This window comes from Mesoplodon mirus (assembly GCF_964341445.2).
Source record: "Mesoplodon mirus genome assembly, chromosome: 20".
NCBI lineage: Eukaryota > Metazoa > Chordata > Mammalia > Artiodactyla > Ziphiidae > Mesoplodon > Mesoplodon mirus.
Window position 1 is genome coordinate 35,884,662 of NC_138996.1, and position 144,179 is coordinate 36,028,840.

Consider the following 144,179-nt stretch of genomic DNA (forward strand, 5'->3'; position numbering starts at 1 on the left):
ATTCTGTTTATAAACTTTCCAAGATTTGGATATAGTAACTGTTGCTGCAAGCTTCCAGTGTTTTCTCATCTTTGTCCTTGAGATTTGACCGATTGGTAGTTGGAGACTCTTGCAGAGCTTATGAAAATGCTCACTGTCTATTTTAGCTACTTGCTGAATCCTATTTGCTAATATTTTAAATCACTGTTTAGCTTGATCTCTAGTCCACTTTCTTAACCAGTACCGCAGAACCTCAATTATTATAATGTAGTGAAGTGAGATTTTTATGGTCCATATAAAATTGTTTGCAAGAATCTCTGACAAAGTATTGTCTTTGTTGATGTTACTTTCGCCTTTCATCAAAATTATTACATCTCCAGGGACAAGTTAAATGTTATTTCTTCTGGCATGCCTCACGCTTTATATTTTGGTCTAGTGATTTCTTTGGCTTACCCATATATTCTGAGAAACCAATTGTCAACACATAGTTTAGATTTTTTTAAGCTGATAACTTGTAACGGTCATTATATCAGATCCTAATATTCTCTACATGGCCTCAGGGGGCTCACTGGAAACTTAGAATAGATTTTTTCTAAATTATCTTAAAAAGTTAATGTATTTAAAATGTATCAAGACTAAGAATGATTGATGCTAGATCAACATAACAGATTATATAATGTTTGTTTGCTTACATTCTTGGCTGAAATGTGGTGAAAAATTATTCAATTGGATCTCAGTTGAATTGTATAGCTGGTGACCATTTTATGCACCAAGGGACTGTGCCTCCCCAGCAGGTGGAAAGATATTGTTTATTATGATTCCAGCCTTCCTTTTGTAATGACTCCCTAATTTGTTCTGTTGGGGAAATTTTGATAAAACTATAGCTGTTGTCAAAAATACTTTTACTTTTGTTTCATTATGATTGTTGTTACTGCTGCTGTTTTTTGTGTTTGTTTGTTTTTGCTGTTCTCAAGTTTGAAAATTACCCAGACTGTAGCTGGTTCATAGATTGTACAATGCATATTTTCATATATTTTCTGCCTACAGGCTTCAGATTCATCTTTACTTAAAAAATACAAAGATGGTCCATAAATGTATAATGAGAGAATTTCAGAAGACTACTTCTTTTTCCAGTACGTAAAAAAAATCTGACTTTATGAACGAGATGTTAAAGTTGTGCAGAGTACGTACCTGTAATTCAGTAAACCTTGCATGTAACATTGTTTTAAAGTCAGTATTGAAAACAGTGTTTCAACATTTTTAGGGCATCGACCTTCTAATTAAATACTATAAAAAATTATTTTGTAGCAAAACTTATAGATACTAATATTTTGTACTGTACTGAGTAGTCACCTATACCATTTAAAATGTTTTTGTTATATTAAATTTGCAAGTTTTAAAAGCCATTTTTACATAACTTTATAGATTCTTTTTTTTCCTTTGAGGACTACTTATTTTCATGTATTTGCTAGTAGCTATGTATTTTTATTTGCTAGTAGCCATGTCCTATGAGCAAATAATCAATTCTCTGTCAACAAGCCAACCAGTTATGTGGTTGCATTTATGTAGGCAAAATATTTGTTCCCAGAAAAAGAAATTTTAGTGTGCTGCCTTTTTAAAATAACAAAACAAGTGCTTTAATTGTGTGACTGAAAGGTTTCCTTTTTAGCACATATGGGCATTTAAATGTCATTTCCAATTTATTTTATATGTATTGGGTAGGAGCACTTCAGTTTATAAAAAGTATTTAGCTGGTCAGAAGAAATTAAATATATGGAAAGATTTTTTTTAAGAAAAATATTTTAAAACCATTTTAATATGTACCGAGAGCTATTGTATCAGGTTAAGAGTCTGAATGCTCCAAGGGCACTGAATAACTTTCAAGTGCATAACCATGCTAAGCAGACTATCTTATAAGATTATATGTTTTCTATTGATTCATTTGGCTGTAAATTCAGAAGTGTCATGTGCTAAAACATTTCTATTCATTAAATATATTAAGAGATGAATTTAAATACAATTAATAGCAACCGCTGTCCCTCTGAAACTTTCTTTTACAGGATCATACAGCAATCAAAATCTGACATCCAATTAGAGAAAAAGGAAAAGGGCAGAGGGAGATGACAGTTTTCATAATATCAAGTTTTGCTGATAACGGAAGATGGTAATGGACTCAACTTACCAGCTTATAATACAATTTTCATTTTATTTTAAACATATTTTGCATGATATAAAAATATTGATCACAGTGAGCTTTACCAATTGTTATTGCTATAAAAATGGATGCAGAAACAATATTTTTTAGTGGAAATAAATTATATAGTCATTATTCTTTTTTAAAATCACAAGAGAAACACCTCAGCTGTTTGGTCATTGGCAGAAAACCAGTCTTTTAAAGAGGTCTTTTGCAGATGAGCTTCAGTCCATTTCTGTAACATTATCCACATGGTTCAGGAAACTGACTTTTGTCTTTGTTACAAAAGGTCCCACAAAGTCTCTGTGCTCATAGTTCTAACATGGCAACACCATTTTCCCATGATAGAAAAATGACGAACTAGAAAAGATACAATCTTAGTTCATATGTGGTCTTTTCCAATATGAAGGGACACAGCGACATACTTCTTCACTAAACGAAAGTCCCTGCTCACAATGCTTCACTCGATTTGTACACGGTCGTCTGTAACAACTAGGGGAACAAAGAAGGACAGACGTTTGTTAAAGACCAAGGAGATAAACTTGTTATGCTGCAAATGCACTTCTGTGTTTTTCTAAGTTTCAAACTAGAACAGAGTTACTCATTTTATCATAAAATTGTTCTCCAGTTTATAAATTGCTAAAGTTTGTGCCTGGAATTACCAGATTTAAGAGGAATGGAAAAACCTAAAAAAAAAAAGAAAGAAAGAGTCTTGCTTACAGAAATAACGAATGGAAGAATGAGGTGTTGTTAGCGTTAGTTCTTTTGAAGAGCTCTGTGCTTCGCAGATGAAAGTAACATAAAACAGAAATTTTGAAAGTGCATATTTAAGGTCTGCCAATTTAGCGTGATCACGTAAGCATGGCAGAATTCACAAGACTCTGGGACTCGTTTGGAACCCAGACTTTGGAGCGATTAAACCCAGCCATTCTGGCAGGACTGTGGTCCACAGTGAGGGCCCCATCTCACTCTTGACTTGGCTAGACTGGCAGCTGGCTGGCTGCACGAGAGTGGCTCAGCCTCCCTCCTCCACCTGGGCTCCATGTGAAAACAGTGCGGTCTGGGGGAACGCACTGGGAGGGACGGTATTCACCGTGAGGGTCCCTTTCCTCCTACCCTGGATGTCCAGTTTCTAGTAGTGGCAAAAGGACAAACGACCCAGCAGCCAATAACATCAGCAGCCCTGTTGCTCCAGTGAATGGGAGCCATCTTTGAAGGATTTTTCTGGAGGATGAGTATTCGTAACATGTGGCAGTGGGGATGGATATAATACAAGAAAAATGCAAGGTGACCTGGAGATCAAACATGCACCACAGAAAAACTACAGATGTGATTTTGAAACAGCATTTCTTTTGCTCCAGAAAAGAAAGCACATCTAGTTACAATGTTATTTATTTATTTTCAGTTCTAAATACAATTACATTATTATAAGGCCACTGGTATTCCTTTAGTAAAGAGATGCAATTCTCAATGATCAATGTAAGTTGCTGATTAAGGCAGTGAACCACAGAATGTCTACTCTGCCTGCCACAATTTTTGAATAAATATGAAGAGAAAATGAGTATATATATTTTCAAAATATTATACTATCTTTTTTTTTTGCTTCACTATATGCATAAAACCTGGAATTATACACTTAGAAAAATGAACATGGGGAGAGAGTTAGTAAATAGAAAGCCATTAAGAAACAATGTATGCGATGAGGAGAAATACAATGACAGAAATCTTTTCTACTAAGTTAATATAAGAATTCTGTAGAAAAATATGGCTGGTTAGTTTTATGTAAACAAAAATTTCAGGTTTTTCAATGTATACTGGGTTCACTCGGATTCAATATGAAAAAATGGTTTCATGATCTTTAATAGGATTTAGTATCTATATTCTGCATTTTTGAAATATCCTTTTGGTGATTAGAGTAGGATATGCAAGTAAAATTGGAATATCATTGCCCAGAATCTTCTAAAGAGGAAAAACAAGGATTCCTATCAGGTCTTCTGAAATGATAATGGAAGAAAAAAAAGTCATTAATGAGATACCTAGGTTCATGGAAGTCTCCCCATGCAGTAGCTAACATGTTCGTGTGGACAAATCATCAGAAAGATAAACTGAAGTGGGAATACAAACTCTTGAGAATCAAAAAGAAGGACACTTTATTTACTGAAGATAAAGGTAATGATGAACATTCATACAGATACTAAATTGTAAATAAATGGAAGTATTCATGCAGATACTAAATTGTAAATAAATGTAAATAAATTGTAATTATTTACAATTATAAATAATTGTAAATAAATAAATGTAAATAAAGTTTTAAGTCGTGTGAATAATCATCTGTTGAATGGGTGTTATCACCATCTGTAGAGTGGGTGGAAAAAGAGAACCCAGTGAGAACTCCAGTGATGGACAGCAAGTGGTCAGAAAACCTAAAGGACAACCAGGAAAGCACAATGTTGTCTCACTCAAAACAGAGGAGAGCCTAAAGAGAAACTACGGAAAGACCAAATTGTCCATCGGATTTGAAGATGAAGGGTCTACTGAACTTGATCGTGGAATATTAGGGCATAAACCAGGTTCCAGTTGGTTGAATAAATGAGAGATGAAAGAGGTGAACAGACAAATGCCAAATGCCTGGTCTTGGTGCAACTCAGAAGACAGGACAGAGCTTGGTTGCTACAGAATGCTCAAAGTCACAGTGAGATGCCAATAAAATAGAAAAAATTGAGGGGGACGAACACTAGAGTTGAGGACATTGAAGGTACGGAAGGGAGAGGGCGTGACTGGTGGAGCGAGATGCTGAAGGACAGTGGGAGCAAATGTCAAAAGCACAGGTCTGGCTTATTCTCAGATCAAAGAGGAAGAGGTTCAGGGCTTAACGCTGAAAGTGTTTGAGTCCAAGAGACTCATTTGTTTCTGGTGAAGAAGGGAGCAGAATCAGGTTTAAGGACTGCCTTGAGGAACCTTGGACAACGTATTAATTTATTTCTCTGATTCCATTAAATACTATACTTAGCTTAACCATTTTCATTTCTAGATACAATTCCACACTAAACGATATCATCCTGTCCTTTGTAAAGCTTGCACATTTTCTGCACTTAGAACAGCTGTACAAAATTACATCTGATGGCATCATCATTTTGTTGGGGGCAGGTGTGCACTACCTGGATATATTTTGAAAATGCTCCGCAAGTGACTGTCCTATGCATCTGTTCTCTAACTCATGTGGAGAGCTACTACCTTAGTCTCTGGAACAAGGATTTAGTGCATTCTGAGCCTGGATCTGGTTTTGGTTCCCAGGACTCCCGCCTTATTTTTGGGGGGGCAAAGTCTCACAAAAATTTAGCATTGGTAACAAAATATCAGAATTCATCTTCCAGAACTTAACTAGTTCCACTCTAACAAAGAACCAATATTTTGGTTGAGAAAACTGCTTTGCGTTGAGAAAACTATTTCCAGTAAGAGAAATGAATACTGTTTATGAAGATTTCTTACCTGCATGTTTGATGCTGAAACTTCTTTCCTTTCAAGAAGCATTTCTGTGGAGTTTCTGTACATTCACAGGCACATTTTCCAGGGTTTAGGGGTTGATTTCTTGGGCAGGTTCTTTTACATACACACTGGCATGTGTTTTCGTCAAATTCTCTGTTGGCCGCACACGAGTTGGGGAAGAGTTTGTTTTTACAGACACACTGGCATGAGTTTCTGTCCAGTTCCTTGTGGGGTCCACAGCTGGAAGGCCAAAGCCCCCCTTTGCAGATGCACTGACAGGTCTCTTCATCCAGCTCCTTGTTGGGCCCACAGATGTCATGGAATCCATCTGCAGAGTCTAGACAAACACAGTCAGGACATCTTTACTATCCCTTACTTGGTTCTGGGTGTGGTGGGAAACAATAAAAAGCCTTTAAAAGTGTTTTCATTTCCATGTTGTTCATTAAAGGGTTGTGCACACACACAGGTAGGTTCCTTTACAAAGAAGTTCAAAATAATACCGATACGAGGCAGAAAGTGTCCTATTTTGTAGTGAGTGATTTCAAAGCATGAAAATGAATATTGTACATGCGATTTTAATATTACAATATTTGTTAATCAAAATAGAGACATTTAGTCTTTAATACAGCATTCGGCTTACCATCTCCAACATGAGAGGAAAAAATAAAATCTTGCTGAGCCAGGCATCTGCAGATGTGATTATTCCATATGTAATCTGTGGGGCAGGTCTTGTTTGCAGCCTGGCATCTGTGGGAGAGGTGGGTTAAGCAAGAGAATAACTGTTACATGGAAGGGATCATCTCTTTTCTTACCTATGTTACGAAATCAACAATGCTTGTAAAAAAGCACTAAGATGACATAAGAATATATAAAATGAAATGCAAACATTCCCTCTCAAGCTGCTCCCACCCACAGGTGCTGTCGAATTCTAATCCCAGAGGTGACCACTGTTAGTGGAATGGTCTTATATCATCCATTCCAGATTTCTATCTTTTTAAGGCAAATACACTTATTTGTATAATCACATACTGTTTTACTTCGTGCAAAAATGGGATAAAGCCTTTTATACTACTCTGAAATTTCCTTTTTCCATTAAACAATATATCATGGACCTCTTTATATGTCACTTCATGAAGTTTGCTCCATCGTTTTTACTGGCTGCATAGTAGTCCATAAATGGATGTACTATTATATATTTTATTAATCTCCTATTGGTAGTCATTGGAGTTTCTTCCAATTCATGGCTTTTTCAAACAGTTCTACAGGAAACATCCTTATACATGCACCTTTACGGCCTTATTTCTGAAGCACAGATGCCCATAGCTGTAAAGCGTCCATTAATACAGATCTCCCACTCCTCGCTCCACAGAAAGGAATGAAAGACCATGTTCTTTGTTGTTATTCTAGTTTTTCCTTCCCTTCCTCCTTCCATCTTCCTTATTTATTTAACTAAAAATCTGAACATATGGGCTTCAAATGCTTCTTTGATGTGCCAGTTGTCTCACTGTTGCCTAACTGGGACCCCTTCGTGTTGGCACCTGTATGGCATGACCCCTTTATTTTTCCAGCTTCTCTGCTTTCTGGGATGAACAGATGCCATACACTCATGTTGCCCGTTTCCTCCCCCATGCCTGGATCAGCCATCCCTTCAGGGAGCCCTAATTCTCTTTTTTGGAGAATAGCATTATTATATTTGGGGGAATAGGTTATTGATCTTAAGCAAGAAATACCTGTACATATTTTTAGGGAAAAAAGTTCATAGTGCTATTTCCAAATCCAGTTGAACATTACTGGGGTTTTAAATTTAGTCCTTTGACTTCAACTAATAACTTCCATTAAAATCTTGGTTTCTAACCATCTTTGCTTAAATTTAAGTATATATTGAGATATTTGCTTTATCCTGCAAATACTATATGCTTTTTCTTTTCAATTCATTATTTTGAAAGTGGAAAACATTTATGTGATTATCAGAGTTAAAATTATGAGAAAGAGTATATTCAGAGAAGGTCTTTTGGATTCATATCTCCAGCATGCTGTTTTCGTAGCTCTTGGTTTATATCGTCAGTGTTTCTTTTTGCAAAGAAAAGATGTAAGTCTATATGTATGTATTTTTTTTCTTATTTTTTTACACAGAAGATAGCATCCCTTATACACTGTGCCAGACCTTGCTTTTTCACTGAATAATATTTCCTGGAGAACATTCTACTTTCCTAATAATTTGAGGCATCCCTGAGAGCAAATCTCTACTCATTACATATTTTTGTCATTATTTTCTTGGGAAGTCACGAACATGTTTCTGTTCCACATAAAATCTAGACGGTATTTATCAATTTGCCAAAATAGTATCATTGTGTTTTTAAATTTACATCCTACCCAAAACTTTAGCAGCCTTCCATCAAATAAGCAGTTATGTGTAAGTGTAAAACAGCAATGCAATTAATCGTGGCTCATGAAACTCAAGTCATTCTTCTGTCCATCAATGATGGTGAAACCATTCTGGCCACACTGTCCCAACACTGACCTACATGTGGTTTAAGTAATACATTCCTGATACCATGTTGGTGTCAGGTGGGTACAGTGCTGTTGTGGTTGCAGTAGAAAAGCATCTTTCATTTTGCCTTATGTGATTTATCCTGCGTTACTTAAGCCAGTGTTTTTCCAGCTGTAAGCAGCAACCCATTAGTGGATCTTGAGCTCAATTATATGGGCTGGGAAATGCATTTTGAAAATATAAAAGAATAGGGCTTCCCTGGTGGCGCAGTGGTTGAGAGTCTGCCTGCCGGTGCAGGGGACACGGGTTCGTGCCCCGGTCCGGGAGGATCCCACATGCCGCGGAGCGGCTGGGCCCGTGAGCCACGGCCGCTGAGCCTGCACATCCGGAGCCTGTGCTCCGCAACGGGAGAGGCCACGGCAGTGAGAGGTCCGCATACCGCAAAAAATAAATAAATAAAAAATAAAATATAAAAGAATAGCATATAATAAAATATGAACTACTAGAGTACACGTGGTAAAGAATGTTTTCTGCAACTTTATTTCAATTATACATATATGCATATATTTTTGAAATGTATGTAATGTGCATGCAGATACGTGTGTATAAATATGCATATACAACCCCACACACGCAGCCTCCCTGTCTCCCACGTGTGGTGTATGTGTGTTTGTGTATAGATGGTTGCAATGCCAGATGTATTTGTTTTAGTTACAGTCATTAAAGTAGACAAAACACATCTAAGCTATTTAAATGGGAAGTGTCAAGAATAATCTCCATCACTAGCCTAAGTGAGGTTGGTGAAAGAGAAAATCTTCAACTGCAGGAGTATGTGTTAATGTGTCTGTGCTTAAGTTTAAATATGTGTGCAAAATTGCTTATCCCAAACAGGTAGGAAGCAAAAACAATTTCCTCTCTCTTATGTAGTGAGCAAAAATATAGTTTTCTCTCTAATATTTCGTATCTTCAGAAGTATGAATTCAAAGGTATGGACTGTGTGTAGAAATGAATGTAGGAAATGACATTTCTGGAGTGTCATAAAAAACAAGAAGGTGCCTTGCCTAGTTTTATAGAATTAAATAATGATTTCATAGTTCTGTTGCTTTTGAATGTTCATGATAAAAATACGGCCTTCAGAATAACACTTTCAATTATGTTATACCTGAGATGTTTTGCCAACATAAACTTTATATTGCCAACTAATTATGGTTTGCTCAAAGTGAATTAAATATTTTAATTTCTAATATTCTTAAAACTTAAATTTCTAGAAAACTATAGCTTCAGAAGCTTTGCCAAAAATAAAAAAATCTTCTACTCATCAGTTCACAATTCAATGCTGAAATTTGGAATCCTGCTAAGATACGACTTAATTAAGTAAACATATATTTGACTATACTTCAATAAAAAAGCATATTTGGATAGAATATATTTGTATAATTACTTCAAGTTCCCTGCTCTAAAAGTGAATAGCATCTTCTAAATGTTTAAAGCTTCTCACGTGAAAAGATGGGAGACACAATTTCCAAAATATTGTTACGTTAGAATGAAAGGAAATGTTTTCATGGTGGATAGAAGATTTAGCACAATTTACTTAGCTTCTACACATCTTAATTTCCAAAGCATTTTTATACTATTGAAATTTCTCTGAGTTTTGAATATTAACGTGTGTAAACATATTTAAAAATTTTATAAATTAGTTATCTTGTATACTGTATTTATAAAACCTATTGATTCAAAGGCACATTTTGTTTGCATAGAAAAGAAGAACATTGTGCGATTATTTGTGAAGTAGATTTATGTTGAGAATCATATGTAAATAGGTTAACTTGCCTACTTTTCCTTTCCCATCCCTACACACACTAACACATCCATTTGTATGGAGGATAAAGATGCTTTTCGAAGAATTATTTCATTAATTGTTTCAAAACTTCACTTGGCTGGTTCGGTAGCTATTGCTTTTTGCTAATTAAAACCGGGGAACAGGGCTTCCCTGGTGGTGCAGTCATTGAGAATCTGCCTGCCAATGCAGGGGACACGGGTTCGAGCCCTGGTCTGGGAAGATCCCACATGCCGCGGAGCAACTAGGCCCGTGAGCCACAACTACTGAGCCTGTGCATCTGGAGCTTGTGCTCTGCATCAAGAGAGGCCGCGACAGTGAGAGGCCCGCGCACCGCGATGAAGAGTGGCCCCCACTCGCCGCAACTAGAGAAAGCCCTCGCACAGAAACGAAGACCCAACATAGCCAATAAATAAATAAATAAATAAATAAATAAATAGCGTTTAAAAAAAAACACAAAAAACCGGGGAACAAAAATTTAATGGTTTGTGTGTTAGAGAACAACGAATTTAATGATTAGATCAATCTTATTTTGCCATTGATCTTCCTTTCGAAATGCTAAAAGATTAATCTGCTCCAAATAGGTGTTAGGTTAAATTCTACATATTGGGTAGTAATTACTAGCTCTTGTGCATTGAACATTGTAGTAGGCTATTTTGTGCATCCTATGTTTTGGACTCTCATCTCTACTTTTTGGCACTCGGGTTTTTATATACTTGAAATTCCCTGACTCTCCAAATCAATATTTAAGGAATGAAGACATACTACCACCTTTATTGGGCATTAGTTAGAGTTGAGCTGAGATGTTATTCTTTTTCAAATAACTATCATCTTGGTAATATATTTCTAAATGGAAAAAATGAACTGCATCTTGATTTATATTAAAATGCTTATTGATCTAATTTACTAAGTATCTCTTTAAAAATATTTCATAGGTTGCTCAAAATGAATGCTGACGTTAATTGAATACTAATTCAACTTGTAGCACTCAATGACTTCTTTAAAAAGCAAATTCTTTCTATGAACTGTGCTGTTAATCAATTGATCTCACTGGAAGCTCTTTTAATAAGGTATCTTTACACCATCCCAGCAGATTAAAATTCTGATCATGTGGCATCTATAGTCCACAGGTGTGTTCTTCAAATAGCTGTCCTTTGCTGAGTCTTATTAAAAGTGGTGTGTGATCCAGTAATATTAGTTTGAAAGCATGTGCTACGAGCTCCAAGGAGCTTTATGCCATTCAGTTGGACATTCAATGAGATGTTCTTGTACCCCATTGTGAAAACCGTAAGGGGCACTCTGACTACATAATTAATTTTGAAAAAAATCAAAATAGGGTTTTGATTTCCTAACGGCCAACTGCTAATGTCGTTTGAACTTCGCCCACTATGATCAACATCCCTCAAACCTGTAATACATTAGGGGTTAATATCAATCCCGACCCTTTTTGCTCAAGATTGCTCTCAGCCTAGGAGGTGGAGGGGCAAATATATTCTTTCATTATCAGAGCCACAGAGCCCTGGGTGAAACCAGCACCCTGTCTCAACAATTTTATTCCCAAAGTCTTTGAACTGTTGTGTTCATCTTGAGTTCATCATGCATGGCCCTTGAACACACTCAGCAATCTACGCAGATGTTGATTTGCTTATATTTTTTGCAAGAGTGGTAAATATCAAATGAAAAGTGGTTAAGTAAAAATGGCCTTGATAGTGAATGTTATTAAGTAGCTTCTTCAGTACTATGGGTAGAAATCAGAATTATATTCATTTTAAAGGCTCTATATAAATTGTCTTAAAAAAGGAACATGCTTAACAGAAATATATCTAAATAAAATGCATATATTTATCATACCTGGTATTGATTTTTATTGATTTCATGCTAATTTGTGCTTACGTCTGCTTACGTTACTTTTTTGCTTGTGACTGGAAGAACAGTGGATGGAGTTGGGTTTGTTAGGATATTAAAAAAAATAGTAATTATGTCCGATTAATGAAAATCCATAGTTTTAATAATTTTTCTAAACTTAATAAGTGAAAGGCTAATACAATAGTTGCATTAGTATAAAAAGTGGGCTTAGAAATCTAATCTTTCACTTTTTGTGTGAATATAAATGATTGTTTTAAAGCAGTAACCTGCTATATACGACAACTCGGCTACCATCTGAGACCTGGATACGAAGCATGAGTTATGCCATGTAGTCATTGCTTGGCTAGCTGCGTGCAGGAGTGCTTGTTTTTGAATTGGATGGTCACTAGAACTGGAGCACAGCAGCACAGGATGCTAGGATGTCTAGAAGCCTAGGTGGTTTCCTTTTTTAAATTTTTAAACTTTTTGGATTTGCTTGGATATACAAGGTTGAGAGAGGTATGGTAGGTTGAAACAATGGAAATCTAGCAGTTACTCTATTTGTCAGTTTGTCAGTTTTTATTGCTATATTTAACTCAAACTAACAGAATCAGAACAGAGAAATGATAAAATAGTAACCCGGAATTCAGTAAAAATATCCTTCAATAGCCACTGGTCTCATTATCACAGGCGTATCTCAACAAAAAAGCAAAAGCAAAACCAAAACAATGACAACATGTGTTGAGGGCATGAGAGTGTCGCTACGACATCAAAATGACTGGCTGAGGGCAGTGTTTCGGGGAAGGGAAGTAGGGCTGAACAGGGGTTATGAGGGCAGTGAAACATTCTGTAAGACAATATAATGGTGGATACCTGTCATTATGCATTTGTCAAAATCCATATAATGTGCAACAAGATACTAAACTATGGATTTTAGTTGATAATGTATCGATATTGGCTCATCAATGGTAACAGATGTACCACACTAATTATACTCCAATAAAGACCTATTTAAAAAAAAAAGATGCTAATAATAGGGGGAACTAGTTGGGGGAGAGCGATGGGAACTCTCTGTGCTTCCTGCTCAGTTTTTCTGTAAAGCTAAAATTTCTAAAAAAAGTCTATAAACTTTTTAGAAAATAATCGGTAGATGTGGTCTAATAATATGGACACTTATTAAAAATAATCATCAGTGTGATCTGGGTAAACTTGACATTAAACATCACAAAATCTTTGATCTAATAGCCCTTACCTATGGGTAACATTACAGAAACAGCCTAGCGCAGAGGATGTACTGATGAAATCTTCTCTGTCATATACATTTTGCTGTCATTTCTACCAGTCAATCAGCAAAGCCATAGGAATGCTGTGCTCTCCATAAGTAACCAGACAGAAACCAGACAGCCCAAAGACAGGCACACTATACAGCACGGTTGGCTTCTTTTTGGAAAAAAATACGCTTCAGGGTCTGGAATCTCTTACCTGAGTTCATATCATAGGTGCTCATTTGAAGGTGTTTGACAATATTTAGATGATGAGCTTTGTAGGAAAGAGGATGAATAGACATATGAATTAAGATTTCAAAAATAATTGCATATGAACCTAGGGCTTGAACTGCAAAGAGGATATTTTCAGGGAAGAATAAAAATTCATGTTTTAAAGTGCTGATGAAAAGGGTAGTTTCTGATCAACTGGTGCTAGACTATGTCACAGTTTAATTGGTAGGTAAATTATCTTCACATTTCTGCTCTGAAATAGTTTATTAAAATCAACATGCTATTCTGTTTATCTCTATTTTGTGTAAAGCAACAATGTACAATCTTGAAATTAAAAGGGAAATAATGAAAAATTAAAAGGGGAAAAAGAAAAACTCATGGATATTCAAGTTTCATTAGGACTAAGGATCCATTGTAATAGATGAACAGTCCAAAGACACTCAGATTCTAAATCAAAGGTTTTTGTGGCTGTAAATCTACTCTGTTTGTTGAAGAGATGAACTGTCACAAGAATGAAGTTTCCCTAATAAACCTGAATAACTGTAACTTCTTAGAAGCAGGTATGCTTTATTGGGTATCTTAGTAAACAATGTTAACACTTTTGTAAAAGAAATAAAGGCAGTAAACAAACTCACAAATTAGCCTTCAGGCTAGATTTATCAATTTTTGCACCTTTCTTCACCCTTCCTTTTTGTCTTTCTCACCATAACATGACTCTTCCCCAAAGACTGATATAGCCTCTTTATCAGGCTGAAATAATACATATCCTCTATCTTTATTAACCATTAAAACAACTCAAGGTACCTTGGCCATGGTGAGCTATGTCTTGTCATTTCTCTACTCACAAAACTCCCTATGCTTCCCCAATACCTGTACAGAGGCAAAACACCACAGGCTGGTGCTCAAAGCTTCAGAAGCATAGTCTCAGCATTGCCTTTGTAATTTATCTTCTACTGCTTTTACAGATTTAAACCCAGTTAAACTATTCAATTCTATTCATTGTCCCCAGAACATGTTATCTTCTTTAGGATAACTTTAGGAACATTGTTAATGATAACCAATTAACTAACCAATAAATTTACCAGTGGGTAAAATTAACTTCAAGGCACTTGTCTCTCAAATGTGACATCTCTCTCCTTTGATTTTATTCTTTTCCTAATGCTTGAATATTGCTTTCCCTATAGTATAATGTCATAGAATAATCATGAAAAAACTATCTGTATCTATCTATCTATCCATCCAATGGAATACTATGCAGCTGTTTAATGAACAAACCAGGCCTACAGAAATCAATATGATTACATCTATAAAACATACTGCTGAGACAAAAACTAATGGGCCATCTTAACACAAAAATTTAAACACACAAAGGTGTACCCTATAATCTCCTGTGGTATGTTAACACATCCACCTGCTATAAAAACAGCAAAGCACGAATGAGAATAGTACAATTTCTGCGTAGTGGTTACTTCTGGGAATCAAGGATGAAGAACGGTGATTGGGGCTTTGGGCTGTATCTCAAGTGAATATGACAACATGTTTGTTAAATTTTGAATTGGGGCAGAAAGATGTCATTTTTTGTCCTTTACTGTACGCTTGAAGTTATTGTTTTTAATTTGAAGAAGTTAAAAATGCAGTAATGACTGCACCCCCAAAGGGATGAATTGGCTCCTAATTTGTTTGAATCTCTGCTTTCCTACAGTTTTAGTTGTGTGACATTGGGGAAAGTTACTTGACCCCTCTGATTCAGCATCTCACGTGTAATTGAGACTTTCTCTCTCACTCTCCTGCTTACCCTCTTTCTTTCTCACCCTCTCTCTGCACCTAGCACATAGTAGGTCATTAATAAATGCGTATGTTATCTCTGTATCACATCCTTCAGGTCATGGAGTCAGTCCTAACCATTCTCAAGCTTTTTCTGATATTTGATCCTCTCACCACTGCTTTCCTTCAACTCTTGTTGGCTTTTGCAATACCTTTTGGATTTGGTAATATGTTTCTCTCCCAGTTTTTATGCCTGAATTTTCTGATTGGTCTCTCTCAGTCTCGTGCTAGTCTATGATTTCTCCGAGTTTCCAAAACATTCATGTCCCCCATGGTGTCATCTGCTGCCCCTCTTCCCTGCTTATGTCCCACATTCTCCTTGGCTGGTTTAACTTCTTCCAATTGCTGTAAGTGCCAGTTACCTGCTGGCAGCGACCCAATGAGCATGCCCCCCACCCCAGTGTCTCCCCAGCCCCAGATCCACTGTCTGTTGAACGTTTCACTCTGATTTCTCAGAGATGCTGCAAAAACTCAAAGTACACATGTAAATACTAAATTCTCCTTTTCAAACCCATTCTTCCTGTGAGCAGGTATTCCCCGGCTTTCTGAATATCATACATGCAGCTTTATCTTCCACTTCTCCCTCTCTGTCATCCCACACACGCAGCTGCCAAGTCATAAACTTTCTTATATTTCAAATGTCTCTCCATCCCCACTTCTGCTGCCTTGGTACCCGCTCTTATTATTTCTCTCTTGGATTATTTCAGAAGTTTCCTCTCCACTTTTTCCAACTCCTGTTTTGCTTCTCTGATTCACGTACTACATTGCCACCAGGCTGTTCTTTCTATCATATAAAATGTAAATATCACGTCCCTACATGTGTCTTTTAGTGGTTCCTGAGCGACTGGAAGGGAAAGAGAGAAGTCCATCCTTGGAATGGCGTTTGCACTTCTGCTGACCTCTCTGGACTTCTGTAGATCCTCTCCATCACACCCTCTGCTGCAGTCATGCATCCACCGTGACCTCCTCTCCTACACCAATTCCAGTCTTAAGGTTACATGTCTGACTCACTTATGGGATTTCTTCTGGAATAGCAATCCTATCTATCTATCTCTATAGCCTAGCACAACAGTAGTACCTAGAGGGCACATAGTAACTGTTTGCTGAATGGCTGAATGAAGCAGAGTATAGTGTATTGTACACTTATTATATTAGATATATTTGTGTATATTTGTACTCTGGTACATAAGTTGCTTTAGTTAAGAAATTACATAATCCATTTATAAAAATCCTACGTTTCCTAGCACAGTGCTATGCACATAGAAGATTCAACATAAATACTCATGAATGAATAAGCACCAAGTAGAAAAATCTTGGGCATCACTTCTTAATCATAAACGGCTCCCTCCATAAAAAGAGAGTCTCAATCATTAAGGGGGCCATAGAAATTCACGGAATTTAATCTGAAGGAAAATGTAAGAGGAAACAATTGGAAAAAAGAGAATAATCTATGAGAACATCAATATGAATATGATAACTAACCACTTCTGTTAGCGATACTCTCCTCTACCTCTGAATTTATGATATTTTTTGGTGCTGCTGCTATTGAGACTTGAATTTTGTTTTGAAAATACTAGAAATGCTATATGCTATTGGGGGAAAGCATAGGGTTAAGAAAAAGGAACACTGACTTTTTATCTCCTTCTGACACTTTTTTTTTTTTTAGTTTTTAGCTTTGTATATGCTCATTACATTTCTAAGGCTCAATTTTCTCATTTGTAAAATGTTAGTAAAAATAGCAGCCAATGTTTATTGAATGCTTACTGTGTGTCAGGCACTGGGCTAATATTTAACATGAATACTGATAATAAACATCATTACACCCTTATGAGTTAGATGTTATCATCACCATCATCATCATTGTTATTCTATTATGGTATTATAATCTTAGATTAATATGTAATATAGTCTCACGTTATTGAATAGATTGTGGGGACTAGGTTATAAACCTCACACTGTATTATATGTAACATTTTATTTTTTTGTTTTAAAGATGAAAAAGTGTCACAAAAAGTTTATAGAACTTAGCAAAACTCAAAAGGGCTAGTGAGCAGAGGATGAATTTTCAAACCAAGAAGCCACCTACAGCGAGCACACTCTGTGCTCTGTGGCGTCTGTCATGAAGGCCACCACCTGGCAGCACTAGTTATGAGCATGAGACCACGGGCGGCTTGGTGCACAGTCATAGTTAGGAAAATAAATAATAACAAGAATAATATCAACATAACACACGTTGTCCCTTGACTATGAATGCTCAGAGGTTAGGGGCAACCAAGCTCATCTTGGCCTCTCGCACAGTACCTAGAAACATTCTTTGTCCTTTTTAGAGACTCAAGAATTATTTTATGAATGACTCATTTTGTGAATGATTCTTTCAATCACTTAGTTATATCTGTTCTTAAATAACGTAAAACAAATGATATGCTACTTATTTAACCTCATAATAATGTAAACATAACACCAAGCGTCTGGAAAAGACATGACTTGTCTTCCTCCTGGCAGCAATGGTGGGTGAGAGCAGGGGTGGAGCAGAAATGGGGCATTGCTGCATCTGAGCGGGATTTCATCTCCATAGAAAGGAGTGCTGGGAAGCCCTCCCCCCTGAAGGAATCATTATAATTTTGACTTAAAGTGTCACCATAAAGATTTTAAGACACCTACCATTTTGAACCTCAACTAATTTCAAAATTATAGTTAATGAAAGGGGTCTTTTTCTCTTGGCATTTCAAAAATCAGTTTTACTGAGGAATAATTTGCATATAAGAAAATGTTCCTATTTTTTAAAATTTGTTTTGTAAAAAATATTTATTTATTTAGGCTGGTCTGGGTCTTAGTTGCGGCATGCAGATTTCTTAATTGCAGCATGCGGGATCTAGTTCCCTGACCAGGGATCGAACCCAGGACCCCTGCATTGGGAGTGCAGAGTCTTACCCACTGGACTACCAGGGAAGTCCCAAAATGCTCCTATTTTAAATTCACTGCCTTTTTACAAATTTGTGCACCTGTGTAACGCTCACCACCATCAAAATGCAGAACATTTCCATCAACCACAAAAAGTTCCCTTTGCTCAATCCCAGTCAATCCCACCCCTTGCATCTTTAGGCAACTATTGATTGCTTTCTCTGAGTCTAGATTATCTTTGTCTTTTCTAGGGTTTCATGTAAATTGAATCATACAGTATGCATTCTTTTTAGTCCAGCTTCTTTCACTCAGCTTAACATTTTTGAGATTCATGTTGTTGTGTGTATTAACAGTTCATTCTTTTTAGACTGCTCAGTAATATTCCACTATATGGATATACTGCAATTTTTTCATTCATCTTTGATGGATGTTGATTTGTTCCCAGTTACAGGCTAAAGAGCTTATATGAACGTTTGTCTACAAGTTATGGTGTGGAAATATGTTTATATTTCTCTTGGATAAATACCTAGGTGGGAAGTTATTGATCATATTGTGTGTATTTAAGCTCAAATAATGTTTGAGCTTAAATGTTAAACAAAACATTAGTATGTCATATGCTGAGAAGAAAAATTGCTGATACCCTCTAAATGAATATCTAGTAGCTATATAGGTTAAACATTGTTTTCTCATATGAAGCCGAAGTTAAAGTTAATTTGTCTTAAAATTTTTTTTTAATTATTTTTTAAAATTATTTTATTTTTGCTGGAACCTGACTATTTTGAATGTTTTAAAAATTATTATATTTGTATTGTTAGTTTATATCAATTGCTAATTTCCATATGTAATTTGACATATTACCATTTTTATAAGTAAATAAATTACTTTAAGTTTCTCAGCAAATAGTTGTTATGCTCAATATTGATAGCTTTTACATTTTTATTTAACTTTTCACTATAACATTTTTATTTTGTCCTTTTTAATCCTACACTGAATAAAAAAGTAAGCTTTCTACTTCCTTTTAAATGTATGAAGCCCAGATATACTTAAGGTATATAAAGAGATATAAATGTGTCTGTGGTATTCAGGTTTCACGGGGGAGGTGATTAGGAAAAAATGTCTATAAAAGGATCCTTAGGGGGCGATAATGAAAAAAAAAAAGGTTTAATAGCACTACTCTAAAGGAAATATTTTAAAATAATACTTTGTTTTATTTTTATAGCTATATATGGGTATATAACTACATGTAAAGTTATATATAGTTATCTGCTTTAAAATTATATATATATTATAAATACCACACACATACATAGATGGATATTACATATACACAAAGTTATGTGCCCACTAGCTTGGAATATAAAATACATTTCTTATTGAACATAGTGAAACACACTGAAAAACACAAGAGACAAGGAAATGAATCCAACATGAATCTTAACGATAGTAATAAATCTGCCCTTTAATGACTATCTCTTAGATGCTGGACACTACAGTCAGCATTGCAGAAGCATTCAGTATTTCCTTCAATCCTCTTTACATCTTTACATCTTACAAATAGGCAAACTGAGGTTCAGAGACATGAAATACCCGATGTTAAAACGCTAATTAATGGCAGACCTAACTCAGCTCTGCTTACTAAGACCCAAGCTCTCTTTGCTCAAACATTTGTCTCTTCTTGACCTCCAAGAGCATACAGTATAGTAGTTAGAAGAATAAGTAATGATGAAAGTATGAGTAAAATACACAAATGCTATGAGATATATACAGATAAATAAGTTACTTTATTTAAGAAGCATTTGTTGATGAGTGTAGTATACTTGTTTAGCTCCCAAGTTTGGAGCGTGATTACCAGCTTCATCTGTAAAATAAGGCTAACTACCACCAACTTCACAGATGCTTTTGTCAGTGTTAAATGAGACAATGTGTGTTAGGGCCTGAAAGTAGTTAACAGCTCAATTATTTTTAAGTGTTATTAGCTGGACATTACAGAAGACATAAGCCTACCTGAAATACTCTCATGAGCTAGGTTCACATGCAACAGTTACAGACCCCTAAAAAACCCATGCAAGGATGAAGTAAGTATAGTAATTGCTATGCGAATTCACGAAGCAAAGGTGACTGTGGTATTTGGACACGACAAAGCCAGCAGAAAGACCTTTACCTGAACTCTGAGAAATGGATAAGGCTTTGGAAAGGCAGAAAAGAAAGTAAATTTATTTTAAACCAGGTCAGAATAGAAACAGTTACAGAGCAGGAAATAAGCGTGGTATTTAGGGAACAGACTTTGTGAAACACAGACTTGGTGAAGAATGAGAAGCAAAACAAGAAAGGAAGGCTGACACCAGAAGACAGAGGTGGAAAATCGGTGCCCAATTCTTTGAGAAGTTGAAAGTCACTGACAGTTTCTGGTCAGATGAATGAAACGATGCCTTTTAAAGCTTACTTGTGACATTATACAGGAGTTGGAGAGACATTTGACACAACAAAGCTAGTATTGAAACCACTGCATTAAATCAGAAATCCATGCAGAATGAAGTGGATCAGGGTGACAGTGATGGAAATGAAATAATAAGTTTACGTTGGAGCAGATATCTCCCCTCTCCCCCAAAATAATTAATAGCTTTTGGGTGTGATATAAGGGAAAGAAGGAATTAATGACAACTGCGTGATTTCAAGGCCTCAAAGAATATGAAAGGCCATTACTGTGAATAATGTAGAGGTAAATAAACGGACTTAATAAACCTTTGACTTTGTACCTATTACGTCTAATATAATAATAAACACAGCTATATAAAAGGGACTTAATAAAATGTTATAAGTCATCAATATGGTCAGATCTTGAGCTGTAATTCTGGAAACCATCAATACAGAGATAACAACTGAAATGCTTAGAATGGATGAGTTGCCAAGGGACACAGGTGACTAGAACTCCCGGGGCTGCGTAAATGAAATCGCACCTACTACTTCAGGGGGCCATTGTCTCCACTTGCAACCGTATGAATTTATTCACAGATGCCTGTAAGATTTTTTCTTTCTGTCAGTCCAATTAGGCTATCCTTGAGTTTTTCCTACGGTGTCCCTGGAAAGGTAACGCCTCCTATCTGTCACACTAAGTATAGCAGCACAAAGAGATCCAACAGGGAAAACTGCTATTAGCCCATCACTTTTATTGTCAAGTCCACTAAAATGAAAGGTTTCTAAAAAGGTTTTTGGTAAATGTATATGTTTACCCATCAATTTATTTATACTTTTGTTACAAATGTTGGAATTATCTAGGGTTTATTTACACGCCCATTCCATATTCCCTGGCTATACTGAAGAACAAAGAGCTGCATCCTAATCTGGGGACAAAAAGTTCCTAGCTCTCAGATGGCAGTGCATAATGATTCATTATAAACTGTTCATAGAGTCAATACGTGAGGCTCTATCCAGGCCCTTTATAAGATCTAATGAATCATATGTTGCCATATACCGAACTAAAAAATAGGATGCGAAAAAAATTTGAGCAACAAATGTTACTTTGATTGTTAATTTGAAGTAATATTAAGAAAATTTATTTCAAGTATTAATCAAAATTTCAGTATTCAATCCTTGCTGAAATAAAAAATATGAATCGATATATAGAGAAAAACTAATTGAGACTGAAGAGAGGCAACTGAATGCTAATAGATGGAAAATAATGTATTTATATTTACTTTTTGTTTTGGACCAAAAATCTTACGCTCAAATATTTTTAGTTTTAGCATCACCTATGAATTTGCACAGCTGATTTCATGAATGTTGAATGTTGGTGGCATGTGTGTCATTCCACAGAAATACTTCTTTTATATTGTAAGCTATTTTGTCTATAACATGGGTTTTCTTGTCTCAGTTTAATTTTATGTTCACGGTGCACTTTTAAATTTGTCTTTTTATTTGATGCAGAAGTATATTATCGCAAATTTCACAAAAATTCTTTCAATCAACTGTGTTTACTTGGAAATGATTTTATATTAGTATAGGATGAAGAAAAAATAGATTTCATTCATACTCACTGTGGTAGTGTTGCTGGCAGGGAACGTCTAATAATTGAATGGACTTGTCTGTAAACATCCAGCTTAGACATGCATCGGCAGGAAGTGTGATTGGCAAAACTGATTGTTACTGGTTTGGGGCCTTGAGAGAGAGGCACTGTAATTTCAAACAACTACAAAGAAGGGACAAAAGAAGAAAAATTATATAGATGCTATAAAGCATTTTTATGGTACATGTTGGAGTCCAAAAAGAGTGAGATTAACTCTTCATGATTAGGTAGTGCTGCATAATGTATGCAGGATGCTAAAGTTTTTTATGATTACAATATAAAAACTGTTTTGTGTCTAATAAGTATCCTTTATCAGAATAGTAAACAGTCCATATGCTTAACTCATGTCACTATTATAAAGCATATTAGAATTTTGATAACCAACTAATGACTACAGAGCAGAGATGTGACAGACCAACATGTTCAAGGAAAAAAGGATTGTTTCAGAGTCCTAGATTATTTCAGGGGTTTAAAAAAATGGCACTGATATAAATATCTTTGTGATGTAAGAGCAAAGCTATTGGTCACACAACCTAGAAATGTTTGGTTAAGTCCTATTTTACGTAAATTGAATACACAGACATAAAATACATAGATGTAAAACTGACTTTCATTCCAAATTAAACTTCAGCCTCAAAGTAGTTTTACATTTATCTGAGATATCTTATGAATTTATTATGTTTAAAAGAAAAATAAATACATTTATTAGTAAAGGATCGTTTCTGCTATTTTGATGAAGGCATTATGAAAATATAAGTGTAAAGCAGGGTAGGACATTATACATGATGGTGGATTAGAGTCTTAACATTTCGTTTAAAACCTCATTCTGAATGCCTTATTAGTGGAGAACTTCAGCTCTTCCTCTTCCTTCCACAAAAACAATGTTTTAAGTTGAATATACAAATAAATTAGTGATTAAGTAAAACTAAGAGGATTTAAATTCCAAAGATCCTTAAAATCTAACTTATGATCAGTAATAATGGTGAAAGTGAAATCCTGACCATTACTGCTTGATAAGATCAGTTCATAGTAATTTACTTGTAGTTAAACCATGTGTTGTCTGGTACCTTTACAGACATTTGTGTAGTGCTAAAAAAGATACCACACCCCGAGCCTTGCGATTCCACCCTTTGCTGTAATTTCATGCCAACAGTGGAAGATCATCGCAGGTATTTAGGGAACAGAATTAGTTGCCCTTTCTGTCCATGCCTAAGGGAGATTCATTGAAATGAATTTTGAAGAATGAAATATAGAAATATCTAAATTATAAATGCACATTTTCTTCACTTGAAATGTATTTCTTATATATTCACGTAAAACTGCAGCTACTTTCTTAGCATAAGTGCCTTAGGAGGAATGGGCACAAGACTCACATCCAGACAGGGCGCCTTTATTAGCAACCCCACTTATAAGTTATGTGAACTTGGAAAGGTCATTTAACTTCTCAAAGCTGTATATTTCTTTAACAACCAGTAAATTCAGGGTGACATTTGCCCCATTAATCCATGGCACTGTTTTAAAAATTATGTAAGCTAACGTATATGATTGTGATATGTATTTTGATTGCTGTGTAGATGTGAGTTATTAATATTTGCATATATTCTCAAGATTCTAGATGTTTTCCAGAATACTTTCTATTCTATGTTGATAATCTCAACATATGGCCTCAATGTATCCCAGTATTATTATTTTGACCAGTTTCTTCTCTAAAAAGACATTTGTTTATGCCGTTTGGATGAAAGCCTTTTATTAGGTAAAAATGTCACACTGGCAGAAATCTTTTGCACGATGTATAACTATTTTAAGAGAGAGAATTCTGTACTATCTATATACACTACAGTTTTTCTACTTCTTATGACATCTCTCGACCCTACATTAAGAACCAGCATTCTAGAAGAAATATAAAGTGGTTTAGAATTGCTTATTTAATTTTCATATTTATATATTTATAAATTACTTAATTAAACTCTGTCATAGTGGAAATGATAGAAAGATGTACAGGTCAGCTCAGAAAAACCTAAGAATTTATGTTTAACTGGCAATTAGACATATGTACTTAGAGCTTAGGAGAGCCCCTTAAAGGCCAGTGGTATTAAAGTTGGAACTAAGTTCTTGGGCATTGATGAGAATACTTGGTGAGATCATTCTGAATGAAGACAGAACACACCTAATAATAGAAACCTGGGCAACAGGAACATATAAGGGGTGAAAAAAGGCACATGAACCAGTAAATATGTTTGGGAAGAAGTCTGATCCTACATGGAGAACCAGGAGGGGAACTGTTAAGCCAAGGGAAGCAAAAGAAAGAGAGGAGAGCTTTAAGAAGGTGGGTGTGGTCACAGGGTCAAAGGTCTTCAAGTGCGATAAGGACTGAGTGGCGATAACTGGGTACCAGAGCGCGTCTGAGGGCTGGAGCAGGTGGGAATGAAGAAACAAGAAGGGTGGCCTCATGTGATTGGAGAGAAAGGGATCAGATGGGTCAGGCCATGAGGGCATTTCTGCTTACAGAATGCGTGTAATAACCACTGCGAGATCTGGCATCGTCTCAAGTGACACAAGGCAGAACAGGGCCTGATAGCGAGGGATGAGGGACTATGAGATAACAGCTATTGTAGAAGAGTGAATGATGCTTCCCCACCCCCAGACCTCAGCCGCATCCTTCCTACTTTCAATGACTGCTGCCATTCCGGGTTCCACCCTGGCATGATTTCCAAAGGGGAAAGAGACCACAGTGAGTGTTACCAGTGATCGTGGACAGATCTTGGCCATTCCTGGGTGGACAATGTCCACAATCAGGACCTGCCCCAAAGCACCAGGTGTGTATTCAGGAACTAGGGCTTTGAAGAATGTTCTAGTGAGACGGAGATCAGTAAAATGCACATTAAGAGGCATCTTCCTGGTAAAATAAGCCTGGTGCTATACTTCCAAAGGGTGGAAGGCATTTGTGTTGGTGAATACACTGACTAAAAGGATAAAGCGACAGGTAAAGAGGCACTGGAAAAACAAATCACTGTTCAGAGAACTGTTTTTTTCCTGTAAGTTGAAGATTTTTCATAGGCATTAAAACTGTGGTGCAGTTTGAGAGAAAAATTATTTCTAATTAAGGAAAATAAATATTTAATTATTGATGTCATAGAAATGTCTCTTGTTTGAGTCCAAGTAGGCAGTTGGCCAGCTCAATTCAGTTCATTTGCTCAAAAGGAAGAAACAGGCTGAAGATTAAAGTAAAAACCCTTTTCTTCTCTTTGAAACATACCTTCCACCTCCAAATTTTGACCTGAGATTTTCAGGCAGTTTCCTTAACTTTCTAATTGACTGTGTCAGTGTGGAAAACATTGAAGGGTCCAGAGGAAGACGCTTTTGACCAATATTAAAGGGAAAAAAATTTTTGATAATCGAGTTTTATTCATCTGTTGACTTCAGAAGAATTAGAAACATCTCCTGAGATGTGCTGTGTGTGTGGACAGTAAGACGCAAGTGGGCCAGTGCCAGCTGCTGTCACGCAGTAAAGGAGCTGCTCTCATTCCCCACCTCCTTTCTGCACTAGCTTTAAATGTGAGTATTGATTGACTGTTGTTTTCATTTAAAATGATTAAATACAGTTTCTACTCCTTTTTAATAAGTATAATAAATTCCATTTTCTTTTTTACAGACCAATTTGTGAATTTTATATTGCTATATTTAATCCCTATGTTACTAAGAATGTCCATAGCCCTTTTTCCTAATTAGATAGTATGTGCTCAGAAAATGGAAACTTTTTTTGAGCTGAAAAATATTAATAATTAGAATCACATTATAAACTCACATGTTTCCCTAAATAAATAAACTTTTCAAATAACTGGCAACTTCCCTTTTCTACTAGAGGTATAAGAATAACCAAGATCTTAGTCTTAAAAAGAGATAGACATTAATTAGAGTCCTGCATCTGTGCTACTTCTGTGATCTGGAAAAATTATCTAACTTCTCTTAGCTGCTGTTTCATGATTTATGAAATAGGGATAATAATGGTGGTGATTTCATGGCAGTGTTGTTGGGATGATTCTTTTTCCTCTTCTTTAAAACTGAGTTGAGTCTTCATTAGAGGAATTACAATTTTTTAACTTATTTAAAATCTTTCTTTGTTCAGTTTTCAATAACTATTTATTGAGAACCTATAAGTCATCAGTCATCTCAAGCCAACAGTCATCTCAAGCCAACAGTCATCAATCAATGACTCTTGTCCCTAGTTTTAGTTAAGCAAAACTAACAATGAGAGCAAATTAGGAAAAAAAAATCTCTGTGTTTGTATGATGATACTAGGTTAGAATTTTAAACACAGCAAATAGTTTACCACAAATGCTGTTGGTAAGCAAGAACCTGCAGTTTAACCCCCTTATGAAATCTGTGCTTGTCATTTATATAAAGACCGAAACCAACACAGTGACTATAATTTTCTCTCAAAAGAGTTAAGGCCTATCCAAACACATCAGTCTTTGAAACAATAAATAGATTCTTTATATTTTAATGCAGTAAAAAATCCTTATACTCTTGTCAGATTGCTTTGTTCTTTAATGTGTGCACAATAGTACTTTCTATTTTAAATTTAAACTCATAGAGTGCAAAATTTATGTACTATGTTCAGCTTTAGCTAATAATTCTACGTATATACGAGCACCTAGTAAATACTAATGGATATATTTAGTATAATCATCCATCATTAATGGATGATGATAATTATAACTTGATATTTTGAACATGATGATTTTCCTAAAATAGTTTTATACCATAAAGTGAATTGTTCTTGAACAATAGATGGTATTAGCTTGTATATAATTAAGCATCTAAATAATAATAAAATTCACTATGGAGACTGATGCTATACTATCAGCATATGCCTATTAAAAGAGTTGCTGGTTTTGGAGAAGATCAAAAGAATTTACATAAAGATGGCATTTAAACAAAGATGGAAATTGAAAAAAAATTTTGATTGTGTATTCAGTAAAAACTGTGATAAACAAGAGGAAATGACAAACATTTCCAACAGACAGGTCCCCATTTGCTATCTACTGGAATTCTTTAATAAGAATATTTAACAGTCCATTCCCACCAACAAGAATGAACTTCAAATAAAGCCACATTTTGAAACAATAGGTTGTTTACACCAGCATAGCAACAGTTGTAAAGCAACAATTCCTATTTCTACTTCTCTTGCAGGCTATGCAAGAAAAAGGTGTAGAACTTCCTTTTTGAGAAGATCCTGGATTACAGTTTAGTACCAAATTCTAGAGAATGTTTGAGTGGATAAAAATATGACACAAAAAGTGCCTTCCGGGCCTCCCTGGTGGCGCAGTGGTTGGGAGTCCGCCTGCCGATGCAGGGGATACGGGTTCGTGCCCCGGTCTGGGGGGATCCCATGTGCCGCGGAGCGGCTGGGCCCGTGAGCCATGGCCGCTGGGCCTGCGCGTCCGGAGCCTGTGCTCCGCAACGGGAGAGGCCACAACAGTGAGAGGCCCGCGAAAAAAAAAAAAAAAAAAAAAGTGCCTTCCTTTACAACATCTTTTTACCTCAAAATATGACCAGTTTCTCTCCAGAGAATAATATTTCACTACCATATGTAATTTAAATATTCCAACCCTGAGTCCGTTCATTACGTGTAGACACATCTGTAGCCCCTGGCGAGCATGGCTAATAACTGCAAAGTCAGACAGAAAAACTGCACAATATTTAAAGAGATAATCCCTAAACATGGGAAAAGATGAAAATTGAGCGTTTATTTTAACCTTTCAACTGAGTATATGAACCACATGGCCAGCTATCAAGGGTCTATGGAACTTAAATTGGGTCTGGGAAGACAGCAGGTCCTAACAGATTTACATCTGGTATTGAATTCATTTTACATGTTTTTATAAATAAGATGTACATACAGTACTACAATTAAAATACAAACCCCAATTCAGGAGTTTCAGAAAAATTGAATAAAACTTGTGGATAGGATCAGTACATTTAGTTGGAAAAAAATGGTATGTTTAACAGATACATTAACTTCTGATAATGGGTATTGGTATTGAGTTCTTTTCCCACATCTGGATAAAACCTGATTTCCAACAACCGTGCTTGCCAAATATTACTTAGCTAAAGATTCAGAACAAATCGCATTCCACTTGTTAAATACATATGAATGTAATAAAGTAATCCCTCAGACTGCTAGTGTTCTGTTTAATTAAGGGAAGAACTATCCCTGTCGGCAGTGCAAAATAATACTTCTGAGTTTCATCCCAGAGTTGCACATTTTACTTAGGTTTAAATGAATTTTGCAGTAAAAGACAATTTTAGGAAACACTTGAACTCCAATATAATCTGGCATGCTTTTGCTAGTCTATATGCTCATACTATTTCTTTATAAGATAACACAAACATAGAATGGCTGTTTCTAAGACAGCAACACAGAATTTTAAATAATGTGGTTCATGTACATCAGAATGAGGAAAGGATGTTTAGGGCCCAGACTGAGCTGCTTCTTCAGCTGATACTAACGAACACACACAGTTTCTCCAGTTCTAACTCCAAGATGTCCAAGGAAAGCCCATAGATTTAGCAGTTATTTTTTCATTCCTATCTTCAGTGACACTATTCAACAAGAATACCAACATTTAAATAACTTTTTGTCCATATGTTTGGCTCAAAAGCAGATGACTTTCTTCTGCTCCTACTTTGGCCATCAAATAATTTATGTTCTGCAAAATCCACTTTCTACTTTTGGGTTATGTGTCTTAAACATACAATTTTTCATGAGAAAATACACTTAAAGCATATGTTTAGGAAAGAGGTCGAGAAGACATCCGATCAGTATAACTTTTCAAAGTCACTTAGCTGTTAGTTGGGAAGGACTTCGGGGCAGTTGCTATGGATTAGCTCACTCTGGAATGCTCAGTGCATGTGGTTTTACTTTCCAACTCACGGCTGGCTTCCTCACACACGCTGATAACCTGTCCTTCATGGAACCCCATCAAATTTTTCTATGAAGTTTCTACTAAAAACTTGGGTTTTACATTACTTAAGGTACATTGTCCTTACAGTTTATGTGATTCTAACTGGTGACTTGTTGCCAAAAGATGTGTCTGGAATTCCTGTAACAAAACACTTTTTTTTTTCTCCTTCAGAAAGTATCGGTAAGAAACTTCCTTTTATGTTTGAAAGCAATCATCACATGCTCCCATTTATACTATATTGAAAATATAAAAAAACAGATAAACTCAGGAAAGAGTGTTACCTGAGTGCAAGCTTCTACAAGCTGCAAAATTAGTAAAACGGTCAGAGACAAATGAAAACAGTGCCACCAGGAGTTTCATGTCTTGTTCTCCTTGGTTTGTAAACCTCCTTGATAAACACTACTTAGTAGGTGCTTCACCACATTTGCTTAATTGAATTTAAATTCAAATTATCCCTTTTACCTTAAAAAATAAATCTGCATGGATTCTTTGGGTGGGAGAAGGGCATGATATTACAAAATCAAAGGGAGAAATGGGCGGGACATCAACGACTGAATATTGGCTTTCCCTGGGTATTAGCTTCCAATCTCTCTCCTGATACAAGAGTTCTCTCAGCAGTAACAACCACATAGAGGCTTCAAACCACATTCATCGATATGAGGCTTCCTCCCAAATCTACAGCTGAAGATCCAATCACTGCTGTAGAATTCTAGAATTCTATGCCCACTCTTCCTCTGGTATCTCCACCTAAATATCACTCAGATGCTTCAAAACCAGCCTATTCAGAACTCTGCCTTTGACTCCAAATCTGCTCCCTTTGATTTAAGTATTTATTTAGTGCCCAGTGTTCACTACGTGCCAGCTACCGCGCTATTAGGCCCCATGGTAATAACCAAACACAGCCTTTGCTTTCATGAGGTTTAGAGCCTGGGGAGTAAAATAATCTGACAGACAGATAAGGTAATGATGCTATATTGTACAGGTAATAAAGGGTGCTATCGGAGCACAGGACAGGATGCTGTGAAGGCGACATTTATGTCTAGGCCTAAGGATGTGTAGAAATCAGCTCGATAAGTGGGGACATGGTGGTGATGTGTAAGGAGGTTTCAAACCCAGGATGCAGTACCGGAATGACTTGGAGGTAAGAGATTTTGACATAATTTAAAGAGTAAAGGAATTTGGGTATTTGTGGAAAGCGGTTTTTACGGGCAAGAGCAGAGACAATTGAAGCTGAAGATTTAAGTAGCAGCCAGATCACGGAGGGCCCAGGAAACCATGTTAAAGGATTTAACCTAAAGAAGACCCTAACGAGGAGCGCCATTCAAAATATTTCACAACTTAGAAGGTTGCTATCAACCGATCCGAAGAGATGCTAGCCTGAGCAATCCAATCAGAAAAGACCAGCTTATCAATACCCTTGCTGTGTGCTGGCTCAGTCTCAATAGGCAGTGTTACAGGAGGGTTTTGAGCAGCATCTGATTTCTCATTTAGAAAAGAAAAAACTCACTGCTTATATATAATGTGGCAAAGGGATTGGAGGGAAGTAGGAAGGAGGTATGACATCAGTTAATGGGCTGGTCCACGTGTCATGCCCCAGGTGATTGACAGATGCAGCCCAGATCAGAGTGGAGTCAGCAGAATGAAGATACAGATGGGTTCTAGAGACGTTTGGAAGGTAGAGTTAACAGGGATTATTGACTGGACTTCTGGTGAAAGCAAGAATAATCAGATTGACCAACTAAAAGAACGGCATCATTTACTAAGACAGAGAACGCTGGAGAAAGAAAAAGATTCATTGACTTTTTTGTTTATTTGTGAGGGTGGGTGGAGGTGGGAGACAGGCCGTAACTCCAGCGTGACACAGGCTGACTCTGACCTGTCTGGGGGAAGCCGAATCACGAGGCTGAGTTGGTCGTGCGGAAACCACGAGAGAGGTCTGAGCTGGAGATAAAGATTTGGGAGTAATCACAGGAAGGGCAGAAAGAGAAGGTGAGGAAAGAGGGTGTGTAGAGTCAGAGGAGGGTGTCCGGAGCGGAACTCGGAAGCCTAAGTACTTCCTTCCCAACTGACTTCAAACTTTTAACTCCAAAATTCTGCACATCTTTAAAAACTTGAAATGCTAAAATGAAAGCTACTCCATTGTCATACATTTTAAAGCCACTGCTATGCAGATCAGAATTTATAAGAATTGTGATTATCGCAAGTATCAAGTCTATCGAAAAAATCCAAACAAAATGTGAAAACATAAACCAACAAGAAACCAGACAGACTTCAAAAATGGCATGGGCAAATCCCGATTTTTTTTTTCCATATGAGCAGATAATTGGGAGGAAGCAGGTAAAATGAATCATAGCAACATCATAAATGTATTGTAAAAGTAATCCTAAATTCTATGAAGCTTGGAGGTAAAAGATTAAATACAGCTCAAGCACCATAATAATAAACAATATTGTCTAGGACACATGTCATACTGCTGAACTGAATTATTTTAAAATATACACAATTAAAGGTATTCAAAAAAATTTATTTTAATTCCCAAATCCCTCATGTTTATTTTCTCTAACTTTGAAAAAGATAGTGTTTTCTTTTCAAGAGACTCAGAAGGCCGCCATGCCTTTGATAGAGTTTGGCTTGAATATAAAAACAGCATCATTTTTTAAAATCTTACTATCTTTTAAAAATGGATATTACTTTCTGCAGAATACGCTACTGGCATAAGCATTTCTATTTGACCTTTAAAACGTGGCTTGGATGCCACTCTGTAAAGAGAGTTCACGAAGCATCCATTACTCTTTCGGTGATGGTCTACCATGGAAAGCACCAACTACTGGGACGTTAACTTCGTTCCCCAGAGACAAGACAAGCAAGTGTGAGCGGGACTAAGGCCCTCTGAAGGCCGCAGGGATGAAGGCGCCCGGGTGCAGGGCTCGCGCAGAGCCCGGCCTACCGCCTTGCTGAGGTAGCTGGTGCTGGTGTTCGTGCACCGCTGGCCCTCGCTGTTGCAGCAGCCGCCGCATCTGTAGACGGACACGCACGGAGGCTTGAAGAAGGTGTTTGTCGCTGCTCCGAACTCCTTCCCCACATCCACGCACACCTCCCGCGGCACGCACTGGGTCTTCCTCCACTCAGTGTCGATACCTGTCGGGTCACAGGGCAGGCCGTGAGTCGCACAGAAGCCACCAAGGCGGAGACACCCACAGCAGTTGGAAGCCACTCACATTTGATTTCAGAGTGAAGAGTTAAGTACAATGCATAACTTTGGAGGCATAACTTTAGAGGAATCGTTGATGGGATCCTACATCACCCCGTGAATTGGAATAGAATATAATCTTTAACAGAGCAGCTAAAGGTATTCTCTAAAAGAAAAAACACCTAACATCTAGACGCTTTCTCAAAATGACAATAGAATATTGCTTCTACGGCCCTTATGTTTGGTTTTCTTAAGAAAATGAACATTTAATATACAGATGTTTATAAAACCTGCAGAGAGAGACTCGTGCTCATTTGCTATCATACGTAGCTTTTTTGACATCTCAGAGCAAACATAAACGTGTTTGCTTTTTTAAACTGAGATGTAAATGAGATGGCGGCTTTGGTTTTGGATTCAGTTCAAAACTCATTTTCAGGCAGGTCATCTGGCAACCTCAGTAGTGTCCTGGTGATAGGTACTTGAAGTGAGAGGGTATTTTCCAGCAACTGGGACGTGCATCCTGAACTTAAGCTTTTTCAGGAAAGTCAAAATCCCCTAGTCCTTTCATGCTCCCTCTTGGAATTCTGTTCCCAGTGAGTCAGTGCTTTACCTATACCACTGCTGATGCTTTAAAGACTGAATTAAAAATGACGTACTTCTTAAATGTTCTAGTTTATTTTCCCCCTATTTCCCCTAACATAAAGTTTCTGGGAAAAAAAGATATAAACTACTGGTTATTAAACCATAAAACCATTTTGCGTGTTTGCTTTTGTTCTCAAAATAATTTGCAATCTCAAACCTTTACAGCAGTTAACATCCCAAAACAGGAAGGAGTAAACGTTTTAAAAGTGTCTACCTATTTATGCTATGGCATTTTGTGCAACATCATAATTTTTTGTGGCTGTAGCTTTACCAAAGTCCAGCTCTCAAGCAAGTTCCCTATGAAGCAACACAGAAACAAGTAGCAGTTGATAAGGTGATTTTGGATGATTTAGAAATTAAACGTTTCTATATCCAAAGCTAAAGAAAATTTATACGCAATTATTTTTATGATGCAGAATGTTTAAGTGATTAAACTGGTATAGTGTGTACAATTTATCTGTATGTTTTAAAATTTTTTCTGATGGGACATCACCTCAATTAAAAAAAAAATTACAGTGTGTTGATATGCACGCACCTCCCTGTCTTTATCTTTCAAGAAATCATCTTAACCACTCACAGTGAAATCATAAAATTCTGTAATTTGAAAATAATTCTTTATTTTCTGTTGTTTTATTTGCTTTCGGCCCTAAAGGTATTCAGTGGTATTACAAATGCTGAAATTAAAGGACCAGAGGGACAATTTTCACTGGGTTGATATGTGAAGCTTACTATATATTTTCTTTCCCATACTTACTTTTTAAGATGTCTGCATTGTAGTGTGCTGCGGCAAATTTTAGAGTCCCTTCTGTTCTCGTATTGGCGTTGGCCTGTTCTTTACTGTGTTGCCAGCCACCTTTCCTTAACTGACACTTGTACATTTTCCAGGATTCAGGGTAGAGCAGAGTCATGAGTTCGTCTACACTGGACACCAACCGCAGCTGCTCCTCCAGCTCTCTGCCTGCATAAGCCTGTCAAAGCAGCATGCAAGATCGGTTACTTGTCAGATTAAGGGATGTGGAAACAGATGCACTAGAAAACCTTTAGCCTTGCTTATATCTATCTATCTATCTACCTATACAAATAAATATATATATATATACATATGTAATATATACATTAGAAAACCTTTAGGCTTGTTATATATGTATAAATATATATGTATATATATTTATATATGTTATATATGCTAAATTTCTATTAAAATATTATTAATTTTCCCCAAATTAACTATTACTGGTAAAATTACATTCATCTTTAATTTGAATCAATACCACAATTAAAATGAAATTAAACACCACAATTGAATGTAAAATACATACTTAGTTTTTTTTTTGTTTTTTTGTTTATTTTTTGCAGTATGCGGGCCTCTCACTGTTGTGGCCTCTCCCGCTGCGGAGCACAGGCTCCGGACGCGCAGGCTCAGCGGCCATGGCTCACGGGCCCAGCCGCTCTGCGGCATGTGGGATCTTCCCGGACCAGGGCACGAACCCGTGTCCCCTGCATCGGCAGGCGGATTCCCAGCCACTGCGCCACCAGGGAAGCCCCAAACTTTATTTATAAAATGATGATACAGATATGTAACTCAGACATAAAAAAAAGGTTCATAATATAATCTATGAAAAAGGAGAATATACAACTTATATACAGTATACCTATAACATAATGTTCATACATGCAGTACAATCTTTTCACAGAACAGTATATCTGGACAGATTGCATACATGTGTGTATATATTCTCAAGAGTAAAAGCTATGCAGCAAAAAAATTATCTTCTCCAAATTGCAAGATTAAGGTAATTATTAAGTCTTTATATATTTCTATATTTTAAATTTTAAATAATGAACATACATAAAATTTTATTATCAAAATAAAAATTTAAAAGTAATCATCTCTAAGCATATGGAGAGGCTATAATATTAGCTTTCATTTCAGCCTTTCGTTTAGTTTACTCTTCTTATATCTGCATAGAACATGCCTTTGATAAATCATTTGATGTAAAACAACCACTGGCAAAAGCAGAAGCTATCACAGACAAAATGGTATAAAAATAGCTTAACATTGTACAGTTGATTCACTTATTCCCATTAGACTTTACTTATCATATTTTTGAGGAAGAAAAACAAGCTGTAGTATCAGAAGATCCAGATATTCATCTTGGCTACAGACCTTATTTTAATTGAGTAACATTAAATTTCATTTCTCTGAACCTCATTTTACTCTGTAAATGGCAATAATGATATCTTCCTCATAGAGTGTTTGTGATGATTCAAACAGACATTTGATATGGAAGTATATTATACACGTTGTAGTCAGGGGTGGGATTACTTGTCATTTTAACATCTTTGGGGAGCAAAAGCACAGTACAGAGACTGTTTTTTTAGATAAACTGAGTCTTGAACTGTAACTGTGAGTACTGTACCAGTTCTGGCTCAGAATTTATTTAGATCCGCCTTCTGCGTTTTTGTTTTAAATGAACAGCAACCTAGAAATTGAGCTTTGTCAGCACTATCATCCTGTTCTGTGAATCCAGGGAAGATCAAAATTTTGAGGATAGATACCATCAGCTAACCATGGCACATTCACATTTATAGCCTATTTTGAAGAAGCTGAAGAGGTCCCAGTAACCTAGAATGAGTTCTGAACCAGGAACACACCAAACTCCAGGAAAAAGTTCTACAAAGTCAGATTCTTTGTCAATACTTTCTTGGGTCTTTATGTTCACCAATGTTTTCCAGAATGTTGAGGTCATTTTCTTGAATATTAATATATTCCTTTTATTTTCCAAAGGGATTTGGTGTGTCTTAAAATAGAAAGTGTCTTATAATTGGATATTCAACTGTAATCAAAAGCCTAAAATAATCTAAGAATGAATCTAACTTTGCATTCTGTCTTGGAGTGATCAATTAGGAGGTTACAGTAACTACTCCTATGTAACTTCAGCAAGTACACATTTGCAAACAGTAACCTAAGTGTACATGCACTGGAAGATCTGGAGATGCTACAGAAGTCAAAGCTGAGAGTGCAACGTTGAAGGCAGGGAGCTATATACAACCAGGCATAAACCCCTTCCGTGGTGATTCACACACCTAAAACATTCCCTTCTTACTCTGCCAGGAGAAGGATGAAGTAAGATCTCTGATTCTAGAAGCTACATGATGAGAAAGAGCTTTGGGATTTCACCCACACTCTGCAATTCTCTCTGGTTATGAAGAATCGTAACATGAAGTGAACACTTGAGGTGACCTTGAAAGCAGCCTCTGATCACTATATTCTACGCACATGGCGTGTAAAAACTAGTTTTCCTCTTGCCGCTCTGTGTTGACTAGGGGTTGTTCAGGTGTAGGGAGAAAGCAAAAGTGCACGTAGGTTGCCCTTCCTCCAAGACCTGAGATAATGCAGAGAGTCAATGAGAGGTGGGAAACCATAGCATTCATCTAGCATTAATGTTAGCAATGGTCCTGGATTTGTCAATGAGTGGAAATTAGCTGTTAAAAAACCTACAAATCCCATGTCAACAGTCCCTTTGAACAACAATCTTAAGTTAATCACTATGCTGTATATAAATCTGGCAGTCATTTAATAATTTTATGAAGTTGAAAATGGGAGAATGCACATTATTAAATTATGGAAAATTTCCTTTCACCTAAAAGCATATACTCATCAAATATTCATAATCAGAATTGAAAGAATGGGCAAGAGTCCATCAAAGAAAGGTTGGATCATACTACTATATTTTCAGGAAGTGACCGAAAGGGTCATAGGTAAATCTGGTTAGTTGTCTAATACATCTATATCGGTGGAAGAGGGAGAAAAATTACTTACTATTCAAACTGGAAAAGAAGGGATGTTTGTACTTATCTTAAACTGTCCATATGCCATTTAAAAAAGTCTGGCTCAAGTAATATTTTATATTTGAAGGAAATGTACATTTTCATGGACAGCTTCATAAGGCAAAGGGAAGATGACTTGATTAAATTACCAGTTTAATAAGATAAGAAATTTACTAAAAGCTTGAAAAGGAAATATTTGTCATATTAGTCATCACATACATCATCTCTTTGTCCTAAGAAACCAAAATATCAGTAGGGACCAAACTATTATAAGGCAGTTATCAAGACGAATAGCTTTACACTACCATTGGGTTTTCTTCCTTTCTTCTTTGAAAATAGGGTCTAATCCAATCATCAGAATAAGTGGTTACTGAAGTTATTTATTCTGCCCCTAAAATAGCAAAGGAAATTGCTTATTCACTCCTTATTTAAGAATGGCAGTTGTAAGACCGATGAACTTGTGGGTCATTCTGTTTCCTTCAGCTAACCAGCCATCCTGGGCAAATTTATAAATTGTAAATGTATGTTCTAATTATTTAAACCTTTTTAAAGCAAAATTTGGGCTAGGTGGCATAATGGAGAGGGGTTGGATTTGAGAAATCTTCCAATACATAGTTATAAAACTCACTTTTAAAATCATCCTTTGGTAGAAAATAACAAATAACTCTGGAAAATCAAATGGTATCCTTCAAAGGAACAGGAATCTGTAAATGTTTTACATAACCTTAGCAAATCATTTTACCCAGGGTTTCAGTGAAGGTATCAGAAGGATTCTTTCACCCACAGGTCACCCATCATGCAGGTCTACACCAACCTGATGTGGCACAGATAGGTAACTCTGGAAGCAGGTATGTACATTTTAGTTTAATATTGGAAGTTTTTAATTGGAAGTTTTAAGTTTTAATTTAATTTTTGCCTAATCCTCTGACATTTTTATTGTAAGTATTGAAAATAATGCCATAATAAAGAATGGGCTCTTTAAAATCCATTATTGAGAGCATAAGTTATTTATTTAAAAAAATAAAAGTTACTTTTTTGGTTTACCAAATATATGAATTAAATAAAAAGTCAAATTTTATTTCATCAAAATCTAAGTTAAATAGACTCCTAGAAAATATTTTAAATATTTGTTTTCAATTACGTTATTTTTGAGACAACTTTCTAATGTCAACATAGACAATCTGTCATGTCTGCATAATCAACGCAATGGACAAGATATTCTATACACACTGATTCCTTGCACTGAACACTGAAAATCACTTGCTTGTGTCTTATTCTTGAATGGAATTGACTTTTTTCCTTGTAGAATGGCAAAATAGTGTCAAAAATATTAATTCCATCCTTTTTCCAGATATGATTACAAAAGTAGCACCAGGTAGGTGAAGCCATAAATAGTGAATGCATTTACTGACTACTAAAGAAATGCTAAAAAAATAAAACTTATTATTCAAATATTCGTATATACATACTGTAGAGCAGTAGCTCTCAACCAGGAATGATCTCCCCTCCCCCAGGGTCATTTGGCAAAGTCTGCAGATGTTTTTGGTTTCAGAGGTACGGTGGTGATGCTACTGGTATTAGCAAGTACAGGCCAAGAAGGCTGCTCAATGTTCTAGAATGGACAGGACAGTCTCCCCCCAAAAAAGAAATACTCAGGCAAATGTGTCAAGAGTGCTGCTGTCAGAAAGAGAAAGACAAATACCGAATGCTAACACACATATATGGAATTTAAGAAAAAAAAAAAAGTCATGAAGAACCTAGGGGTAAGACGGGAATAAAGACACAGACCTACTTGAGAATGGACTTGAGGATATGGGGAGGGGGAAGGGTAAGCTGTGACAAAGTGAAAGAGAGGCATGGACATATATACACTACCAAACGTAAGGTAGATGGATAGTGGGAAGCAGCCGCAGAGCACAGGGAGATCAGCTCGGTGCTTTGTGACCGCCTGGAGGGGTGGGATGGGGAGGGTGGGAGGGAGGGAGACACAGGAGGGAAGGGATGTGGGAACAGATGTATATGTATGACTGATTCGCTTTGTTATAAAGCGGAAACTAATTTAAAAAATTAAAAAAAAAAAGAGTGCTGCTGTTGGGAAACCCTGCAGCCGAGTAAAAGTGGACTTTGTCATTTATTAGCCTCTTAGGAACACACCAGAAGGTTGGAAATTTGCGTGAATTTCACCTTGTAAAATCCCTAGAGACATCAGAAGGAGTGAGTGAATGGGTCTAAAACACCACCAGCAGATAGACTTAATAAATGTAACATTCTTAGGGATGTTTACTTATTGGCCAGGATGCCATTATTTTCCTTTTTACATAGACATTTCTTAACAGCTTTCCTTTGTTTTCCAACAAGAAGACAATGCAGCAGTTTAGACACAGTCTTCCTAGGTACATAATAAATTCAAAATGTTTCATGATTGTTTTCCTTTGATTGCTTATAATTTTTTTCTGCTGAAGATATAACTAATTTCAAAACAAGTTTTACATATTTTTTCAAAGATGCTTATTCAGAAAACTATTTTGAAATTTTAAAAATGTAATGGGTTATTATTTCTTTTTAGTAAAATTTCTTCTTGGGTATTTTAAGACTAATTTATGTTAATGCTATTTAATATGACTATGAAACTAATATTAACAATGCTTCTTTAAAAAAACCTTTAATTAATGAATCGCAAGGACATAGTTTGAGGGATTTTCACAAATTGAATGAACCCTTGTGACTGTACTCAGATCTACTTACAGAGCACTGACCACATTCTAGAAACGTTCTTTGTTCTTCTCAGTTACAACTTTCCACCAAATGTTACCAGTTTGTTACATGTCTACCTTTCTGCTTTTTACCAACATAATTGGTGTTTAGTCTTTCACAAATTTTACATAAATGATATCCTACAGCATATAATATTTTGTGTTGGGTCCTTTTTCCCAGTCTCACGTTTGTGAATTCCTCCTTGTTGTATAAAGCAGTTGATGTCACTGCCGTCTTGTTTTCCATTGTATGAACGTATGCGATTTATCTCTCGTCTATACCTACTTGTCTTTTGATGGACAAAGTATGCATTTGGGGGGCTTCATAACTAGAAACGGAATTGACAGTTCAGGAGGTATGCATTTATAAATATGGCCAAACCATTTTCCAAAGTGATTGCACCAACTGACAGTTTATACTTCTGAGGGCTGCTCCCTGGCTCCATGCCCTTGCCCACAACTAGCAGTTTTTAAACTTTAGTCACTCTCATATGTATGGGATACTAACTCATTGTGGTTTTAATAAGTAATGCCTGGAGGACTGATGACATTGACATCAAAATATCTACAAACAATAAATGCTGGAGAGGGTGTGGAGAAAAGGGAACACTCTTGCACTGCTGGTGGGAATGTGAATTGGTACAGCCACTATGAATTTCCTCTCCAAACGCATTTCCTCCCGGGTTTTTCCCAGTTCATTAAAACTTACTAACCTAAAAAAAAAAAAAAAAAAAAAAAAAACTTTACTAACCTATTGCTCATTCAAGAGTCTGGGAATTAACACTTATTATCTCTTTCCCTTACTCCTAAATATAATGGATCAGCCAGTGCTAATAATCTTACCTCTAAAATAGAGCAATTTTTCTCCATGTCCTTTGCTGACCTCCTAGTTTACACCACCAATACCTCTCGCCTGATATTAATAATACCCCAAGCCTCTGGTTTTCCATTTATAAATGTAGATATTAAAATGTATCGTGCAAAGCTCCTGTGTATGTAAATAAGACAGTATTTGGAAAGGTGAAGCACATAGGAAGAAGGCTGGTACACTAAGAAGTCACTTGTCCCTAATAAGATGTTTAAAATAAATACCAAAGGGAAAATTTTATGATTTTACAACTTTTACTGAATGACTACTCTGTGACAAAGACTCTTCTAGGCATGCTAGTTATAACCAAGATTTCTCCTTTCATTGAGTTTACCTGCTAGAAATGATATATAATTTTTTGAGGGCTGAGAATATTAATTATAAGATCCTCAAACTTGTTTTTTTCCAAAGAATTTGCTAATTTTAAGGCATACCTGTTTTGTATATTGCAATTAATTCCAGATTAAATTTTTTCTTCCTTATGTGCTTCTATGTCTAAAAGATTCCAGATTATTTACCAAAGTGTCGGTGGGGGGCAGAATTTGTTGCTATGAAACAATGTTGAGTAAAGCAAAGTTGACTTATTTAACCAGAAGTACTGTGTCTGAAAACACAAAAATTTCATTTTGCATTTTTACTAACCTTGATCTGTTAAATTTCTCTTTACAATTAAAACCCATTCAAGGATTTTTTTCAAAACAGCAAAAGCATAAATTCTAAGCATGCTTTTATTTATAAATTCATTTACTCAACTACTTATTTTTCTTTGGTACTAATTTTGGACTACAGTTGCACTCTGGCTCTGGAAGGGGTGTGTGTGTGTGTGCGCGCGTGCGCATGTGTGTGTCTGTGTGACGGTGTGTGAGAGTGCATGTGTGTGTGTGCGCGTGCGCATGTGTGTGTCTGTGTGACGGTGTGTGTGAGAGCGCATGTGTGTGTGCGTGGTGGGATATGCTGAGGATACACACTCAGTAGGTAACCGAGCTAGAAGAATGATGAGGGTCTGCTGCTACGTGGAATTCAGCGTTCCAGATCTGGAATGTTTGCTGGGGGCAATACCTCTCAGTTTTGGGGGAACAACAGCCATTCCCTTATCAAGCCAGGTACTCCTAGATCCCCAACTGCTTACTTCAGAAACAACTCCACTCAACCCTGATGAAGTTCCCAGTAGTCTTCCTTAGGGTGTTAGCCAGTGTCAGAATAAGTCTTCCTTTAACAGTGCTCACCACCAGTTCATTTATCCCATGCTGGTTTATTCCCATGCTAATTTCAAACCATCTCCACTTACTTCCATTCCCTCATTCCTGCAATCAGTGGACAAACCTACCTCACACTTCGTAAAGAGAACAGATGTTAAGAGAGCAACTCAGACACAACGAGCAAAACGCTTCTCCTCTTCCTCTCCGAAGCCAGCAACCCCACAGGTGCCTGGAACCACCCTGTTCTAGCAGCACTCCTCCTCTTGTTCAGCCTTGCTCTCTCTTTCTCTCTCTCTACTGTAGTGTTGCTATTAGCATAGGAAACTGTGGTTCTCCCAGATTTTAAAAAATAAATACAAACAGGGTTTCCCTGGCGGCGCAGTGGTTGGGAGTCCGCCTGCCGATGCAGGGGACACGGGTTCGTGCCCCGGTCCGGGAAGATCCCACATGCTGTGGAGCGGCTGGGCCCGTGAGCCATGGCCACTGGGCCTGCGCATCCGGAACCTGTGCTCCACAACGCGAGAGGCCACAGCAGTGAGAGGCCTGCATACCGCAAAAAATAATAATAATAAAAAATACATACATACATACATACATACCTACATACATACAAACAAAAGCATCAACAAGCAGAAGAAAACCCTGTGTAAATCCACATCCCTACTGAGCTCTTGCCATTGTTCTGTTCTTCACAGCTTCCATTTTGGAACGTGCTGTCTGTATCTGTGCTATTCCTACCTCCTCATCACTTGTCAAGGCTCCCACAATTAACCCACTGGAACTGGCTTCCCACAGCTTCTGTGCGAACCCTCTGTACCCCACCGTACTTCACCTCCGTCCTGCGGATCACCTGCTCTTATTTCAAAACCATGAGTCCTTTTTCTCCCTGAGTCACACTTTTCTGCTATTCCTTCTCCTGTAGTGGCTGTTGTTATCAGTAACCTTTGCTGACTTCTCTGATACACAATCCTGAATGTTTGCATTCTCAGGGCTCAGAAAGAGTTCCCGTACATCCTCCTTACACTTCTTCTGAGTATCCTCATCCATTCCCAGACCTGAAAAAATGATTAGGTTTCTTAAGGTCTCATTCTTAATATATCTAAAACGGAATTGATGAATTTCCTCTCCAAACGCATTTCCTCCCGGGTTTTTCCCAGTTCATTAAAACTTACTAACCTAAAAAAAAAAAAAAAAACTTTACTAACCTATTGCTCATTCAAGAGTCTGGGAATTAACACTTATTATCTCTTTCCCTTACTCCTAAATATAATGGATCAGCCAGTGCTAATAATCTTACCTCTAAAAGAGAGCAATTTTTCTCCATGTCCTTTGCTGACCTCGTAGTTTACGCCACCAATATCTCTCGCCTGATTTACTGCATTACCTTCATAACTGATCTTCTCAGCTGCTCTGTTTACCCCTCCAATTGACTCTCCACCCACAAATCACAAGAATCCTTGAAAAACACTCATTGATGGAATGATCCCACTCGCCCAGGTTTCGGTGGCTTAGACATCAGATAAGATCCAATCTAAGGCCCTGAGCATCTGACTCCCATCGATGCTCCAATCTCATCTCATACCATTCCCGCCCTCAGTCATAGAACATAGGTATCTCCAAAATGCCAAGCTTTTTTCAAATTTAAAACCTCAGAAAAATCTGTTCCATTCCTAAAACTGTATGTCGAGGCACTATACACGGGTGGTGCTTTCTCTTCGTTAAGGCTTCAACTGTAAGTCACATAATTACTGCAGCTTTCCATCCACTGTAACTAAATAACCTAATTGACAAACTATTTCAGCACCTTTTTGTTTCCTCCATATTATTTCAGACATTGCAAACACTGGCTTATTTACTCTTATTTACTCCCTTGCATGCCTGTCTTGTTGCCTACTGTCTACTACCTTTGTAGACTGGCATATGGAATTTAGTCAAAGAATAAATTAAAGAATGGGATAGGTTAAAATCAGTTTCCTGTCATTTTTCATGACATGGAAGAACTCTATAAATAATGCTTTCCTAAAACCAAAGAGAAACGTTAGAAAAATATTTAAATGTAATTTAACTCAAATCTTACTAAAATGGCCCCAAAGTCATTATTGATAATGATGTATTTTTTTTCTTAATATGACAAGGTATCATTTAGGAAATAGTTTCCTGTTTAGTCTGAATCAAGGAATAAGAAAATAAACACAATATTCTTTTTAAAAATAATATTGAAAAACAGTACAAGATTTTTATTTTAACTATTTCAACATTTAATATTTAAACTCTTTGACAAGGTTAAGTCAACGGTAGATAGTAAACAGAGGAAATCCACAACACTTTAATCTGAATATTTTTTCCTATCTTATTTTCACATTCAAAAATCAAATATGGATAGGAAAACATTTTTAAATCCAGGAATACAAGAAAGACAGAAAGAAGGAAAAAAAGAAAGTCTGATCCACACAGACTTCATAAAAAGTAACAAGTGTTTATTCATGAAAAGATAAATAAATGAATATTGGATTAAGGAAGACCCTATTCATTTTATATTTTAAGTGGAAATTTTTTAAGCACTTAATTGCATTTTCCCCCTTGAGGTAATGCAAAGTGAATTAAAGCACATGGCCTCAGAAATACATTCTGAAGTCAGTAGTTTGGGGCATGACCAGGAAAGACAGAATTATGTTGTAACTGAAACATTACGCTTCTAGCTCCTTTTTGCCCCACATCATAAAGGTTATCAAAAGCACTGCAGAGCTCCATAAGGCTGCCATTCATTTCATTCCTCAAACTCAGGGATCTAAATTCCAGGACCTTGGAGAATGATCTTCTTTTCACCACCTCTGTATCTCTAGTACACAGAGCCTTACTGGACTGTCACATACCTTGTCTGGCTCTCACCTCTTATTGGCTAGAAAAAGTAATAGAAGTTTACAACTATCCCCATTTCATCAGAATGGAAGTCCTGCCACCCACAAAACAAAGGTGAAAAGGACATAAGGACAGAGGTGCTTGCCGAAGACCCAAAGCAAAAGGGTACCAAACGAAAAAGCAAAATCAACCACCACAAAGTTCACAGAAAATTTAGGGGTAAGGGACACGAGTTCAGTATCAGTGAGAATTAAATGTTTAATTTATACAGCCTTCCCCTTGCGATGGTAAAATATCATTAGACATAACATTTCTAATGTGTCAATTCTTATATCAGTCAATGAGCAAAAGCAGTCATGGGTCATGACAAATGTAGGATGAAGTAATATAAACACCTGTCATCTAGTTGGTTTTAGTTTTTCCTATAGATCTGATGCTTCTACACACATTTTTTTTTTAGTTTACTAACGATATTTATTGGCATCAGAGCTAAAACCAAGTCGGTCATGAATGAAAAATTTATCTTTCAACTTCTAGCTAAATTTGGCAGATTCAAAGCAATTGTCCAGCTCTGCTTTCCTCCCCAGAGCTTCACCCTAAAGTAAGGGTCATGTGTTATGAGCACAGAGGTAAAAAGGACAGGATAGGAGAGCATGGTAGATGAAAGCTACTGATGTTTTTTAAGATGAACATATAGAAGTGTTATCAGAGGAGACACAGCTGAAAACCATGTGCCTAGAGCTGGGAAGAAGCAAGTCATTGTATGCCTCAGATCCACAAATACATTTACTCACAGGTACTTGGCTAAACGGAGGTGAAGAAACAGGTAAACATGGGGAGACTGGTTGAAGTTAACGTAAAGACCAAATTTAGCCCTCAGATACTCCATTTATCCCCTCCATCCAGTCAAGCAAATAAATCTTTGAAATCCTACCCTGATCCTAGAGGCTCATTCCAGGGAGAAACTGAAAGAGAGAGCTCCAAACCCAGGGTCACTAGGAGAGCAAAAAGCAGGACAAGACTTACTGAAAAGAAGAGAGGACGAAGGAAAGCCTACACAGAAAACAGTAAATTTTCAAGCTCCTTACTTTGCTTGGTTCCCATCCTGGCTGGCAGCCAGACTCACACACCCTCAGTAGCCGTCCACCACCGTGCACACCTACGCCCCACCCACGGAAGTCATAGAATGTTTTTTCTCTGGAGAGTCTCTGTGGCCACAGGGAAAAGATATATAGTTGCTTACAGAGATGTTTCCCCCAGTGAGGAAAAAAACCCCAGATGTCTACCCACTCGCTCTATATTAAATCCTATCAGTTGACTAGCTCCACACCCAGAGGGAACTTCTACTGATTTTTTTCAGTGATTCAGCCTTAAATATAAACAGTAACAACAGCAAAGAATGGTAAGAAATCTGAGGGAAATCTCCAATGTAACAAAAAGAGAAATAAAACAAACAAATGGAATCTAACAAAAACAGAAAATACGGGAAGTAGAAGAACCCTTAAAGAAAAACCCTATATTTTCAGATATTATTAGAGAAGACATTATGAAACATCAACATCAGAAGAAATAATACCAAACTTACACAAACACTTTGAAAAAATACAGTAGGAAAAATACACGTACCATCTTATTCAATGAAGCCGTTATTACTGACACCAAAGTGAGATAAACACATACAGGCAAAACAATCTCTTAGAGGCGTGTTTTTTCTTCAGGCTTTTAAGCAATATTTTAAAATTTGTCTCTTGGCTCTTGATTATTCACTTTTTTAACATGTGGCAATTGTAGTCATCACTATTCAACAAGTACTTAAGTTCTTATGTATGCGAGACTATTCTCTTTGTGGACATGGAGTCTGGTAATTTGAGAGCTATTGGGCATTGAAACCTGGACTGCTTCGTTTATATTTGCACAGTGAGGGAGATGGGAAAATGTCCACGTGAAAACCCAGTTTCTAGCATGTGCGACAAAGGATGAAAAGAGAAGACTATGGGAGGACCCATTTTGAGGGCGAATACCGATTACACTCAGAATGGCCACCAACAATACAATACAATAAATGCTGGAGTGGGTGTGGAGAAAAGGGAACCCCTCTTGCACTGTTGCTGGGAATGTAAATTGGTGCAGCCACTATGGAGAACAGTATGGAGGTTCCTTAAAAAACTACAAATAGAACTACCATACGACCCAGCAATCCTGCTACTGGGCATATACCCTGAGAAAACCATCATCCAAAAAGAGTCATGTACCACAATGTTCATTGCAGCTCTATTTACAATAGCCAGGACATGGAAGCAACCTAAGTGTCTGTCCATCGACAGATGAATGGATAAAGAAGATGTGGTACATATATACAGTGGAATATTACTCAGCCATAAAAAGAAACAAAAGTGTGCCATTTGCAGAGATGTGGATGGACCTAGAGACTGTCATACAGAGTAAAGTCAGAAAGAGAAAAACAAATCTCGTATAATATCGCTTATATGTGGAATCTAGAAAAATGGTACAGATGAACTTATTTGCAAATCAGAAATACAGACACAGATGTAGAGAAAAAACGTATGGATACCAAGGTGGGGGCAGGTGAGATAAATTGGGAGAGTGGGATTGACATATATAAATTACTAGGCATAAAATAGGTAACTAATGACAATCTACTGTATAGCACAGGGAACTCTACTCAGTGATCTGTGGTGACCTAAATGGGAAGGAAATCTAGAAAAGAGGGGATATATGTATACATATAGCTGATTCACTTTGCTGTACAGCAGAAAGTAACATAACATTGTAAAGCGACTATACTCCAATACAAGTTGATAATAAAAACGAAACAAAAAAAAGATTCATTTTAGACATGCGAGTTGGGAAGCATTTAAGACATCCATGTGGAAATGAGGTGGCACTATGATATATGGTTCTACTGATCAGGAGAAGCCTATCCTGTAAATTTAAATATGACAGCTGTCTATGTGTCTGGTTGGAAAATGAAGCCAGGTGTGTGGTTAAGAAGGTACAGAGAGAGCAGAGAGCTGCACAGAACCTAGGTTGGGGAGCTACAACCTGACATTCAGAATTCAGAGGATGAGCCAGTGAAATAGCCAAAGGAGACGCAGAAAGAGGTATGGTCATGGAATCGGAAGATAAGACAGTGTTTCTGGAGGGAGGGAAGAGTTTAAAATGGAAGTCTAGGGCTTCCCTGGTGGTGCAGTGGTTGAGAATCTGCCTGCCAATGCAGGGACACAGGTTCGGGCCCTGGTCTGGGAAGGTCCCACATGCCGCAGAGCAACTAAGCCCGTGCGCCACAACTACTGAGCCTACGCGTCTGGAGCTTGTGCTCCGCAACAAGAGAGGCCGCGATAGTGAGAGGCCCGAGCACCACGATGAAGAGTGGCCCCCGCTCACTGCAGCTAGAGAAAGCTCTCGCACAGAAACGAAGACCCAACACAGCCAAAAATAAAATAAACAAAAATTTAAAAAGCTAAAAAAACAAAACAAAACAAAACCTTTAAAAAAAATGGAAGTCTAATTCTTCTGCCCACTTTGTTAAGATGACAACCGGAAAGCTGCGTCACTGGGCGCTTGAGCGAGGGTGGTGACTGGTCTAGCAGCGTGCAGGGCAGAAAACAGGTAGATGAGACAGAGAGGTGGTGATTCATTGGTTGATGTCTAACCCAAGAGACTGAGAATTTTTCTAACCAGTTCTTTCTAATTTGTTAAAAGAATGAACTTGGGTTTGGGGGTCTCTAAGATATAGATTTGAGGAACACCGACAAGAAAGAGACTACTAAAAACGCACCTGCAGGAGGTTTTCAAGGGAGCCAAATATTAATAACAATCACAAAATCCAAGATCCGAGATTCTCCTGTTTTTGAGAATAGACTTTGAAACCGCCTCACCTTCTAGTGGAATCCATGAAAGTGGCTGAAAAAGGCATGAATACATGACTTAAACATAACTAAACATAACTGATAAAACTTATTCCAAAATATAAAAATTTCCATTCAAATTCAATGGTAAGAAAACAACAACAAAAATGGGCAAAAGATCTGATCAGACACCTAACCAAAGAAGATTACCAGATGGCAAATAATTGCATGAAAAAAATGCTCAACATCATTGATTATCAGGGAAATGGTCCTTATAACCTTCACAAGATGTCACTTCACATCCATTAGAATGGATAAAATTTTAAAAAATACAATACTAAGTGCTAACAAGCATGTGGAGAGACTGGACTCTCATATCGCAGAAGGAAATGTAAAACTGTACAGCCACTTTGTAAAAACCATTTGGTGGTTTCCTATAAAGTTAAACATATGCTTAGCAGCCATCCCACTTCCAGATACTTATTTAAGTGAGATGCAAATTTAAGTTCACATAAAAATTTGTACACATGTATTTATAGAGTTTATAATCATGAAAACTGAAAACAATGTAAATGTCCTTTAACAGAGTAGATGGATACAACTATGATACACCCATACAATGGAATATTATTTCAGCAATAAAAAGGAACTACTGATATTTGCAACAATATAGAGAAATCTCAACTGAATTATAATGAGTAAAAGAAGCCAGACTCAAAAGGCTCCTTGCTGTATGATTCTCTTTATATAACATCCTGAAATAGGCAAACCTATAGGGAGCGGATCTGAGCAGTGGTTGCTAAAGGCTGGAGGTGGAGAAAAAGGTTGACTCCAAAGTGGTCCAAGGCAACAATTTTTGGAGAGGGCACTGACTGAACTACTCTACATCTTGACTGTGGCAATGGTTACCACATGTATATAATTTGTCAAAACTCACTATAAAGGGTGAATTCCTCTATATGTAATTATATCTTAATTAAAAAGAATGGAACCTAAATCTAACTAAAATTTAAATATACGTAAACTGAAGGCTAAAGTAAAATTTTAAACATCATCAAAGTACTTACACCAATAGAAACTAACAGGTCAGTTTAAAGCGGAAACACAACCTTAACACTACTGATTTTTTTTTCTTTAAAAAGTTAAATATATAATTTAGCTTTTTCCTAGAAAAAATTGTTTGGTACACACAGGACTTCATGAGATTCCTCTTCTTTTTTCATTTCAAAGAGTATGAGTTTACCTTCTGAGTTGAGAGCAATATTGTACTATCTTGCAGGACTTGAGGAAAGTGGTAATCTGCGGTCAAATTTGGGCTTTGTTTCTAGTTACTAGCTAAGCAACTTTGGAAGAGTTACTAAAATTCTCTGGGTTTGTTTTCCCATTAAAAAGATACTGATTTTAATACTTGTATACAAAGTTGTTCTATTGATTTGTTTTTTTAGACACATGCAAAGTACGATTAAGTAAAATATTGAATAAGAAAGTCAAGTCTACTTCGGGTTTAGGTGAAAAGTACATGGTGGTCTGCTACATTATCATCTGTAATTTTAGCAAATATTTTATAATGAAAAACATTTAATAGTTATTATAATAAATGAGTTATATTGTGTTCAATATAAGCGCTCAATAAATAGAAGGAACTATCACATTCTTATGTTAGAAAACCCATCTTTAGACTGGTAACAAAAAATGCACAACAATTTCTAAAACAAACGTGATGGTTATATTTTTAACTAAAAACAACTGCTTTTACAAAACCTAGTTTGTAGTCAGCACTGACTAATTACTTTTAGGAAAAGTGAGTGAAAGGAATTTGTAGACTATAAGAAATGGGTAAAAATTGTAAAAGTAGGAGAAACCTAAAGGAGTATAAAATTATTTGAAAAGAAAATGTTTAAAATAAATATAATATGTTGTCTGTATGTATATGTATATAAACATATTCATTATAAATTATATACTCACATGCAAAGTTTAGGATGTCATTAATAAAAAGGTCGTGGAGAAATGTTTACCCAACTTCTAAGTATGTGGACTTATAATAATAATTTTAAGAAAATATTAAAGACAATGATCATTTTATGACTGTACAAAGGCAGAAATTTAATAAATATAATCTGAAAACATTGTCAGTTTCTTCCTTTTCCTTTAAACTATTGGCAAGGCAACTATTTCTGATTTTGCTAAAGATGTCACCTATAGCTGTTGAAGGGGCCATTCCTTGCTTGGAAAGAGTTTCCAGTGGATTCCTCTGTAATGGAATTTTGCTGTTTATTTTTCAATCTATGGGGAATCTTTTTTCTGGCAATATTCAGTTCTCTCTTCTCTTGGAGCTTCTTCCTACAACACATACTAACTCTAAATAGATTCAAATACACCTTTAAATTCCCCAACTTCTATTAACATTTCTCAAAACTAGTCTTTCAGGTACAAGGAAAATGTCTTTCATTCTTTGTTTTTCTTCACATATTTTTCAAACATCATTCTCTCTTATCCAACACTTTTATCCATACTTTCAGGATAAAAAATAAGATTGCTTTGTAATCTTTCTACTTCACCTTGGTAAAATTGGTGACTGCATGTGTCTTTATTTTAACAATTTAAATTTCAACAGTATAAAATAACTTTCATTACTCAGAACAGTGAAAATCTTTTTTGCATGTAAAAAGATAGAATTCTGACTCATAGGTTTTTGACCCAGTTCTATTCTTTATATAAGACAGAAAAGAAAAAGAAACAAAACATTAATAGATACATACCACCACTACCTTTTCTTTTTCTTCAGCACCGGATGCTTTGGACAGAGGCTCTTAAAGGAAATCTTCCCAGAAACTAAATTCTTATCTTTGCCTATTTTGGTGCATAGGAATTCAGTGGAGCCAGAGATTGTGAAACATATAAGAGCTTGCAATTGCAGGCTTATGAATGCTGACACTTTGAATAGAATACCGTGAGGTTTAATCTTGGGGGACCTAATACTGACCTACAAGTGTGAAGGGACATTGGGCCAAGTAGCATCACACCTACTGCTTCAGGAGGTGCTTGCCATTTGGCTCTGTTCCAAAATTACTATTTGAAAAGACTATTAACTTGTTTCCATGAGGTATGTAAAATTCTTTCTCATAGTCTTTTGAAATCTATCTTATGTAAACTGGCACATTTAAATAGCTCTCTGTAATATGGAAAATAGCAAACACTTTGGAAATTAATTGGTCTTAACGGAAAAAGGAATACCTGTTTATTCAAAAATGGATTTACTTCCATCCTTTCCTGCTAGAGCAAAGGCACCATCTCCCCCTTTGAGGATCATCTCTTCCAGGGAGATTTATGCCTTAATTTTTGTAAGCAGAGAATTCTGTAAGGGCTCCAGCTCTGAAAATGTTTTCTTGAATGAGAAGGAAAATATTGGAATAATTTGCACCTAAATCACTAATACAAAAATAAAAGACTGCACGCTTTTAGACAATAGATAGCTTTGAATTTCATTATTTGTTAAAGTTCACCCACATTTCAAGTACGGTTTTCATAATAAAGTGACCATATTTTGTTTAATTAGCCTACAGATAGATTTTGTGGTGTTTTCTCTAGAATTATAACTTTAAATAACTATTAGTCTGTCTATGCACTCAATATATAAGTTAAAAGTCTAGATTTTAGACCTAGCCTTAGAGGTAAAACTCAGCTGCATATACACTATTTAGTCTCTTTGTGCCTCAATTAATTCTACTGTAAAAAGGATATAATAAACGCAGCTGCCTCACGACTTGTGATGATTAAAAGAGATGATGTGCATTAGAATTCAGTGTAATTCTTGGTATACATAACAAACACTGTATAAGTATGAAACTATTTTCTCTGAGGCTGCGAGAGAAGTATGTATTTTAAAGTTAAACTTATACACGTATAAGGAATGAAAGATTATCTTGTATATAAAAATTCATTTCAATGAGAGTATCTTTTGTTGTGATTTTTAAAATGCTTCTTCTTTTACAAAATTGTTAAGTATTTTGTAATTGCTTCAACATGTTTCATATTCCTAAATGGAGTACTGTTAACCAAATTAAAAACAATTCTTAGCTAAACACAAAGAGACAGAAGAAACACACAGAAGAAAACTACAGACTAAATATTTATTAGTAAGCTACACAGTGAATCATAACTCATTTTATTTTTAAGGATGCATTTAAAAATAATGATTCTTCTAGTTCAAAAAATGATAATTGTTTTTTAAAAAAACTCTTCTTAAAGAAAAATATCTAATGTATCAGTGTACAAATTCTAAACGGTTATACAAAACATGTATTATTTACAAACCTGAGTGGTAGTATTAAGTAAAAGATGACACAGTTTGTTACATTAACTAATAAACACCCTAACATGTAAACCAACATTGAAAATGAAATGTAAATGAACATAAAAATTTACTAAAGGGGAGGGAATTATTATAAAATAAGTTTGAAAGTATTCTATAATTGTTAATTTAACATAAAATGTTAAATTTGAGATTTTTCCAGATCAGTAAGATCTAGATTAATCCAAAATTTATTCAGTGTTTCTAAAAAAAGAATTCATCTTTTAGTATTCATGTAATACTCATAATTAAAAATTATTTGCAAAGGAGAAATACCTTCCTTCATCTGACAAAAAAAGGCCACAAATAACAATGTAAATTAGTGTTCTGAACAGAATAATCATAAAGATAGTCTAGTTATAAAACTTGTATATGATAGCTTTGCAATTTTCCCAAAAGAACACTCCCTGGGAAATCACATCAATTCCTTATAATTTACTTTTCACATTTTATTCCTTAGTGGCTATTTAAAAGTAATCCATGAGTTCCATTATATGTAATTACATTATATTACTAAATTTAGTTCAAAACATATTTCTATATCTTTATAACCTGCAGATGCGGAAAGCAGAAAATGAGCAGAATGTTTCGCAAACTTTGAGAGATATTGTTCCACAATCTGTAGCTGCTGAATAAGTTTATTGGTTTTGAGGATGATAAATTGAACAAAAGTCTCTCTAATGTCCACTTGACCGAGTAAGATGCACAACATAGGCAAAAGGTGGGAATACACCTCAGCTTGAGAAGAAGGTTTTAAAATATTTTAAGAAAAGACCAATAAAACTAAAAGCTGGTTATGTGAGAAGATAAACAAAATTGATAAACCATTAGCCAGACTCATCAAGAAAAAAAGGGAAAAGACTCAAATCAATAGAATTAGAAATGAAAAGGAGAAGTAACAATTGACACTGCAGAAATACAAAGGATCATGAGAGATTACTACAAGCAACTATATGTCAATAAAATGGACAACCTGGAAGAAATGTACAAATTCTTAGAAAAGCACAACCTTCTGAGACTGAACCAGGAAGAAATAGAAAATATAAACAGACCAATCACAAGCACTGAAATTGAAACTGTGATTAAAAACCATCCAAAAAACAAAAGCCCAGGACCAGATGGCTTCACAGGTGAATTCTATCAAACATTTAGAGAAGAGCTAACACCTATCCTTCTCAAACTCTTCCAAAATACAGCAGAGGGAGGAACACTCCCAAACTCATTCTACAAGGCCATCACCACCCTGATACCAAAACCAGAAAAAGATGTCACAAAAAAAGAAAACTACAGGCCAGTATCACTGATGAGCACAGATGCAAAAATCCTCAAAAGAATACTAGCAAACAGAATTCAAAAGCACATTAAAAGGATCATACACCATGATCAAGTGGGGTTTATCCCAGGAATGCAAGGATTCTTCAATATATGCAAATCAATTAATGTGATAAACCATATTAACAAATTGAAGAATAAAAACCATATGATCATCTCAATAGATGCAGAAAAAGCTTCTGACAAAATTCAACACCCATTTATGATAAAAACCCTCCAGAAAGTAGGCATAGAGGGAACTTACCTCAACACAATAAAGGTCGTATATGACAAACCCACAGCCAACATCATTCTCAATGGTGAAAAACTGAAACCATTTCCTCTAAGATCAGGAACAAGACAAGGTTGTCCACTCTCACCACTATTATTCAACATAGTTTTGGAAGTTTTAGCCACAGCAAGCAGAGAAGAAAAAGAAATAAAAGGAATCCAAATCGGAAAAGAAGAAGCAAAGCTGTCACTGTTTGCAGATGACATGATACTATACATAGAGAATCCTAAAGATACTACCAGAAAACTACTAGAGCTAATCAATCAACCTGGTAAAGTAGCAGGATACAAAATTAATGCACAGAAATCTTTTGCATTCCTATACACTAATGATGAAAAACCTGAAAGAGAAATTAAGGAAACACTCCCATTAACTATTGTAACAAAAAGAATAAAATACCTAGGAGACCAAAGACCTGTATGCAGAAAACTGTAAGACACTGATGAAAAAAAAAAAGATGATACAAACAGATGGAGAGATATACCATGTTCTTGGATTGGAAGAATTAACATTGTGAAAATGACTACACTACCCAAAGCAATCTACAGATTCAATGCAATCCCTATCAAATTATCAATGACATTTTTCACAGAACTAGAACAAAAAATTTCACAATTTGTGTGGAAACACAAAAGACCCCAAAGAGCAAAAGCAATCTTGAAAAAGAAAAACGGAGTTGGAGGAATCAGGCTCCCAGACTTCAGACAATACTACAAAGCTACAGTAATCAAGACAGTATGGTAGTGGCACAAAAACAGAAATATAGATCAATGGAACAGGATAGAAAGCCCAGAGATAAACCACGCACATATGGTCACCTTATCTTTGATAAAGGAGGCAAGAATATACAATGGAGAAAAGATAGCCTCTTCAATAAGTGGTGCTGGGAACACTGGGCAGCTACATGTAAAAGAATGCAATTAGAACACTCCCTAACACCATAAACAAAAATAAACACAAAATGGATTAAAGACCTAAATGTAAGGCCAGAAACTATAAAACCCTTAGAGGAAAACATAGGCAGAACACTCTATGACATAAATCACAGCAAGATCCTTTTTGACCCACCTCCTAGAGAAATGGAAACAAAAACAAAAATAAACAAATGGGACCTAATGAAACTTAAAAGCTTTTGCACAGCAAAGGAAACCATAAGCAAGACAAGAAGACAACCCTCAGAACGCGGGAAACTATTTGCAAACGCAGCAACTGACAAAGGATTAATCTCAAAAATTTACAAGCAGCTCATGCAACTCAATATCAAAAAAACAAACAACCCAACACAAAAATGGGCAGAAGACCTAAACAGACATTTCTCCAAAAAAGATATACAGATTGCCAACAAACACATGAAAGGACGCTCAACATCACTGATCATTAGAGAAACACAAATCAAAAGTACAATGAGGTATCACCTCACACCAGTCAGAATGGCCATCATCAAAAAATCTACAAACAATAAATGCTGGAGAGGGTGTGGAGAAAAGGGAACCCTCTTGCACTGTTGGTGGGAATGTAAATTGATGCAGCCACTATGGAGAACAGTATGGAGGTTCCTTAAAAAACTAAAAGTAGAACTACCATACGACCCAGCAATCCCACTAATGGGCATATACCCTGAGAAAACCATTATTCAAAACTAGTCATGGGGCTTCCCTGGTGGCGCAGTGGTTGAGAGTCCGCCTGCCAATGCAGGGGACACGGGTTCGTGCCCCGGTCTGGGAGGATCCCACATGCCACGGAGTGGCTGGGCCCGTGAGCCATGGCCACTGAGCCTGCGCATCCGGAGCCTGTGCTCTGCAACGGGAGAGGGCACAACAGTGAGAGGCCCGCGTACCGCAAAAAAAAAAAAAAAAAAAAAAAAAAAAAAAAAAAACTAGTCATGTACCACAATGTTCACTGCAGCTCTATTTACAATAGCCAGGACATGGAACCAACTTAAGTGTCCATCAACAGATGAATGGATAAAGATGACGTGGCACATATATACAATGGAATATTACTCAGCCATAAAAAGAAATGAAATGAGTTATTTGTAGTGAGGTGGATGGACCTAGAGTCATACAGAGTGAAATAAGTCAGAAAGAGAAAAACAAATACCGTATGCTAACACATATATAAGGAATTAAAAAAAAAAAGGTTCTGAAGAACCTAGGGGAAGGACAGGAATAAAGACACAGACGTAGAGAATGGACTTGAGGACACGGGGAGGGGGAAGGGTCAGCTGTGACAAAGTGAGAGTGAGGCATGGACATATATACACTACCAAATGTAAAACAGATAGCTAGTGGGAAGCAGCCGCATAGCACAGGGAGATCAGCTCGGTGCTTTGTGACCACCTAGTGGGGTGGGATAGGGAGGGTGGGAGGGAGACGCAAGAGGGAGAAGATATGGGGATATATGTATATGTATAGTTGCTTCACTTTGTTATAAAGCAGAAACTGCAGAAACTAACACACCACTGTAAAGCAATTATACTCCAATAAAGATGTGAAAAAAATATTTTAAGAAATAGAACAAGGTAAGTAATGGGTTGAAACTTCTCAATCTAGAAGGCAGGCTAATATGTGGTTACGCTTTGTAAGTTTAGTAACTTGTGATGGACCGAGAAGATATTTTGCACAAAGTTGGCTCTGGCCAAAGTGCCGTAGCTGAAACCAGATTTTCAAGAATTTAAAGTCACTTTGTGGATCACCTTCTCAAAACAAATCAGAGGCAGGAGTTTTCATAAATGCCGCATTTAAATTACATGGTGACTTGCTAGTTTCCACACTGATTTATGGCACCAACCATTTGTTTATAGCTTGACGATGGTTAGACTGGTCCTCAAAGAAATCAACCCCAAGATCCCTTAATCTTGTGCAAGAAAATGTAAGGAGCCCTAAGCTAGGATCAGTTTCCTCCTCTTATAAGTTGTCTGGAGGATTTGTCCTCAGAGGTTGTGAAAAGGGCTAGGAACAAGCCACAACCAATGGTTTTCAGAATACAAAGGAAAAAATCATCTCATCATTTTATAGTTATAGGGACACTTTGATCAAAACCAGACTTCCAGAATAATTGGAACGCTTACACTATTACCAGACTTGGCTCCAAATGATTTGGCTGTTATTATATTCGGCAACATTTAGATTATTCAAAAGAAAAAAAAAACCAACTCTATAGCTCATGGAGACATTTTCCAAAGTAAATATTCCAAAAATGTCTTAAGCAAAAGAAAACTTCTCATTGGTCCCAACTGCAGGTAATTTTTTTCATTGCACCATAACCAGTTCTTTATGTATAGTAGGACCTCAATTAATACTTATTGATTTAAATGAATAACTCAATGATCAAGGAATAAACAGCAAGTTCTCAACAAATGTTTGTTAATTATTAATCCATTAATTAATGAGTTAATGAGAACTCCCTGAATTTGAGAGATAACCAAAAAATGAAAAAAGCCAATGAATAAATATTTAGCTTTACATTCTTAGTTTATCAATGTCACTATCCAATATCTATTATAAGTTGGATCTTGTTTTTGCCACATAGAAAAGTCTAAGTACTCATTTTTAAACCCAAAGCTCCATTTGATGTCATGTCCGTATAAAATCATCCTCTTAGATTCCATATATATGTGTTAGCATACGGTATTTGTTTTTCTCTTTCTGACTTACTTCACTCTGTATGACAGTCTCTAGGTCCATCCACCTCACTACAAATAACTCAATTTCGTTTCTTTTTATGGTGAGTAATATTCCATTTTATATATGTGCCACATCTTCTTTATTCATTCATCTGTTGATGGACACTTAGAAAAATGGTCATGAAGAACCTAGGGGCAAGACGGGAATAAAGATGCAGACCTACTAGAGAATGGACTTGAGGATATGGGGAGGGGGAAGGGTAAGCTGGGACAAAGTGAGAGAGTGGCATGGAAATATATACACTACCAAATGTAAAATAGATAGCTAGTGGGAAGCAGCCGTGTAGCACAGGGAGATCAGCTCAGTGCTTTGTGACCACCTAGAGGGGTGGGAGGGAGGGAGATGCAAGAGGGAAGACATATGGGGACATATGTATATGTATAACTGATTCACTTTGTTATAAAGCAGAAACTAACACACTATTGTAAAGCAATTATACTCCAATAAAGATGTTAAAAAAAATCCTCTTACAGTAAATTGGAAAGCTATAGAACACAGGGAAGGGTCTGTTCATTTGACTTCAATCCTAACACTGTAGCATGAAAACATTCTTAGTATAAGAAACAGAAAACAAAACAATTCTTATGCTAATTCCAGCTGATTTAATTGTTGGAATAATGACTTAGTCTTTGTAAATCTCCTTAGTGCCCAGGGCTGTACCAGCTGAACAATCAACACTGACGAAGACTGTACTGGCACACTCTGTATGCATATTAAAATGTGAGAAATCCAGGCCAGAGTCTACTTTGGGGCTTGATTTATCGGCCATGGTTATCTTTACTATCACAGAAATTGGGCAACTGCCAAATTGCTACTGAATGCCTTAGACCTCTAGCTCCTAATTTTAAACTAATAAGAATGTGCAGTGTCCCATACATCCTAAAACACACCATGCTGTGAAGAATAAAAAAGATAAAGTGTAACCTTTACTTGAAAAGTCATTTAATGTGTATTTTAAATTGAAGCGTTTGGTACAACTGTTACTGATCATGCTGTTCATTAGAAGAAAACCCTGGAGTGTACCCAAGATCTACATAATGGAAAGTAAAGGTGAACCAGAGTGATCCTTATGCTTTTTCTTGGCATGAAACCACCTAATTTAGGAAGAAAAGTTATAAATGATGTAGTATTAATTAATTCTCTTATTTAGTTAAGTGTTCCTCCTGTTTTCTTCTTCCCTTTCTCCGTTATCTTTCAGTGCATGGTTTAAGGGAAGATCATGAATTTGGGATCACATGTATCTCCAAATTGTTATTAATAATCATTCTGAGTTACAGTTTTATTATGTGTAAATGTTTCCTAATAACTATCGTCAGGGTTATTCTGAAGATTAAATGTTCAGTGTATTCCATAATTGCATATCATCCTCATGCCTTTTGTTGGCACTAATTATTAAGTTGTAAAGTTCTAAAAACAGCTTTACTCTTAGTCAATTCTATTCAAATTTTTCCATGATTGGTGGTGTAAGTCTTTTTTATAATGATGTGAAGGGCCAAACATTAAATTTATTCCAACAAATATTTATTTGGCAAGAACAGGGCCAGGTCCTAGAGATGGCAGGTGGACACTGTCTGCTAATCTGAGACAGCAGTGATGTTGACATCAAAGCGACCAGTGCTCCACCCGTAAGGTCACCCTTCTGGGAATTCCAAACTTATAAAGAAAATGCAGAGGAGGACAGTCTTTGGAACTGAACAATCTGAACATCAATGTGTCAGAGAAAGAGATGAAGTTCTACTGCTGAAAACCAGAAGCAGTCAGGAACCTTCCAGACTCTTGACCAGGCAGTTTTTACTTGGTTCTTTGCAGTTTACCAGTAACAGGTTTTTTAAGGGGAAAAAATCCCTTTTAACTAAGTTTAAGTTAGCAGTTAGTAAGATTCAGTTTGTGTTACTTGCTGAATAATGTACTTTTGAAAATCTCCCACGTCCCATAATCATTCTTATATTTTGACTTGTTTTCGTTCTTGGTGCTTATATTTTGGAAAGTTGTGCAAGCTAGAGTATCTGTGTTAAAACAGAAGGTTACACAGACTTTGGTTGGAAGATGCTGTGATTTTCAGTGTGAGTAAAGCAACCAAGAGGATGTTGGTTACTATATCAAAATTCACAACAGCACACTAACACTATTAAACCACTACTGAAATTCCAAGCAACCCCCCAAATTATCAAAGGTCACCAGGCATCAGTTATTCACATAAAGCTAGTAAAGTAAGGCAGATGCCGGATGTTGATAAACTCCTGTTTGCTTAATTGATTAACCAGATGTAGACATTTACTTACTGCTTGAGCGTTTAGCTTCCAGGGAGACATGCACTTTAAGAATATGTAAATAGGGGGATACACAACATCATTTCACTGCTGCATGGCACTGCACACTGAATAAGGCCTATGCTTCTGCTTCATGGTTCCCATTTCATAATTCAAAGCTTTGACATCATGAAAATGTATCATGGGATTGTATCCTGTGACATCATGTGTGAAATTTAACAGCATGGTTATATATGCTTTGAAAGTGGAAGCACAGGGAAGTGAGATGCTTTTTTTTAAATTACTTTTTAAAAACTAATCAAGATGGATACAAATTGAAGTTATGAACTGAATATGATCTTCTTCACTAGGGCACTGCATTAAAATAGACTGATTTGAATGATCTACACAAGAATGGTGATGCCAATCTTATTTTGAGTAATTAGTAACAGTCAAAATAAAAGCAGAGATAAATTAGATAAAAACAAATCCACCGTTTTTTAAAGAAATATTACAATCAGTCTTCATTCAAAAACTATAAAGAATGTGACTGCAAACTCTGGGTCAGAAGCAAAGATGGGACTTGTTAAGTACACCATGCAAATAACGATCAAGCTCTGTTTCATGAAGCAGCTTATAAGGAGAGCAGATGAAACGATGGTCAGGAGGGAGGGAGAAGCCAGCTTAGACCAAACAATATTTACTTTGCCTACATACACCTTGGGTTTAGCCTAATATTTCTCAAAATATTAAAGCAATTCCTTTGGGGTTGGCAAAGGCTTTTTATGTATGTATCGAGACATTAAAATGTGAACAAAAAAATCCCGAAAACTTTAGACTATACTAACACTGCACTAGATTAGTTTTGTATAGACCCCAAATGGGTCACGTTATCATGTGATGACATATGTAAAATCTGTAGTAAAATAAGATTTTCTGTGTTTTAAAAACAGTTCTTAGGTAGCTGTTGAAGTAATGAATAATTACCTTGCTATAAAATAACAAAGCAAATCGACATTGTAGCGTGGTTCTCCAATAAACAAAGACCTAAATCCAAATTTGAGCTTTACAAGGTTATGCTACAAAATATTTGGGGCTGTTACCGAACTTCATTCTCAGTTTCTTTAACTATAGCTATAAACTGAGAACAATAATATCATATATTTAGGTGGTTTGTGAATTAAATACAGAAGAGCAATTAGTAAAGTGTCTGGATATTTAGGTACTAGATAAATAGCATTAGATCGAAAGCTATAAAGAAAGAAAAAAAGAGAAAGAGAGAGGAGGAAGAGAGGGGAGAGAAAGGGAATAATCAGATGAACTGATCTCACATTTCATGTTACATCTGTCTGCTTTGGTTTCCTCATCTGTAAAATCTGACTAACAAGAAAAGCCCAATTTAACTTGCCCTCTGTAAAGTGTGATACAAAATTACTGCTAAATATAATAATTTTTCTTTAAATTTCCATTAAGTTGCATTAAAACTTTTGAAATGGATCTTTCCTGGGCTGGATACTTCAGTCTCCTCAATATTAAAGTGGAGACCTCCACACAATTAATCAAGAAGTTCTTAGAAATTTTAATGCACTAAACAAGCAGAAAACATCAGACAAACTGTCCAGGATCCTGTAAATGCCAGGAAAAAGCAGGACATAATTTAAATGGAAAATAGAGGCCTGAAGAGTAAGTCCTCTCCTATTGGTGGTGTGGCTTAGACATAGCTCATACTGGCATTTGTAATGGTCTCCTGACTTTCCATAATCTGCATGTAATACAGACAAGATCTTCTAGCTCTAAAGATACAAATGGCATTGCCAACAAAAACTGTCTTCACTCTGATACCTTTTGACAGAGTAAAGTCACTTAGATATAAAGGGATGAAAAATGCAAAGAGAATCATTCCTTCTACTCACTATTAAAATGGAGACTTCTTGAGTCTTTAGTTAGTTCAACAGTCTTGCAAAGACGAGGGCAGCCTCTAATAAAAGTTTTCCATGTAAGATATAAATGTGCACATTTTATATAACCAAAAAGGGTGTCCCTCATACATAAGTAAGAAACATGACTTTCTCACAGAATAATCGAAACTTGGCTAATAAAGAGAGAGGTGGTATCCTGAAAGCGCTAAAATGTCCAAGTCCATCAGCTCTGCTACATACGAGCTAGATTCGTGACTTACAAGTCTCCGTTTCCTCATCTGTAAAATGAGAACAGTAATACCTATGGTCGGATGTTATTTTTAAGGACCAAAACTACAGTGCAAGGCATACAGCGTTCAATGAATGGGTTAGTTACAATTTATTGATGAAGGGCTGGAACTAAACACATGGAAACAGGTCCAAAACAGCTCACTGGTACTGACCGCAATGAACTCAAATCTATACGCAGGAAAAATTTTGACACACCCTGGCCTTCCCTGCCCCTTTCTTTTGCCTCCAGCCTGATCCTGCTGAAATATCAAGTGACAGGTTGCAGCTATGGCATTCTTAAGGGCTGTTTGATGGTAGTGCTGTCTAAAAATCAAACAGCAAATTGTTTATTATTGTTTTGTTTGGGGCTTATTTTTGGTAGGGGTGGGAAATGGCAGGGGATGTCAAAGAATGATGCATGGCCTACAGGATAAAAAAACTGAGCACCAATGCTTTATGTCCAGGGCTTAAGAAGAGAGAAGCCAGCAATCACACCTTCTGGAATTCATTAGTGTGTGGATTCCTCACCCCTGAATCCTTGTCTGTCTGGAGTATTGCTACAAAGCTTCTCAGCAGGCACCTCTTTTGGTCACTGGCAGCCAGGATGACCCTTTCATCAAAGACGGTTTGTTCTTGCTGTGCCCCCAAAGAATCTTTGCTAAGATTAACACAGATGCAAAGGAAGACTCAGAATCCGATTTTGCCAAAGTTTTAGCAAACCTAGAATCAGAACACAGTCTTATAACCCTTCCAAAGTAGATGATGCAGAGTTCAATGTCTGACAGAGCACTGAAATGTTTTTTTTCCTACATAAATGAATTGGTTTAAAACATTTCTAATGAAGGGATAGAAAAAAATGCAATTTTAAAATGTATGATAGAAAAATAACAATGAGAATTTTCACTCTCAGTAAATAGTCAATCTTTTAACATAGAGTTATGGCTTGTTCAATATAAATATAACATATACTTGCCATATTTATTCAGAAACACTAAGAAATCTGTAAATTGACTAAAATTATGTGGCTTAACTTATATCTTTTGCATTTTTGATTTCTGAGATTAACTCTTTGGCACTACCATTTGCTAACAAAGCCAATTAAAACTGCCTGTACTGATAAACCCACGCACATACGGTTACCTTATTTTTGACAAAGGAGGCAAGAATATACAATAGAAAAAAGACAGCCTCTTCAATAAGTGGTGCTGGGAAAACTGCACAGCTACATGTAAAAGAAGGAAATTGGAACACTCCCTAACACCATACACAAAAATAAACTCAAAATGGATTAAAGACCTAAATGTAAGGCCAGTGACTATAAAACTCTTAGAGGAAAACATAGGCAGAACACTCTTTGACATAAATCACAGCAAGATCCTTTTTGACCCACCTCCTAGAGAAATGGAAATAAAAACAAAAATAAACAAGTGGGACCTAATGGAACTTAAAAGCTTTTGCACAGCAAAGGAAACCATAAGCAAGACGAGAAGACAACCCTCAGAATAGGAGAAACTAATTTGCAAACGAAGCAACTGACAAAGGATTAATCTCAAAAATTTATAAGCAGCTCATGCAGCTCAATATCAAAAAACAAACAACCCAACACAAAAATGGGCAAAAGGGACTTCCGGGTAAGATGGCGGAAGAGTAAGACGCGGAGATCACCTTCCTCCCCACGGATACACCAGAAATACAGCTACACGTGGAACAACTCCTACAGAACACCTACTGAACGCTGGCAGAAGACCCCAGACCTCCCAAAAGGCTCGCCCCGCACTCCGTGCCCCTCCCTCCCTCCCGGCCTGAGTGAGCCAGAGTCCCCGAAGAGGCTGCTCCTTTAACCCTGTCCTATCTGAGCGAAGAGCAGACGCCCTCCGGCTACCTACACGCAGAGGCGGGGCCAAATCCAAAGCTGAGACCCAGGAGCTGTGAGAACAAAGAAGAGAAAGGGAAACCTCTCCCAGCAGCCTCAGAAGCAGCGGATTAAAGCTCCACAATCAACTTGATGTATCCTGCATCTGTGGAATACATGAATAGACAACAAATCATCCCAAATTGAGGAGCCCGGAGTCAGTGCTGTGCCTCTGAGGTGGGAGAGCCAACTTCAGGACACTGGTCCACAAGAGACCTCCCAGCTCCACATAATATCAAACGGCGAAAATCTTCCAGAGATCTCCATCTCAACACCAGCACCCAGCTTCACTCAACGACCAGCAGGCTACAGTGCTGGACACCCTGAGCCAAACAACTAGCAAGACAGGAACACAACGCCACCCATTAGCAGAGAGGTGGCCTAAAATCATAAAAAGTCCACAGACACCCCAAAACACACCACCAGACGTGGACCTGCCCACCAGAAAGACAAGATCCAGCCTCATCCACCAGAACACAGGCACTAGTCCCCTCCACCAGGAAGCCTACACAACCCACTAAACCAACCTTAGCCACTGGGGACAGACACCAAAAACAACAGGAACTACGAACCTGCAGCCTGCAAAAAGGAGACCCCAAACACAGTAACATAAGCAAAATGAGAAGACAGAAAAACACACAGCAGGAGAAGGAGCAAGATAAAAACCCACCAGACCTAACAAATGAAGAGGTAATAGGCACTCTACCTGAAAAAGAATTCAGAATAATGATGGTAAAGATGATCCAAGATTCTATTTCCCAGATCCAAAATCTTGGAAATAGAATAGACAAAATGCAAGAAACAGTTAACAAGGACCTAGAAGAACTAAAGATGAATCAAGCATCGATTAAAAACACAATAAATGAAATAAAAAATACTCTAGATGGGATCAATAGCAGAATAACTGAGGCAGAAGAACGGATAAGTGAGGTGGAAGATAAAATAGTGGAAATAACTGCTGCAGAGCAAAATAAAGAAAAAAGAATGAAAAGAACAGAGGACAGTCTCAGAGACCTCTGGGACAACATTAAACGCACCAACATTCGAATTATAGGGGTTCCAGAAGAAGAAGAGAAAAAGAAAGGGACTGAGAAAATATTTGAAGAGATTATAGTTGAAAACTTCCCTAATATGGGAAAGGAAATAGTTAATCAAGTCCAGGAGGCACAGAGAGTCCCATACAGAATAAATCCAAGGAGAAATACGCCAAGACACATATTAATCAAACTGTCAAAAATTAAACACAAAGAAATCATATTAAAAGCAGCAAGGCAAAAACAACAAATAACACACAAGGGAATCCCCATCAGGATAACAGCTGATCTCTCAGCAGAAACTCTACAAGCCAGAAGGGAGTGGCAGGACATACTTAAAGTGATGAAGGAGAAAAACCTGCAACCAAGATTACTCTACCCAGCAAGGATCTCATTCAGATTTGATGGAGAAATTAAAACGTTTACAGACAAGCAAAAGCTGAGAGAGTTCAGCACCACCAAACCAGCTTTACAACAAATGCTAAAGGAACTTCTCTAGGCAAGAAACACAACAGAAGGAATATACCTACAATAATGAACCCAAAACAATTAAGAAAATGGGAATAGGAACATACATATCGATAATTACCTTAAATGTAAATGGACTAAATGCTCCCACCAAAAGACACAGAGTGGCTGAATGGATACAAAAACAAGACCCATCTATATGCTGTCTACAAGAGACCCACTTCAGACCTAGAGACACATACAGACTGAAAGTAAGGGGATGGAAAAAGATATTCCATGCAAATGGAAACCAAAAGAAAGCTGGAGTAGCAATTCTCATATCAGACAAAATAGACTTTAAAATAAGGACTACTAGAAGAGACAAAGAAGGACACTACATAATGATCAAGGGATCGATCCAAGAAGAAGATATAACAATTGTAAATATTTATGCACCAAACATAGGAGCACCTCAATACATAAGGCAAATACTAACAGCCATAAAAGGAGAAATCGACAGTAACACAATCATAGTAGGGGACTTTAACACCCCACTTTCACCAATGGACAGATCATCCAAAATGAAAATAAATAAGGAAACACAAGCTTTAAATGATACATTAAACAAGATGGACTTAATTGATATTTATAGGACATTCCATCCAAAAACAACAGAATACACATTTTTCTCAAGTGCTCATGGAACATTCTCCAGGATAGATCATATCTTGGGTCACAAATCAAGCCTTGGTAAATTTAAGAAAATTGAAATTGTATCAAGTATCTTTTCCGACCACAATGCTATGAGACTAGATATCAATTACAGGAAAAGAGCTGTAAAAAATACAAACACATGGAGGCTAAACAATACACTACTTAATAACGAAGTGATCACTGAAGAAATCAAAGAGGAAATTAAAAAATACCTAGAAACAAATGACAATGGAGACACGACGACCCAAAACCTATGGGATGCAGCAAAAGCAGTTCTAAGAGGGAAGTTTATAGCAATACAATCCCACCTTAAGAAACAGGAAACATCTCGAATAAACAACCTAACCTTGCACCTAAAGCAATTAGAGAAAGAAGAACAAAAACATCCCAAAGTTAGCAGAAGGAAAGAAATCATAAAAATCAGATCAGAAATAAATGAAAAAGAAATGAAGGAAACGATAGCAAAGATCAATAAAACTAAAAGCTGGTTCTTTGAGAAGATAAACAAAATTGATAAACCATTAGCCAGACTCATCAAGAAAAAAAGGGAGAAGACTCAAATCAATAGAATTAGAAATGAAAAAGGAGAAGTAACAACTGACACTACAGAAATACAAAAGATCATGAGAGATTACTATAAGCAACTCTATGCCAATAAAATGGACAACCTGGAAGAAATGGACAAATTCTTAGAAATGCACAACCTGCCAAGACTGAATCAGGAAGAAATAGAAAATATGAACAGACCAATCACAAGCACTGAAATTGAAACTGTGATAAAAAGTCTTCCAACAAACAAAAGCCCAGGACCAGATGGCTTCACAGGCGAATTCTATCAAGCATTTAGAGAAGAGCTAACACCTATCCTTCTGAAACTCTTCCAAAATATAGCAGAGGGAGGAACACTCCCAAACTCATTCTACGAGGCCACCATCACCTTGATACCAAAACCAGGCAAGGATGTCACAAAGAAAGAAAACTACAGGCCAATATCACTGATGAACATAGATGCAAAAATCCTCAACAAAATACTAGCAAACAGAATCCAACAGCACATTAAAAGGATCATACACCATGATCAAGTGGGGTTTATTCCAGGAATGCAAGGATTCTTCAATATACGCAAATCAATCAACGTGATACACCATATTAACAAATTGAAGGAGAAAAACCATATGATCATCTCAATAGATGCAGAGAAAGCTTTCGACAAAATTCAACACCCATTTATGATAAAAACCCTGCAGAAAGTAGGCATAGAGGGAACTTTCCTCAACATAATAAAGGCCATATATGACAAACCCACAGCCAGCATCGTCCTCAATGGTGAAAAACTGAAACCATTTCCACTAAGATCAGGAACTAGACAAGGTTGCCCACTTTCACCACTCTTATTCAACCTAGTTTTGGAAGTTTTAGCCACAGCAATCAGAGAAGAAAAGGAAATAAAAGGAATCCAAATTGGAAAAGAAGAAGTAAAGCTGTCACTGTTTGCAGATGACATGATACTATACATAGAGAATCCTAAAGATGCTACCAGAAAACTACTAGAGTTAATCAATGAATTTGGTAAAGTTGCAGGATACAAAATTAATGCACAGAAATCTCTGGCATTCCTATATACTGATGATGAAAAATCTGAAAGTGAAATCAAGGAAACACTCCCATTTACCATTGCAACAAAAAGAATAAAATATCTAGGAATAAACCTACCTAAGGAGACAAAAGACCTGTATGCAGAAAATTATAAGACACTGATGAAAGAAATTAAAGATGATACAAATAGATGGAGAGATGTACCATGTTCTTGGATTGGAAGAATCAACATTGTGAAAATGACTCTACTACCCAAAGCAATCTACAGGTTCAATGCAATCCCTATCAAACTACCACTGGCATTTTTCACAGAACTAGAACAAAAAATTTCACAATTTGTATGGAAACACAAAAGACCCCGAATAGCCAAAGCAATCTTGAGAACGAAAAATGGAGCTGGAGGAATCAGGCTCCCTGACTTCAGACTATACTACAAAGCTACAGTAATCAAGACAGTATGGTACTGGCACAAAAACAGAAAGATAGATCAATGGAACAGGATAGAAAGCCCAGAGTTAAACCCACGGACATATGGTCACCTTATCTTTGATAAAGGAGGCAGGAATGTACAGTGGAGAAAGGACAGTCTCTTCAATAAGTGGTGCTGGGAAAACTGGATAGGGACATGTAAAAGTATGAGATTAGATCACTCCCTAACACCATACACAAAAATAAGCTCAAAATGGATTAAAGACCTAAATGTAAGGCCAGACACTATCAAACTCTTAGAGGAACACATAGGCAGAACACTCTATGACATAAATCACAGCAAGATCCTTTTTGACCCACCTCCTAGAGAAATGGAAATAAAGACAAAAATAAACACATGGGACCTAATGAAACTTAAAAGCTTTTGCACAGCAAAGGAAACCATAAACAAGACCAAAAGACAACCCTCAGAATGGGAGAAAATATTTGCAAATGAAGCAACTGACAAAGGATTAATCTCCAAAATTTATAAGCAGCTCATGCAGCTCAATAACAAAAAAACAAAGAACCCAATCCAAAAATGGGCAGAAGACCTAAATAGACATTTCTCCACAGAAGATATACAGACTGCCAACAAACACATGAAAGGATGCTCAACATCTTTACTCATTAGAGAAATGCAAGTCAAAACTACAATGAGATATCACCTCACACCAGTCAGAATGGCCATCATCAAAAAATCTAGAAACAATAAATGCTGGAGAGGGTGTGGAAAAAAGGGAACACTCTTGCACTGCTGGTGGGAATGTGAATTGGTACAGCCGCTATGGAGAACGGTATGGAGGTTCCTTAAAAAACTACAAATAGAACTACCATATGACCCAGCAATCCCACTACTGGGCATATACCCTGAGAAAACCATAATTCAAAAAGAGACATGTACCAAAATGTTCATAGCAGCCCTATTTACAATAGCCCGGAGATGGAAACAACCTAAGTGTCCATCATCGGATGAATGGATAAAGAAGATGTGGCACATATATACAATGGAATATTACTCAGCCATAAAAAGAAATGAAATTGAGCTATTTGTAATGAGGTGGATAGACCTAGAGTCTGTCATACAGAGTGAAGTAAGTCAGAAAGAGAAAGACAAATACTGTATGCTAACACATATATATGGAATTTAAGAAAAAAAAATGTCATGAAGAACATAGGGGTAAGACAGGAATAAAGACACAGACCTACTAGAGAATGGACTTGAGGATATGGGGAGGGGGAAGGGTAAGCTGTGACAAAGTGAAAGAGCGGCATGGACATATATACACTACCAAACGTGAGGTAGATAGCTAGTGGGAAGCAGCCGCATAGCACAGGGAGGTCAGCTCGGTACTTTGTGACCGCCTGGAGGGGTGGGATAGGGAGGGTGGGAGGGAGACGCAAAAGGGAGGGGTTATGGAAACATATGTATATGTATAACTGATTAAATTTGTTATAAAAAAAAAATAAAAAAAAAAAATAAAAAAAAAAAAAAAAAAATGGGCAAAAGACCTAAATAGACATTTCTCCAAAGAAGATATACAGATTGCCAACAAACACATGAAAGAATGCTCAACATCACTAATCATTAGAGAAATGCAAATCAAAAGTACAATGAGGTATCACCTCACACCAGTCAGAATGGCTATCATCAAAAAAATCTACAAACAATAAATGCTGGGGAGGGTGTGGAGAAAAGGGAACCCTCTTGCACTGTTGGTGGGAATGTAAATTGATACAGCCACTATGGAGAACAGTATGGAGGTTCCTTAAAAAACTACAAATAGAACTACCATACAACCCAGCAATCCCACTACTAGGCATATACCCTGAGAAAACCATAATTCAAAAAGAGACACGTACCAAAATGTTCATTGCAGCTCTATTTATAATAGCCAGGACACGGAAGCAACCTAACTGTCCATCAACAGACGAATGGATAAAGAAGACGTGGCACATATATACAATGGAATATTACTCAGCCATAAAAAGAAACGAAATCTGAGTTCTTTGTAGTGAGATGTATGGACCTAGAGTCTGTCACACAGAGTGAAGTAAGTCAGAAAGAGAAAAACAAATACCGTATGCTAACACATATATATGGAATAAGAAAAAAAAAAGGCTCTGAAGAACCTAGGGGCAGGACAGGAATAAAGCCACAGACATAGAGAATGGACTTGAGGACACGGGGAGGGGGAAGGGTAAGCTGGGACGAAGTGAGAGAGTGGCATGGACATATATACACTACCAAATGTAAAATAGCTAGCTAGTGGGAAGTAGCTGCATAGCACAGGGAGATCAGCTCAGTGCTCTGTGACCACCTAGAGGGGTGGGATAGGGAGGGTGGAAGGGAAGGAGACGGAAGAGGGAGAAGATATGGGGATATATGTATACATATAGCTGATTCACTTTGTTTTAAAGCAGAAACTAACACACCATTGTAAAGCAATTATACTCCAATAAAGATGTTAAAAAAAAAAGACTGCATGTACTATTTTGTAGTCTAGAATGACTTTCATGTCAATTGCCTAAATTGATTCTTACAACAAACTCCTGAGAGAGGCAAGAATATTATTATTGTCACTAGTTTCCAGATGATGAACTTAAAGTGAAGAGAAATTAAACATTAACTGAGATCAAATAGAGAGTAATTAGGCAGAATTCCAAACCAGTTCTGTTTTCTCAAACTCCAAATTCTTTCCAATGTTCAAAACACAGCATTTATCACCACATATATATTTGGAAATCGATACGATTTTTAAAATGCTGGTCGACGTGCTCTTTACTCGAAGTGACACAAGCAGCTCTGTGTTTGATTAGGCAGCCCAGGATTTTCCCATTGCTGCTCGAGTAGATCACCACACACTTTGGTGCAGGTTCTATGCTGATTCCCAGAGTTCCCAGTGGTATTAAACTCCAGATACTCACAGTGGTAGCTTCCTCGATTATGGGCCATTTACTGGGTCCTCTCCTATCCCGTCTTATCATTTCCTTATTAGTGTACCCTGGGATCATCTCCCAAATAAACCCCTTGCCTCAAATCCCCATCTTAAAGTCTACTTCTATGGAAGTCCAAATTAAGACACTCAGAAGTAACACGATGCCACTGATACACACAGATTCAGTCATATAAGAAAAATCCATACAAGTGAAAGCATAATTTCCCTGGACATTGTCTGTATTTCATAAATCTGCAATTATGTATTATATGCCTTGGCACTATCACATGGCCATCCCTAGAAGAGACCCTGGTTCTTCCATGTATTAGTCTTGACTGGCATTTTCTGAGTGCTATCCCAGCCTTTGTAAGCTCATCCCACTGTCATCCAAACCCAGTGATAGCAGAGCCAAGATAACTCATCTTCAAGTCCATTGTTACTGAATTGTATTTTAAATGCACTAGAATTTAATATGTTGATTAATTGTTGATATGATTAGGAGACTTTCCAAAACACTAAGAAACTCCCACTGGAAGGACAATTTTCAATGTTATGAAAATTATCTACCTTCGTGAAAGAGAGAACCAGTAAAAAGTCACAACTGAATTACAAAAATTCATAAATACAGAAAAAACTAAAATAACATCTCATCAAAGTAAAAACTCAGTAACTATACTGTTTGTTGACATTTAGAATTGTCAGGATAAATATTCCTCAATTTATATTTAGAAATTAAATTTAATATGCCTCCCTTTGGAAAGACTTCTTACACCTGGTATTTGGGGGCTGAGCCAATTCGTTTAAGAGAGCGGGGGAAATAAAAGATACTTGTGGAAAAAGCTAACCACTAGGATATTTTGAACATTATTTTAAAATGAGTGAAGCATATTGAAACAGTTCATACATGAAGATATCTGGGTTTGTTTGCTTTATTTTCACTTTACAATCTAAATGGTGACTTGAGTGCATATTTCTAACCCCTTTCCTCCAAGATTCTCATTGAACGTAAGTATAGAGAGAGGGAGTTTTAATTGCTTAAAAAAAGGGACAGAAGCTGAAAGAATTCAAAACTCTTATAGCTATATTTTTGGACCTAAAATTTCTACTTAACAGGAACTCATATATCCTCTAACAAAACCCTCCTCAACTTCTACTATGGGGGAATTTTCATTCATTTATAAGGCCGGAGATCAGAGAAAAATGATCAGCTGTGAAAGTATAAAACAGCTCCAAAAAATTCACCTTAAAAATTAGAATGACTTTTTATAAAACTGTATAACATAGGAGATTATTTCAAAATATCACAGTGTCCACAAAAAAGGGCCCCAAAAACCCCTTAAATGAGGAAAGCTGAAATTAAGATAAGCATCAAACTACTTAATTCAAAATTGCTAGAGAGGCACTCTGTGACAAAAAAAAAGTGAATTAAAAGATAATCCTTGCAGATTCTTTCAGAATTCAGAGGAAAATGGTAAAATTATTAAAAAAAAGAAAAATTATAAATTTTCATTATAAGTTTTCAAAACAATTCCAGGAGAATCAATATATGAAATTGGAACTCCATAGAAAAGAAGAGGAGCTAGGGAAGAAGCATCATTTGAGGAACTAATATTAAAGAAAATAATGGTATCATTAACAATAGCTCCAAGTGCATGAAAGCTTTGTGGCAGAATGCTCACTTACTACCAGTCTGAGCACCAGTCACAATTTGTGAGAACTGAATAATATGTAGACACATCCCAATGAAATATTTAAACTCTAAGGATAAGAAAAGTTTTCTGTAATATGTAAACAAATAAAAATAAATAAAAAGACTCCCCCCAAACCTGGAAATAGAATAATTACACAGGTAAAATTCTATTGATATCTTTATATCGCTTCCATAACATAAATGCCAAAGAGCAATTAAAGAATGTTTATAGAGTTTGTTGTTGTAGTTGGGGGTAGGGGGGTGGATGAAGTAGGGGATACTGTGTGCTATGAATTCTACTGCCTAGTATTTTGCCATTAATGTGTGAATAAAGCAGAACGAAATGATATCCTCACATGTATAAGGAATACAATCCATAGACTCCCACACGTTTTCCTAACATTTGTTTAAAAGACATCATTCAGCTGACTCAAAACTAAATCAAAATAAAGAACTTACATTATAAAATAATTGATAGTGAGCTTGGAAATCATTTCACAGGGATCTGGGTTTACATACATCTCAAGGTAGTTGTAAATACATGTACAATATGGTTGTAAAAAGCACCGACATGTAAATTACATGTGAATGTAAATTATATGGGGTTACACGTCTGTAAATTATATGTGCATGAAATACATGTGCAATGTGGTTGTAAACCCTTATTCAATTTTTCATGAAGAGATAAATGTAAAATATAATAAGATAATTAAAATAATATGTCTAGAGGTTTTCCTGGTGGCGCAGTGGTTGAGAGTCCACCTGCCGATGCAGGGGACACGGGTTCGTGCCCCGGTCCGGGAAGATCCCACATGCTGCGGAGCGGCTGGGCCCATGAGCCATGGCCGCTGGGCCTGCGCGTCTGGAGCCTGTGCTCCGCAACGGGAGAGGCCACAGCAGTGAGAGGCCCGCGTACCGCAAAAAAAAAAAAAAAAAAAAAAAAAAAAAAAAAAAAAGGCTCAATATTGCTAACATGCCAGTTTTCCCCAAATCAATCTTTAGATTCAATGCAATAATGCCACCATATACTGTCAAGGCAATATTAAAGGACAAATCAGAAGTATCTGTGCCATGTATCAAGCTTTTCTATGAAACTACAGAATGTAGGACAGTGTGATACTGATGCAAGATAAGCAGAGTGAAATAGAAAACAGGGAGTCCAGAAAAAAACTGTGTACGTATAGAGAGGTCATTGATGGCACGCGTAGCACTGCAGAGCAGTGGGAAAGGCACTGAGATACTCAGACATCTAAGTGAAAACAGTCCTGATGCATACTCTCCTCCCTGTACAAATACCAATTCCACGTTGATTATAAATCTAAACATGAAAGGTAAAGCAATAAAGCTTCTGTAAGACTATCATCATGACACTGAATAGACAAAGATTTCTTAAACAAGATATGAAAAGCCATAACGGAAAAAGAAGAAACACCACTCTACATTAAGGAAAAAGAAGGAACCACTTTAAGGAACCACTCACTCTACATTAAAATTTAAAAGTTCCAGTCATTAAAAAAAGAAAAAAACAAAATATAAAAACAAGGCCAGTAGGAGATGGAAGAAGATATGTGTAATGTATGTGTCTTACAAAAATCTGGAGTCCAAATCATGTAAAGAAATTCTAAAAAATCAATTAAAAAAAGATATATAGCCAAAGAGAAAAATGAGCAAAGTACTTGAACAGGCATTTGAGAAAAGAGAATATCCAAATGGGCAAAAAACTTATAAGATTTCCAGCCTCATTAGTCACTCTGGAAAGGCAAAACAAAACCACAATGAAATATCATTATAGAACCACCAGAATCGCTGAAATGGAAAAGGCTAACAAAACCAAGTGTTTGACTAGGATGTGAACAAAAAATGGGTTGGGATATATACTCCCCTCACTTCCTCCCTGCCTCGTCGTAGACATGAAAGTGCGTGCATTCCACGGTTCCAGAGCCTGTTGGGCAGCCCCTCTGCCACGGTGCCCTGCAATTTCTAGGGTTGATAACACCGTTCCCTTCCTCCTGTCCCTGCAAGAATAGGATGGTTAGGACTTCCTGCCCCTGCTGGTCTCTGGGTGCTTCACAAACACCTACAGTTCTATAAAACAGACCACTCATTAAATCCTTTTCAACTAAAACATTTGCAGGACCCTGACTGCTATTCCTTTGCAGAGATTTTGGCTTTTAGTTTGTGTAAAATAGGGAGCTATTCTAAGGCCTTAAATAAGAGACGGACGTAATGCGACTTACAGTGTAAAAGGGTTAGTGTGTCTGCTCTGTTGAGAATACTCCACGAGGTGGTTGAGTGTAGACCCAGTGGGACTAGTGGGCAGACCATGCTGTGGTCCAGGTGAGAGACAATGGTGGCTCAGGTAAGAGAAGTGGCAGAAGCCATGTGTAGAAGTGGTTAGATTCTGGATATTCTTTGAAGGCTTAGCCACCAGCACTGGATTCCCTGACGAATTTGGATATGAGGTAGGAAAGAAGTAAGCCAAGGATGACTCCATGGATTGTGACTTGACCAAATTAAGGCAATCTGTCACCTTGACTGAGTTAGGGCAGGCTGTGGAAACAGCAAATGTCACCAGGGGTGGAGGAGGTCAGGAGTGTGGAAATGCCAAACAGGAAGTGGAAAAGTGAACTGGTTATCTTCTAAACTTCAGAAGAGAGATCTGGACTAAAGACACAATCTGGGGGCTATTTACAACCATGGGACTGGGTTACACCACCAAGGGAGTGAGTGGTTATCAGTAAGAACAGAGGACATGGGGGGGAATCCCTGGGCACTCCAATATTAAAAATTCTGGAAGAAGAACAGCCAGCAGTGGAGGACAAGAAAGAGAACCACTGAGTCAAAGAAAACCGAGAGACAGCGTATCAGAAAAGGAAAGACCAACTATTGCAAACGTTGCCAAGTCAATAGGACACATTGTACACATTTAAAAATTTCTGCATATTCTGATGTTTTGACAACTGAAAATTTAAAAACCTTTCTGGTTGGGGAAAGACTGCCGCCCTGAGGCTGACCAGTTCTTAGAAGTGGTCAGCTGGGAGCATGCCTTTGATAGACAAACGAACCCATCCAGAGCCTGGCTTTCTCTTCTGGCCCAAACACTCCAGGAAGCAATGTTCCTCTGCCTTAACCATCCCAGGGCCAGGTACCAGGCAACTAGGGGCCACCCCTCTAGCTTAGTGCCACTGCAATCATTCAAACTCCCCAATTCCTAACTGTCCAAGCTGCCCTGCCTTGCCTTCCCCTGGGAAACCCCAAGGAAGGCTTTATGTAGCCTCAGCTTTCCCCCTCGCTCCTGCCTCCTGCCTCCTGCCTCTTCACCAAAACCTCCCTTGGCCGGGCTTCCCTGGTGGCGCAGTGGTTGAGAGTCTGCCTGCCGATGCGGGGGACACGAGTTCGTGCCCCGGTCCGGGAAGATCCCACGTGCCGTGGAGCGGCTGGGCCCGTGAGCCATGGCCGCTGAGCCTGCGCGTCCGAGCCTGTGCTCCGCAACGGAAGAGGCCACAACAGTGAGAGGCCCACGTACCGCAAAAAAAAAAACCAAAACCTCCCTTGGTGACCTGCTCCTCCGGGTACAATAGACTTTGTTTTCTTGAGCCTCTCTTGTGGCCACACCTGACTGACCACTGCATAAAAGAGCACAGAACAAGGAGTTCTGACCGTCGTACATGGGCTTTGGCCATGGGGAGGTCACAGCTATGCTGAAAAGAGCAATGTGTTATTCATATGTTATGAAAATGTATTGAGCTAGCAGATATTACATTAATAAATGGATATTTAGATGAACTTTATTCCATCTGTGGACCTTGAATCACAAAACCTCAGTGAAGGACTCTGAAGGCAAGAGTGGGGATCACACTGATGCACTGAATGATTCTGACAGGCCCTCCACGGAGAACTCATGTTTTACCAGTAGCTAACGTGAGACAGTGTTTCACATGAGTTTACGATGCTGTAAGGCACACACTCTTTCCCCCAGTTTATAGCTGAGAAACTGACTCAGAAGTGTTAAGATCATACACCTCCTAAGTGCAGTGCTAAAGTCAAATACAGTTCCCACCCCAAAGTCCATGCTGTTTCAACTACCCTATGTGCTCTAAAAATAAAATAAAATAGAACATTTAAAGAAGGCATGGTTGAATTATCTGGGAATCAAATCTGGGCCCCTGTGTTCCCTGAAAATACTATTTCCTGGTAACCCTAAATATTGAAACTTCTAATTGTAGATGGATCTTATTCCTTTTTTCCCATTAACCTGAAAATATTTAGAAATGTTAAACGAACAAAAACCAAGTTAACTTCTCTTCCCAGCTACCTAATGATTTCAATCAGTATTACTGCTTAAAATTAAGAGGCTATGTTAAAAAAACCTTTATATTAGTAAAAATCTTTCTAAACATACTTAGCAAGTATATTTGGCTGCTCATAAAGTCTCTTTGAAGACCTGACAGGTCATTTCCAACGCAAAAGGGAAAATCCTAACATGACCAACATTGTTATTGTGGAAACACTTTAAGGTATTAGTCAGTAGAATGATTTTCTAAATATATTTAGCAGGTTTATTTGGCTCCATATGAAGTCTCTTATCAAACCTGACATGTTATTTCCAGTGACCTGAATAGGCTATTTCCCTGAGGAAGCAGAGTGCAATAAATTCTCAATACAGACTTCCAAACAGAGAATAAAAATAGTATCTAACATATACTCAACTTTGAAATTATCTATTTCTATTATAGTGTCCTCTGGACCACTGCCCCTGAAAAATAACTGAGCTTCTATTTGAGCAACAAATGCTCTGCCAAGCTGGTTTAAAGTGATCAGGATAAAGAGTTCAATAAAAGTTATGAGAATTCCACGGCAGCTGTCACCCACGAAGGTCTGGCTTTTCTGCATGATGAGCACCTTCTCCTCTGCCTCTCCTCCACCCTCAGAGTAGCCGATTGGGGCGTGACCTCCAGGTACGGTACCCATTCCTTCTCTCCCTCTGCCCTAACACACTCTTATCATTCATTCACATGAAAGTGCAAATCACCAATGAACGTGCAAAACTTAACTTTTCTCAAGAAAATGCACTTAAAAAAAAAAAAGAATCAGTGCTTGGCATCAAATAATTAAATTCTAATGCAGACTACTCTGAAACATCAGCACATATGAAAATTGCCCCCAAGGCAGATTAGGAAGAATAATTCAAACCATTAAGGATAAATAATCCATTTGCAGGGGGAAAAGTTTAAGATAACATAAACTGGTCCAATCTTATTAGTGTATCAGATGATGATCTATGGAAATTAAACAAGGTAAATACTTGAACTTCAAACACTCTTATAATAGTCATTTCCTTCTCTGTTCGAAATGTCTTTTCATGTCAAATTCCCATTACATTTGATACATGGTCTGCTTACTGGAAAAAAAATGTGTTTAACACACAGGTTTACAAATTTGAATAACAAAATCAATAGGGCGAAATATTAAAGGTAATGAAGAAATAACAGAGAACTGTGCCCAAGGGCTCCATGAGCATCAGACATGCACTGAATACATGCTTATGAGCTTCTGTTTCCCATTTTCCTTCTCAGTAAATGTATAAGACATGTGAAGAGGTGCAGGCAGAAACCACAGAACACGCGTGAAGATTCTTGTATCTGGTAGTAAGACCGCGGACACTCCACCTGGGAGAAGTAACCCCTGCTTTTCCTTTGTGAGGACAACACAGCTGAATCTGTACCTGGTGTTTTATTGGTAGTGTGAAGAAATTTTAATCATCCATCTCCCTCTTTATGCGTACTTTTTTGCCCAAGCGGGTGATCTGAAAATCAACACAGTAAGGTCAGGATGATCTGTTATCAGAGTAGCCTGTGATCTGACAATAGTTGTCCCTCACTTTCCACACAGACACTGGAAGTCTCCACAAACACCAAACTGGTCTCACAAAAGTTACAGCTCAGTGAGGGGAAAAAGTGAGCATGTTGGCTGAAGAAAGTCCTATTACAGTTAAGCATTAAGCAAGGGAGATGAATCCATTAGAAAGAAGTCAAGTAAAATTAGAAAATTTTCTCTTTCCAACCTCACAGAAAATACAGAGTAAAAGGAAAACCAACACCAATATTAAAAAAATTTAAATTAAAAATGTTATATTTGCTTGATTTGGTATTAATTTTTCTTACACAGAAATCTACATAACTTGAATATTTTTCAAGGGCACTAGCTTTCCTAAGTTTTCCCCATCTGTTACTACACCTACTTTTGACACAACAAAATTAGTAAGTTTAAATTCTCACGTTCTACAAATGTTTCAGGTAAGAACTACCTCTCCAAACTAAACTTGAAATCTTTTGAACAGTCAAAAGGTCTTATGTAATAACATTCATATAACTTAAAATTTAATCCATCAATAACATTAATCTTTCACATGAGTATACAAGGAAGGCACCAAGTTTGCAAGCATGAGAAAAAAGTGAGAAATCTGTGGTAAAAAGAAAACAAAATTAGAAACCATATTGATACAGTGTTACAAACCAAACACAGGCTACTTAAAATCCATTCTCCTTTTCTTCCATATAAAGGGAGTTCCAATCTTGTTCGAAGTTGCCTGTGCTCTATTTCTCAGCTTCTCTTGCAGCTATGGATGGCCAAAAGACAGTTTTGTCCAATAAGAATAAGTGCAAATCTACTATAGATTTCAAGAAAGCATTTGCTTTCCTGTTAAGGTCCCAGATTCCTGTCTCCTAATTCCTCCTTCCTTGAAATCAGACATAATGCTGTAGAGGAATTAGTCTTGTTGCAACTTTGGGGGAGAATATGTGGGAGAGTCTGGGACGTTGATAGCCAAATAGAGCTTCACATGGCACCAGCCCTTAACTCCACTGGCACGAAAAATAAACTCAAATTTGCTTAAGCCACTGCAGTTAGCTTCTTGTTACATACAACCAAATCCCATTTCAAATGCTATTCTTGAAGTAGTTGGTGAGATCACCAGAGGCTGAAATAAAATTCTTTAATGGTGGGGTCATAGCTATAAAAAACAAAAACACCTCCCAAGCATCAAAGAACAGAAGTATAGGAGAAGCCTTGGGGGAAAGGAGGCAAAAGAGAGAAGAAGAAACGCAAATTTTTAAAACGTGCAGAAGTAACTGCACATAGCAGAGGTGGTAAATAATGGTCACAGGGGGCCTCCCTGGTGGCGCAGTGGTTGAGAGTCCGCCTGCCGATGCAGGGGATACGGGTTCGTGCCCCGGTCTGGGAGGATCTGGGAGGATCCCATATGCCGCGGAGCGGCTGGGCCCGTGAGCCATGGCCGCTGGGCCTGCGCATCCGGAGCCTGTGCTCCGCAATGGGAGAGGCCACAACAGTGAGAGGCCCGCGTACCGCAAAAAAAAAAAAAAAAAAAATAATGGTCACAGGAAGGGCAATGGAGGAATGCAGTAATTCTTGTTTTCATTATAGCTGAGTCATTAAGATGAAGTTATGTATAGTATACTTTAATCAACGCAATAAATTTGAGTTTTTATACTTAAAACTGCTTACTTTTCGGGAGTCCAGAAAATTCACTTATGAAGATAACCTTATTTCTTTAGAACATTGAATAAATGGCAAGTGCCTTTAAAAATAAAATCGGTAACACATAATACAATATTCCCTTCTGTTTCCCTCGAAGCTCGGGGCTCTCTAGCCAAAGGGGTCTGCTCCCAGTCTCCCAAACACCCCCTGACCGCAGTGGCATTACTCGCCTCTGTACTCTGCTCTCACACTTCAATATGTGAAATACCCCTCCCTCCCTCCCTTCCGTAACCAGCATCTACCCGTTTTTCACAGCTGACTCAACATCACCCCACCTTTCCTATGACTGCCCATGCATCCCCCAGAAGCCTAGTCAACGACTTCTGGTAAAGCAGGAGACTCTTACAAAATCCCTTATACTGTCTGAATTTATAGTTTAACTCTTTTCTGGTATTTTTAATGAGTAAGTTTCTTGATTCCTGTTATAGACAGGAATCACTCACTCTACATTTTTTGTATCACTCACTGCACTGTAATTTCCTGCTCAGAACTGAAGCTGCCGTTAGTGAGAATTAATTAAAATGCCCCTGAATTGAAGGAGATTTAAATATGAAAATCTGGAGTGAAAAGTACATAAACCTTGTTCTAATGGGTAAAATGGAGGTAGGGGTGTCCACAGAGCCTCCTTCTTGAGTCCTTCAATTTCCCTTTCAGGCTGTCACTGAGGCAACAGGTGACTGAGGAAGGAAGCCCTTTGGAAAAGAACAGCTCCCCAGTCCAATCCCTTACCATAAGCCCTGGGGATTGCATGAACTTCAGATCCCAGAATTTTCAAGAAACCCAGTATATATACATTTTAATTCTCCAACCCCCAGCAAGGTCTATGGCAGCATCTCATAAATACATTACTATTTCTTCAATGAAGTTTGGATATATTCAAACTTAGAGGATAAATAAAGACTATAAATAGCTTTATGTCAGATCAGATCAAGGTTATAGCACCAAATAATTTAGGAAAATGCGGTCTGGGGTTTCAGAATTGCAGAAAAGGAATCATCAGGAATCCCTTCTAACATCTGAAAGCTACTAGGGTGCTATCAGTACCAGGAAAGGGTAGGAATCCGCCGGCAAAAGGTATTTTAATTTAAGGTGCCTATTTGATTCTATGATGGATGCCCAATAAAGAGAATTAAATCAACACAACTTCTTCTCTCTCTGACAGTTAAACTAGGAACTCTGAAAACAAAGTAAATCAATTGAGGACCGGAAGCACCTGAATAATCTGCCTGAGTAAATTTCAGAAGAAACAATTACACGGACAAATCTAAAATATTCACAATAAATTTTAGCGTTACATTATAAATCAAATGAACTGTTACCTCTTATTGTTTAAAGTTCTCTGCTACACTAATATTTCTAATGTGAAAAATGAATGATACCTTAATTCACAACTTGTACAAATCTGAAGTGACAAATATGTGTTTTGCAACAAAAAGTAGGCCTGTGTAGTACTTAAAGAAGGCTCTCATCCGCCAGGAATGATGTAACAGGTGAAAGGGGGAACAATGTAATGTTTAGAAGTTGCAGGAAGTATCACGCCTCTGCAACTAGAGTCTGTTCTTCCTAAATCCAATTAATCCTGAGAGGTCACTTGACATAGTAAGATCACAATGTTTAACTTCCACTTAGAAAAACTGTTCAATTATCGTCAGGAGGCCTTGTTAGGCCTCTAGTTCTGCAGCCATTCTTACAACAGGACTATGGATTAGGCCAGTTATGATCCATCCTTAATCAGAGGGCACCATATGGTGAACCCTGGAAGGAAGTCCAGGTTTCTTTTGGATTGTTCCACTGTGGGGAATGTGTCCTAAATAAAAGTAATGAGGGGGCCCTCGCTGTACAGCAACACTTCTCTCTGCCCCCTTGCACACTGCTACAGCTTACAGGAGGAAGGGAGTATGGACAGTGGGTCTTTAGCAACACCCAAAGGCTCAAACCCATTACCACGCTTTTCTAAAATACATGCTGCAAAAGTTTTTCAAAAAGAAAAAAGCCCTATTCTTGCTCCTGGTGGAGTCACTTGAGTCTTAGATTCGTCATCTTTAATAAAATATAATAACATCCGTCTCCGGGAGATGTAGTGAAAAACAAAATGAAATTAACTTACAGATACGCAGGACATTACAGTTATAACCTAATTATGTCAGACTCGGAGCCTCTAACGTGAATTGATGCAGAGTGAGGTAAAGAGAGGAAGAGGGTTCAAAGGTTTCCACTTTCACAAACATTTCACATGTCCCTGATACTGAACTTCCTTTCTAAAGACTGATGGTTGGTTACTGTGAAAAAGTGTGGGCATCTGAAGTACCTCAGAGAAATATCATGAAGCGACAAGAAGCACAGAGCAGGCTGCAAGGAAATGATTAAAAATTACAGCCACATTTATGACCTATTTTACTTGAATAAAATGTACCTTCTCATTTCTAAGGCAGGGTAATAGGATATGCACACTGGTAATTGTCCCTTAGGGATTGTAATAATACTTGTCAAGAGCTCCAACAGTTCTTGAAAGTTTAAGTCCTATTGATGCTAGACACTTATTTTCCTTTTATGGGATGTAAATTTGTAAAGCTTATTTTACTTCTCCAAAGAGTCTTAAGTCTAGTAAAATCTTAAGTGACTTATGGAATCATGCCTTTAGCTTCCAGCATCCATCCATGAAAACCAGTCTCTTCTCTCCTCTGAAGTGCTGTAGTCCTACAAGTAGGACCAACATTTTCCTAGGGTTAAAATACTGATGCCAGGGTTAATTTCTCCCACTCCCTCACTTTTCGTATTCATCAGTCACCAGATCTATGGGCTCTTCCTCTGTGACATCTCCTTCTTCTGTCTCCACTGTCCCCACTCTGCTCTATTTGTCACTTCCCTTCTAGACTATTAGTGCTGCCCCTCAAGTAGATCAGGCCCCCAGCAGAAGTCCTTCGGACCTCTAATCAATCCCATACATGATTTCCAATAGCCTTCTTACTACCTATGTCTTTCAGGTGCTTTAAATCATGAGTAACCCTCCACGACTCACAGCAAGGCTCACAGCACTCAAATTCCTTAAGCTGATTCAGGCCATGTACACTGTGACCTCCATCCACCTTGAAAGCTTATTCTCATTTAAGAGTCTTCACGGTTACTCTACATAACCCCTCGGCTGCCATCACACACTTCTACCTGCCCTCTCACCTTCTCACTCCATCCAAGACCTGAAAGGGATGTTTGACGTAGTCATCTGCTGGAAATTCCTATCCAAGTTACAGCTCAAGTTCTGCCCCAAGTCAAGGCACCCAGACCAACTAGGCCACATGGATGACTCTCTTGCCCAGACTTGAGGACACAGACACTGCTTTGGTACTCTTCCTCCAATAACTCACAGTCTTTTTGTGCTTCAGGCTTTATTTTTCCTACCTGAGTTGCAAGCTCCTTGAGGAGAGGAAAATGGCTTATGTCTTTTAAGGTGCCCCATCCCTAATAGATTACCCTGCAAACTTAAAAACTATGTAATGAATATGATAAAACCAATGAAATTAGTCATTGTTACACACCAGAGATACTGAGTGTAAGACTGTCACTGTGCATGAGAATGACTTAGGATGCTAGTTAAAAATGTATGTTCCTAGACCCAAGTCCAGAGACTGGTTGTTCTCAGGTAAGGAGAAAAAAAAAAAAAAAAAATTAAAGACCTGTAGGGAGTTCAGATGCAGTTAGCAGAAAGATGGTATTTTGAGAAACACTGCCACTGATTAATTTGAAACAGTAAATAAAAAAATAAAACAAATACCAAAGTGTGCAGAATTATAAATGATGAGAAAGAAAATAAGGCATGTTACAAAATAGTTGCCATCATTAGGAAGATTTTTTTGTGATAGTCACCGTAAACCATATGCACTTTTACTATGTTAATTGAAAATAGCTATTCTCATTAAAGCAACTAGTGTTAATACTAAGCTAATCATTTTTTTGCATTTAAGCTATAAATGTAGGGATATTTAAAGTTGTTTATGTAATACAGAAAATTAGATAAGTTACATTTGTCTATGTAATAATATTTGATCTTTTTTTTTTTTTTTTTTTTTTTTTTTGCCGTACGCGGGTCTCTCATTGCTGCGGGCTCTCCCGTTGCGGAGCACAGGCTCTGGATGCGCAGGCTCAGCGGCACTAGCTCACGTGCCCAGCCGCTCCGCGGCATGTGGGATCTTCCCGGACCGGGGCACGAACCCGTGTCCCCTGCATCGGCAGGCGGACTCTCAACCACTGCGCCACCAGGGAAGCCCTGATCTTTTTGATCATTCACTTAATTGACACAAGACTGTAAATCTTTAAGCTTTCTTTTGTTGAGTTCAATCTTTATTAACAAAGGCATTTGCAATGTAAGATATACTCTCCTTGTATTTATTACTCTAACAACCTGTAAGGATCTAGGTATTTAAACTCCCAGTCCAACCCACCTTTTGGAATAAAAGCGTATTTCATGATATGAAGTAATGAAGTAATTCCTCCTTTTGTTAATCATAAACCAACTTTTCTCTTAAAACCACACTCAACTCCAACCAACCACAGTGAACTGGTTGTTCTCAGGTAAGGAAAAAAAAAAAAAAAAAAAAAACTCTATCTAATCTCATGCTGGCAAACGATGGTAGTTAGTAATCTAGTGTTTTTTCTAGGTTTTGCAGGTTTCTTTAGTTTGATGATAATTTTAAATAGTTCCTCTTTTATCCCCATCATGTGTAGTTAATTTTAATTATATAATTAGGCAATACTTTGCTTGCCTTATTTTTCTGATGTTGACTTGCTTGCACTAACATCCTTGGGAAAAACACTTTAGAAGTTTTTAGTAAGTCTACAACCATGAGTAATTAGAAAGAGGAACCTAATAACAGTAAATATAGGTCTAGAAACAAGGAGATCTGGCTTCCATTTGTGATTTTACCTCCAATTTTCTGTATGGCTTTGGGGATGAGGTGAAGAAGGGTATGGCTAACCTTGGTTCACAGCCTGTGAGCTGTTTTCTATTTTATTTTAATATTGAAAAACACTTCTGAAGTGTAAAGTACCAAAAATCTGCACTTACTGGGGATTATGTATATCTAGCGTCTTCCATTAACCTTCCTCTAATCTCTTCTTGGGGTTTATGTAAAGCACAGAAAATTAACAATCAGCTCCCGTCCAGGGCTTACGTCCAAATGAGGGACTAGTCTTGTCCACTAGGGAGAGACATGGAGTCTTTGGACCACGTGTCTTGGCATTCTCACGGCAAGGACACAGCAGTTCGCCGGAGGCATTAATGACACACGCCCTCTCAGGCTGCTACTCAACCACTGGGGAACACTTCGGTGCGGGAGTAACACTCTGCCTTGCGGTCTGTGGAACTCAGAGCCTTGGAACGAGGTGCCATCACGTGGAAAAGCGTCCATACCGCATACAGACTTATCAACCCATACTCACCATACAGAATACATAAGAGACGATCAAATATGAAAAGCCAACAAGAATGCACAAAGATTCTCATGGCAAAGGGAAACTCTCATTACATCACCAATGAAGACAATTTTGAAAACTAAAAACACATTAACTTTTATCCTCTAGCCACACACAGGCACACACGGGCCCGCCCATCCATCCATTCAGGATCCATCCAGGAGGCAGCGACTCTCACACAGGCTCTAGGCTTATCAGGACAGGCTGCTCATCTCACCTCCTATTTCACGCTTTCTTGCCATAAACCAAAGTGAGTTAACATAGGCCCTTCCTAAGTCATACTTTGAATAAATCGTTGGAGGAAACAGAAAATGAACCGATATCATGAAATCCAAGGCATTTAAATTACAGGAAGTGTCAGTAGGTCTAAGGTTACATTTTTGTGGCATTTGAGGATAGGAAGACTTTCTCAGGGCAGTATTACACCAATGTAAATATCTGCGTTGAAAATATTTCACAATGCACATAGAGCGCTCTTTTCTGAACTCTCATGTATATATTTCTACTCCAGTGGTTTTTTTCCCCCTTGATCCCACAACTGAAATTCCAATATTTCAATTTTTTCCCAAAACTTAAACACAAAGGTATTTTGGTTTTTCAAAACTCAGTCTTCTCAATCCTACAGCGTATTTCAAAGTAAAACCGGGAAGGCAATTTAATGTGCACACATTCGATAGATGCTAATCAATAAAGTCAACTCAAGGGTGGCAGCTGTACACCCCTGACCCTTCACCTGCCGCCAGGTGAAATAAAGTGCTGCAACCTAGTTCCAGCCAGGGGTCCTGCCAGTGTGTGAACCGAGACTTCCAGTCTTCTGTGGAATATAAAACTTCTTCAGGAATTTAAGAACTCTTCTAAGCATACTCTCCATCCTTAGGTCAGTTATGAACTTTTAAGGTAAACAGATATTCTTTCAGGAGATCAAGGGAGAAGCGGGCACCAATACGATATGGCACTTGAAAATCCGAATGTCTCAACAGTCTCCTGGCAACATTTTTTTTAGGCAAAGAGTTAAACATCGCATTTAAAAAGCCAAAAAGGAAATCCACCTTACTTTTCAGTACTTGACGACCAAATTTCAGAAACACAGCGTTTACTAAGTTGAAAAGCCATGCCTGATGGTGACCGGAGGTCCTGTTGCATCTCCAGCTCGACCACTGCTCCGAGTGAATCTGCAGTCTGAGGCCCTCAAGCCCGGTTACTAAATGCCACATCGGAGGAATTCTGCAGGAAAGCAAGCCTCGGAGGGCTGCTCACCCAAGCCCGGGAGCCGCTGGAGTCCCGCTAACCTGCCAGGTTAGAGCAGAGCCCTCCCGACGGCTTGAACTCAGGCTCTCCCCGCGCCGGGTTCCAGGCGCGCTCGGCGCACCGGCGGGGGCCGCCCTCCGGCGGCTGCACGATCGCTGTCACCAGCCACCTTCCAGGCCCTTCGCTCGCCTAACTTGCTGTCCTCTATTTTCTATGAAAACCTTCCTCCCAGAAACCCTACCCTCAGCGCAGTAACTGTGGAGCCCAGGCACACAAGGTGAAACACGAACCCGCCCTCTGCGCACGTTCCGGGTCCTCAGCGACCCGAAGCCCCCGCGGCCCGACCCCGCAGCACGCGGACGCGAACCCACCTTGGCTTCGCCCGCGTCCGGCTCCGCGTCCGAGAAGCCGAGTCCCGACTCGAAGGCGGCGGCGGCGGCGGCGGCGGCTGCGGCGGCGGGCGGCCGGCGCGGACCCGGGAGCAGCGCGGCGGCGAACAGGGAACACGCCAGAGAGAAGAAGCCCAGCAAGTGCATGGTGGACGGGCCGCGAGCGCGCGGGGCCGGGCGCCCCGGCGAGGCTGCCTCGCGGCTCGGCCCTGTCCACGAGGGCCGCCCGGGGACCCCGCGGAGCCGCGGCGGCGGGAGCGGGTCCGGGCTCGGCGCTCCCGACGCTGCGAGCCGCTCTCCCGGCCGGCGCCCGCGAGGCGACGGGGTCAGGGCAGAGCCTCACAGGAAACCGGACATCCGAGCGCCCGAGGCCGCGGCCCGCGAGGCGAGGCGAGGGCGCGGGAGGACGGCGCCCCGCTCGGTGGCTCGGCGTGCGCCTCGGGGAGCGAGGGGGGCAGACCGAGACGCCCCGCGAGGCTCGGGCCCTGCGGCGCCCCCGGAGCCCGCGTGCCCCCGCCCTCCCCTTCCCCGCGGCGGGGCGAGCCGGGCGGCCGGGCGGCGGGAGCGGCGGCGAGGCCGGGGAGCGCGGGGCGCGGGGCTGCGCGGCGGCGGGCGCAGGGGCAGGGCATGGCTGACGCGCCCTCTGCCTGCGCTTATGTGAGAGAAAGCGGCCGAGGGAGGGAGCGTGCCGAGCCCGGCCGCCCTCCCCTCGCCCTTTCCTCGGAAGCGGCGCCCCGCGCTCTGGGCCGCGCCGCCCCCCGCCCCTCCCCCCACCCCTCCCCCATCCCTCCCCCGCCCGCTCGCGGAGCGCGGCCCGGGGCGCGGGCGGCGCGGGGGCTCGGGGGCGCTGGCCCCGCGCCGGGCACGGTGGGCGCGGGAGCCGGGAGGTGGCTCGGGAGGACCGAGCCCGCCCTTTGTCCTCGGCAGCCCGGGGCTCCGGTCCGAGTCCCGGCAGCCCGGCCCTGGGCGCCCCGCTCGAGGGGTGGAAGGAGCCCCGTATTCCAGAAGGGCTGAGAGAAAGTCAGCCCCCGCGGGGGAGACCCCGCCGGGGCCCGGGAACCCCCCGCCCACTGGGCCACGCGGGGGCCCGGGGCAGCCGAATGAGGGCAGGCCGTGGGGGGGAAGGCCCGGGAGCGCAGACTCGGGGCGGATGCGGAAGGAGCAACTGGCGCCTCACCGAGAAGCTTCGGGGCGGCGTTGGCTTTCAGTGAGAAAGGGGGTGACGGAGAGACACGTGTTAAGCACGCTGTCGTCGGAAGCGACATCTGCCGAAGGCGACAGCATCTCCTGGTTGGCAAGGCACCCCGGGGCCGGTTGCCCGGGGTGGAGAGGAGACTTTCCCATCTGAGGTAACGCGCTGCAGGTTCCGACGGGAGCCCCCGCTCTGCGCGGCTGTCCATTGCCCGTCTGACGGTCAGCATCGCTGTGAAGCGCTTCCTCCCATCTGTCCGTTGCTCTGACTTCTGGACTTTACACCGCAAAGCAACTCTAACTTCCTTATGTGAGTTCTTCACATACTTTGAAGGTATCTGTCGTGTTCTCCCTCCGCTCTATTCCTCTCCCCGCCCCTTTTGAAAGACAGCTCCAGGTTCCCTCGTCCACCATGATCTAGGTCTCCATGTTCTTCAGGCAGTATCCACCCCAGAACGTGACTCAGTGCGGAAGGGGTTCCAGCAAGCCTGCAGAAAGGGTCTTCCTTGTCCAGACATCGTACATTTGCTGATGCCGCCTTGGATGGAGTTCATTTTCTGGCAGCCAAATCAGCGTTGATTCACACTACGTTGAAAATCAGCTGAAGTCCTCAAAAATGTTTCACGTGTACTACCGTTTAGCCACGCCCACGTTACCCTACATCTGTGGAGTTGGTTTACTGTGCCCAAGCTTTGAGCTTCGTTGTTTCTCTTGGTCAGGTGCTGTCGTCCTCAGAGCGAGCCCATCATCGTAGCTTGTTGAGGTGTTCGAGGATGCCGACGCTCTCAGGGTAGCGGTGCTCCCGCTGTCTTCCTGCTCTCTGCCTGTTTGATTAATTTGTCGTATTTGTCTTCAGAGACCGATAAAGCCCTGGAAAGGGAAGAGCTAAGGACAGATCTGGGTGGGATTCAAGTAGACGCTGGAGCTTCCTTTTAACCATTCCCTGTTCCAGTGGTTCTCAGCTTTGGTTGTGCCTGGAATACCAAAAGGAGACTTCCCAAACACGCATGCCTGAGTGCACCGTAAGAGGTCCTGCTTGATTGGCCTGGGGTAAGATGTGGGCTTCAGGATCCTGATAGGCAACCAAGTTGAGAATCTCAGGTGTTTCCACCACTCCTGGAGCCTAGCCTAGGGTGAGGACTGTGAAATCAGCAGAATCAGAATGTGTCGTATTGAGTATATTATTTGTTTTCTTTGAAATACAGCAGTAAGCACATACAGACTTTATTTCTTTTTCCTCTCAAAAATGTTATCTTCCTACTACAGTTATTATTTTAAGTAAAGGAAATCCTGCAAAAAGTATACCTGAGTGGGGAAAAAGAAAGAAAAAATCCCAGAAAACAGTCCTGCGTTAGTTGTTTCAGGGCTTGTTTCTTTGTTTGTGTGTATGTTTTGGTGTTGCTTGCTTACCCCCTAGAAAATGTTTCCTACCGCCAGCACACTCTGATGCATAAGAAGGGCCTTTTTCCTGGTTTGTGAGTCCAGCACTAGCTTCATACAGGACCTATTTAATAACCGGGCTTCTAAAACGATGATTTTTCAAAGAGTGTTCCTCAGCGGAAGGAAATTGAGGAAGGGGACTTAGGGAGCGGGGCTCCTCTTGGCCTCTCCCCAGACCCCAGCCAGAGTGACACCTCTTGTCTGTCTTATGTATTGGGTTTCTGTTTTGTTTGAAGGCACATAATGATAATACTGTATTCGTTCTGTGTTCTCCAGTATCCATTCGGACCATCTTCTTTAGTTCATTTATTTCTGATTTCAGTTATTCTGCTCTCTTGCTTCTTTAATTTTACTTTGTTGCTGTATTTCAAACTTCTTTAATTGAATTCTTAGACTGGTTGTCTTTTGTCTTTCTGTTTTCTGATGAACATACTTTAAACATATGTTTCCATCTAAATTCTGCTTTACCTGTATATTTGCCACTTCTGGCCTGTTGTGCTTTCTTTGCTGAACAGTTGTAAATTTATCTTAATTTCCTTATGATTTTTGTCTTTACCTGAAAATTTATTTTCTTTTCTTTTTCTAGTTTACAGACTGATGGAATTTTTGTTATTAATTTTTAATTTTATTATATTTAGTTGTATTACAGATTATGTTGATTTTAGAAATGCATTGAGGCTTTCTTTGTGACTTTGTACATGGTCAGTTACTGGAACTCATTCTCTGCTCTCTTTTTGTTGAATATTAAGTTTGAGCTTATTCATTATAGTATTCAAATCTTGTTTGGAAGTGACTTGTTAAAATCTCCAGTTATAATTATTGACTTTATTTTCTGGTTCTAACTCTAATTCTTTCAGTTGTTTCTTTATATAATTTGATGCTATATTGCTAAGTCCAGGAGGTTCATGACGACTGTATCTTTTTGATATAATTTTCCTTTTACTAGTGTATAATGTCCATTTTTATAACTTCTGATGATCTTATTTGAAATTCTACTTTAATATTAAAATCTTAGTCTTTGAGAATTCAGACCATCTGTGATCATGACTTAGATAAAATGATGGAAACTTAAAGTCAATGTGATTTAATTGTTCCTTCTAGGAAGCTTTAGCCTGGGAAAGATAAGATTGTAAACTAATAATTAAGTCCACTGTTTGCTTCAGGAAATGCCCACAAATCTGTATATTGAAGATAGTAATCTCACTCTGACAAACAACCTGCTTGTCAGTGACATTTTGTTTATCAAGACCGTCACTCCCCTGTGTCAGCCAGTCCTAAACTACTACATCATGAACTTTGCCCACTCCTACTCAGTTCTCCACTTTTGCAGACCCACTTTAACCTACTCAAGTCCAGACCCCAGAGTCCTACAATTATTCTACTTCTAACTTACCTCTCTTGAAGCACTGCTTAGACTCGGTCAAAACAGTATTCTCCCGTACCGCAGTAAGTTATACTAAATGAGACTTTTATTTGTTCAAAGGTTTGCTGGTGATATTTTGGGGAGTTCAACAACCTGGACGTCCTACCAAGATCCTATTGACACTTCCCTTGCTGCTGAAGCCTAAGACCTTCGATTCAGAAACAGGGGAAACCACTGAGGCCTACAGTGAGGGGGTAAGTCTCACAGTGGATCTCAGTTCCAATTTCTCTTCGTCAGGCTACCAAATGCTAAGTGTATTGTGTCCCTTAAGAATCCCTTTCAGGAATGCTTTGATTCTTTGATCAGATTTGAAAACAGTGTATCCTTGGTTGAAAGCTGCCTCATTACTACAACATTGCTTTCTGTCACTACTCTTCATTATTTTCTGTTGGTAGTTGATAGCAGGAAGTTCATGTCCAAACCTTCCAAGAGCTTAAGATTTGTCAGGTTTGCCTTTGGAGATTGCCTAGCCACTAGGTTGGAGAGCCCAGGACATAAGGTGAACAAACCACTGATTGGACTGACTGTTGCCAGACTGTCATGGGTTTGTCTCAGACTAAACCCAAGTTCCTGTCTCCTACAGGCCAGGTTCCTGCCCCGTACATATAGGTACATTCTAATACATGTGAGCCTCTTTCTAAATGACATAATTTTCCCAACAATTATATAGCATTTCAGTGGCCATTTGGGGAAACTTTTCATGAGAACAGAATGGTTCCTTTGGGCAGTGCCTTAGAATGGACATGGAGTAGCTCTCCAAACATTCAGGGACCTGTATTTTATTTTTTTAATTGTTTAAGGAAGCTTGCAAGAGAAATTCAGATTCCACAGTTGCCTCTCTAACTATTCTGTGGAAGAGACAAATGAAAAACGCAAAAGGCTCTCTCTCTTTTCGATCCACCTGAATCATAACTTGAATCTATCATAAAAACTTTCATTTTACTACCCCTCTCCTTCCATCCCGTGGCCCTCTCTTATCCCTTTGCCCCTACACGCTTTCCGACTAGCTTCCCTTCCCTTCTGGCCAGCCAGAAACTCTAAAAGCTGAATTGGCTCTGAAAGTTAACCAGATCAGAACGAGCCCCTTATGGTGGAATTTAAGCTCTGGTCACAGTCTGACCTGAAAGTGGTTTTCAAAGACTTTCCAAAGCCTAGCCGGGTCGGCAGAAATTTAGAGAGCAATTTGCCATAGTTCTAGGAACATGTAATTCCAGGCTCCCAGATCTACGTCAGTTCATTTATATGTTATTAGGAACCACATGTGCAATAAAACTGAACGGAAAAGGCACTGTGAATACCCTGAGTGTGACTTTAGAATCCTCAAATTCTATAATAAAACCAGAGGAATTTAGAAAACTATAAATTATTAGACAACATTTTTGGAGAACATGCTCCAAAACAAGCAAACAAAAAGATGAATACATTGGAGACTTTTAGGATAGGCTCTTTAACACATTTAGAAGACGTTCAGGTGTAGATCTTGGAGATGATGTGACCACAGCTCTTCCCCATTTTCTCTGAGTGGCCTTAAGTCAGAAATAGGGGATTTAATAGACAAGTGAAAGCTGGAATGGAAAATAGTCCTATTGCCAGACCTCCAAAACTTTGATGAGCAAAACAAAAGGGGAAAAAAAGGGAAATCAATGGAAGCTACTCCAGTGTAGTACCAAGCACTCAAATTTCCCATTTACCCTTCAAATCCCGAAGACTAACTGAAGAGTGTTCTTTGCGACACAACCTGTTTTGGAGGATGAAAAGAGTTATTGAGAAACATCACATGAGGATAATCTCTGTCACCTTCAGAGTGACTGCTTGGTGTCACCAGAAGCCTTCAACTGGAATGTTGCAAAAGTTTTATGCCAAACCCCAAGGAGGACACATAGATCACTGTACTTTCTCAGTGTCGTTGAGAAAATTGCATTAAGGTTGCTGAAGCTGTCGCTATTTGCATGTCTCACCTGCACCAGATTAACCCCAGGAAAACTGTAAAGATGGGACATGGAAGAGAACTCAAGTCTCAGGATACCTTTGAACACCTACAAATGGGTTCTACAATTACACCTTGTTATGGAGTTTGAGTGTCCTACTCAATATGTGCTAATTTTCAAGGTGGAACAAAACTTTTTTTTGCTGGAAAGGTATGGTTCGGACGGTAGCAAAAAAGTTAACTTGACTTTGTGTTTCCAAACTGGAGAATTCCAACCTATCTCTCCACCATTAGAGGCCCTCATTTTACTGGGATACTTACTGGAGAACTTTGCAAATCCTTGCTGTTTACCCAGAAATCGATTGTCCCTATCACTTCCAATCCTCATGAAAAGCAGAGAAAGTCAGTGGTATTTTTAAGCTCAAATGTGTACTCATTGACTCTCATCATAAAAACACATCACAGGTCTTCCTTTAAGGCTGTGAATTTCTCCCCCCAGTTTGGGGGTCTACCTTGCAGATGTGGCAAAACACTGTAAGGGATTCCTGCAAGCAATAAAACCACTCTTATCACCAAGAAGTATGAGTTGCATTTCCTTCACATTCTCCCAAGTGGCCTCTACATGCCCTAAAAAGCAGAGACTTTGTCATCTGGAAAAGACACCATTTAAAAAAAAAAAAAAAAAAAAAAAAGGCCTAGGACCCACAATGGAAAGGAACTGTAGGGTAATTTTGACCACTAGAACGCAGTTAAACTCCAGAAAGTGAAAATCTATATTCAGGTGTCCTAGCTAAAAGAGACACAGGGTTTAACCCACTGACAACAGAATTGACATCCCCTTCAGACATTTAAAATTAGGGATTCTTCAGACTTTTTTAGAGGTAGATGGTCTTCAGATGGAAGGAGCTTGCACCACAGAGCTTTGTGTCGAGGTGGTGGTTACAGGACACGATCGGCTTCCACTCCAGACCTGCAGAACTAGTTTTGGATGACTGTGGCTGGGCTTGCATCTGCATGCTTTTTTTTTTTTTTTTTTTTTTTAAGCTGTTTTTCCTTAGCTATTTTCTTACACGATTGTAGCCTTGAGGTTCTGGGTAGTTCACCAACCATTGTTATTTCTTAACCAGTGAAAAGTCAAGGTCTCTAATTTTAATATTATTTCCTCTCTCTGTAGTCATTTCTTGCTATAACTCACAACTGGGAGAAATGTGTGCATGTTTTGTCCAAAACAAACAAACAAACAAACAAACAATAAAGTTCTCTGTTTTGCACACATTTCCCTGTGAGGGCCAACCAGCTAGTGGCAATCCTTTGTTAGGAAGTATTTGGTTTTATCCATAATTGGACTCAACCACAAATTGGCTCTTTTTGTAGAAGAGAACACAACAGGACAGGTAACCAAAATTAAAAACTCCTTAGAAACAGTTTCTGCCACCACTGAAACCATACTCAAGGACCATTTCTCAGAGATAACGTCTGTAAACAAACTTTCATGGAGGAAAGACTCAGAAAGGGAGCAAGGAACAGATGGTTTGTATTTAAGACCTGTCTCACGTTTACAGATCTTACAAAGAAGGCTTACTATGGAGGTAACTTGATTGCCTATCAGATGTACCCCAAGTGACCCTTGGTGAACCTCTTTTCTCCACATGGGGCTTATGCGAATAGTATATTAGTTCATATATATAAACCATTTAAAATAATACTTGGCATTTAACAGTCCCTCAATAAACTTTGGATAGAGCATGAATAATAGCTACAAACTCATATATAATTGTAAGTTACTAATGTCATGTCTGATATGTTTATCTTGATTTCTTTCTTATTCTTTTTTTCACCCTTGTATTTAAATGATTATTCAAATAGATATAAAATTCTAACATGGTCTATCTTTTCTTAAGCACCTTGCAAATGCTATCCTGTGGTATTCCTCCATCAAATAATGCTACCAAGAAATCTGAGAAAAATAATCATTTATAGCTATATAGTGACTACTAATGTCTTTTTATGGGTTTCACATGTTCTAATGTATGTAGTACTTCCAACAATCTTATGACATAGAAATTATTATTATCTTTATTATATAAATGAGGAAACAGAGCTACGGAGAAGTAAGATATCTTGTTTAATTTTGGAGCTAGAGCTAGCGTTTGCCAGATTCAAAGTACTCTGGATGCAGCATCTAGGAGATCAAGCACTGCCCTCTACTGCCTCCTGAAGAATGTTGATATGATGCTTTTCCTGGTTTCATGATCTACCATTTCTTGTTGGGAACGTTTAGAATGCTTCCTTTGTCTTTGATGTTATTAAGTTTTACTGTAGTATGTCCAGAGTGATTTATTTATCACCTCTGGCACACTTCGGGATCTTTCAGTCTGAGTTTATGTTTGTTTATGGGTGTTTGTTGTGATATATCTGTGAAATTATGGATCACATGTCTTCAAATAACTTATGCAAACTGTTACATTTTCCCCTTATATTTTTCTAGGATTTATTGTATACATATACTGACATTTAACCTTTATTTTCATGTGTGTTGGCTTTTCTTGTGTTTATTCCATCTATTCATCCTTTCCTCAGGCATTCTAGAATTTTTCATCTGATTTTGAACTTACCTTCCATGGTTTGTGTCAATGATTCTTCTCTTTCTATGTATATATACATATGTAACTTTCCTGCCATAATACACCTGTTTTATACATCACTTTTTTGATACTTTCCTGTGATTATTAAAGGATTATTGAAATTCCACCACTCCCCAATTGTGATTGTACATCCTACCCTCACACTCAAGAAAGAATAGTGGAAAACCAGTTCATGAGTGTGATGTTATGAGAGTGAAAAATTTGAATGACTTTTTAAAAGCATATAATTTACAAACATGAGTCGTATAATCATTATAATTAACAAACTACTTGTGGCCCATCTCATAACTGATTGGAACAATTGGTGGTCATGCTACTGTTTTTCAGTGTCCGTGTGCTTATAGAATTGGTTCCAAACTGCCTCCTATGGAATGCAGTGCCTGGACAATTATAAACATTTAGTAAAAGCTTGAACAGTGAGTGAGTCTCTTGTTTCTCTGATTGACCAAAGCACCGTTGTTTCTTCTTTTTCGGCTCTTTCTCTTTCTTCTTTCCTTCTTCTCCTCCTTCCCGTCCTCCCTCTCCACCCCTTTCTCTAAATCACAGTCTGATAAAATTATATTTGCCTCTGCCTTAGCCCTTGCATTTAACTGTAACCAGCTTGAATTTAGGGACTGGATCTCACTCATCATGGTCTTCCTTGTAACGTTAGCGCAGTGGTTTGTTGAATGTAATTAAAAGTGAGCAAGGAATTTGAAACAAAAACTTATCCATCTATCCATTGATTGATTGATTGATTGATTATGTTAACAGCTTTTTTCTGAGATATAAGTGACATACCATAAACTGCACATATCTAAACTGTGGAATTTGATACATTTTGACATATGCACACACCCGTGAAATAATCACCACGGTCAAGATTGTGGACCTATTCATCACCTTCAAAGGTTTCTGTGTGTCACTGCCTTCTGCTTTCTCATCTCCAGGCAACCATTGATCTGTTTTCTATCAGATAGATAAGTGTGCGTTTTCTAGAATTGCATGTAAATGAAACCATACAGTATGTACTCTTTTGGGTCTGACCTCTTCTCTTCAGGATGATTATTTTGAGATTCATCCATGTTGTTGAGGACATGTAAAGTTCATTCCTTTTATTGCTGATCAGTATTCCATAGTATGGACAGAGATACCATATCGTGTTTATCCATTCACCTGTTGATACACATTTGCATTCCTGTTTTTGGCTATTACAAACAAAGTTTATATGAACATTCATATACAGATCTTTGTATGACAAAAAGACAAAAGCTTTCATGAGATGATGAGATGGTTTTTCTTTTTTAGTTGCTTAGAATGGTGAGTTACATTGATTGGTTTCTGAGTGTTAAACTAACCTTCTGTTGCTGGAATAACCCCCAGAGTTTATATAGAATTGGTATTCTTTCTTTCTTAAATGTTTGGTAGAATTCACAGTTGAAGCCATCTGGACCTCAAGTGTTCTTTGTAGTAAAATTTTTAACTGTAAATTCAGTTCCTTGAGTGGATGTAGGTCTCTTCAGATTAATGATTTCTTCTTGAATGAGGTTTGGTAGTTTTTACCTTTCAAGGATTTCTTTCAGTTCATTTAAGTTGTCACACATTCATTGGCATAACAGTTTTCATATTACCTTCTTCCTTTTTAATAAATCTGTATGGTCCATCATGATGAGGCTCATTGCTGAGATATTAATAGCTTGCGCCTTCCCTCCCTCTTTCCTGATCAGTCTGGCTAGAGGCTAATCAGTTTCATTGATCGTCTCAAAGAACCAACTTTATTTCATTGATTTCTCTCAATTTTTAAATTCTTTCCCATCGATACTACTCTTCATTATTTTCTTCTGTCTAGGTTGGGTTTAATGTATTTTTAAAAAATTTCCTAAAGTAAAAGATGTCACTGATTTGAGACTTTTTGTCTTTCATGATATAAAGTTTTAGTTCTATAAATTTCTCTCTGAGTACTACTTTAGCAGCTTACCACACATTTTGATATGTTGTGCTTTTATTTTCATGCAGTGAAAAGTACTTCTAATTTGCCTTTTGATTTCTTCTTTGACAAATAGGTTACTTATAATTGTGTTTTATAAGTTCCAAATATTTTCCGATGTTCTAGAGTTCTTTCCGTTACGTCTAATTTACATTGTGAACAGAAAATATGGTATTGCTTGAATCTTTTTAAATTTATTAAGCCTTATTTTCTGGCTCAGAATGTGATCAACTTTGGTAAATGTTCAATATACACTTGAAAAGAATGCATATATATTTTTCCATGGTAGGGTGGAATTTTCTATAAATATCAATTCAGTCAAGTTGACTGATAGTGTTATTCAGTTCTTCTGAATCCCTTCTGATTTTTGGTCGACATGTTCTGTCGGTTATTGAGAGAGGAACCTTGATACCTCCAGCTGGGTTTGTCCGTATCTCTTTTACAGTTGCATCAATTTTTGTTTCATGTTTTTTTTTTTTTTTTTGCGGTACACGGGCCTCTCACTGTTGTGGCCTCTCCCGTTGCGGAGCACAGGCTCTGGACACGCAGGCTCAGCAGCCATGGCTCACGGGCCCAGCCGCTCCGTGGCAGGTGGGATCCTCCCGGACCGCGGCACGAACCCGTGTCCCCTGCATTGGCAGGCGGACTCTCAACCACTGCGCCACCAGGGAAGCCCCCTTGTTTCATGTATTTTTAATCTCTCTCGTGTGTGCTATATTTTATCAAAAAATTTTTGAGGGTAAAAAGAGGCTCCGATAATAATTACACTGTAACAATAGACATAAACCTCAGTTGTCCTGGGAATACTGGTACATATATTCAATCTGCTTAAAAAGTGACAGAGATCTATTCTTTGATTATGTAATATGAGTCCGTAGGTGGGAAGTACAGGGCTGATGTTTGGTGGCTGCACTTTCACCAAGGTCAGAGCCACTCTGTCTTTCTGCTTTTTGCTGCCTGTCTCAAGGCTTCTATCTCAAGGTTGTCCTATTGCTCACAAGATAGGAGCTAGAGCTTCAGGCTTCATGCCCTCAGCCCTTGATTTCTCATTCTCACTGGTCATTAGATTACAGAGTTCTGCATATTTTACTTGCTCAAACTGGTGCACTGAACAAGAAAGATTCACAGTGTATAATTAGAAATCCCTATTTTTTCCACTGGTACGTGCTTACACTTACTCCTGCCCGTTGCATGAAAATTAAGGCGGGCTCAAAGAGCTTTCGGCTCATTTTTAGATAATAAAAAGTCTTCCAGTTCCTTCTAGACATAGAAACAGTCTGGATTTTGCAGTTTTTTGCTGTAATTCAGTTTCTTAATAATATCTATAAAAAGAGTTCCTATCTTTGTTAAACTTGCAGCCTTCCTCCACTACTGGTCCTGTTGCCGTCTCACTACCAACAGCAGGAAGGGGGTGGTTATAGTTGCTTTATGTTGCTGCTCCTCAGCCTCCTTGCTTAGCTGAAGGTTTTGATGCTTTGATGTCAAGGGAAGGGAAGGGAAGGCAAAAAAGGAGAGAGGTATGGGGATAGAAGGAGGAAAAGTATCTCCTGACTTTTACTTGCCTGATAGTCTACCTTCAGTATACTCTGGGCTTGGCATATGTTAGGAGCTAACTCTCTTTGTCTACTGCCATTCTCTTGAAACCCCTTGTACCATTAGGAGTGTTACACCTGCAGTGTGCTTGAATTGCATGGATTCATGGACTTTCCAGCTGACAGCTTATGACTTAGTTCTCAGCCAGGTCCCATAATGCCCTGTAGGAATTCATGATGATGTAGTGATATCATTAGACTTCTACTTTAAAGTTAATACCCTTACTACAGTGCTGAAAATGGAATGGAAGAGTTTATGAGCAAATAAGAGTCAGGATACAATCATGAGAGTTCGGTCAAGAAAGGACATATGTCTAACTAGGATAGTGCATAGAAATGGAAATAGCTGGACTGATTCAAGAGAGGTAAAGTTTACAATACTTTGTGTTTTATTGGACATAAGAGTGAGCAACAAGAAAGTTTTAGAGCTAAACCTCAGGTTCTGGCTTTTACCATTGGATTGATGATGATGCCATGCAGCGAGATATAAAAGCTGAAGAGGACCAGGTGTATGCAGGAAGATTGTAAGTTCCATGTTGGATATGTGCAGGTTCAGTCACCAGTGATTCATCCACATGGAAATGTTGAATACTTAGCCAATATATAAGACTAGATCCCAGAAGAGAAGCCTGGGGCTCAAAATATACATTTTTGAGTAATCAGTGTTTGATAATTAGAGCTGTCAGAATGAAAAGTGATCACTTCCAGAGAAAGTATTAGGTGAGAATGGAAAACTCTGAGACCAAGCCTCGGTGGACACGATCATAAAAAGTCAAGAAGAAGAGAATGAGCCTGCAAAAGAGCTCGAGGAGTGACCTGTGAATTAGAAGGAAAGCTAGGAGATGGGGTTGTCACAGAGGCCAAGAAAAGAGAGTGTATTAAAATAGAGGTATCCACCAGCAGTGTCAAATCCTGCCAAGAGAGTAAGTAAGATGGACTCTGAAGAGCACGCACTAGAACACTGCTGACCTGATGGACACATTTTGGTGTAATGTTGGAAGCATAAGGCTTATTTCAGTAGGTTGAAAAGACAAAGGGAAACAAGGAGATAGAGACAGTGAGTATAGAAAATGTTCTGGAAAATGTGTGGAGGAAAGAGGAGAGAGAGTTCAGGGGTAGCCAGAGGGGGAACTGAGGTCAAATTTTGCTACCTTCATCTCTAATTAAATATTATGTATGCATTAAAATTATGTTTTCAAGGAATATGGAATTTCATGGACAAACATTCAGGATAAAATAGAAGTACAGTAGGATCACTCTATATACACTCATACACCACACGATCAGTGGCTTGTTGAATCTGAGAATGAGGAACCTCAGACAGGGAGAAACCTCAGATAGGGAGGGCTGACCGTAAAGTTATAGGGCTGCTCTGCGGGTCAGTGCCCCAACCTCTGCTGTTCAAGGGTCGACCGTATAAGCAATGTAGAGATACATTCAATGGAATATTACTGAGCCATAGAAAAAAACCAAAATAATGCCATTTGTGGCAACATGGATGGACCTAGAGATTCTCATACTGAATGAAGTCAGACAGAGAAAGTCAAATACCATATGATATTGCTTATATGTGGAATCTAAAAAAAGACTACAAATGAACTTATCTGCAAAACCGAAATAGAGTTACAGATGTAGAAAATAAATTTACAGTTACCAGGGGTTAAGGGGAGGAGGGATAAATTGGGAGATTGGGATTGACACATACACACTACTATATATACAATAGATAACTAATAAGGACCTACTGTATAGCCCAGGGAACTCTACTCAATACTCTGTAATGGCCTATCGGGGAAAAGAATCTAAAAAAGAGTGGGTATACGTATTTGTATAACAGATTCACTTCGCTGTACACCTGAAACTAACACAACATTGTAAATCAATTATACCCCAATAAAAACTTTTAAAAAAAAGCTAAGTTTAGGAAAAAAGATGATACGGGAATGCAAATGTCTAAAAGTGTTTGGAATTAAAATCTAACTTTACTAAAAAAATAAAGTATATGTGAAGGTGTACATAGGTTATGTGCAAATACTAAAGCTATTTTATATAAGGGACTTGAGCATCCATGGATTTTGCTATCCATGGGCATCCTGGAATCAATCTCCCTTGGATACTGAGGGACAACTGTAATTTTTTAAATGGCATTTCTTGAATCCAATCCAAAGACTTTATTACCCAAAATTATTAATAGAAATTCCTTCTTTCCTTCCATCCTTCCTCTTTCCTCCCTCCCTCCTTCCTATCTTCCCTCTTTCCTTCTCTCTTCTATAACTCATCGTCTCTTATCTGTCTCTGTATGGACATCCATCTGGATAGACGTCCATCTATCCATCTATTATCTATTTTTCTCACTTTTTTCCTGCAGAATTTATGTCAGTTTGTAATATTTAAACAGTATATAAATTTAAAACAACAGGATAATAAGCTTAGGAAAATATAATGAAGAAGGACTAAAGAGGAAATAAGAAGTATGTCAAATAAATGTCACATATAGCCGAGTGAATTACTTTATCAATGATCATTATTCATAGTCAGCCAAATGGCTATTTGTGTTTAAATACAACCTTCAGTTCATGACAGAAATATTTAACCATCCGTTTTTTTCACAGGTTATTTTTGAGGTTTTAGTTATAAAGAAAATATTTATAGGCATTTCATTATAACAAAATGGCATGCACATAAATATATAGTTGTTTTAGAAGTGGAATGATTTCATCCATAGTTATTACATTTTAGGATACAGATAAGCTGCAAAAGAAATAACAGGAAATGCCTCTTTTCTGAAAGAACACTGTAAAGTACTATAGATAACATCACTTGCTATTTGCATTGAATAGGTCCTTCAGAGTTGACAGCATACATGAATAATTACAGTATTACCTTATTTTTTCTACAGTAATCTATTGTTTAGTAAAATAACATTTATTCTGAGAGAAATTCACCTAACGTTGTCATGTTTAAAAATGATGATGATATCCAAGAAGGAGTTAATAGTTCTGAATGTCTGTAAACTAGTTTAAGCAAAAGTCAAGGTGGCAAAAGAAAATTCCTTTAAAATTATTGATTGGCAGAAAAATATGGCATGAGTTTCATAATTTTGAATTAATTTTTTTAGCTTGTACCTTCTCACTTCTTTTCTCTATATAATCTGAGCTCCTAAATTCATGTAGATAGAACGAAAGAACAAACAGTGGACAAAAGTACAGGTGGAAACTGCAGATGTCACGTGCACGGATTCTGGGAAAATCTATATTCAAATCATTCTAGAATTGAGATACATAAATACCCTGCCTCAGAAGCAACTTTGGTAAGCTTTTTGTCATCACCACCCTTGGGAAGAATGATTTCTTACATTTGTCTAAATCGTTCATCTGCATCTTAAAATAAATTTCACCTTGAATTGCCCTCGTAGAAGATAAGATCACCAAGTAACACTCTTTTTTGTTGTTGTTGTTGTTTTTATTTAATTTTTATTGGAGTATAGTTGCTTTCCAATGTTGTGTTAGTTTGTACTGTAGAGCAAAGCAAATCAGAAACAAATATCGTATATGGATGCATGTATGTGGAATCTAGAAAGATGTTAGGTATGGTCTCATTTCCAAGTAACACTCTTTTAAAGAAAGTTTACTCAACTCACTCTTAATCGCCTGGATAGCGTACATTCAACTTCTTCTTAATTATGGTCTCTTGAATTTATTATTATTTAGCTGATCCTTCTGTATCTTTATTGGGCCTGTATTTTTTTTTTGTCCTTATGGCTTATATCACTTAAACTTTTACAAGTGAATTCAAAACTGGTCAGACTATTGTCTTATCAGCCAAAGCAATTTTTATTTCTAATAGTACAGCACCTATGTCATTATTTAATTTTAACTGTCTATTGGGACTTTTAAGTCTCTCTAGGACAGTGGATTTCAAAGTACAACCCCCAGACCAACAGTGACAGTGTCACCTGAAAAGTTGTTAGAAGTGGAAACTCTCAGCCCTGCTCCAGAAGCCTGCTAAGTCAGAAACTCAGGGAGCAGTGCCTAGCAATCTTTAACAAGTCTTACAGGTGAATCTGATGTACAGCAAAGTTTGAGAATCACTGATTTTGAAATCCGAGTACCCATGCTGAACCCCAGACCAGTTCCATCAGAGTCTCTGGGGGTGGGGACTGAATATCAGGTTCTTTAAAATACTCCCTTGAGGGACTTCCCTGGCAGTTCAGTGGTTAAGACTCTGTGTTTCCACTGCAGGGGGGCGCAGGTTCGATCCTTGGTCAGGGAACTAAGATCCCGCATGCCTCATGGTGCGGTTAAATAAATTAAATTAAATTAAAAAATTTTAAAAAATACTCCTTTGGCCTTTTTGTACAGCCTTGATTAAGAACCACTACTCTGGGAAATAATTCCTTAAGTCTGAGATACTGGGCTTCTGATCATGTGGTATATCTGTGTCCCTATTTGCTTAGTATCCTCTGCACCCAGCGGATGACAGGAGCTCTAGTTATAAATATCAGGGGACATGTACTACATGTTCAGACAGTTGTATCAGTAAAACTTAGAAAAACAAATACTCAGAACTTAATTTTAATGATCAGACTTGGGATCAGCACCTGTCATCAAATCACTTTTGCTTACTCTCAATAACCAATGAGGTTCTACCTCCTGTCTCTCTGATTTTCCTCTTCTCCCACATGAATTCTCTTCCAGCTAGTCTTTTTATCCATAGGTTTTACTCTATAAATTTTTTCATCCATACTATTATTGGTCTTTCAAAACTTCATATCTGCTTATGTTTCTTTTTTGCTTAAATCCCGTCAACAGCTCCTTATCACCTACGAGCTAAAATGCATGCGTATTTGTGTAGCTATTTTTCCATAGACTGCTCTCCAGCATGTCCTATCTTCTAAGATATTAAATCACTTGGAATTCCTTGAATAAGCTTTGCCTTTGTTAATGTATAGCACATTTTTAAGTTCTAATAAGTGTGTCTTTAATGAATGAACAGGACTACCATTTAGTGTGTTACAATATAAACAGTGAGGGGTTTTAGCTTCTGGTAACGGTGGACTAAGCCAGCTACAGACAACAATGATAAAATCTGTCTCATGCCCTTCCTCCCCCAAAACTTCCGACTATTTAAAGTCAGTGAGAAAGTTGCCAAAATCAGACAGAAACTGGAGGAGTATCTACTCTCCAAAGGCAAAATGAAACAAACCTACACTGTAAGAAATGCTAATGGAAGCTTGTTAGGCTAGAAGGAAATTACACAACAGGTAGAACTTGGCTCTGTAGGAAGGCATGAAAATCACCAAAACTCTAAATATGTAGTTAAATATTTTTAAAAAATTAAAAATATGTAAATACACACCCATATTTTATTTTCTTAGACAAAGCAATAGCTGTAACATATTGAGGGATTTATAATGTGAATAAATCACAAAAGGAGATGGAAATGTTCTTTATCTTGATGGGTTTGGGTTGTATAGCTGTATCCATTTGTCAAAATTTTACTGCTGAGATTCCAAAGCCTTTTTGTATATCTTATACCCAAATTAGACCTATAATAATATATGAATAGTCCTTATTCATACCCATAAAATAATTGTCATTATCATTATTATTGTTAATGTTATTGAGTGAGAAGTAGGAAGTAGGAAGTCAATCAGGTATAGACGTAAGAAAGAACTTTCATAATTACTGAAGCTGAGTAATGGAAGGTGGCAGTTCATTATACTGTTCTCTTTGTATGTGTATGATATTTTCTGTAATTAAAAAGTAAGAGAAAATGTAAATAGTGACTATCTCAGACTTTTCTAACACCATTCAGTAATTAGATCATGAGAAAGGTATTTCTGAAAAGGTATACCTTTTGAGAAAGCTATTCTCAAAATCAACACAACGGAACATTAATGGTCCTTTTCCCCTAAATTTCTTCTCCGGGTGTTCTCCTGTTGTGTTTCAGGAAGCTGTTTCGTTACTAGTGATTTGAAATAAAAATCTCAATAGTAACAATAAAAAATAAAATTAATAATCTAAGGATTAACTGTTCACAGTTATTATGTTGAGATAGTCCAGAAGAGACCACATATGTATTAAATACAAATCCATCTTTGCTTCACCCAATATTTTATAAAGCTAATCTGACCCTTGGGAAAGTTCTAGAGTAAACTTTTTATTATATATATTTTTCCATTTTATAGAGACTAGTATATGATACAGAAATACAACCATTGTGAATGGTTATGTCAAGAATTATTAAATTTATCACCATCACTCAAGCCCTCTGGGGGTTTCATTCTATTATAAAAGTGAATTAGATTACACTGACTTTCTTGTTCCTCACAGTTCATAATGATTGCTGCCCAGTGTCTAATTCTGTTAAAGGTCATGTCAAATTTAATCTATAATTCCAGTTTGCAAAATTCGAGAGTATGTTGTATGGTTTTGATATCTAATGCTTCAGCCACAATCACTATTTGATACTTTAGAATTTATAGACTAAATTGTAAAGTTACCTGCCGATGACCCACCTTAGACACAAGATGGAATCAAAAATAAATTGGCATATAACAGTACCAGAAAAAATTAATGGGTCCTCATTTCTGCAGCACGCTGTGAGTCGTGATCATTATTTGTCAATTCCTCCTTTTCTCTGCATTTTATATTTGTTTTGCCCTCAGGTAGCACCCCAGCTGGTCAGGATTTGTTACCAGAGGGTATGACCTAAACTTTCATTCCCGCAAATTCTGAGCCCTTTTTGGTTCTGCCTATGTGGGTTGCAGTAGTCTTTAATCAACTTTTTATTTTTAAAAAATACTTTCTTTTTATAGCATTTTTAGGTACGTAATAAAATTGAGAGGAAGGTACAGAGATTCCCCGTATACATCCTGCCTCTACACATGCATAGTCTCCCCCATTAGTAACATCATTCATCAGAGTGGTGCATTTTTTACTAAAGGTGAACCCAACTGACACATCATAATTACCCAGAGTCCATAGTTTACATTCGGGTTCACTTTCAGTGTTGTACACTTTTTGGGTTTAGACGAATTGCTAATGGCGTATGTCCATCATCGTAATGCCATACAGAGTATTTTCACTGACTTAAAAGCCCTGTGTTCTCTGACCATTCATCCTTCTCCTCTCCCCGCTCCTGGCGACCACTGAACGTTTTACTATCTTCATAGCTTTGCTTTTCCAGAATGTCATATAACTGGAAGCATACAACATGTAGCCTTTTCAGGCTGGCTTCTTTCACTTAGTGATACCTATTTAAGGTGCCTCCACATCTTCATGGCTTGATAGCTCACTTTTTTGGGGCACTGAATAATATTCCATTGTCTGGATGGACCGCAGTTTATGTATCCATTCACCTACTGAAGGACATCTTAATTCCTTCCCAGTTTTGGCAATTATGAATAAAGCTGCTATGAAGATCTGTGTGCAGATTTTGTGTGGACATGTTTTCAACTCCTTTGGGTAAATACCAGGAAGTATGATTGATGGATCGTACCATAAGAGTATGTTTCAATGAACTTCTTACCGCCAGGTAAGGTATTACCAGGAGGTTCCCTAGAGCCTTGCTAGTCAAAGGGTGGTCTTCCAACCAAGAGCCTGAGCATCACCAAGGACCTTGTTAGAAATTTGAGGTCCAGTTCCCCACCCCAGACCCACTCAGTCTAAATCTGCATTTTAACCAGATTCCTTGGGTGACTGATACCACGTTAACTGTTTCTTAAATACTGCCCCCCAAGAATCCTCTGAGTTCTTGACGTAGAGTTGCCTGGCTGTCCTGTACAGCACCAACCCTATTTCCTCTCCGTCATCCTATGTATCCTCACCAACATGGTACCTCCTAGTGGTCGTATTGACTTTATATTTCTGAGACACTTTTTGCAACATGGGAGTTAGGGGTGCTTCTAATCAGTGGCAGAGTAGCTTCTCTCTAGGTGGAGGGAATTGAGGGGTTAATAAGCCCCGAATGTCCCCACTACCGTTATAGGAATTTGGCATCCATTTTGTTGAAGGCAGTGGTGCTGAAACCCTGCCCTGTAGATGCTGACTTCGTACTGAGGGTCCCCAGCAGCCACTGCTAAGATCAAAGGCATAGCTGAGGCAGGTAGTTCCAAGCTTCACCCTGGGCAGCTCCTTCTGTGCCCCTCTGATATATTAGAGCTCCACTTACGCTTTCTTTGGGGGGAAAAATACCATTTTCTGCTAAATAAAGGAAAGTCAAACATCTCTGGTGTGGCATATAACGAAAAGCCATTAAATTACATACAGTTCTCAGGAGAGGTAACCTATTAACCTATTATCACTTATTGCTTCCAGGAAATATTCAGTTCTTCATATTTGTTACTTAGGTCAGGGTGCTGAAAAATTAGCTTAGAGAGTTAATTTTTAATGGGAAAAGCCATGGTAATACTGGCCCGACTCTAGTACGTAATAGGGAAAACTGGACAATCAGAGAATTATCTGTGAAGCCAGGTAAGGGTAAGAAAAAGATTAAGGGGGACTCGTGTGAGTGTGTGTGTGTGTGTGTGTACACAAAGACATAGAGATTCCATTACAGATTTTTTAAAAACTAAATTTCCTCTTGGACTCAATAAACCATATCACATAATATGTTCCTTTTAGAGAACCACAGCCGGAATTTTTCCTCAGGCTCACTCCTACAAAAAGACATAGCTTGCCAAAGTAACTGGTTTATTCTTTTGGTCACTCTGAATATTTCATCAGATTATCTTTCTCCCTTTTGTCTGTCTGCTATCAAACTCATTGACAAATATTTGGCCTACCTCCTGTAGCGATGAAGTAAATTAGGTAGTATTGGCCCAGCTTTTCCTTAGCTGCATGTTATGTCACTAGTACTGTTTTCTCTTTGGCCAGTGGTCCTCCTTGGCCTGCTCCCAAACTAATGCTATATGTCACTTTAGATTTTTACCATGTCTTACTTTATCAATATTTATCTCTAAAGAGTAATTATGTCTAAAAGTAAAAAAAAAAACAAAATAGTGCTGCTTCTAAGAAAATATTCTATGAAATTATTATCTTTAGAAACTGTACTTTTGTTTTTAATATGGAAAAGGGCAGGTAAAGAAAAAACAAGTTTGTGTGATTAAAAAGGGAACACTTTCTATAATAATTGTGGGAGTTGTTTTAAAACACTGGTGGTATTGGAGGTTGCAACTTACAAATCAGCTCACATCTCACATCAGACACAGGAATTCTATTGCATCAGATTAACTGGGGGCTGTATACTTAGTAATATATAGTATTGAAAAATTTAGGTTTTTAAATTTAAATCTCAATATTAAAATTATCTGTAACATGATGTATGACCTACATTGACGTCCTCTTCCTAGGTAAGGAAGAATCTAAGTAGGAACTTCTTTGGGGCTGTAGAAGCAGGAACAGAAATCAGTAGAATAATGTTAATTGTAGTTTCTCTATCTGATTTTATAATCCTACCCCAATCCAAACCCAGAATCTGGGAAGGAGTGGGCCTGAAATTTATCCCCAATATTCTGTTGTATCCAGCCCTCATCTACTTTGAATAACTTTATATTTTCTTACTAAACCATAAGGCTACATATCAAAACTTTGTAAATAAACTAACCCTCGCTTTTTCATGTATCAGCAGTCAGTAATAAGAAGGGATAGAATGATTACCTGAAACCATTTAAATTTCTAGGTCAACGCTTGTCCTTAGAAATATAATGTAAGCCACAAAGGTAATTTTAGATTTTCACATAGCCGTCTTATTAAAAAAGTAAAAGAAGTAGGTGAAATTAATTCTAAGAATATATTTTGACTCAACACATCCAAAATATTCTCATTTCAACCTGAAATCAATATAAAATTATTAAGCGGATGCTTATTTTACAGCCTTTTTATTATACTAAGTCTTCAGCGTCTGGCGTGTCGTTTACAGTTACAGCACGTCTCAACTAGGACTGGCTACATTTCAAGTATTCAGTAGCCGTGCGAAGCTGGCGGCTCCCAGAACCCAATTCACATTTTCATCTCTCACTCTAACTCTGAAGTAGCTACAAGATTCCAATGTTTATGTGGATGAGCAACTCACATTCCAATTTCCAGTTCCTTGGTCTCTTCAAATCAAACTCAGTTCATCTCTCTTCCGCTTGCACCATTCTCCCTGAGGACCACATTTTGGACCCTACGTTCAGGGAACCTGTTACACCTCTGAAGTCGTACACTTTGATGACGCTTCTCTCAGACCACAGCCTCCTCCCGTCTGGGCCAGTCGCTTGTCTTTGCTCTTTGGCCACGTTGAGAACACAGCCCCTCAAACCTTCCGTTTCCTCCCTTTAGTCCCTGTCTTCTGCCTCATCGCATGTATTTACCGAGCATGGGTGGTCCAGGTACAAAGAGCCAGGTCTGAGGATGGTCGAGGAACAGATGTCTTGCAGGGCTAAAAATTGCCTCTCATGATGCGGCATTCCCTCAGAATGGGTGCTTTGCCTGTGTTCTCGTGTTTCCTCCTTACTATCAGACACTTCATAGACCTGTCCGCACTGTTTTACTTCAAAGGTGCTCAGACGTCTCTACACGCCAGGATTAGCTCAGCTTCCTCTCAAGCTGCCACATGCCTCTGTACACCCGTCCAGGGTGATTTCATCTGCCCCCACGTTTTAAATATCACGTACCCTGCTAGCTCACGTGTCCACATTTCCAGTCCTGTCTTATCTCTTTAGCTCACATTGTTCCGTCTCCTACTTGATTTCTCCAGTTGTTGTTGCCTCCTCGTCTTGCATTTTCTCCCTGGTTTAATGTCTTTCCTATCAGGCTCCCCACATAGAAAATTGGGAGTTATCCTTTGAGAACTTTATCCCCTCACCCTGGTCTTGTACCTCATGGCTAGTTTCAACTCCCTGTTTTTCAGGCTGGGATCTCCCATGAGGAAATCTTAGTCATCTTTCCTGCCTAGTAATCTCTGTGGGGATTTCCTCTAAATGAAGAGGAAATAGGGTCTTTTTTTTTTTCTATTTTTATTTTTCATTTTTATTTATTTATTTTGGATGACCACAACAAAAGCAACAATGACTGCAATTACCAAACACGAAACACGCTCACACTGTGTCATAATATTGACATTCAGTCCAGGAATCCTCCACTGGAACAGCTCCTTTACTTTGCAGTGAAAATTGATTCGTGTATTTTTTGCCTCTGAGTCCTTGTGGGATTTTTTTTTTTTATTATTCAAACAGAAAGTCACAAAACTTATAATCATCCTCATCAGTTCACTCAGTCCCATGTAATTAATTTTTTTATCTTGATCTTTTGTTAGCACTTTTATGAATTCATCAGTTTTCCATTAGAGTTCTGAAAATGCTTATTCATTCAATTCAGCAGTATAGTCAGTTACCAGAAATCTGTATTTGTCAGAGTCTTTTCCATGAATTCCTTGAAGATGAAACCCTTTTATAGGAACATTTTTGCAAAAGCATCAGAGTACACCCAGAACTGTTTCACTCTGGAAATAGGGTCTTGATTACTTCTTTCACGGGCAGTTCCTTGCTCTTTTGTGGAGTTTCCCAGCTCTTTCCCAGCAAATCTCGAGTTGCTCTGGGTACCAAGGAGTAGGACAGCCAGGAACCTTTGTCAACACCAAAAGTTTGTTCCTTTGGGCTGATTAATTTCAGCTACAACGAAAACAATAAGATAACTTTTAAATAAAATGACCGAATCAGTCACCAAATTCTGGTACTTCTACTTAGAAATCTCTCTTGAATTTCTCCTGTGTTCTGCTCATTCGTAGTCAGTGTCTTGGTTCAGGTTCTGACCTGTAGACTATTACAAATAACATTGGTGCTGGCTGTGGTGGGTCCGGATGGCAAACCACTTTCCAGGCTGCCGTGAACACACTCTTTGTAAATTAGAAAGCTGATCCTGTTATCCTCATGCTGGAAACATTTTATTATCTCTCCAGTACCTGTATCAGGTTTTCACAGGCATTATTTTAAAGTAGAACAACTTTTAGAAACATTTTTTTAGAAATGAAATGAACAGTGATTCTCAATATACAGAGGAAAACAAATGTATCAGGGAGCCTCACAAGAGACTGAATTTGTGAGATTCTAGCCTTGCCCCATTTTTTCAGAAGGACCATGCCAGAAAATGTCTGTGATTCACTGAAAGCATCCCACTGATGCTTTAGAAAGAGGGAGAGATGGGGATTCTAGAAACAGTGAAGGAAGTTTTACTCAGAAGGATGAGTGCAGGGCGATTGGACCTATTATTCCTGGAAATAACATGTAATTTTAGGTCTTCTGTAATCTTTTGCTTTAAAAGGAAAATATGACTCCTAAATGGACTGCCAGAAGATAAGGGGGCTATGAATACTGGCCCTCTGAGAAGCAGATCCAGAAGCAATTCTGACCCCACCCTTAGGAGGCTACCCTGGTGTTCTAGGAAAGGGTAAATATTTTATCTGTAATGATAAACTTAAAAGTTTTTTTCATACTTATTTTTAGTAAACATTGAAATTACTATATCTCCTCATAGTCCGAGTATTTCATGTTTGTTTATTCTTTGAAAACATTTTGAGAAACATCTAAACTTACATGGAAAAGTCATAGATTCTTAAAAATTTAGTGTGATTATGTCTGTCAGCATCATCTTTCAAATTTTTTGCCTGAATGGTTTGATTTTGTTTTCATTGACTGAACTATCAAAATGGCCTCAGCAATGGTGAAAGTAGACAATATTAGAATTAGAAAGTTTTAAATTTGCAGAGTTATTTCCATTAAAAAGGAAATCTCCAAATAAGAAATCTTTTCTAATAAAAATTTAGATACCTAAATACATACCCTGAAATAGATAAAATTTAAAGAAACTGTTTTCTATATAAGATTACAAATGTTGAGCCAAAGTTATAGACATTTTTGGGGACTTCCCTGGTGGTGCAGTGGTTAAGAATCCACCTGTCAGTGCAGGGGACACAGGTTCGATCCCTGGTCCGGGAAGATCCCACATGCCGCGGAGCAACTAAGCCCGTGCACCTCAACTACTGAGCCTGTGCTCTAGAGCCCACGTGCCACAACTACTGAAGCCTGCGCGCCTAGAGCCAGTGCTCCACAACAAGAGAAGCCACTACAATGAGAAGCCCGCGTGCCGCAACGAAGAGTAGCCCCCGCTCACCGCAACTAGAGAAAGCCCCCGCAGCAACGAAGACCCAACGCAGCCAAAAATAAATAAAAAACAAAAAAACGAAGTTACAGACATTTTCATATTTTAAAGGTTGACATTTATACTAGAAATTCATGTTAATTGCTTCCCCCTGACAGTTTCCGTTATGGTTAATGTGCTTATTTAAGGAAAACCAAAGAGTATGAATGTAGAATTAGTTAGGGAAGAGTTTCTTCTGAAATGTTCTTGGCAAAACACAGATGATAAAAGAATAGGAGTAGATTTTCTGAAAGTCATATTTGGTTTTCAGCTGATATTTCATTGAAAAAATTTAATACACAGTCACTTTATTTAAAAGTTATTTTATTTTTGTTGTTATAGCTGTAATCAGTCAGTCCAAAGGAACAAACTTTGGGTGTTGACAGAGGTTGCTGGCTGTTCCACTCCTTGGATTACAGAGCAACTCAACATTTACTGGGAAAGAACTGGGAAACTTTGCAAAAGAGCAAGGAACTGCCCATGGAAAAAAGCGATCAAGATCCTATTTCCTCTTTCTTTTGAGGAAATCCCCACAGAGATTAGTAGGCAGGAAAGAACGCTATGATTTTTCTCATGGGAGATTCTGGCCTGATAGAGAGGGGTTGAACTTGGCAAGTAGGCAAAAGGTCAAGACCTAGATTGTTGTAGGGAAGGACCAATTGTGTAATCAATATTCCTGAAGCCAGAAATCTCTCTGGGTCCAGTCTTAATCCACTTGCCTGACATTAAGAACACACCTTGGTTTAACAGCCATGCACAAATGGTTTTCAAAAAATATAAAGGTAGGAGTCCAGATACCTAAAAGTATAGCGTGATCATAACTGGGTATAACTTTGGAAGGGGGCAAAGCAAGGAGATCTGCTTACCCCTCTCTTCTCCCAGGGTTACCTTCAAAAGGTCTTGCTAGATTAGCCGTGAGATGACTGTAATTGCACAGCACTGAGGGGGAGCCACATGCAATACTCGATACATGCAATGGTGACTCTTCCTACAGATCTTCCTCCTGAGGAATGTGGAACCAGTACTTCCCTGCGCATCACGTTTCCATGGCAATGTCAGGATGGCTCTCTGAGGCTTCCCTGCTGTGAGCAGTAGTACCTAAAGCTGGACTTGGCTAATGATCATCTTTGGATCTTTAGCTTGGCAGCACCTGTTCCAAAGTAACCAACCAGCATCTGATGGCTCCATAATGTCCTTCAGCATCAAGGTGGTGTTCCTGAATTCTGATAACGCTTCTCATTCAGGAGCAAACAATGTCTGAATTATATGAGGAACACGCCCAAGTTACTGGGGTTATCTTAGAAAGTGCAATCACATTATTTTCGTTAGTGAAAGAAAGGTGATTTTTTGGTCTTCCATGTGATGAAGCAGGACATAAGTGTTGTGCACATGTTCTCATAAGATGGGTTTTACCCTTGTGTGGGACCATGATGTTTATTATGAATTTATGCAAGAAGAGCGAACATACTTGACCCAATTGGACATGCTAAAGAAAAAGACCAGATGTACTTTCTCACTTACATAGACAAATTGAATTCAAACTTGAGCTGACCAATGTAATTAATAATAAAGTCTATATCAGGTTTAAGGATAAATTTTATTAATGATTAGGGAATGATATAGAAAATTTAGAAAATTTATTTACCTACTAATGTTCTTTTACCTGCAATATATTAAAAAAATTTTGTTGACAGTCTGTGCTTGGAAGCTATGCACAATATAGTATACACTTTATAGTCCATATGTGGGCATGACTTTTCTATTCAAAAAGATTGAGTATTAAGTTTGACATTTGGTTTTTCTTATTGATTTTAAATAAATATTCTAAAGTAAGAAATGGGATTTTACCTCAAAGAAAATGAATTTAAACAAAAGCATCTACTACACCTTGTCTTTAAAAGCAACCACTGGACTGCTAAAGCAGTAATAGTTTTAATGTTGGCCCTTAAATGTTGCCATAACTGTTTGGAAGCATTGTACCTGCCATCAGTACCCACGCCATGGGATAATTCAAACAGCAAAATATGTGAATGTGATGTGCCTGCCTTCTAAATGACTCTTGTATTTTACTTTTCACACTTACGTACACTGAAGGAATGGATAAAATGTCACCTGAGGTTAATTGTAAGGGTGCATTTTATCTGATGGCTCCAGGATAGAATTTAGGACATTTCCCCCGAACCACGATCAAGGTTAGGGGTGCTGGATTTACCTGTTATATTCACATTAGGTCATTTCCCACATGAGTAGAAATACAGTGGAACAATAAGACAAAGAAAGAGCAGAAATCCCGGTGGTCTTTGCTCCTCGAGTTTGTAAAGGCAAAGAAAAAGTGGAATTCTCTAGAACTGTCAGCACTGAAACATCTCAGCTCAATTCTTTAACCAAAGATTAAGTGAGGAAGGCTAGTCTTGTTTTCTAGGCACTTAGCTCTCTTTTTCCTAAGCATCTTTACTTCCCATTTTGCCTGAGAGTCTCTTAAAAAGAAAATCATATATTTTTTAAATGAATATGTTGAAGTCCTAACTCTTAATTAATTAATTTATTTTTGCTGTGTTGCGTCTTCGTTGCTGCATGAGGGCTTTCTCTAGTTGTGGCAAGCAGGGGCCACTCTTCATCACAGTGCACGGGCCTCTCACTATCGCTGCCTCTCTTGTTGTGGAGCACAGGCTCCAGACGCGCAGGCTCAGTAGTTGTGGCCCACGGGCCTAGTTGCTCCGTGGCATGTGGGATCCTCCCAGACCAGGGCTCGAACCTGTGTCCCCTGCATTAGCAGGCAGATTCTCAACCACTGCGCCACCAGGGAAGCCCCAGAAAATCATATTTTAAAGTGACTCTTTAGTGATACAAATACAATAGTCCTGAATATATCGGTGTCACAGTATTTGTGTTCAGAAGTTAAGATAAGCTCAACACTACAAAGCATGCACCGAATGCCTTCCCCCCAGGTGGCAGAAGGCACACAATTTTAGTGACAAACTCACTGATATTTTATCTATAGGAACTATCACAAGACAGCCATGTTAAATGGGAATACGGAAAGATGTTCCAGAATAAAAATAGGAAATGCAGTCTCTTCTTAAACATTTAGGGGCATTAGAGATGTTCCAATGAAATTTAGGTTCGACTCACTTTTGCTTATAGTTAAATAGCCAATCAAGGGATAAGCAAGCATCTCATTACTGACTGGTGGCCATAGATTGGAGGCTCCTGGTTCCCCAGCTGCCGGGTACGTGCCAGGAGGCTTCTGAAAGAGTCAGCCAGCCAGTCTGGAACTCACACTTCATTGAGCTGCGTTTTTCCCTGATTCCTGTGTCTGTCTACACACTGTGGATAAAGAACATTTTCAATGTGACATCTTTCCCTTAAAGTTGAATGATAACACGGAGTAAGCAATCATTTAAGAGAATATTAAGACCTCTTTCATCAGTGATCAGACGCTTTGGATTAAACATCCCTGAACTTGAGTCAGAGCTCTGCCTGTCACTGGTGCTGTGAATTTAAGGATGTTATTTGTTTTCTCTCTTGAGAAAGTAGAGGGAAAACATTACCCTTTGAGGCCAGTTTAAATGACCACTGGTGTGGACTAAATGTGTGTATGCCCTCAAAAGACATATGTTGGGCTTCTATTGGGAGGCGGGGCATTTGGGAGGCGATTAGGTCATGAGGATGGAGCCCTCATGGACGGGATGAGTGTTCTTATGAAAGAGACCCCACGTAGATCTCTGGCCTCTTCCTCCACGTGAGAACACAGAGAGGAGAAGCCAACTGTGAACCAGGAAGGGGTCCCTCACCAGACACTGTGTCTGCACCTTGATCTTGGACTTCCCAACCTACAGAACTTGTTTATAAGCCACTCACTCAGGCAATGGCATTTTGTGATAGCAGCCCAAAAGGTCTAAGAGAACCACCTATAAAATTTCTTCACATTGTAGCCAAGGTGCTTTTAAAAAGGAAAATGAGATTGGTATTGGCTTGTTTAAAATACCCCATCGCACTTAGAAAAAGTTTACCCCCTTCCCTGATCCCCAGAGCCCTCCAATCTGACCCAGTACCTTCCAGACTCCTTGCCCACCACTCTCCCTCCCAGTGACCAGGCCCCGGACTCCTGAACTCGTTCCGCCACTCATTAGCTGCACGAGGCCCACGGCTGCCTTGGCTGGTTGTGGAGCTCTCTTCGTAGGGTCCCTGCGTGTCTGGTGCCTTCTTCTGTTGTACTTCTCTAGTCCTCCTGGTGGCCTTCTGGGGCCATGTAGGCTAAACCAAACCTGGATCTCATGGTAACACCACCTGCACTGCCTAGCTGCAAATTCAGTTTCAATTATAGGATTAACACAAAGGTCACTAACTGTCCCTCGCCACTAAAGTGTGAGCTGCGTGAGAGCAGGGAATTTTAAAATCAAATGGCATATACTCGGTGCCTGATGGTACCAGACGCAAGGTTGGTCCTTGGTGAAGGTAGCTTCTTTCCTCTCACGTCATTGATTAAATATCTACTATGAACAACATGCAGTGTTGGTTTGGGAAAAGGGAAGCTCTACAATAAAGTCTCTGACTTCAGAAATTTGCAATATAATGCAGAAGTCAACAACAATAGTGACAAAAATATAAAAATTTAAATGACAAATTAAACTTCAAAATAGAGTTTTGGTACCTCCCTTAAAATCAGAGTAAATGGACAGAACATAATGTTATAGGAGGACATGCGCCGAAGGCTGAGGTGATCATAAAAAGTTTTAAGCCTCGGTATTGATATCATTCTTGCAGTGATGATAGAATGAGTGAGAAGTTTTAAGGGACCAAAACAGTAAGGTGAGCTTGAGAAACAGTGATACATTTATACATAGGTTATATTTCAGTATAGGAATATACATGTAATGTGAAAATAAGAAAAAAATATGGTTTTAAGAATTCACTTATAGTTCTATGATTTCTTACCAAATAAATCCCATAAGAAAAAAAAATCTGCTTATTCCTTCAAAGATACAGACTCAGACACCAAACACTGTTGATCGGTGATCAGGTGGAATGCTAGTGTGCTGTTATAAATTTTCTCAATGTGAAAATATTTAATAATGCTCTATCAAATAAAACATTTTACTTGGCATAATAATGATATAGTTTATAAAACTGTAAAACTATTGTGTAAAAATATCTTGTATAAGTGTAAAGATTGTCAAAGGATATACAAAGTATGTTACTCTTACCAAAATAACTAATAGACTCCAATGCTTTGCCTTAAAAAATCCTATCTATTAAAGTCTAGGATGATTACACAGCAGAACAAAGTATTCGGAAATCTGGGGCTCGGGAGCTTGGGTTTGAATTCCTACGCTGCCATTTGCCGGCTGGGTCACATTCAACAAGTATTTAACCATTTTTGTGTCCCTGTTGTCTCATCTGTAAATTGGGAATGATTATTGTGAAACTAAATCTTATGCTGTTATTAATTAATTGTAAAGCACTTATTATAGTGCCTGGCACATAGTAGGAGCTTTATAAGTGTTAGGTAAAAACCAAATAAAAACATTCAACTTCAGGATGTCTAGAAGTCATCCAAGTGGTACACTTGAATCTTACTGATTCTGTTTTAGCCCTAACTCTGGCTGAGGTGATGTGATTGTGATCAGAACAGAGTTTAGAGTGGGTTAACCCAAAATTCTGCGTGTAGTATAGAGAGTGGTGGGGTCAGTTTTGGGGACAGATGAACTGATGAGTGAGAAATTTAGGGTCAGGAAAGATGCGGAGTGGCACCATTTGAAACCGAGGAAGGGAAAGAGTGTATGAATTTCACCAGGTGGTTTTGAGGACTCTGGGTACCACTGACCATCCTCTGAGCCTGGGATAACGGAGCCGTTGGAAAACCCCATCATAGTTCTGGAGTTGCTGCCTTTGGTCTGACTTAGTCTGCAGCTCAGACCTCACACCCTGCTCCTCGCTCCCTAGATTGCCTGTTAGATTTAAAGGGCCCCTTGCCTACGAATTGGACAGCACCCACACGATCAAGTTTCCTGGCGTGGATCCATGGTATGAGGTACAATTTAAGAAGAATCCCCAGTTTCTTGGACTAGGGAGTTGGTACGTGCCTGTTCCTCATCACTGATGACACCTCAACTCTAGGGAGCTTGTCTATCTTACTTTTGCCGGAACTTTGTCGGAGCAATGAGTTTTTGTGTGAAGTATGTTTGAAACTACTTGGAAATAAAATAGGGGTGCTGATGAGCGAGCTATCTGGAGTGGAGTATATAAATGCTGACATGCCAGAAAACACATTGGTTAGTCATTTTTCGCTATTAGTTTAATAAATATTTGCTAAGTTCCTATATAAATTATTTTTTGAGAGTCACGGAAAGTTCTCATGGGGATGTACTGTCGGGGAAAAATGGATACATAAAAATGGAAAATATAATTAATTAAAATAATCATCCATGAGAATAACTTAGCTGACTTAGTAAGTCAGAACTAAAACCCGCCAACAAGTGCTTTAGTTCTTTATAAGGATTTCATTCTCCAGTAAAGTAGACCTAAAGCCCTACACCAAAATCTGGTTAAAAAGGAACACAGGTTATTTATTATTTATTTATTTATTTGGTTAAAAAGTACTCTTAAATCAAATGTTTTGAGCTATATTGGGAAAATAACTTTTTAAAATTGGCACCATTTTTATTCTGATTAAGAATTTTCATCAGTAGTTCTCATTGCTGTTTTAGATGTTTGCTCTTTAAAATAAGGAGCTTGTTCTCTTTATCAGCTAAAAGTAATATAATCCCAAACTGAATTAAGTGCTGCTGTGTTTCCTCTTCAGTTTTAAATGTTAAAATCCTTGATATTTATTCCAATGGTCTTCTTTCGTATGACTCCGTAATACCCGATAGATGAAGACATGCACATGGTGCAGGGGCAGCTGGGCAGAGCGGGGCTGAGGACAGGAAAGGTTCAAGCCCAGAGCAAAACTCCTGCTTCCCAAAGGCTGACAGAGACAGTTCGGCTTCTGTCTTTGCAGTGACTTCTGGCACCAGCTACCTGGAGCTGAGCCGTACTTCACAGGTTAAGGACCCAGTCCTCTCTACAAACTGCTCTCACTTCAGACACCAGCAGCTACCAGGCCATCTTCACTTCTGACAAGATGGCAACCAATTTGGAGGTTTCCACTACCCTTGTACATTTGATGATTCTCTAGAATGACTCACAGAACTTAGGGAAGTGCTGTACTTACCATTACAGTTTTATGAGAGCAAAAGGATACAAACCAGAACCAGCCAAAGGGAGAGAATCACAGGGTGAGATCTGGGGGCTGAGGAGGAGTCAGACATGAAGCCGCCTCATCGTCTCTCTGTGGAGCCCCGGGTGGCATTACGTCCTGTCAATTGGTGACAGTACTCGAGAGGATGCCAACCAGGGAAGCTCACCTAAGCTTAGTGCCCACAGTTCTTACTGGGGCTTCATTACATAGGCATGAGTGATGGAATTGGCCAAATGAGAGTTTCCAGCCTTCCTCCCCTCCCCTATTAGGTTGATATCACAGCGTGTGATGCCCCAACCTTCTAACCACAGGGTTGATCTTTTCTGGCTCTCCCTTCATGAGTCATCTCATTAGCATGAACTATCTAGGTGTCTGTCTTGAGTCATCTTGTTAGCATCAACTATCAAGTATGGCCTTAGGGTATGGATTGAGAGACCCAGCATGAATAACAAAGACACTCCACTCACTTGGAAAATTCCAAGAGTTTAAGGCATCCTCCTAGGAATTGGGGACAAAGGTCCGTTAAATTCTTTATTATGGTACTATACAATTAAAAGTCTCTGAGTTTCTGAAGAAATGGGTTTGATATTTTACTTGTCTTCTCTTATTTCTGTTAATAATCGCCTCTCTTTCCGACTTCTACTTTTTTTTCTAGGTTTCTTAGTAGTGAATTCTAACTTGTTTCCTAACTCCTGGATTCTGAAACTCAGGAGGGAACTAGGTAATACAATAGTATTACACTTATTGAAAAGTAGGTGCCATTCTAAGTGTTGCATATGTATCTATCTGTTAGTCATCACAACAGTCCTATGACAGAAGTATGTTACTACCCCTATGTCAGGATCATGTTTGAGGTATATATCGGAAAATTAAAACAAAACTAATAACAACAACAACTGCAACAAGAATGGCCTAAACGTGTAACAGTTTATTTTTTCATATGGAAACAGTGCAGAGCTAGTGAAACAGGAGGGAAGGGGGCAGGGCACAACCTTTAAAAGAATGACATAGCCATAGGATATGACAACAGACTGGTTAGAACCAACTGGGTCCAAGATGGCAGAAGGTCCGACTCCCAGTAGACCTTGAGCCTCATTACACACTCATTTTAACACATTAGCATGCTAAATGACACACCCACCAGCGCCATGACGGTTCTGAGGCTAACCCTAAAAGGCCAAAAAGTGGGCAATGGCCCAATTCCTGGAAATCTCCACCCCTTCCCTGAAATAATGGGAATAATCCTCCCACTCATTAGTGTATGAAATTACCCAGCCCATAAAAACTAACCACGCCATGTTTCGGGGCTCTTTCCCCTTCTGAGATGGCCCACACTCTGTCTGTGGAGTGTGTTTCTCTCTAAATAAATCTACTTCTTACCTATCACTTGGTCTCTCACTGAATGCATTCTGCGATGAGACATCAAGAACCTCACGTTCACCGGCAACCGTAAGTGGTCCAGGACTGGGAGAGTGAGTAACTATAGTGTAGAAAACATGTCCTTTCCATTGTGCTTCACCATACAGACCAAGGTGGCTGTTCCAGTTTCAGACATCACAGCTGCATTCTAGGCATCAGGTCAGAAGATGCAGCGACGTCTCCATTTAAAGACAGTTCTCCAAAGTGCCATACAGCACTTAGGAGTGCCTCTGATTTACAAAAGAGTAGTTACAGCACCACAGCTGGTCACAAGGGAATGGGAATCAAATCTACTCACACACTCAGCTTGGACAATGGCAATGGAAATCACACTTTGCTGACTATGTTAACGTGATTTTCCTATTCCATTGTCTTCATTAGCTTTTTTTTTTTGCTCTCTTAGAACTCCCTGAACAAATGGTTTGATTGTTTCTATAGGAACTTTCCTAAAGACCCTTCAGTTCTTCAGTGGAAAGCATCAAGAGACAAATTGCCCCTTAAGATTCTTTGGATCCTTCTCCTTAAAAACCCTATTCTTATTGTTTTCACCAATCCTGGACTGTTGCGCCTTGATTCGTACCCAATCCTAATCAAACCCCTGCTTTGAAAGATCTTCCTTAAATCAAACTTTGACTTCTCCCTGCCAAAGCTTACTGAGGTGGTATTCTCCCTTACCATGTAAGCAGTAGACTCAACACTGCTCTATCTATCTATCTTTGATTTTTGTGTTAGTGATGTTTGAGAAGCCAGTTGTTGCCAAGAGGCTTGGAACAGTGGTCTGTATTTGGGTGCATGACTAATCCAAATAAAACTTTTTCTGTTACTGAGAAGCAAGGGTATACAAGTGCTGGGCTAGATAATGAACATTCTCTGCCACCACACCACCCCATTTTACAGATGATTAGCCTGAGACACAGAAAGCTAAGTAACTTATCTACAGCATTCCATGTCATAAGTAGAACACCTGTAGAATATTTCTTTTTTTGGTAGGCATTAGATTTGTCAGTGTTATCTATGGGTATCCTATGTACAATATCATATGTTGATTCAGCTAAAGATAATTACTGTCATGTAAAGGCTAATACTACAGGGAAAGTCTATTGGAGAGTAACTGCCTTGAACTTTTAGGAACAACTTAATCTCAGAGAAATAATATCTTTCAGAATTAGGTGTACTTTGTTCAATATAAATTAACCAAAATAATAGAAAGTAAAATATACACTTATACAAAGGAGGAACCATAATCTAGGGGCTTAGATTTATGGCATATAGATAGATTAGAGGTCTAGAGTGGGAATCAAACATAGGGTTATCGCCTGAGTGAGAAAATGAACTTACAGGATTTTCTTCATTCTGTGATTCCACTGAAAGTTTACATCCTTCCTCTTTCTAAAGGATGTGTGGTGGGAGTGCCATGGTGTGTGAGTGCTCCTTATGGAATGGGAATGTCTGTTGGGAGAGAGCAATAGTCCTGTTTCTTTCCCAGTAATAAAAAACAAAGTAGAGTTCAGAACGTTTAGAGAATATATTAAGTAAGTTCTTCCACTCCCAATTGCTTGTAGTATCTGTTAAGGCCCCAAGATGTTCTCTCCTTTTAGGGATAAGCAGATTACAAATTAAACTTACAGTCAAGAAGGTATTCCCAGATTAAGTGTGTGGAGCCCAAATTCTGGTAAGACTATGATATAGTAGCTTAGTCTGAAAAGAAACAAGAAGAGAAGAAGGCCAATTTCTGTGTAATTAAGGAATTTCCAGGCTTGAAACAAGATATCAAAGGCGCATGGGTATTTGTTAGAGCTCTAGAAAGCAGGCCCAGGACTTGGAGAAAATGCCAAATTCTGCCTGTTCTACAGGCACAAAATAAGCCAGGAGGATGATGCTTTTCAGGGATACCCTCTGCCAAAGGCAACAACACATGCGTCTTGATGCATATGATGCATAGAATATGTTTTCTATTATAAAAATTATATATATACAAATTATATGTATATAATTGTAGTATGATATTTAGCCAGGAGAATATCAAGAGAAAGTGAAATTTCAGGTCCTATAACAATCTCTAGACCAAGTCATATCTAGCTACGGGTATGAGACATAGTTAATTTAAGTTTACTGTTCCCCTTCAGGCTCCCAGAAAGAAAAAGTAATTCTTACTACAAAGTGTAAACATTTTCCTTCATGAGTATAGAAGATCATAGAAGATAATAGATCATTATTATTGGGTCAATAGACACTTCTACAAACTACAGTGCACCAAGTGCGTAGTGCAAACAATGAAATAGTTGTTTTAGCCATTAGCAAAGTCACTTATGTATGTTATTTTGATTTTAGTGTTTTTAATTTTGTCAGATTCTTTACCAAAATGTATGTAAACCTTTGCCGAAAATGCTTTTAATCAAAGATGTGAACCAAAACACAAAGACAGAGAACCACTTATGGAAGTATCACAATGCACAATTTTTAAAAAAAATGAAAAAAAAGAATACCTATAATACTGGGTCTGATCATAGTTTTAACTCCTTCATTATTAATAATTTTATAGCGTACTATATAATGAGATAATGGAAAAACAGGAACTGAATTACTGGAATTCTAAAATTGGCTTGAAAATCACTTTTATATTTTCATACCAACATGTTACATTTATTTTCTATCCATAAAAGATTGTTCACAATGAACTACTATAGTCAGCAATCTGGTTGGGAATATAATTGGGCCAGTTATCTTTGGCATGTCTTTGAGACAAGAGTCTGTTGCATACCTTGCATTCATGCTAGAATTATTTACTTTGTCATATATTTTAAATAATTTTCAGAATATGTCAGTGACTGATTTTAGAAAAAAGAGGTAAATTGCCCTACACATTGCTATTTTCTGTAAAGTGTTCTATAAAGTTATTTCAACACCCTCTCTTGACTTAAAAAACAAGTAAACAAAATAATTTTATGTTATCCAAAAAATAAAAGAAAGAAAAAGAAAAAAGAAAAGAACCTTAACTAGCTCACAGAAATCTTTAATTTGTTCAGAAATGTGTAGGGATTTTGCTTAGAGTATGTCAGAGAAAATAGTGCAGTAGGAATTCAGAAGTCCATCCCTCCATAAAAGTAACAAAATCCTGGCAAAAACTGTCAGGATCAGCATTCTCAGAAATCTGGAATCTAACCAATAGCCTGCAGCAACCAGTGAAATGCTTAATAAAAAACAAACAAACAAACAAAAAAAACTGAATCTCAGTTAGAACACAAAGTATTGTGTTGTTTTAATTCAGTCAGGTCCCATTTCCTACTCACCACCTTGACAGTGGCCTTGAGGATAACAACCTACATTCCCTGTACAGATGCCAGTTCTGGAGGGAGGAGAATGAATCTCATTTGCAAAGGATTGTTTTTGTTTGTTTTGATTTGTATGGTGCCTGGCTAAAAGGGCAATGTTTGTCAAAATCATTTACAATCAATGTATTAGTTGCTGCTGCCTGGGGCAGTGGATGAAAGTTGGGGCAAGAAATAGCTTAGGAGCCAAGTCTGGGGAATGAGATATTTGGGGGAATAAGAACTTTAAAAATCTTTGACCAAAAAAAAAAAAAGTCTTTGACATATTCCTGGGGATCTACAAGGTCATGTGTGTGCCTAGGGCTGTGTACTTACTCAGGGAAGACCTGAGGAGGTCCTAAGCTCTCACCTCAGGCTGACCTTCAAGTTCTGCACAAGCAGGAGGTAAAAACTAAGGCAGAGTTCAGACTAGCTGAGTATTAAAGTCATGTCCCAAACACAGAGTGGGTCTACAAACACCATCCAATCACTAGCTGACACTAAGCTAACAGAAGAGAGACTTCAGTGGCTAAATATGACAAAGAATACAGATTTTACAAAATAAGTTGAGAAAAATAACTGAACAAACAAACAAATACAGTAAGTAGTAGAAAACAAACCCTGGGAAAGGGAGAAAATAGATTTTCAGAGTTGTCATTTCATAATGTTTTAAATATCCAGTTTTCAAAAAAAATTACGAGGCATACAGAGAAACAAGAAAGTGTAGCCAATACACAGCAATTAATAGAAACTGTCTTTGTGGAAGCCCAAATATTGAACTTAATACATAAAGACTTTAAATCACCTATTTTGAATTTGCTCATAGATAAAGGACACCATGGCCAAAGAACTAAAGAAGATCATGAGAATTAGGTTTCACCACATAGAGAATATCAATGAAGAGATAAAAATTTTTATAAAAAGGAACCAAACAGAAACTCTGCAGTTGAAAATACAACAATTGAAATGAAAAACTCACCAGAAGGGCTCAACAGCAGCACTGAGCATGCAGAGGAAAGAATCAGTGAGCCTGACAATAGGTCAATTGAGATTGTCTAGTTTGAGTAACAGAAATATAAAAAGAATGAAGAAAAATTAATAGAGTCTAAGAAACTTGTGAGATACCATCAAGCCTATTGACATAGGTATAATGGGAGTCCCAGAAGAGGAGAGAAGGGGGGCAGAATGAATATTTGAAGAGATAATGATGAAAAACAAAGACACATCATACTCAAACTGTCAAAAACCAAAGACAGAATCCTGAAAACAGCAAAGAGAAGCAACCTATCCCCTGAAGGGGAGGAATCCTCAATAGAGAATAACATCTGATGTTGCCTCAGGAACCATGAGGTCAGAAGGCAGTGGAATGACATATTCAAAGTACTGAAAGAAAAAACTGTCAACAAAGAATTCTATATCTGGTAAAATTATCCTTTTAAATTGAAGGAGAAGTTAAGACTTTTTCAGAAACATGAAACATCCAGAATGGGCAAATCCAGAGACAAAAGTAGTTGCTCGGGGCCGGAGAGAAGAGGGAGTGGGGAATGGCAGCTTAATGGATATGTGGTTTCTTTTTCGGATGACGGAAGTTATCTGGAATTGGATAGTGGTGATGGCTGCACAACATTTTGAATATACTACAAGCTACTGAAATGGTACATGTTAAAATGGTGAATTTAAGTTACGTGAATTTTAACTCAAATTAAAAAAAAAAAAAAAAACTACAGTATTCTGCTTGGAAGAAAGACCTTGGCTTCAGGCGTTCTGTCTTCTTTCTAGGTCCAAGGCACCCACAGCCTCCTCCTCAATATTTGACATTTTCCTACGAATAACTTTCGAAAAACAAACTGCTTTTCCAAATATCATTCTGCTAAAATTCAAGGAAGTGAGAGTTTCCTGTTGTGCTTTGAATCAGTTTGAGGTATATTGTGAAAATGAAGTAGGTCTAAGTAATTCTGAATAAATTATTGTAAAATAATGACCTTATTGTTGGTTAAGTGCAGGGAAAATTGTGAATGACTGAAGTTGGGTCCATTTAATTTGCTCTTTGTGGTAGTTGCCAGACTAGCCAGTTCTGTACCATAACTTCCTCAAAGTTTCTTTTAGCAAAAAATTTCTTTCCAACTTCTGAACAAAGGACTCCATTTGACAGACATTCACAAAATGAGTGTGTCTGTGCCTCCTCCAAAACACCTTCCTCTGCAGCGTTGATCGGACCTTGTCATCTTCTAGTGGCTCTGCTCAAAAGCTACATTCCAAATGGGTGGTCACTTGAGTTTTAGCCAGTAGACACTGTCCTGCGTCTCCACCACAGTACTCTGAGCAATTTATGCTGGGTGACTTCCAGATGATCATATCTCAAGTTCATTGAGCTGACTCTGTTTTAGCTCCATTGTAATGGAACAGATTACTCTGTTTATCTTTCTTTTCTCACTTGTATTTCTCTAGTCTCTTTACACCCTCTTGAGAATATGTCATAATATTTTGCAGAATTTTTTTTCTATCTTGAGACACAATTGCCACTGTTTGAAGTAGAAATTTATTAATAGTGTAGATTCATAATATATTTTTCTCAATAGTTAGAAGAAGTAAGGATTATAATAATTAGTGTAAAATATTTTAGTCACCAGATAGATAAGCCTTTCTCTTTACACCAAACAGCCACAACAATTTTTTTTTTTTACCACACATTTGGTCCTCTCAAAAAGCATGTCTATTTTGTATCCCACAAAGAAATTTATTGACACATCAAGAAGCAGGTTATATAAGATTTTGGACTTGGACTTACTTTTTCTTACCAAGAAAAAAAATAATATAATTGTAAGTTCCTTTTAAAAAATAATTTTATGAAGACAAATAGCTGTTTGATTTGAAATTTAATTTATACTGTAGTAATGAGAATAACAAAGTTAAATGTCATATGAGTATCTAGGGATAGCCTGTAGTCTTAAGTAATTAACAAGCTGTTTTGGAGATAAATAATGTTCTTAAACTGAATATTCTCTTTTCGTACTAGTTCAATACCATCTTTTAGTAACTGAAGCAGAAGGGTCCCAGAATATTGATGAAAACATCTGGGGCTAGAGTTTTGCTTAATATTAAACAGAGTCAATAATAAAGTGACATTTAAAAAAAAATCCCCTGTATATGTTTTTTATTTAAAGGAACTGCATTACATACTTATTTCTAATATTCTATACTTACTACTGCTGTTATAGGAGTATTACATTAAATAGTTACATGTAAACCCAGAGAGAGCAAAATCTATGTATGCAATTCTGAATAATATTCTACTGGCTCTTTATCAAATACAACATTCACAATTACTTATGTGTAAATTATCTATGTTGTCTTTTGTCTAAATGTCTCACTCTCACTGCACTGATGGGTCTTGGTAGAATGGGACCACCATGATAGCGAAACTACCTTCCAGATGGGAAGATAGGTCAGAAAATACAGTGGGATTGTGTAAGTGTGAGTGGGTTTGCTCTTGCTTTTGATTAAGGATTTTGCTAGCCAAGACATTTGAGAAGTAGTTTACAATGGTAAAAATATGTGCAAATACTGTCTTTCATCAATGTATTTGCAAATATTTTCAATGACATCTTTTGATAATGTTATTGACTTCCATGGGAAAATCCCTATTATTTGTAATTGACTTAACTAACATTTTTTTCTAAGCAAGCCCATAGTATTAAAGAGTGAGTTCTAAGGGTTTTATTTATGCAGTTAAGTTAGATTAGTTACTAGACTGTAAACTATTTAAGAAGGTCTTACTCATCTTCCTATTCTCCCTGTTGCCCACAGTGGGCAGTCACTATTTGCTGAGCACAAGTGAAATATTTTATAATCACTACATACCATGTCTGTTTGGCATAAATACATTTTTATATGTTAGAACTGCCTAAAGTTGTGTTCAAAACAGAACTCTATTTTTATGTCACAGAGCTACGCAATTTGCTTTCTGAAGACTATTTCAATGAACCAATGTTCTATTTTACGTCACAGCTGAGCCCTGAAGCTCACTCCTTCAGGTGATAGCACTGCTAATTCCCTGACCAGCTCCCCCAGGAAAGGAGAATTCTTTTAAGTCTGGTGCGGTGCTGTAAACACACTCCTGTTTATTCCAGCTAATGAGAAACAGGCTGTCTGGAAATGTGTCTCTAAGGAAAATACTGAGCAAATCTTTAGGAAATGAAGCTCTCAAGATTGACTGAAAAGATAACATTTGACAACGTGTTGTAAGCAAAACAAGCTGGAAAGTAGGCAAATCAGAGATGAAATTTACTTGGATATGTCATCTTGGGCTGTGGATGCAGCAGGTAAAGGTATTGAGAGAGATGTTTGCATATCCATATATCTTCTTCCCTTTCCTCTTCCCCTGCAGCCTTATCATTGCCTCCCCCTCTCCCCCCCAATTCTGCTGCCTTGCTGGGAATCCCTCCCTGGTCTTCTTATCTCTCCTTGGGATCAGTCAGGCTGCCTCTTCCTCTTGATCTTCTGTTATAAGGTGTCTAATAGTTTATAGCCTTTTTAATTTTCTGGTGCTTCCTGTAGACAGTCTCAGATAGCTTCTGTAGCTGCTTTGGATCCTTTAATTTGAAAAGCCACTAACTTTTGAATAGTAGTCTTCATTATTGGAAAGTTTTACAAGGCTGTGCCTTACTGAGCATTGATTTTGTGCTTGGAGAATACTTTCATCCAAAATATAAATTATTTTGCTTAGGGTACAATTTATAATAGAAAATAAGGCTTGTTTATTTTTCTGTGGCTTCTCATCCAACTTCAGATCTCCTGAATCTCTCTTCTCTATGTTCTTCAACTCCTTGAAAGTGCATGATCTACTTACGGGTCATTAACTTATGTGTAAATGCAAGTGGAACTCCCGTTTCAAATAGATTCACTCATTCATTCTAATCGGTCCTCTAACTTTATTTCTTGCATCTCTTCCTTTCCATCCTTTGCCATCACCAAATGCTGGGTTGTTTTCCTGATGCCACCAAAAGGGCAACATCAGCAGTGACTCCACATTGTCCTGTGATCTTCCTCTAGAAAACATTAATGGCTTTTAGTTTTCGATAAGAAGGTGAGAAAGTCTATATCAAACTTCATTTAACCAGTATTACTATGTGATTTCCCCTAGTAAAACATATCATGTACTATGATAGAAATTTTGCACTAATTTAAGAATTTGTTTTCCAGTTGATGGCTGAAGAACACATGAATTTTCGAGTGTTCACATATGCCGTGCAGGGTGTAGGTCCTAAACAGAACTGGACTGTAGACAGATGACTTGGTCACCCCCCGGAAGGTTGCTCCTGCTACCACTACTACCAGTATCATTTCACATTTTCATGGCAGTTTCTCTCTCCAAAGCTTCTATTGCTTCCATTGTGGTAATGGGAAAGAAGCAGACTCTTCCTTGTGAACGTTTCAATGCTTGACCTCGTTTGGACTTCACAATTGCTTAACGATAGAGGTACGGCAGGTAATATCCGTGACATTTCAGTGGAGTCTCTAAGAGGTTAAATGACTTACCTGATCAAGTCTACTAGGTTAGTAGCAGACATCTGCTGATTTTGGAATTTGTGATCTACAAATGGCTGGCAGATACCAATCTATGGGCCACGGACCTTTGGAGTTCTGTAGACTTATTTCAAAGAGGTTCATATCTGCACATACATATCTTTAAATTAAATACATATTATAATGATATCTTTATGAGTATTCTTCAATATGATAAGTAAAATACAAATTTATTTTAGGTACTATTGGTTTTAGAATAAATTTACATTATTATGTATTTCTTAAGCAATAATTACTAAAGATAAAATCAGTGCCATAGTGTCTGGATCCTTTGTTGATGTTAAGAAGGAATCTTCATATGAAAAAAATGTTGGGAACCACTGCACTGAATCCTGGTTGGGGTCTCTGGGCTGCAGAGAAATCTGAGGAGAAGGAAAGGACCTATCGTAATCATAACTGAAGAAAGCAAAGCTTCTTTTGCTCCCATTCACCTTTCTTCTAGCTTCTGTTGTCATCTGTCACCCCCCCCCGCTCCCTGTCTCTCTCTCTTCCTTCTCCCACCAGGAAAACAAACAAACTTTAGTTTTATTTTTTGACAGTTACCTAAATTTTCTACTAACAGTATTTACAGAATGTCTATTGCAGACCTGGCCATGGGCTATACACCTTCTATACATCATTTCATTTTATTCTTGTATCGGCCATGTAAGGTGGATATAATTATTCACATGTTGCACGTGAAGAAACTGGGGTTCAGATAGATTAACTGCCACAAGATTACAAAACTGGTGAATTATAAATTCATGGTTTAAAATCAGATCTAACAAATCCCAATGCCTACATTCTCTCAAAGATAAATCTTGGAATTTATATAGTTTGAAGCTTAAGTATGAAGCAAAGTAGCTAAGGTAGTACTAAGGTAGTACTAGAATATAGGATTTCATTTTGCTACTTCAAAATGAGCATCTGTTGTTTGAATTCAGGGATTGTGTCTTTTATGTTCATCCTTGTGTCTCCAGCCCAGTAGCAGAATGTCTGGCGTGGACCACAAGCCCAGAGAAGCCTTTTTAACTTCTTTCTCCTTCTTCCCACTTCATACATTCAGTTGATCAAATGATGCTTTTGATTCTATCTCAGAAATGTCTTTCAGATGTTACCGCCCTTTATTCCCATCGCCACTTTATTTGTATAAAGTCCTCGTTATGAACTGAATTTTGTCCCCACAAAATCCGTATGTTGAAGCTCTACTTCCCAGTGTGACTGCATTAAGAGGTAAGATCTTTAAAGAGGTAACTAAGCCTAAATGAGATCATAAAACCCTATGGGTCTAATCCAATATGATGGGTGTCCTTATAAAAAGAGAAAGAGACCCAGGGAAGCACATACACAAAGAAAAGGCGATGTCAGGGCACAGTGAGAAGATAGCCATCTGCAAGCCAGGGAGAGAGGCCTCAGGAGAAACTGAACTTGCTATCACCTTCATCTTGGACTTCCAACTTCCAGAACTATGAGAAAATACATTTCTGTTGCTTATGCCACCCAGTCTGTGGTATTTTGTTATGGCAGCCCTAGCAAACTAATACAGGGCTCATAATTTATCATCAAAGAAATTGGAGTCGTTTTCTAATTGTTCCACTCCCCTATTTTATTATCAGGAGGGAGCCCCTAAGTCCCTGCTCTCAGGTTTTGATGACTTCCCACTGGGGAGCACAGCTGGCTGCATGGTGTGTGGTTAGCAGAGCTCCATCTCCTATGACCACTCCAAGGAGGGGTTCAGGACATCAAGAAAAAGCTGACTCTGGGAGATGCCTGGAGTCCCTTAGATAGGTGATCCGATCAAGCTCTGCCTGTGTTTTTTCTTACAGTATCTTTCATTGACACAGACATTATATATATATATTATAACATCTTTATTGGAGTAGAATTGCTTTACAATGGTGTGTTAGTTTCTGCTTTATAACAAAGTGAATCAGCTATACATATATCCCCATATCTCCTCCCTCTTGCATCTCCCTCCCACCCTCCCTATCCCACCCCTCTAGGTGGTCACCAAGCACCGAGCTAAGCTCCCTGTGCTATGCAGCTGCTTTCTACTAGCTATCCATTTTACATTTGGTAGTGTATATATGTCCATGCCACTCTCTCACTTCGTCCCAGCTTACCCTTCCCACTCCCCGTGTCCTCATGTCCATTCTCTATGTCTGCGTCTTTATTCCTGTACTGTGCCTACGTTCTCCAGAACCTTTTTTTTTCTTAGATGCCATATATATGTGTTAGCATACAGTATTTGTTTTTCTCTTTCTGACTTACTTCACTCTGTATGACAGTCTCTAGGTCCATCCACCTCAATACAAAGAACTCAGTTTCGTTTCTTTTCATAACTGAGTGGTATTGCATTGTGTATATGTGCCACATCTTCTTTATCCATTCATCTTTCGATGGACACTTAGGTTGCTTCCATGTCCTGGCTATTGTAAATAGAGCTGCAATAAACATTGTGGTACATGACTCTTTTTGAATTATGGTTTTCTCAGGGTATATGCCCAGTAGTGGGATTGCTGGGTTGTATGGTAGTTCTATTTTTAGTTTTTTAAGGAACCTCAATACTGTTCTCCATAGTGGCTGTATCAATTTACATTCCCACCAACAGTGCAAGAGGGTTCCCTTTTCTCCACACCCTCTCCAGCATTTATTGTTTGTAGATATTTTGATGATGGCCATTCTGACTGGTGTGAGGTGATACCTCATTGCAGTTTTGATTTGCATTTCTCTAATGATTAGTGATGTTGAGCATCCTTTCATGTGTTTCTTGGCAATCTGTATATCTTCTTTGGAGAAATGTCTATTTAGGTCTTCTGACCATTTTTGGGTTGGGTTGTTTTTTTTTTTTTTTGATATTGAGCTGCATGAGTTGCTTGTAAAATTTGGAGATTAATCCTTTGTCAGTTGCTTCATTTGCAAATATTTTCTCCCATTCTGAGAGTTGTCTTTTCGTCTTGTTTGTGGTTTCCTTCGCTGTGCAAAAGCTTTTAAGTTTCATTAGGTCCCATTTATTTATTTTTGTTTTTATTTCCATTTCTCTAGGAGGTGGGTCAGAAAGGATCTTGCTGTGATGTATGTCATAGAGTGTTCTGCCTATGTTTTCCTCTAAGACTTTTATAGTGTCTGGCCTTACATTTAGGTCTTTAATCCATTTTGAGTTTATTTTTGTGTATGGGGTTATGGAATGTTCTAATTTCTTTCTTTTACATGTAGCTGTCCAGTTTTCCCAGCACCACTTATTGAAGAGGCTGTCTTTTCTCCATTGTATATTCTTGCCTCCTTTATCAAAAATAAGGTGACCATATGTGCGTGGGTTTATCTCTGGGCTTTCTATCCTGTTCCATTGATCTATATTTCTGTTTTTGTGCTGTCTTGATTACTGTAGCTTTGTAGTATAGGACACAGACATTATATTTTAGAAAGCATGTGTATACAGTTGTCTCATGTGACTTGATTCTTAAATCTGTAACATGCATAATATATAACTATGCAGTGCATAGCTGACAAAAGAGATGTAGAGGCCAGGTAAATTACTCAATGTCTGATGGACACTGATGGGCAGAAACAGCCTAGAAAGGCTCTTTGTGAAGCTCACTGCTCTTTCCACTTGATCACATTTAAGAAACACACCAGATTGTATTCATTTGCTGTGCACAGTGGAGTTGCAATAAACATATATTTAATTTATTTGAATTAAACTGCGGGAGAAGGCCCGAGGTAGAAATCATTTAAATTAAGCACAGACTATTGTGTCAGATATCTTACTCAACAAGCAGATGCCCCAGCCAAGGGAGTCAGCCAGGTGGGAAAGAGTATTTTGGGTTTGGTGAATCCTTTGAACAAAGATGTTTGATTCATTTCCAGGCGTTTCAGCCATTGATAAAAAGTAAAATGTGTTGTCCAACCTTAAGTAAGTTTGGGAAATTGAATACATTAATTTAGGGCTATAGGGTTATAGAGAAACATTGATTAAGGAAATGATATGCTGATGTATAATTAGTTAATTAGAGCTATTTTCTCTCTGTAAATTTCCCTTGGAAAATTAACAAATTGACCTTCTGGTCTCTATCTTCTCTTTCGAGTGAGATTGTTTGAATAGTATAAATGGGTTTTCCAGCACTGGGTCACCTCCTCCTATTGAACCAGAGTAACTTAAGTAATCAGGTTCTCATCCTGTGAAACCAAGGACTGGATACTGGCTCCGTGTTAACTTGCCAAGACGTAAATACCTGAATAATAGGAATTCCTCTTTCTTCTCTACAATAATCAAGTCTTCAAATAGAGAAGTTTCCAAACAATTTTTTTTTTTCTTACAGCTGTGATGATTAATTTTGTGTGTCAACTTGACTGGGCTAAGGGGGGCCCATGCAGCTGGTAAAACATTATTTCAAGGTGTGTCTATGAAGGTGTTTCCAGAAGATATTAGCATTTGAATCAGCAGAATGAGTAAGGAAGATCTGCCCTCACCAGTGTGGGTGGACATCATGCAACCAATTGAGGACCCCAGTAGAACAAACAGGTAGAGGAAGAGCAAATTCTCTCTCTGTCCTTGAGCTGGGAAGTCCATCGTCTACGGCCCTCAAACAAAGGGACTCCTGGTTCTCAGGCCTCGAGGCTCAGGCTGAATTACAGCCCTGGCTTCCTTGGGTCTTCAGCTGCAGCCAGCAGATCTTGGGATTTCTCAGCCTCCATAACATGTGAGCCAATTCCTATAATAAATCAATATGGGAATTTATCCTATTGGTTCTGTTTCTCTGGAGAACCTTGACTAATATACAACTATTCTGCTTGTTATTCCAAAACTATTGCTAATGCATAATGCTTATCTGCTCTACAACCTGGCCCTTGGATCTTTGATATTGGAGGCTTTAAGATTACTGTTTCAATAAATAATGAGTCAGAACAAACACAGAGGGCAAAACCATTTTATGAATTTATACATACTTTGGAAGAGTATGTGTAAACATGTCACAAGCTACTGGAATGGTATTAAAAAGGAGCTAACTCTTCCTCCTTTCTACACGTCCCATCTTATCTCTCTAATTTGTTCTTGTAATTAAGGATACGGTTATCTCAATCTGCTTTGAAAATATTTTACTGCATGCTGAGATTCTCCCTTTTCTGGGCTACCCAATTGTTGTATATCATGATTAAACTGAAAGGAAATGAAATGCTAGTATAGTTAATCCGTTTTTATTTGATTCAGTTCTCTTTATTTTTATCTTTAGCCAGAAACAAACAAGCAAACAAAAAGACAGTTGTGATTTTCCAATTTCTTTTTGTGTATTTTGATGTCTTTTCTGGATAGATTTCATTTCCTATGCCTGAGTAATTATCATAATGGACAGTATAATTATGTATTTTCTATCTCAGCTATACACGTGAGCAGTGTGAAGGGCATCCATATCTAAAGCCAGCGAAATAATTTCCCTGTGAATGCGAATTTTGTGATATCATAAATGGAATTATTATTACTTAGTGAGAAAGTGTTCTAAATAGACTACAGGTATTTATGTAAGTATCCATAAATGGCCATGAAAACATTATGTTAGATACTGAGCAACTTTGTGGAGAATATCAGGCATTGTTTAAAAACACTAGAAATATAAATTATCCGAGCTATTAGAAGAGGAGTCAAAGGAAAACTATGCTGAGTAGTATGGATACCATTACATTGTTCATGAGAGAATGCGTCCAGTGAGTTGTGACTAAAGTAATTTTGCCAGCACATTAAAAAAAAAAATCCACTGAATCTCAAGAATGATATCATTTTAGAAGCTTGAATCACCAATATAAGGAGAGGATTGTTTATTTTCATTTCAATCCCATTGTGGAATTTTTCATGCTTAAATATACCAAAGTGTTACAATTTTAGTCCAGCATAAGGAGTATATCACAAATGGCTCAAAAAGGGATCAAAAGTAGAATCTAAATTATTGGCTGCTTTACATCTTTTTTTTTCTTTGCGGTACGTGGGCCTCTCACTGTTGTGGCCTCTCCTGCTGCGGAGCACAGGCTCCGGACGCGCAGGCTCAGCGGCCATGGCTCACGGGCCCAGCCGCTCAGCAGCATGTGGGATCTTCCCGGACCGGGACACGAACCCGTGTCCCCTGCATCGGCAGGCGGACTCCCAACCACTGCACCACCAGGGAAGCCCTTACATCTTTTTATTTAACAATTCTCTCATGTAGATAAATTCAGTTTTAGGTTACCTTTGTGTAGTTGCCAATTGCAACTTTCTATATTTAAAAAAAAAGGAAATTAGGCATGAAATGCTTGACATCTTTTAAAGTGTGTAATGACTCTACCTTTCTGAATGTTGGTCACAATGTTACATTTCTAACTGCTTTATCTCTTGAGTTTCCAAAATTTGTTAGTGAAGATTTAGAAATAGTTGATTAAAACTTGCTCTTACAATTATTAGAATACTAACAGTTATATCAAATTTGTGGATGCAATAAAAATTTGCTTGCCAAGTCTTTAATTAATCTGACCATAATGTAAAATTTTGTTTTGAAGGATTATCTTGTAATGTGGCTTCCCATAACTGAGAATGACAGTGATTAAGAACCCATTTCTTAGAACTTATGGCATGAATTGTGCCTAAGCTTTCACTGAATACAGTAATAATCATGTCACTTATTTCCAGCTTAAAGCATTCCACTAGAATTACTCTGTTTCTTTGTTTGTGGCATAATCATGGGAAGTTCACCTAAGGTAGAGTAGTGAGTGTAGAAAATTGTGGCTGATTGCAACACTTGGGGACAATATTTGGCCTTCCAATAAAGGATTACTTGGTCCAAAAGTTTTAGCATGCAGCATCTGGTATTCAGGATAACATCATGTTTTTCTAAAAACCCTTGTCAAAGTTCTGGCTGAGTAGCATCCCAGAGTATTTGCAGTACTTTCTGCCAGCTTTTCTTGCCCAGGCAAAGCTGCACTGTCATCACGCCAGTGTTATCCAGTTAATACCTGTTAATAGCCTACACACTCTTGTAGGCTTGAAAAAGTGAGACTTTTTTTGTAGCTTGGGAGTAGATGTGAACATAAACTATAATTAATTAATAGCCCACGTGGGTTGGCATGAAAAATAATAGCTTCATGGGTCCTTCAAATCTGATCTAGCTGCAAACTTTCGTTGTCAGAGCAACCTCTTGAGAGCCACTTGAGTTAATTTGAAATTAGATGAGTTAAGGAGAGCACATAAGCTTTCCTTTTACTGAATATAAATCAACTTCTAAAGCTTGGAAAAATAACCTTCCCCATGGTGCTGTGATTGGTGATCCCAGTGGAAAACTTGTTCCCATGTGTTTAAAATGCTGATTCAGTGATGGATAATCTTGGAAGGCTTTTATTTTTCGCGCCCCTTGGAGCATCTAATTGTGCAGTTATCCTTAGAGAGTATTTCTGCGTATTTTACCCCAGCTTAGGTTCAGCAGCAACACAGCAAAGGTCCTTGGGTCCAGACAGGCCTGTGTTTAGATTCTGTATCCCTGACCGGTGTCAACCACTCTAGATGCCAAGTTCCTCCTCCGAAAGTCGGGTTGATACAGGTGCACTATCCCTTATTCGCAATTCTGAAACCCAAACACCACTGAAAAATTTTTTTTTCTTATTTGGCAGCAGAAACCTGGCCTGACCTGAATCCGTTGTCAGCAAACCTGACCAGAACCGACATGAGGTTATTGATAGTTTTTCCTTATTTCGCTCTGTGTAGAAACTTATACATTTCACTGAGGTAGTATTAATATTGTGGTTTACTGGGAGATACCTCAGACCCTAGAACTTGAAGATTTCTGAATTCTGAGACATATGTAGCCTGAGGGACTTCACTCTAAGGGATTATGGACCTGTAATAACAACTGTGCGTGTTGATATGCAGAGTCAAAAAGCAATGAGTATTGACTAACAGTGCCCAGACAAAGTCGGGATGCTGCAGATACTTTTCCCCTGTTCCTTCCCAGAGAAATGTCCTCTGCAAAATTACATTCACAAGAGACAATTCATTTCCCTCCTTATCCCCCCAATAAAAATGTTATGACATCATTAAAAAAGGATAATTCCAGTTGAGATCTCTAAGATGTAACAGACAAACTGCAATCATTAATTCTGGAATGTTTCTGCCACAATATTATAATTTTAACAAATTTTATGCCAAGGACGATTTCTTATTGCCTGGCCTTACTGGATACTCAGAGGATATGCTGTCCATTGTGAGCAACATATATTGGAAGACCACAGGGACCCTGAAAAACTGGAAATAACTCCAGAAAAAACAGAAAAAAATGGAGGAAATTAATATTTAGAGAGAAAGCCTAAATATTTCAGTTGTCTGTTTGATTTTTTTAAAAAAAGAAAGAGAATGGGCTAAATAACACCTATTTGGAAGACTTCTAAACCAAGATCCATGAGAGAACTACTTAGTACTTAGTACTAGAGTGAATAGCCTTAAAGACATGTTATTCTCATCCATCAGTTCAAAGTGCTGATAGGACCATTTTTCATTCTGCTTTCAAGACTGACCATTTTCCAAGTGTATCTTGGCTATTGTCTTATTCATATGAGGCTCTAAATGCCGAAGTCAGAATCAGTTGTCTGAAGATACATGATGAAGCAGTAATAGCAGTGAGCGATGTTTGCTTCATCAATGGAGTTATTGCTCTTTCCATGAGTATGAATAATAGGTTAAAAATGTACAAAGAAGAACTTAGCAAGGAAATTAAAAAGTATTTTCTGGAAGTCTGTATTTCCAGATACACTATGGCATAATAACAATCATGTCAGTAGTATTAGTGTTGGGCCAATTAACACGTCAAGAAGAGGGCCAGAAAATCAATATAGAAAAATTCATACTGTCAAGAAATGGGACATGTAGGCTTGTTATCTCTCCCCAGAGAGGAGAAGAAATACTACATTTGATGCATGAGATTTTCATTGAAGATTATATTTCAGTGTTAAAGAGATCTCTCTCTCTCTCTTTTAACAACATAGACTTGAATAAATGATCCAACTATAATCAGAGGACGATTAACAAGTTCTAAAATGGTGAAAATTGGACAATGACATTTTATATCCTGGAGAAAGAATGTCATGACCTGTTCTCTGAGTTTTCCTTTACAGAATGTCAGGACAGTCTTTCTGTATCGCTCTGGAGAGTAGAAAAGAGGAAGCTAGATGGCTGTTTATGAGGGTATTAGGCTGATATTAAAAGAGAATGGAAGTTACATGTTTGCGGGAGTAAAACAATGCAAGAGAGCAAAGTAGAGGACGTCAGTCTATCTGGAAAGAGATTTTACCAAGAAAAAGGTTGTAATTGCCCATCATTTCCTTAACTTGGTGACTAACACTTATATCCTCCTAGGAACATCTTAACATGTAGTTTGAGAAATACTGTGCTGTATTAGTGTGATGGTTAGTTTTATGTGTCAACTTGGCTAGACTATAGTGCTCAGTGATTTAATCAAACACTAATCTGGGTGTTGCTATGAAGGTATCTTGTCCATGTGGTTAACATCTACAGTCAGGTGACTTTAGGTAAAGGAGATGACTAGGTAATTTGGGTGAGCCTCATTCAGTCAGTTGAAAGCCTTGAGAGAAAAACTGAACTTTCTTTCAGGAAGAAGAAATTCTGCCTCAATCCTGCAGCAATAACTCTTGCCTGAGTTTCCAGCCTACTCTTTTGCCCTACAAATTTCGCTTTTGGAAGCCCTCATGATCCCATGAACCAGTTCTTTAATTCTGTTTGTCTGGAGACCCCATACTCATATAACTTTCAGTCACTATATTATGTGCCCTATTTAGGAAATGTATAGACAGAAATCAGAAATTTTCAAACGCCTGGCAGTTGAACCATTCTCGGTCTTTGATAGTTGTAGATTAATACTGAAACTTTGTACTGAGAAGACAGGGACCTACATAAAAAGAATGTTGGTGTATTATTCCTTCTGACTGATGACTGAATAAGATTATTGAGGACTTGATTAATTAAAATTTATCTTCCAAATACAGAAAATTTCTTCAATCACGTTATCTTTTTAAAATGGTGACAAAACTTGGAAACTCAAGTCCCTGGCTATATGTATATAATGCCAAACATCTGCAAGAAAATGAAACAGTCAATGGAGATACATAGCATTGCATTGGTCCAGCATCCAAATAATGTAAACATTGCTATAATTAGTTCCAGGCAAATTAGACAGAAACATGTTTTTTAAAAGTAGCCTAGTTTCCAAAAGTCTTCTTATTTAGCTTCACTGTTCTTTAGAGTTCAACACAAATCATAAAACACCATCCATGCTGCCTTTCTTGGCATAGCTCTGCATATGAGCACGAGAGAAAGTTTTGAAATTGAACGAGCGTGGGGTTGAATTCCATGTTGTTGCTTTCCATCTGGGGTAAGTTGAGATGATCAGTTGGTCACTTTGAGTCTCAGTTTCCTCATCTATAAAATGGGGCTAATGGCACCTACCTCAAGGTGCAGTTGTGAGGATTGATGAGCTAAGATATGTAATCAGTACTTAATAATGATAGCTTTTAATCTAGTTTCTTACTCTAATTATTATAATTTGCTAGTTTTGCATCTGTATTTAAGATCAGTGGATGCAAGGCCAATGAGTGCTGTGGGAGCATCTGTCACGGGAACAAGTCTATACCTTCTTGCAGACAAAATGCCTGTGCTTCTTGGTTCCCTCTTTCGCCTTCTGTCCACTATTCCTTGAACTTGGTTTCTTTGCACATAATTTTATTCTGGTACAGGTGTTATCTCCGCGTCTACATTTTTTTTTTTAAGAATCAATTTTATTTATTTATTTATTTTTTGCTGCATTGGGTCTTCAGTGCTGTGCGTGGGCTTTCTCTAGTTGTAGCGAGTGGGGGGCTACTCTTCATTGTGGTGCACGGGCTTCTCATTGTGGAGCACAGGCTCTAGGTGCATGGGCTTCAGTAGTTGTGGCACGTGGGCTCAGTAGTTGTGGCTCATGGGCTCTAGAGCGCAGGCTCAGTAGTTGTGGCGCACGGGCTTAGTTGCTCCACAGCATGTGGGATCTTCCTGGACCAGGGCTAGAACCCGTGTCCCCTGCATTAGCAGGCAGATTCTTAACCGCTGTGCCACCAGGGAAATCCCTCCGCATCTACTTTTTTTTTTTTTTTTTCCGGTACGCTGGCCTCTCACTGTTGTGGCCTTTCCCGTTGCGGAGCACAGGCTCTGGACGCACAGGCTCAGCGGCCGTGGCTCACGGGCCTAGCCGCTCCGCGGCATGTGGGATCTTCCCAGACCGGGGCATGAACCCATGTCCCCTGCATTGGCAGGCGGATTCTCAACCACTGCGCCACCAGGGAAGCCCCCCTCTGCATCTACTTTTAATCCTCCTAAGAGACATTGACATCTGAGCTCAGTTCTACTGTGCTGAACATTTTTGCTGCCTCTTGTTTTGTTTTTGTTTATTATTGATTATTATGTTTTGTTTATTATTGTTTTTCCTGATGCAATGCAGCTAAAATGTAGCTCAAGATGCAAGACATTTAAAAATAAATTTCTGTTCAAGATTATTAAAACTTAATCATCATAACATTCTTGCTTTGTATTTCATTACAAAAAAGCTCTAGATTTTTAATATTTGAAATAAGTGGAAAATGCAGGAGCTAAACAAAGGTCACATGTATATACTAATGAGTAGAGTATGTTCTGTGTAATCTCTGCAGTGGTCACATACCATATATTCACATATGTCCTAATACATAATGTTTAAATTGTGTGTGTGTGTGTGTGTATCTGTGTGTATATATATATACCAAAAACATTATTCTTATCAGCAGCTACAAAACAACCTTGTTAATCATTTCAACAATGACAGTATTCCCTTTTGTCCTTAGAAAATGTCTTCTTAATGGTGAGCATTTTACTTAGTATGGCTAAAATAATACTAATAAGCAATTTATTTAGGATAACGCAACAGCCAAGAACTTCATAAAATGGCGTCATCATTTCCTGCTCATTCTTTCTCCTTATGTATTCCTCCAGCATTAGTTGCCTTCAAATTCAGTCCTAATTTGATTAGAACTTTCTCAGTCACCTATTCCTCATATTCCTATGTATACTAGCCAAACTTAGATAGGAAGATTTTCTTTGAGTGAAGGGATTCCACATCTTAAACCAAAAATATTAAATTTACTGCTAAATCTCATGTGAGCAGTAAATCATGTGATGCTCATGTGATCATGTGAGCATTAGATTATTTCTTGGGGAAAGTATTTCTTTTTTCTGGTTCAAGTGACATCAGGGCCTTTGCTCTCCAGGCAATAGGTAACTTCCTCCAGCAAATGACTTAACATTGGAGACTCAGCCATAAACACCAGAAGCTTTAAAGGCCCCGCCAGGCCTTGCAAATAAGGTGGGGTGATGTTGTCCTGGTTTTGATTTAAATAGGAATGAGCTTCTCAGGGAAGCCTTATTTACCAGTTCAAATAATGCTTGAGAAGTCATCTTACATCCGATGTGCCAAAACTGTAGTACAAAAGAACACTGAACATATTTTAGTGAAACTCCTGTTTTAATGTTCCTTTCCTAACTGAAGAGCTATTTCATTAAAATGTAGTCACTTCACAATTGTCAGTGATAAAATCACCAGAACTATTATATCTAAAATTCAGTGTCAATTTGCTATACATTTGTTTTAATTGAGTGGGAACTAGTAGTTTTCTTTCAACCTGTAATGGCTGAATTGTTGATTCAAAAGAAAAAACTATTCGAAAAAGAAGTTTTTCCTTTATTGCTGTTTTTGGCGTCAGAAAAGAAGGGTTTATCTTAGAGAAAGATTGGATGAGTGGGCTGAGGAACAATCAGGAGGAAAGTACACTTTGCTTTAAGGTAGCATGTGGGGCGGGACAGGGACGGGAAGGAAGAAAAGAAACAACTATGTTCAACATCCTACGTGCCTCCCTCAATTAACCTGTGACGGCGAAATATTTCGTAGGCTAGTATGGGAAGATAGCATCACAATTGTATTGATGAGTCCATTGACACAGCTAGGTTTGTACTGGTTTACTAGAAGCTGCACAGTGAATCAATAGGAAAGATAAGGCTGGCTGCAAACAAGCTCCCTGTCACATCGAGTCCCAGGATACCTGAGAGTAAAAGGACTAAGAGGATTTTGCTAAAAAGTCTGAGAAAACCACGTGAGAACTAGATTACTCGATTCAACCAAGAATCCCTACAAAGCTACTACAACTAACATGACAGAAGGAAAGAGGATGGTTTAAATTAATTATTATTTTTAAAATGCAGGTGTTTTAAATAGCAAATAATTTATACAACTTGGTTCATTTGTAATGTACTGCAGATAACTACATTTCTTTCTCTAGAGTAGAAAAGAAAAGAATATTTTAAGTGGTGATAGGTCTTAAAGTCTTGTGAAGGAAGAAAACATGAAGGTTTATGTCTTC

General features: G+C 38.2%; 1 protein-coding gene across 1 annotated transcript; it reads right to left on the reverse strand.

Moving 5' to 3' along the window:
* Positions 1–2,165: 2,165 nt before the first annotated feature.
* On the reverse strand, positions 2,166–88,081 carry VEGFC (vascular endothelial growth factor C). Its single transcript, XM_082608699.1, has 7 exons — positions 87,819–88,081; positions 33,671–33,884; positions 32,032–32,222; positions 22,088–22,239; positions 6,300–6,406; positions 5,663–5,996; positions 2,166–2,665 (listed from the first exon to the last, which is right to left on the reverse strand). Exons 1-7 carry the CDS (start codon positions 87,981–87,983, stop codon positions 2,551–2,553), a joined length of 1,278 nt encoding a protein of 425 aa, XP_082464825.1. The 5' UTR covers positions 87,984–88,081; the 3' UTR covers positions 2,166–2,550.
* Positions 88,082–144,179: the final 56,098 nt, after the last annotated feature.

Excerpts from the sequence above, each read along its gene's own strand:
- VEGFC (XM_082608699.1), bottom strand. The coding sequence starts at position 87,983 with ATGCACTTGCTGGGCTTCTTCTCTCTGGCGTGTTCCCTGTTCGCCGCC. Across the intron at positions 33,885-87,818 it reads CGGACGCGGGCGAAGCCAAG|GCTTATGCAGGCAGAGAGCT; the intron begins GTGGGTTCGCGT and ends CTGCTTTGACAG. Across the intron at positions 6,407-22,087 it reads CTGCCAGCAACACTACCACA|ATGCCAGGCTGCAAACAAGA; the intron begins GTGAGTATGAAT and ends CCTCTCCCACAG.